A 144,179-nucleotide genomic window follows, 5' to 3' on the forward strand; every position below is an offset into this window, starting at 1 on the left:
AGCCCTTGATGTATGACCACAATGGGGTCCAGAATTTCCATTGCTAAGCAAGGTGGTTTTTAAATGAGTCATGCCTGATTTTACAACTTTGTTGGCTACAGTTGTTAACCAAATCACTGCAGTTGTTAAGTGAGTCACATGGTCGTTAAGTGACTCTGGCTTCTCTCATTGACATTACTTGTCAGAAGTTGTCTGAGGAAGTTGCAAATGGCAATCACCTGATCCGAGGATGTTGCAATTATCATAAATATATGCTGATTACAAAGCATTTGAATTGTGACAGTCATTAGTGTGAGGACCAGTTGTAGGTCACTTTTTTCAGTGTCGTAACAGTTACTAAACAAATGGTTATAAATTTAGGACTACCTGTTTACTTGTAGTGCCTAATGGAATATAAAGTGGGAACCTTTTTTCAGAAGCAACTATTTTATTTGGGCAGAAGGGCAAGCCAGTCAAGAATTACCAATATGTATCTTCTAAATCAGCAGTCTCCAACCTTCCCTGTGAATGACGGGCAGGCACACCCCTTGTGCAAGGAGTATTTCATGTGCAAGCACGAGGGGAGCATCGTGCGTGAGTGCAAGCTCCTGCTGCTTGTGCGAAGGAAGCTTTGTGTGCATGTGCTCAACTACCACTTGCATGGCCCAGTCCCAAACGGGCTGCAGCCCAATAGTGGGCCATGGCCCAAGGGTTCAGAACCCCTGTTCTAAATGCTACCTAGGAAGCTACAATCCCATGTGTTTTCAATATGTGCAACACATGTAGGAAAGAGGTGGGTGGTAGATTGTCCAATTGCACTGAAAGTAGCTGCTGACAGTCTATGTGGGATTATTCAACTATCCTATTGAGTTTAATCATACGTACTACTAGTTAAATTCATGGAAGAACATAATCTTAATTATACTATTTTAAGAATAATCTATTAAACTCATTAGAATTTTTTCCATAATTTTTGTTAAAGATTTAGTAACAATAATAAAAGTAAAATCAACTCTGAAAAAGGAGAAATAGAAAGAAAGTTGTTGTCAGTCGTGAAGTGTCCGATCCATCGCGACCCCATGGACAACGTTCCTCAAGGCTTTCCTGTCCACCACCATCCTCTGGAGTCTATTTAAGCTCACATCGATTGCTTTAGTGACTCCATCCAGCCACCTCGTTGTCTGTTGTCCCCTTCTTTTGCCCTCAATCGTTCCCAGCATTAGATAGCATTAGATAAGTCTTCACTCTTATAAGGTTACACATCTCTTCCAATAACACATTTCTTATTTATATGCAAATCATAAATCATCAACTGTTCAATCCTGATTTCAGGAAAATGTCTCTAAAGGGCTACCAGAGGTGTATAGAAAAAAGTCTTGTTTTAATCTTCATCTGATAAATTAACCACATTGCTGACATTTCTGAGGTGATAGTTACTAATGTCTAGTCCCGTTCTTTGAAAATCTCTTGAAGTGTTTAGAATGTTAAAGCGCCTTATGTCATTTTATAAATTGCCATACCAAATGCAAGTTTACATTTTTTTTCTGTCTGGAATCTTTTGTCCCTCTAGTGTGTAATTTTTGAACTCATAGTCTCAAATTTCTCGTACAACTTAGACAAAATACCCCAGTTCCCATAAAATGCTGCTTATTTAATTTAATCATTTACAAAATCTTACAGTAAAAGTCTCAATCCTTAAATCATGTATAATTTCCTAAGATCAAAATCTTAATTGAGTTTTTTGCCATTTATTTCCAATTCTTTAAAATTTAAAATTTAAGTTTAAAATTTTAAACTTATAGTCAGTTTTTCCTTTGTTCAGGAAGAAAGGTAAATTCACCAAGTGGCTTTTCAAACTTCTTGTTCCAAACTCTAATAGCCTTAGAGTAGTAAATAAATAATTTCAGATATTGATTAGAAAGGTTAGCAAAGATGGTAAACATGATAAATTCTTCATCTCCTAGCACTCAGACCCACAGGAAACTTCTCTTATCTATCTGGAGTATGTGGCCGATCTTTATCTTCTCCTTGTCCAGAGAGGTTCTGAAGAAGTAGTCCACTTGTTGGCTCTTTGGTCTTTGTTGCATTTGTCTTCTCTGCTTTAAGATGTTCACCAGGCCTCTCCTGAGGGAGTCATCTCAGTGTGACTCAGTGGGACTTATTTCCAAGGATCACAATAGTGACACAATATTGATTGATTGATTGATTGATTGGTTCGATTTATATGCCACCCTTTTCCGGAGACTCAGGGTGGCTTACAATGCGTTAAACAATAGCTTTCATACTTTTGTATATACCTGCTTAGTAGGGCTTCGGGGGGCCCCCAAGCAGTGTTCTTTTTTATACAAAGTCAGCTTATTGCCCCCACAAACCGGGTCCTCATTTTACCTACCTCGAAAGGATGGAAGGCTGAGTCAACCTTGAGCCTGGTGAGATTTGAACTTGCAGTAATTGCAGGCAGCTGGTGTTACTTAAAAGTGCTTTAGTTTGCTGCGCTACCAAGGCTCATGCTATCATGGTTACTCAACCTAATCTAGATTTAAAGTACTATAATTATAAAAGATCTGTGAATCTTCCTACAGTATTTCTAATAGTGTTTTTATTGCTGTAGGTTTCTAGGAGTTCAAAATGGTACATGAACTCAATAAGAACAATCCTTTAGGTTTATTCTAAGCAGCACAAGTTCATAGAGTTTTTCTCATTAAATCTGGTTTCTATATTGTGTTAAAACATTATTTGGCTCATTTGGTTTGTTTGGGCTGGCCATTTATGGTTTATTTAATAAAAGTTGATAAAATAATGGTTAGTATGCTGAGTTTTAATCAGCAGAAACAATCCATCTGTTAAACTACTGAAGTTCGCAGATGACACAAAAGTGATTGGTCTCATTTGAGACAATGATGAATCCGCATACAGACAGGAGGTTGAACAACTAGCCTCGTGGTGTGACCAGAACAATCTGGAACTGAACACACTCAAAACCATAGAAATGATGGTGGACTTTAGGAGAAAACCTCCCATACTACCACCGCTTACAATACTAGACAACACAGTATCAACAGTAGAGACCTTCAAATTTCTAGGTTCTACCATATCTCACAACCTAAAATGGACACCCAACATCAAAAATGTCATCATAAAAGCACAACAAAGAATGTCCTTTCTGCGCCAACTCAAAAAGCTCAAACTGCCCAAAGAGCTGCTGATAGTTGTGGCCTGCCAGCAGCCTGCACAGATCGTGGCTGATCCCGATGAAGAGGAGGCTGATGTGTCGTGCCAGCAGCCTGCGCAGCCAGCGCTCGCGTCAGACAGTGAGGAGGCTGAAGAGGATGTAGTGCCAGAGTCAAAGACTCAGCCAGGGCCTTCAGAACTTCCAGAGGTTCCTTCAAGTAGAGAGAGCGAAGTGGAGGAGCCTCTCCTCAATGCTTGAGCACGCAGGGCTGCCAAAAGACAGGAGTGGCTACTCAGGATGAGGAGGTCTACTCGAGAGTAGGGCTTGAGGATAATTGGCCACTCCCTTAGCCTATTTAAGTCTCATGCTTCTTGCTGGAAACAACTCGTATTTATAATCAGAGTATTTTGGTTTATCATATCTTGTTTTCTGGGCTGGTTGCCAACTTTTGCCAGTCTTGTTTATTCTTGCTACTTAATAAATTTGATAAGGACGGTTGGTGTGTGTCAATATCCTTGGAAATCCGGAGCCGGGGCAGAACACTGATACAGTTCTACAGAGGAATTATTGAGTTTGTCATCTGCACCTCTATAACTGTCTGGTTTGGTTTCACAACCCAACAAGACAGACACAGACTTCAGAGGATAATTAGAACTGCAGAAAAAGCAATTACTACCAACCTGCCTTCCATTGAGGACCTGCATACTGCACGAGTCAAAAAGAGGCTGTGAAAATATTTACAGACCCCTCGCATCCTGGACATAAACTGTTTCAACTCCTACTCTCAAAACGACACTATAGAGCACTGCACATCAGAACAACTAGACACAAGAACAGCTGTTTTCCGAACGCCATCACTCTGCTAAACAAATTATTCCCTCAACACTGTCAAACTAGTTACTAAGTCTGCATTACTGTTAATCTTCTCATCATTCCTATCACCCATCTCCTACCACTTATGACTGTAACCTTGTTGCTGGTATCCTTAAGATTTATATTGACTGTTTCCCTATGACAATCATTAAATGTTGTACCTTATGATTCTTGACGAATGTATCTTTTCTTTCATGTACTCTGAGCGTATGCATCAAGACAAATTCCTTGTGTGTCCAATCACACCTGGCCAATAAATTATTCTTCTATTCTATTCTATTCTATTCTATTCTATTCTATTCTATTCTATTCTATTCTATTCTATTCTATAGAAGAAAAATAAAATGATCTATATTGATAGTATTGTCATTTTTATTGAATCCTATTATTGTATTCCCTGCCAATAAATATTGTATGTTTAGATATTCACAGAAATACAAATTTGAAAGGGCCAAGATGCTATTATCCCATTCACTGCTCATAGTAGGAATCCACCTTAGAGAATCCCTGATAAGTGGCCTGCTGGCTAATTGGCTTTTGCTTCAAGAAACCTCCTTCAATAATTGTTTCCACTATTAAATTGTTCTAATCATTATCAACTGACATCCAATTTTTTATAAAGAGATAGGAAGAGAATATTATTTTAAGTCTTGCATTCTGAGACAATAGAAGCTGACTTTGACTTTCTGTTGTGTATTCCTTCCTGTTAGGAATCTTACTAATCTTTTCTCAAAACTGAAAAATCTGGGTTCCCATATTCTTTCCATGTAAGATTTAATTTCCAGTTCTTGATCATCTGTTTTGCTTTTCTCTGAATTTTTTTTCAGTTTCCCTAATTATTTCTTAAAATGTAGTCTCAGAACGGAAGTAGAATAAAATGGAACTTATTACTTCCTGTGATTTGGAAATTTAATTTCTTTGGAAGCAGCCTAAAATTATGCTTGTCTTTTAGCAGTTATGCCATACTGGTGACTCATATTCAGCATGTTATGTATAATTTTAGATATACTTTCACACACACTGTTCCAAACCCCATTACTATATGCTAGATTCCCTTTTCTGAGCCAAAAAAAAAAATGAATTTATATTCATTTAATGTCATTTTGTTCTTTTTAGTCTATTTCTTTAACCTTTCAAGATAATTTTGCTTGCTATTTCTCTGTTCTAATGTATTAGCTTTGTGATAACTTTTATGTCATCTACAGTTCTAATTAATACATGTTCCCTTTCTCTCTTCATCCAAGTTGTTCATGAAAATGTGGAAGAATACCGGACAGAGGATCTGAATCCTCTGGTATCCTGCCTGATACCTCACTCTGGTTTGTATATTTTTTTCCAAGTCCATACTGCAGTATATTATTAATTATAATTGTATTATCAGGAACACTTTTTCAAAATTTTTGATGTATTTTGTCCATAGGGTTCCTGCTAGGATGAAACAAAATTAAAAACCAAATTTAACAATGGTGTGTTTTGATAGAGTTATGCTGAATATTAGTAATAATTCCATTAATTTCATGATACTTAGAGAGCAAAAAAATTATTGTCAAATCCAAAATCTTCCCATTTATTGGATGTCAACCCCTGCATTTTTTTTACTTTCTCAAAGAAAACAGATGGTATTTGACTAGACAACTACCGTAGCAGTGCCTGTGGATGATTTGTAAATCCCTGTAAAGTTGAAGATCAAGGTCCTAACCCTTGCTTATATTACTATCAGGCCTGACTTGGAATCTTCCTCCATCCCCCAGTTTCTCATAATGGCTTAGTGAAACATATGTACTGTTTTCAGAGCAAAGTGAGCCTTAGTAGAAATGGCAACATGCTATGTTCTTGCTGTATTTATTGACCAGCTGATATATTCATCCTTTTTAAAATTAGAATTGTGCTTGCCAAAATTTGTTTCCAAGCTGATGTTGGGGTAATTAAAACCCATCATCTCTGTATCTGCATGAGTTTCAAAAGAGTTTCCATTTGCTTGTGGAAGTGATAATTCACATCTCTTCTATAGGCTGAGTAGTAGTGAAGATAAAACATTCCTTCATTTATCGGAATTGTTTGTTTTCAGTAGGATCAACAAGTTCATTTCCTTGGATTTCTGAGCAGCTGTAGCTATTTTTACCATATACATTTCTTCCTCAATTTTTATTGCTTCTGTTCCTTTTGAACAAATTGTATTTCTCGCCTGTTCCATTCAGGGGATCATTCTACCAAGTCTCACTTATCCAATTAACATCATGTTTACGTTTCTGCAATATTAGAATTTAAGCTCATTTTGCTTACTTTACGTATTTTAAGCATGACTTTGTGACAGCAAAGGACATTAATTTTATTCTATATTTGTTCTGGATTTCTGTCCATTGGGAGCTTTGAAGAATTCATCTTCAAAGCTCCCAATGACATTTAATATGCTTCAGCCAAGGACTTTGTTCCCAGAGTATGAAATATAATGTGGTAGCACTGGCTTTGCCATCCAGGTAATGAAGAAGCCAAATCTCTCCATTTACTTGCGGTATTGTTATTTCCACACTCAGTCCTTTTCCATAACCTGGATCACATTTCCTGAATTAAAGATGCAAGTTGGCAAAGATTAGCTTCAGTTTCTTGTAGTAAGGAGTCATGGCTATAGGTAGACTACAGGTACTCCTTGATTTACAACATTTCATTTAGTGACTGTTCAAAGTTACAATGGCACTAAAAAAGGTGACAACTGATTTGTATTTATGATGGTTGCAGTGTCCTTGGGTCATGTGATCCATCTTTTGCGGCCTTCTGACAAGCAAAGTCAATGAGAAAGCCAGATTCATTTAACAACCATTTTATTACCAACTACAGTGATTCACTTAATAACTGTGTCAAGAAAGGTGGTAAAATGGGGCAAAGCTCACTTAACAACTGTCCCGTTTAGCAACAGAAATTTTGGGCTCAATTGTGTTCATAAATTGAATACTATCTATATCTGCTTTCTTCTTATAAGTAGACTGTTTTCTTTTAAACCTGATCTATTGTTCTTTGTCTGAAGACTCAAGAGTTTTTGTCCTGTGAGTCCTGACATACAGTATTTCTGAGCTTCATTGTATTACAATGCAACTTTTATCTTCTCCTATTATACTGAGTTCCACAGCTGTAATGAGTTGGAATTAGGCATAATATTTCTTTTAAAAGGTCATAAATGGTGCATATCTGTTTGGCAGATTTAGTTCTTGCCTAAACATGATCAAAAGTGCAACAGAAGTAACGTAAGAAACTAAGAGCTCTAAAACTCATATCTGTTGTTTCTAATCTGTTGTTTTATTTGATAGTTGTACTGTATGTTCCCTTTTTGTGAGATGGACATCTGTACAAATTGGATAAATAAATAAATAAAATTCATTGTGCACTGGACTTGAAATGCAAAGAAGGTATAACAGTTTTTTAAAGTTTTAATTTAGGTTAGCAATTGAAGACAAGTTGCTGGGATGATAATAAGGAATCTTTGTTGGATTTGCACTGCATTGGATTTACCCTGATTTATTGTCAGAGTGTATATTCAAATGAAGCTGTAGTTTTTGATAATGGTAGCTCTTGAGTATATGATTATTCTTCTGCATTTTATCTCTCAGTTAAAATATTTTTGCATGAAACTCTGCTTAAATTACTTATTATTGCAACTCACTGCACTACATTACATTACATAAGGTTACATTATTATTAAATTAACAGGAGTTTAGAACGAGATTTTCTGTGATCACCTCAATATTATAAATTCAGTGTAAATCCATTATTTAAGTCCATCTGTGCAGAAATTTAGAAATGGATCTCATTTGTTTAATATGCATCAGGATGTTTGTTAAAAATCACTATTAACACCATCAGAACTTCTTTTATGAAGTTCTTTTGTACATCTTATCTGAATATCTAAATTGAATTTGTATAGTGTTTTTCCAGTGACTACCCTAAGATCTGATGAAAAGCAGATGTAACATCACCTAGTTTTCCCTACCTATCCCTTCAGTTTCTAGCTTTCTTTGCCATCTACCCTGAAGGGTGCTGATGAGCTCAAGCATTTTGTAATATTTTAATTGATTTAAATATATCTGGCCATAATGTTTTCATGATACAGTACCTCCAGATTTGCTTTTTTTGAAGGATTTTGGCATATCTGTATGCAATCTGAATTTTTATCAGATAGAAATATATTTGAGTGTATTAAATGAGTGAATACTTAATCATGCCTTAAAATAGTGTTTTTTTATGCTGTTGAGGACCATTGTAAAATTTTGCAAATGTATGGACTATGCAGTTAAAATCCTTTCTATCTGTTTTTTAAGCATTCAGGGAATTCACATTTTTCAATGACTAAATTTATAGTAGCATTTGTGAATGGTTCTCCGTTCCCTCTAAAGGCTCTTTGAAACTAAATTGTATGCCAAAAAATATTGGTACAGAATTAAGAATTAATTTAGTAGTTCAGGCATGAGCTAAGATGCCAAGTGGACTTTGGCCTAACCAGCTGATTGTGAGGGCATGTGGAAAAATGAAACTGACAGTGGTTGAGCTTCTCTTACCTGACAGCGCATATGTAAAGGTGTGTCTGAAGTTGTCAGCTAACTGCCGAAGATTTCCCCACATGCATTGAGTTCTGGCCAACTAATCAATAAATTAAGAATGACTATTGTGGGGAGGCTGCAGGTTGCTACCAAATCAACATCCATGGAATCTCTCATTAGAATGAGTCTTTAAAGATTGCTGTAAACTTTCCAGTAAGTAGCATCATACAAAAGTCAATTAAAAGTCAATTCTCCTGCTCTTTGTTTTCTGAGACTAGGTGTCATATATGTATATAGGATGTCCATAGAATCATAAAACCAGAAGGGGCCATTGAAGTAATTAAGTTCAAACATCTGTTGCAAGAATCCAAATTAAAGCATTTCAAATATCTATCTAGTGTTGAACACATTCAATTAAGAGGCACTTATCACCATGATTGAATTTATTGTCCATAATGCTAGTAACTTAATATTTAAGCAGAATCCACCTACCTGTAATTTAAATCCTTATCTAAGTTTCTGGGGCAAAAGAAAACAGGCCTGTCTTCTATCTTTTAAAATATTTAAAAAGTGCTACCATAACCCCATTTTCTTAGTTGTCTTTTATCCAGGGTAGAAGTTTCTATTGCTAATAATTTATCATCTTTTTCTGTATCTTTCCCAAATTTTCTGAATACTTTTAAAAGTTCTATGTAGAACTGGATACAGATCTTTATTTTCTTCTATATATTGAAGATAATTTTTCATTCAAATACCCACTTATCTCTTTAGTTCATTTATGTCATTCTAGAAACAACAATTAAACTTTATTGATATATTTATTTGAATTTATATGGCTGTCCTTGTAACAGTGACTCAGAACAGCTAACATAGAATTAAAGCTAAATCATCATTATCATCGATAGATGGACAAAAATGCTAAATCCAGTTTAAACATCTGGCTTATTGTAATCACCCATAATATAATGGCAACTAATATTCATCTCACAGACTCCTATGCGCAGGAAAATAGCTTACATAAACATTAAAAGTTTCACTCAATCTTTCGGTAGGCAAATACTCAGCTGAACGTTTTGTGTGGAATTGAGTATCATAATGGATTGGGCCACATTATAAATCAGGAAAAGATGAGGAAAGAGTGCCTTTATTCTTAGTTTTAGGAGCAATTTTGAAAAATAGTGATCTTGGTATGTAGCTGATCATAACAGATTCTGGGGACTGCAAAACAATCTTTGGTGCTGTATGTTAAACATTTAATTTATTATGTATTTCCAGTGCAGGTAATCCTCAATTTACAACCATTCATTTAGCAAGTTACTGAAGTTAGAACACCAAAAAAGTGACTTTCAATCACTCTTCGCACTTCCAACCATTGCAACATCCCCACAGTCACATGATCAAGTCCAAGTGTTTGGCAGTTAGCGTGTATTTGCAACACTTGTAGCATCCTGTGTCATGTGATCACCATTTGAGACCTTCCCAACCAGCTTATGACAAAGTCAATGGAGAAAGCTAGATTTGCTTATGACGACCGCATGATTCACTTGAGTTCAGTAATTCACTTAACTGTGGCATAAAAGATCATAAAATTGGGTGCATCTCACTTAACAACTATCTTGCTTGACAATGGAATTTTGGCTCTGATTGTGGTTGTAAGTTGAGAACTCTCTGTAGTATTGAATATTATGGCATGTTAGCATGTATGATACTGATGCTCATGGTAATACAATCCAATTCTGATTTAGCTTCTTTAAGGTATATCTTCATGATTCTGCCATTGTTCTTAGTTCTGGTACCAGAAGCCTCATCTGATATGACTGAAATCCGAAATGATTATGAGAATATTCTAGTCAACATGATTAATCATCTGGTGGGTAGCATTTTTTTGTTTGCATTTAAAACAAAGCTACTATATTTCTTTACAAGACAGTTTTAACGTAGATATCTGAAGAAATGACATTAGAAATAATTTATGTAGAACTTGCAGACAGAAAGATAGTATTGGTCAAGAAAAAAATACCCTTAATAAGGGGAATGAGGTGATGGCATTTAAGCCTGTTAAGCCTGTTCCACTTCTTATAAATAGTGATGGAAATGTAGATCCTATTGCAATGGTTCATTTGAGTCAATTACTGCCTGATCTAGAAAGAATTACTTCTACTGTCATTTTTTCCCTCTCTCAAGGCAAATGTATTGCCTCCCTAAGTCAGTTTGTATTTCATGTAAATCAAGCCTTTGCTTGATGAGTTTTTGAAATGGATTACAATCACCTGAATTCCTAACAGAATATGCAAAAATGAGCATCAAACAGGGGACCTTGCATGAACAATGGAATTTGTTCAATAAATTGGACCAAATATCTGGATCATCCTCTCCCTCCCTGAGGTTTTATAAGACCTGCAGTAAGACTTGATTCCAAAGTGAGCCAAATTCTTAGATTTATAGGAGAGAGTAACTTTTTTTTAATGCACTTGGATTATGCAATGATCCAGCATTAGTTCTCAGTCCTTTTTCTACAGGATTGAGACTAGACTGAGTAACCAGTCTGCTCCTTATAGTAAGTATGTAAGTAAGTAAGTAAATATACTAAAGTAGTAAGTTTATAAATTTTAAAAAAATCTAGAAATTTGCCTATCCATCAAAATTAAAATGAGTAACAAGTTACTGCAAAGGAATATAAGGTGTCCCTGAGCTAGAAATTGAATAGTGCCCTATTCCAAACCCAACTATAGATAATCCTTACTTAGTGACCATAGTTGGGACTAGCAACTTTGTTCTTAAAGTGAAGTGGTTACTAAATGAAAAAAATAATGTGACGACAACTGTGCTTAGGATCTTACAACTATGCTTAGGATTTTATTTCAATTTATTTTTCTTTTACCTTTCCTGGGAAGGTTGCAACTGCAGACATAGGTTGCAAAGTTACATTTTCATCACTGTTATAACTGCAAATGGTCGCTTTCTGAGGCATTTACTAAGTGAGAATTATTTGTATGATCTTTGCTCATACTGTGTGCATCTGTTAAACAAACCCTGAACTACTTCCCATAAGAGATTTCTCTTTGAAAGACCCGTGAAATAATGTATCTATAAATCCGTAGACTTTGTTTTTAATATTGAATATATTCTACAGACTAGCATGCAATGCTATATAAAAAGATGGAGTTGGTTGGTTGCCAGGAAATTCTATTTGTGTGTCCAGGTTTTTGATTTCAGATACTTATATGTGATTTTTGGCAACTTTGATGCAGTAAGTATTACTTGGTATTGTATGTCAATTAAAACCTCTTCACTTTGTAAGTGCTGGTTCATAAAATTAAGATTGCTACTAAATATACAGTGGGGCAAAAAAGTATTTAGTCAGCCACCAATTGTGCAAGTTCTCCCACTTAAAAAGATGAGAGAGGCCTGTAATTGACATCATAGGTAGATCTCAACTATGAGAGACAAAATGAGAAAACAAATCCAGACAATCACATTGTCTGATTTGGAAAGAATTTATTTGTAAATTATCCTCCCAGATGTTTTGTAGTATCTTTTCAGAATTGCATTATCCAGCTGAATTCCAAGATGGAGGACTGGTAGGATATATGCTTCTCTCGGCTTTTAAGTTTTTATTACGTCTTTTATTTTGGTTTCTTTTTAACTGTGCTTTCAGCTTTTACCCCCTGATTCTTGCAGGGGAGTTTTAATGCAAAATTGCATACCAGTTAATTTTTCAACTCTCTCCCGGCAACTCCCATTTTACTCTGGCAACGAGCCCGGTTTTGCAATTCTTCTGATATCTCTGTTTGTTAGGCCTAATTGCCTGGCCCAGCGCCCTGCCTTCATTACTCATACTGCTTGCGAACAACTCGGCAAATGTTCCCTATGAGCTGCTTTAACTGCTCTGATATATATGGGCTGACCTCCGTTGAAGCTTTACCCATATGATTTGTTTCTAACTGGGGGACCCTATAAACCAGGGATTGTTTTAATCTACTATCAGAACATTAACCTGCTTTGGGCCTTATTACTACCCAATATCCTCCACCAAGAGATCAACTGGCTGCCCTGATATGAGTCCACACAAATGTCGTTCCTTGTCCCCGAGGGACCCCTGTGTGGAGACCTACCTTGAAAACACAATGGGCCCCTTGCCTAAGATCAAAAAGACCGACACCATGAAATTGAATCAAGATCCGAACATATCAATTACTTCCTTGGACGAATTCTTCCAAAATTTAATATCTCTGGAGTCTCTGCCCACCTCTCCTTTGGAAGAATCGGAATCCCCGTCTGCCTCACTCTGCAACACACCTTCTTTGCTGGACTGTCCGACACCATCAGATCTGTTCTGTCTTGCCCTGTTTCACTGCTTTGCCATCCCCTATCGACTCAGTTCAGCCCTCGGATATCCGGCTTTTGCAACAGTTCTGTCTCCGTCTGCCGACTCTATTACCCTTTTGACATCCTCTGTTGGAGTGCTGGAGGGCAAAGTGGAATCCCTTAGTAAGCCGGCCTCAGCATCACATTCATGTAGAACCAACAGACATGCACTGGGCCCATCCCGAATGGATAGCCATCTCCCTCCACGACTGACATCGTTAGTGAATCTCCAATTGCTCTCAGCCAACTTATGTCTGAACCTGGTCCATTCTCACTTTAACAAACAAGACTGGACCAACCGTAAAACCATATTAGACACATTGAGGCTCTTATCCAATCCTGAACAATGAGCTGCTTTCTGTGGAATGGCTTCCTAGCACATCCTACCGCAAACGCCTGATTCTCAAATTCAGCTCATCCAAGACCCCTTCGCTTTTATGTGGTCTTCGCAACCATCTGACCCACTTTGGAGTCTTCCCTCAGAGTTGCTTTATAAATACCCATCTATCCTCCCTTGGGAGGAAGCCGATCAATGTGGACACTTGTCGTCGGACGGGGGCGGAGTGCAAGGACCTTCATATGGAAGCTGGTAGCCTTTTGAGGGATTCAGCTACCAGTTCCACAAATCCGTTGGTGACCCAGCAACAACAGGAGGACGACCTCCGGACTAGAAATGTTGCGCTCCCAGATCAATCCCTCTCTACCTCTTATTCTGAAAGCCTATCAGGACTCGGCCCCTTATCTCTGGCCACTTGTTCCCCTTCTGCTCCAAGAATCTCGCCTCCCGAAATGCCACACTCTCAGTCCCCGCAACTGGCTGGTTTGATCTTTCAGACCCCTCGGGCTCCCCCTCTTTCCCTGTCTATCATCATCACCAAATCACATAATGGCTGCATTTCTTTTGATGACAACAACACCATACAGTTGTCTCCCCCGACAGTTCTACCTCTATGACATTCAAGCCACTACTGAGACCAGAACGACAACTTCAGTCCAAATCTGGCTTCTCTTCAGAATTCTCCAAGAACTAATAATGACCCTAAAACTAAGCAAGGAAACCAAGGCAAGATAACAAGATTTTTTTGGTCTAACTGTCCCCCGGTCCTTCCACCAGCCCCGTTGCTTCTAAATGACAGTCAAAGATCCACTCTCCAACTCTTCCTTGGTCCATCATGAGTTGGAACATCGCAGGATGGGTGTCCAAAAAAGCCGACCCGGACTTTTTGAACTACCTCAAAAACTTTCAAATTCTCGTATTTCAGGAAACGTGGGAGGTCAATGACATTTTGCTATGTAGTTTTGAAATCATATCCCTGCCAGCCCGTCCCTCACTGCTTGGTGGTCGTTCGAAGGGCGGCCTTGCAACAGGTATCTCCCTGGATTTGCACGCAAACGTGGCTCTTGTGGACTCTCTTCCCCCTTATGCCCAGGCAAATTTGATATCCGTCAGGAAGCTCTCGCTCCTGGTGTTTAATGTCTACCAGGGGCTCTCACCGGGACTTGGATGAGCTGTGGGCCAGTCTGGAAGACTTTCTCGTTACCATCATACTTAGATTCCCTCATTCTTTGGTTCTTCTGGTGGGGGATCTAAATGCCCGTATTGCGGGGACTTGGGAAACCCTAGTTGCCTCTTACTGGTGGACAGGCCCGGCCACGGATGACCATCCCCTGGATACCCTGAAAGGGAGAGTTTCCAAGGATCGGAAAGTTGACAAAGCGGGGACCTGTCTAGCTCTCCTTACCGTCAAACTAGACCTCTTCCCCCTTAATGGCAGATGTGCCCTGGATGTCCCTGGGGAATTTACCCATTTGGCCAAAAATGGCAACAGCACAATAGACTATATTTTGGTTTCGAGAGCCTTTTTGCCATACATTTCTTCCTTCAAAGTAGACGACAGGATTTTCAGTGACCACCTTCCTCTCATTACGGTTGCACGGCTATATAGACCTCAAGGCCATCCTGCTCACGTTGTCTCAATAGACTCTAATCCCAGAGGCTCCCCGATGTTGCCGAAATGGTCAAAGTCTCTGGCCCTTTTCCACGCACGCTTTTATCATCAAGAAGCAGCCAATACCTTGTCAGCCCTAATTGGCACCAAGGCCACACCTGGTGTGCTACTGACCGCCTTCACTGAGTGTCTAAACGGTCTTATAGCCTCCTTTCAGCCCCCACCCTTATCCCGGAAGTTTCCCGGAAGAAGGGAGCCCCTTGGTTTAACTCACAGTGCAAACAAGCCAGGAACCATATGAGATTTATATATTCTGCCCACAAACGAACAGGTTCGTCGACGCCCTCCCCCCCAGCTTATTTTGAGGCCAAGAAAGCATACAAGCTAGCCCTTTCAAGAGCTAAGCAAGACTGGCATCAGCTAAGGTGGAACGCATTACTAGAGGCCGCGAAATCCAACAACCCTCGAGATTTCTGGAGTCTGTTAAACAGGAGGCCAACTAGTAGGCTCACTCATTCCATCTCTGCCACTACATGGGAACTCTTTCTATGCCGAGTCTTTTACGACACTGACGTGCCAGTTTCTTTGACCTCAGGCTCTCTTCCTAACCACCTTCCCAGATGGCCTCCTTTGAACCATCCACGATTGCCAAGCTAATCGGACAACTCAAACTTCGAAAAGCCCCTAGCCCGGATCTCATCCCAGCTGAAGCCATCCTAGCCCATAAGGACTGGTGGACCCCGGTTCTTACCAAGGTATTCAATGCGATCAACCAAATGGGCCTTATCCCTAAGCTCTGGAAGGATGCCATAATCATCCCAATACATAAGAAAGGTGCCCACTCCGATCCTGGCAACTTCCGTAACATCAGTCTTCTTTCAATTTTGGGGAAACTCTATGCCCGCTATCTCCGGTCCAAACTGGAGTGCTGGGCTGAAGAAGTCGACCTGCTCGGTTATAAGCAGGCGGGGTTCCGTCCAGACCACTCTACAATTGACCATGTTTTGATCCTCCACCATCTTGCCGTAAAATATTCTACCCCCAGGAAGGGTCGTCTCTGCGTTGCCTTTATAGATCTAAAGGCTGCCTTCAATAGCATCCCTAGAGCTAAGTTGTGGGCCAAACTTTCTGCCTGGGGTATTGACAAAAGATTACTCTGGCTTATCTCCCAATTGCACGATGGAACAGAAGCAAAAGTGTGCCTTACCCCACAGGGGGATCTTTCTAATGCTATCCCAGTTAACAAGGGTGTTAGGCAGGGGTGTATACTGGCACCCTTTCTCTTTAATTTATATATCAGTGACTGGAGAAAAGCATTTTTGGATCACATGGTCTACATCCATGCCCCTAGATTAGCTGATTATAGATGTCTGCTCCTGCTCTACGCTGACGATGCCGCAATACTTTTCATTTTCCTGGGTGGGCCTATGTAGACCCTTAAAAATCCTTTCTGTTTATTGCTCTGCTAACCAACTGCATATAAACCACTCTAAGTCTAAAATCATGGTTTTTGCAAGAAGCAGGAAAATTTATCATTGGAACCTTGATGGCATCCTAGTGGAACAGGTCCACAGATTTCAATATCTAGGTATCCTCTTTCAATTCAATACCAAGTGGCCTGCGCAGGTTAAGTCTCTCTGTAATAAGGCTAAGATTTCCACCATGCCCTCGTGCACTTTTTTCATACTGAGGGGGCTCATCACATCCCCTCAGCAATAAAAGTCTACAGGGCAAAGGTGATAGCTGCTATCACCTATGGCGCCCCCCTATGGGTCCAATCCAACATCTCCTCTCTTGAGTCTGTCCACAGCCAATTCCTACGCTGTTTGATGGGAGTCCCTCCCTGCGTAAGTAATGCCGCAATTCGTTTGGAACTGGGCATATCCTCACTTGCTACAATCTTGTGGAAATGTGCAATTGGCTATTGGTTGTCCCTGTGGAATAGACTCCCAGGCTATTACCTAGAGCAATGCCTATGGCGGGACCCTTTTCATAGTCCCTGGGCCCATAATATCCATACAAAACTTTTGAAGATCGGGATTTCCCCCATTGAAGCTTTTACTTTAGGCCCTGATGCTGCCAAATCATTGATTTTTCAACGGCTGGATGACATTGATAGACAATTAAATCTGGCAAATGGATCGGGAACATGCTCACCGTTTTCCCTTGGTATTGTTCCGTTGCCTCACCCTCCACCTTATCTCTCCACGTTACACTCTATCAAACATAGGCTTGCATTTATGAAGGCACGATTTAATGTGATCCCCTCGAGTGTCCTCGACAGTAGGCTCTCGGGGAGAGTAAAATCCATCTATTGTACATGTGAAGGCCGATCCCCAGAATCTCTGTTCCACATTACATTCGCATGTCTCCACTACCGAGACGTAAGATCAAGATTCATTTCTCCTATTTCCCAGAGATTCCCTGGTTCACCTGATCTGTTCAGCCTTTATCTCCTACTCCAGGACACAGACCCCAATATAACTCCAAAGGTGGCAAAAAATTTTGCTGCAGTCGTGGCTGAAAAAAACCGGGGGAAGAGACAGGCAACTCCTACAGCAGAGGATCACTAGTATTGTTAGTACAGAGTGTATCTAAGGCAGTAGATGGTGTACTGTCACATGATCTATCTATTTTTGTAAAATTATACTCCCCTTCTATGTGTATTTTAATTTGGTCTTTGACCGCAATAAAAGCTTACTTACTTACTACCTATGATGTCAATTACAGGCCTCTCTCATCTTTTTAAGTGGGAGAACTTGCACAATTGGTGGCTGACTAAATACTTTTTTGCCCCACTGTAGATGACTTTCAATAAAATAGCCTTTTCCACTATGCTGTTTTCTAAACTTGCTGAAAAAAGGCAAGCTAACCAGCATGTCTGTGAATGGAAACTGTATTATTTGCAGGGCATCAGGTACAGAGGATAGGCTTGCAGTAAAGTTTTTCCATTTTTTAAATATATATATATATATATATATATATTTATTATTTATCTTTTTAGTGCTAATATGTGATATTTTTTAATATGGATAGTTTTTTTTAAAGCATTGTTTTTTGATGGTATTAATATGTAGTGAGTTTGGTACATTGTGTTAGGATTTGTTTTGTTGCTGTCTGAGAATTGATCACTGGATTGGACACCGGAGTTAAAATGTTTGTGCTAAGATGCTTTGGAACCTCCCCTTATCCTCCACTGAAGATTATAGAGTCCTTTTACAGGCCAACAAGTTTTCTTTCAAGAGAATAAGAATGAGTTTGCAGATTAGTCTCTATGCTGTAGCCCCATAACTCCAAATCTGCTTCAGGGTGTTGGGAGCTTTTCACAGCAATCATGGAGTCATGGTGCAGGGAGATATATAGGTAAGAACAATTGGGAAAATGTGTTCCTCTCCAACTCCGGTGATAGCCCCTTCTGCTGGACAAAAGGGCATCCTAACAGCAGAAGGAGCTCCGTGGGATACTGTCCGTTGTTTTCAAGCTTTCAACTTAACTAACAGAATCCATTATTGAAACTGAAATATCTATAGGTTATCTCTTTTGATCTACAATGGGTGTAGTGATTAAGATACTGGACCTTGGATTATAATCCTTGGACACAGAAGTCAGCTAGATGACTTTGGGCTAGGCATTTTCTTAGTTCACAGAGAGGTTGCTGTGAGGAAAAAATAGGAGGAGGAAGTGTTTTGCACGCTACCTTGAGTTGTAGAACATTAAGGCAGGAAAAACAAATCTACTGAATAAATAATAAATTTAAAAATTATTTCCGCGTATTTGATGCATTCCAAAATATCCATGTATGATTAGTGATTGATAACTTAATTGTTCATATAAAACAATTTAAATATTTAGAAATAAACTAAAAAATTAATAACTCTAAATTGATATGTTAGTAACACTACATAATTTAAAACTAAAGAGTAATATTCAGTACTCAGATGTAAAATAATATAGTGCTTCTTACATATGATTTTTTTTTATAGGAGACACTAATTAATCAGAACATCACATCCAGCTGTAACGGGAGATGTTACCCCTCTTCATTTGAGGTAATGAAGATACCCCATGAGATAATCTGTCTGTAATTTAACAAGCCAATTTATGTAGCAATATGTAATTGTTGGGGGTTGAATCTGAATTTTCAAAATGTAAGGATGTTTTATAACATTTTGCCTAAGAAAGCATTTTGGAGTATTCATTTACCACCATTTTGGCTGGTCATCAAAAAGGTATAGTGCAACTATGAATTATATATATAAATAATGTGTGTGTGTATGTATGTATGTGTATGCATACACATACACACACACACACACACACAATTCGGACCTTGCATTTTGAGAATTATACTCTTTCCAACTATTAGACAGTGCTAAAAGGTTTGGCTTGTTTTTTATTTAATACATTAACAAAAATTACTTTCTGGCTTTGCACTGATAAAATATTTTAATCTTTCTTCACTGCTGCTTCTGTGCAGGATAGGAATTTAAATAATCTGTCCAAGGCAAGAGTATGGGAGGAGGTACATTGATGATGAATAGCTTTTCAGAGCCGTCAAATAAGTATTGCTTTATTTCTCAACACTACATGGAATTTGACATCTATAACAACGGTTGCGTACTGTAACTATCTTCATAATAATCTGGCCTAAACATTTTACTTCCATACTTCCATGCAAAAATAATTTTGTTTTCTGTTTTGAATTTGAAGTGAAAAATTGCTACTTTTTTTCTGCTTCGAATTTGAATGGGTAAATAAATATTAGACCGAAAAGTACTCAGCGATTTCTAACTTTAAAATGGATTCATTGTTGAAGCAGTTTTTCACATAGAAGGCTAAAGGAGGTAGGTAATAATGGGACTGGGAAGACTCAACCCAAACCATCATGTGACTACAGAGTTCATTATGTGGCTCCAAGTTAATCAATCTGTCTCAGCCTAAAGCTCTTTAGTTAGGAGAAAATCATAGACAACAATTAATAATGAATCATTTTTGATAATGAGAATGCTACACCTGCCAGACCGAACTGGTTGGGCGGATATAATGGGAGGCAAGCATTCCTTCAAGTAACCTGGCCTTGATGCAGAACTTGATAGATATAACCTATAGGCAGGTAAATGCAGTGAAGGAAAGAGCTTAGCTGAAATAAAAGGAATAGCTGTATTGTGGTCCTCATTCCTTAAAAAGGCTATGTATTTCAGGCTAGAAAAGACTTCCTTGCAGTAGGAGACAACAAAAACAAAAACCAATAGGAGCTTAAATTCCATTGTAACAGTACACAACATTCATCAGATTAAATTTCCTGTTAGCTGTTTTAAAATCATGTAGAGGTCAATATATTACCTCTATGTCTGTTGTGTATTTAAGAAGCAATCTCTTGCTATTAGGTAATTTGCAAAAGGTGCTTTGAATAGAATGAAATCCTAATCCTGACATGAAGTGTTCATCAGTAGACTCTTGGATAGTTTCAATTGAAAGAAATTTATTATACCACATATCATAGGAAGCATTCCAGATTATAATGTACACCTAACTTGACAAAACATTGTTTATTAGCATCAATATTTGTAACTAGTGTGCATCTGTGTGCTTTCCAGTCTTGTTGCCCTGCAGAGAGACAGCTCTATTTTCTTGACCTTTACTGCCGTCTAATTTGAAGAATAACTAACATGGTTATATATAGAACATAGATCCCCAATTTAATAGGATACATTTCTTTACAGAATGCCAGCATAACTTGCCTGACATTGTGTCTGAAGATAAAGACAAATTGTACTAAAATTTTTCCTGATGTAAAGAACAGCATGACTTCTGTTACAGAGTCGACAACAAAAATATTAAATAAGGTATGTGTTTAGGAGTTTCATTGCTGCCTTGTTCCTTTGCATTTTATTAACTTAATAGTTTTTAAAAATCCAGAATAATTAGAATTTATGGTGGTAACTGATAACTCATTGTATATTCTATGGGAAGAAAAGGTATAACTATAATACAGGAAAGATGCTTATAGTGAGATATAAAACTTTAATTCACAGAAGTCCATTATACTGAGACATCACAAAGTTTAGACTACCCAGTGCATTCAAAACTAATTCAAGATATTTAGATTGTAAGATTTCAAGTCCAAACCAAATATTCAGGAGATTAATAATCACCGGAAGAGAAAACCTGTTGGTAATATTTTAGAATTCTTACTTGCTAAATATCGGAATAAATGCATTGTAGTAATATGCTCTCATATGGCTACCTAAAGAAGTACAAAAGAAAAAAAATAACGTATTTTCTTTAGAATTCTCTCATATGTAACATTAATTGCCCTCATTCACCTATGAATGCAATAGAGTAGCTCTGATTTTTCCATAGCATTTTCATCAGAAAGTGACTGGTTCTAATCAAATTCTGTCAGTATCTTTTAACTGGCAACAAAGGTTAGATCATTTTTTACAGCCATGTCTAACTGAATTACATACTGTTCATCGATAAATATTAATTATAAACAGTTTATACGTTTATGTTTTGATCTAGAATGGTTATACCTTACAACCACTCAACCACCGCTGCAGTTATCGTCAATGCAGGAAATACATCAGAAAATTTGACTGTATCTATACTTTGTGTTGCCTAAAGAATGTTGTTTCAGCCTTGCGTGTCTGGTGGCAGAAGTTTCTTTATCATAGTTATTCCTAAAAGGAATAAAGTGATAAGAATAACTTTTATAAGAGTTAAGAGCAGCTTTTATAATCTAGATATACATCAGACTTTTTCTACAGAAAATTATGCAAATATCCTCCGCTAATTCCTTGACAAGACTGTTGAATTTGTTCCATGAGTCCCACAACAGAAAAAAATGGAAGAAGCAGGCTGCCAACATATCAAAGTTCTTAAGTGCTAATGAAAAAAGAAGAAGAAGAAGAAGAAAAAAAGTCAATAGATGAAATGTTCCATATTTATTGGTTTCTGTTTTACAACATATACATGTGCTGTATATATTTTGCATCCTAAGAAATTTTCATCAACATAAGGATTCCTGAACATATTATCTTCATACGGTAGTTAATAGATTTGGAAAGAAAATGAAGAGGATGAAGGCTATTGCTGAGCACATTGTAAGCCGCCCTGAGTCTTCGGAGAAGGGCGGCATATAAATCAAATTAAAAAAAAAAAAAAGAGTGATAATTGAGAGCAAGGTAGCAGTTTGGGGAATGGTTATGACAAAGGTACAAATAGATAGCTTGTAAGAATTAGGACTATGTATTGAAAAAAATACAATTTCTTTATTATATGCAAATCATAAAGGTTTTTGTTGTGGTACTTTGCAAAAATGAATAGATATTAAGTTTTTTTAAAAAATAAACCATCAGCCCTCTATAAATGTTTATTTAATACAATACCATTATGGTTGTCTCTAACTTGAAATTTTATGCAACTGATTTTATAGTATTAAGTTGGCTATAATTATGTACTCTACATATTGCAGTAAGTAATTAACAATGCTTAATCGCAGCTGTGCCAATTTTTTTTAACCTATGGGAGAATATTAGAGGATGAGGGGAAAGTATTTGCTTGATGCCCCTTAACTGACATTTAACAATTTAAGTATTAGGGATGTTCAAATGTTTCAAATTTCAGAAAACTGTAACTTGAAACATCCCGTTTCATATTCAGGCATGCTGGTCTAAACTTATTGGACATGCGCTGACCCTGAAACATTCTGACAAGTGTTTCATGCCTCTTGAAATAGGACTATATATCCTGCATGCAGCACTTTTAAGAGTCACAATGTTGAAATACTTCGGATTCAAAATATTATATCTGCTCTTTAAAAAACCAGTTTAAGATCTCATGTTCAGAGATTAAATTAATAAATACATTCAGATTGCATAGTCCTAGCCAATTTCAATAGAAGGTACAGATAATGGACATGTGTGCACAGATATAGGAGGTTCAAAAATCAAAGCAGGGCTCTTCCAAAGCAACTCCAAACTAAAATAACAATTCTGAACCTTGTTAAATTATTCAAAATGGAATAAATAATGTCTTTATTTAATGCCACCTGATTTAATCTTAGAATGTGTGAACGCAAGCAGTGTGTTTTCAAAAATAGACTTAATATGTGAAAGCTCCTTCAGGTTATCTATTGGTGCCTTTATGGATATGTTCATGATTTTCTTGCAAAAAATATGAAAGTAGATTCTTCCAGGTTCAGAGGTGGGTTTCTGCAGGTTCTGCCCAGTTCTGAAGAACTGGTAGCGGAAATTTTGAGTAGTTCGGAGAACCGGTAGTAAAAATTTTACGATACCCTTCCCCTGGAGTGGGATGGGAATGGAGATTTTACAGTATTCTTCCCCTGCCATGCCCACCAAGCCATGCCACGCCCACCAAGCCACACCCACAGAACCAGTAGTAAAAAATTTTGAAACCCACTACTGCAGACAGGTTGTTGACAACAGGTTGTTGTCTTATGAAGATTCTCAATCATCCAGGTCATGGTTGCCCCAAAGGTGCTTTTTCCAAAAGGCAACTGGACTTTCTTGGTTCTTTTTTCATTGAAAAAATTCTGAAGAACTAATCTGAAGAAGCTTTTTGGATGAGAAACAAAATGTTTTCAAAGAAAAAAAAAACAAGAAAATCCAGTTGCCTTTTGGAAAAAGCATCTTTAGGACTTCTAGGATGTTGTTTTGACTTTCCAGCCAGCCTTATGAGTTCCTGGCAGTCTTGCTTAATAGTATTAATTTGTTGGCTCTGCTTAGCTTTTTTGACTTGCTAAGATTAAAAAGAAGATGCATAGCTCTATAGAAAGTGAACTCTTGGAGGAATAGGAGAATTGGAGTTATAACTTACAGTTCTAGCTTCTAATTACAATGAATGGAAAGTCTTAATGAAATCGGTCACAATAATTGAGAGGAGCAGTGAAATTTGAGACAATATATTGGCAGAATTCTCTCAGACTGGCAACAGCCCTACAGAACCAAAAGTAACCCATTTTTCTCAAGTTTCTTACTTTCTACTTACTTTATTTCCACAAAGTTTACATGCGGAAAATGTACATTTTTTTCCTCTTACCTCCACATTCTGTGTATGGTAAGTCTTGAACCTAGCATTTGGCTGTTGAACCTTTTGGGGGAAAAAACCTTATACCTGATATGTACAACCTGGAAAGAAGAACCATGTTCTCAAGCGTGGCAGGCCACTTTGTTTCTGTTCTAAAGTATACACACTCCTCATTTATCCTCCTTCGCTCATTTAGTATGCTCATTTATCAATTCATAGCTAATTTGATTCAAGTATCATCTTGCAAACACCATTATCCTTGGACACAGTATTGGTTCAACTCAAAACATTTAATAAAAATAAATAAATAGGTAATTTGTACCAATTCTCATATTTAGTTTCAAAGAAAAGTACTTTATGTTCAGTTCCAAAGAAAAATACTTACAGAGTTTTCTATTTTTACCAACTCTCCTTGACATATCTATATAAACTTCAGAGGAAAGTAAATATTTACTATTAAATATTTTTCCCCAAGGAGCCATGGCTATGGCTAGACTGACACTCCAATAAACAAGAACATATCTCTAACTAGTATATTTTTATTTTCCTCCACTACCCGTCAGATACAGCTTTAAGTGAGTGTGTAATAAAGCTACTCAGCTGCCCAGTCACCAGGAGATGGGCAGCATATACATTTTATTAATTAATATCTAATATTAGTAACTCCAAAGATCATGTTTTCTGAAACAAAATTAAATCAAGTAGAATAAATTAGTCCTACAACTTGATAAAATAGAAAAATGTGGGTTAGACAGCATCATCACCAGATGGATTTATAACTGGCTGACCAACTGCACTCAACGTGTAGTCCTCAATGGAACTGCATCTACATGGAGGGAAGTATGCAGTGGAGTACCCCTAGGCTCTGTTTTTTAGGCCCAGGAGTCTTCAACAATGATTTGGACGGGGGGATAGATGGGGAACTCATCAAATTTGCAGACGACACCAAGCTAGCAGGAATAGCCAACTCTCCGGAAGATAGGCTTAAGATACAGAAGGATCTTGACAGACTTGAACATTGGGCACTATCTAACAAAATGAAATTCAATGGTGAAAAAAGTAAGATTCTACATTTAGGCAAGAAAAACAAAATGCACAGGTACAGTATATGTGGTACCTTGCTCAATAGTGGTGGCTGTGAGAGGGATCTTTGAGTCCTAGTGGATAATCACTTAAATATGAGTCAGCAGTGTGCTGCAGCTGCCAAAAAAACTAACACAGTTCTAGCTGCATAAACGGATAGAATAAAGAGTTTTCAGAACCAGTTGGAAGTGGAGAACTGAGAATTAAATTCAGATAGAAGCATAAGTGTTCTACTCACAAATGATATGTTATTTCAAAGCATTAATTATTTATGATAATTTCTTCCCTGGCAAAGTTCAAATATGTTTAATTTCCTTAACATTGGAAATAATTGAGATTTGCAAGATTGATGTTAGCAGATCAAACATGGAAACTTAAGACATGCAAGTTAACACTATGGTTTGTTACCAGGCTGTAGTAGCAAACTTCCAGGTCCAAATATTCTTCCCTTCTCCCTGACTTTATTTTGATGGGACCTGGGAAAGCATGTCTGAAATGCTTTCTCAACTTACACTTCTATTTCTTTTTCCTAAATATGTCATTGCCAATCCTCTAATATATGCTTTACTGGTATCCGACATGTTTTGTAAAGATGTATCTTTTTTCTTATTCTCTTTTTTAAAAAAAGTCAAATCTTTTCCCATATATTGTTGGAATTTTTTTTTCTTTTTTTCCCTTTCCATGTCATTATTATTGGATTGTGGTCTGCCCATACATTTATTCCAATATCAATTTCTTGTATTTTAGCTATTAATTCTGTTGACACCCACATCATATCTATTCTTGACCATGATAGATGTCTATTTGATTAGAATGTGTATTGCTTTAGACAAATGCATAAGAATTTAGAGGAAGAATATAAGAGATTAGAGATGGAACTACAAAAAAACCCGCACTATAAAAAGATTAAAAATCTGTTGGATTTGAAAAAAAAAACATAAGATGAATTTAATGGAAAATGAAGAATTGGCAAATAAAATAAAAGCTACAAAGCAATTTTTTTTGAAAATGCAAATAAACCAGGATGATGGTTAGCATGTAAAATGAAAAAAGAGAAAGAAAAGAAATTAATAAGTACATTAATAGATCAAGATGGAAAGATATGTTATAGAAGTGAGGAAAAGAAGAGGATAATTGAGAAATACTATAATGAATTGTATCAACAAGAAACAGTAGAAGATAAGATAGAACAATATTTGAAGAAAACGGAACTGCCTAGAATCCCAGAAAAGTTCAAAAAATTATTAGAAGAAGGAATATCTATGATGGAATTAATGGAGAGAATTAAAAGACAGAAAAATGGGAAGACACCAGGCCCAGATGGATTACCAGCAAAGGTATATAAAACCCTACAAGATGTACTAAGCAATGTGATGCTGTAAGTATTCAATGAACTATTACTTAAAGCTAAAATTCCGGACTCATGGATGGAGGCATATATAACTTTAATACCAAAAGAAGAGGCACATCTGCAACAGATAAAGAATTATAGACCGATATCTTTATTAAACGTGGATTATAAGATTTTTGCATCAATCATGGCTGAAAGATTAAAAAAATTACTAAATGAGTTTATACATTTGGATCAAAATGGCTTCTTACCAAAAAGACAAATTGGAGACAATATGTGAACTATATTAAACACATTAGAATATTATGAACTACACTCAGAGAAACAAATAGCGTTATTTTTAGATACACAAAAGGCGTTTGACAACATAAATTGGCAATTTATGATAAAACAGTTGAAAATTATGGATTTTGGAGATAAATTTATAAATATGATCCAAACTATATATAGAGAGCAAGTGGCAAAGGTGATGGTAAATGGTGAAATGACAGAGAAAATATAGATTAGAAAAGGAACAAGACAAGGATGTCCTTTATCTCCATTATTATTTATATTAACATTAGAGATTTTAAATAGAAAAGTGAGGCAGGAAAAGGAAATAAAAGGAATGAGAATTAAAAAAGAAGAATACAAACTACAAGCATTTGCGGATGATTTGGTGTTTATCATGGAAGACCCAACAGAGACAGCGCCAAAACTATTAAAACAAATAGAAGAATATGGGAAAGTAGCAGGTCTGAAAATCAATAAAGATAAGACAAAAATATTAGTTAAAAATATGAGAAAAAAACAAAAGAGGGAGATGATGGAGAAACTGGACATTCAAATTGTGAAGAAAGTGAAATATTTGGGCATCTATCTGACATCAAGATGTGCAATACTCAAGGAAGACAATTAACCCAAACTGAAAAATTGAAATAGATCTGGAGAAATTGAGAAACTTGCAATTATCACTAATGGGAAGAATAGCATTAATAAAAATGAATGTATTACCAAAAATATTATTTTTATTTCAAACTATACCAATAAAACTGGAGAAAAAATACTTTGAAGAGTTGAAGAAAATAACATGGAAATATGTGTGGCAAGAAAAGAGAGCAAGGATTAACATAAAAATGCTACAAGATGCAAGAATTAGAGGTGGGTTTGGCCTTCTAAATTGGGAATTGTATTATCAAGCAGCAGCATTAACATGGATTAAAGAATGAATTTTATTAAGGAATACAAGACTATTGACATTGGAGGGTCATGATTTACGACTGGGTTGGCATGCCTTTTTATGGTCCAGGAAACAAAGGATACATGGATATTTCCAAAGACATTATGTAAGAAATGGCTTGCTATCAGTATGGGAGAGAGTGAAAGAAAAACATTATTTGAATATTCCAACGTGGCTTTCTACAATAGAGGCGGTGACATACCCAAATATTGTGAACATGGGGAATATTGTTAGATATAAAGACATTTTGACAGATCGGGGAGAACTGAACAAAAACAAGAACTAGAAAGTCAAGAGATTGAGACAGATTGGTATACAAGACTGCAAATACAATCAAGATATGAAGCGGATCGTAGACAATATGGTTTTAACTTGGGGAAATCAGAACTGGATGAAATATTGACAGGAACAGATGAGAAAATGATTAAGAAAATATATAATTATTTATTGCGTATTAGACTAGAAGATGAAGAAATAAAAGAAACAATGATAGCATGGGCAAAGAATTTTGGATACACCACAGAATTGGACAAATGGCAACAACTTTGGGAAAGAAATTATAAATTAACAATGGCAATAGCCTATAAGAAAACCTGTATAAGATGTTTTATAGATGGCATGTGCCACCAGAAAGATTAGCTAAGATGTTTAAAGATAAATCAGCTAAGTGTTGGAAATGTCATCAGTTGCCGGGATCATACTATCATATGTGGTGGTTGTATAAAGAAGCAAAACAATATTGGGTGAAAATACAAACATGGTTAGAGGGAATATTGCAGCAACATATAGAGTTAAAACCAGAGATATTCTTATTGGGAATTTTACCAGAAAATTATAGCAAAGAAGATACATATTTGATTATTCATATAATAACAGTGGCTAGAATTGTATTTGTACAAAACTGGAAAGCAGATAAAATTCCGTTGGAAGGAGAAATTATAAAGAAAATTTTAGAATGTGCAGAAATGAATAGATTAATATTGAGAATAAAAGATAAAGAGGTGTCGATGTATTTCAAGACATGGGATAAATTTTATGATTGAAAAGAAATAGAAAAGAAATATGAATAAGGACATGGAGATAAAATAGAGAATAGATGGGAGAAAACAATTAGAAAAATAGATACCCAGATGATGTCAAGTAAAAGGAGAAAGGGGAGAGAGGGGGTCTCGGCTTGTCGTTCGTTCAGAACTGCACTCCTTCGTCTCCCACACCCCCCATTGATGGCGAGCTCCGGTAGGACTCGACAGGGGGGGTAAAAGGGAAAAAAGTGAGATATTATAAAAATGTACGCAAATGATTAAATAAAAATAAATAATTGAATAAGAAATTGAAATAATAAAGATAATTAGGAAATCGGGGCTGCTCGAATACCACTTAGATTGAACTGAAAACAACAGGAGAAGGGAAGGAATAGAGAGGAAGGGAAAAGAGAGGAGAGGAGAAGAGAAAGAAGAAAGGGAAAAGGCGAGGAAGAAGGAGGAGGGGAAAGATTGAATTAAAATTGAGCCTGGTGGCTCAGCAGACTGATAGCATTGTGATTAACACCAGCTGTCTGCAATCACTGTAAGTTCGAATCTCACCAGGCTCAAGGTTGACTCAGCCTTCCATCCTTTCAAAGGTAGGTAAATTGAAATTAACGCATTGTAAGCTGCCCTGAGTCTCCGGAGAAGAGCGGCATATAAATCAAATTTAAAAAAAAAAAAGAGGAAGAGAGAAGGGAAGAAGGGGGGAAGAAGAGAGGAGTGGGGGAAGAGAAGGGGAAGTAGGAAAGAGAAGGAGAAGAGGAACGAAGGAAGTAGGAGGAGAAACAGGAAGGAAGAGAAGGGGAGGAGAAGAAAGGTTGGAGTAAAGTAAAGGGTAAAAGAGCAGCCCCGAAAAAGTAAAAATTAATGATAAAAATGACTGTACATGTAAATGTGTTTATGAAAAATAAAAACTTTATAAAAAAAAACTTACACTTCTGACGCAGGTTCATATTTCTTTTATTTTATCTTGATTGCAGCTTTTCGTCCTGTTCCTCAGCATTATTCCTTCTATCCATTACGCTGACAAATTAAACATTCAAAACTTGGAACATTATTGCAAAAAAAGATGAAGAATCTCAATCAGAATAGCTCTCACCAAATAATATAATAGAATGTCAGTCAGAGCCCCGGGTTCTTCTTAAGAAAAATTCTCACTTGATGCCCCAATCTCCAGTTCTGCAGATGTTTCTTCAGAAAGTGTAACTAGGACAAGCTGTTCGGCAGAAGCATGTTGTTCCATGGTGGGAAAGAGAAGATAGTTTCTTCAGACAATTTCCCCTTCCCCCATTCTACAAGTAGATACAATTCATTTAGTACTAATACTTACCAATTGTTTTTTACAGTTAAAGTATTGTTTTCAACAAACTTTAACAACTTGTGAAGTAGGAGAGAAATGCCTGCATCTTAATATATTATCTTACTGGATGTCCAACCAATACTGAATAAAATTATTAAATCTCAAATTTGGAAATTATTTTACATTGATGAAAATTAAAATTAGTTTTAAATTTTGACCTTTTTAGAAGCCCCATCATATTCTCGAGTCTTATTTAGTAAGGCTGTGCAATGTTTCAGATTTCTCCTTTTAAAAGAGCTGCAGAATATGAGGGAGCACAACAGAGGCATGAAGGTCTATAGCACCTTAAATAAGCCACATAATTTCCATGAAAAGAGATGGGTGACTTTGAAATGTTGCAGCCAGGGGCAACATTTGTACTTCCAAGAGCCCAGAAATGGGTTTTGGACATGCTTATTAATATTTAATATTACTGCTTATTAATATTTAGCTTATGATTACTTACAATTCCAATATTTTTAACATTTTAACAAATGTACATGTGTTTTTTCCATAAGTGAAAATAAATCTTTTTGTTCAGTTTCATTATTTTCAGACACTTTTCTAACCTATCCAAATAATTCTGATTTTTTAAAAAGATTACTAATTGTCCCATCTGAAGATCATTTCCTTTACCTCATCCAAGTCAAAAAACTTGACGAGCAGCACCAAAACAACCCTGTAGTATTCTATTTATTATTGTACTTCACTCTGATGAGGAACTGTTTTTACAGTTTCTCCGACTATTGTTTGCATGTTCACTCAATAGAATGCCATGCTATATATACCATACTTACTTAATTAACTTCCTATTCAGGATGTCATGATGTTTCTGTTAAGACGAACAAATATGCCCAGTCTTTCACAATCAAGTTAATTAAAAAATTAAGAAAGGAATGTTGCTTCGTTGGTTCTTTTCACATTTTCTTCAAGATGAGAAGTTTGGTCAGACCAAACTTAGATGATTTCTTAATACTCTTAAGAAGGAATTTCTGGCATTCAATATGTGAACATGTTCAAGGCCAACAGTTATTTCCTATGTTTCTACCAAGCCTGACCTGGAATCCTGTTCCTTCAATCTGCTCTTCATAATTGCATATTGGGACACACATTATTTATTTAATTATTTATATCCCACCTTTATTATTTTTACATGTAACTCAAGCTGGTGAATGTACCCTAATGCAGCTTCCTCCTATTTTCCTCATAACAACCATGTGAGGTGAGTTGGGTTGAGAGAGAGTGATTGGCCCAAGGTCACCCAGCTGGCTTTCATATCTAAGGCAAGGTTAGAACTCACAGGCTTCTGGTTTCTAGGGCAGCACCCAACTTCCAGCCTCTTCCCAGCAAAAAGTATGTCAATGTAGTTACTTGATTCTGCCCTTGCTTTCCAGTCTCATTTTTACATATTTTTACTGAGCAGCTGATACATTTTTTCTGTTCCTTAAACACCCGGGAAAGCTCTCTTTTTTTTGTTGCTGTTTTAATACGTACTTTCAGCTCATTCTATGGTAATATTTCCCAAAACAATCCCTAAAATCCGAGTTACTTCCACATTTACTTCCTCGGACATCTTTATTTCTATTCCTATAGTTTTCTACAAAGATTTATAATTATGTTTTAGTGTTTTCAATTTTTAGGAATTCTCACCTAATGACTTTATTCCCCAATAGCTTTTTCCTACCCATAGAGAAAGATTCTTTAAGATATAAGAATTATATACACAATGAAAGTTTTATTAACAAAATTCTAGGTTACATAGAACAAGCATTTATACAATGCTTTTGTTCTTAAAGAACATTTAGGGAAACAAAATTTACCTAATCAGAATAATGCTCATGTAATTATTTAGTAGAAATTAGACTACTGCTTTGTTATGAAGACCAGATTCATTATATTAAAACATATCAAAGAGATGCAATAAGATGTAATAAAGCATCTGCAGGAACATGTGAAACTTTAATACAACAAATGTGGGTTCTTTGGTGAATAGGATGCATATTAAGTAATACTAGCAGTTAATAGGCAAGGCAGAGCAGAATCCACATAATCCATAGACCAAGGAAGAACTACAGTGCATTCTGAATTTTTGTTATGTAAGCTCCACCATACCAGTGTATTTTAAATAAAAAAACAAAAATGCTAATCTACATTAAGATATTAAAGATTGATTTTCACTAATACACATAAAATTAGGTAACAATACAGAACTGGAATACTACATTTATGAATGCTTTTTAAAAGAATTTTAACACACAAATACAATTCTATACTAATTAACCTGTTAATTCTTTTAGTTAAAAATTGCAGTTTGCCATTGGCCAATATACTCAAAAATAGGGACAAATCTTGCTCAATGCATTTTTAATTATCATCTGCCACAGCAAGCAGATTTTGACTAGAATGAAGATAGCATTAAAAATCCTACATCATTCAGGTCAAAAAATGGAAATTGACTTGTTTTACTTAAATTGTTACCAAACTTACTAAAAAAAAATGTAACAATACTAATGTAGTTTGAGTTTAATATAATTCTTTTTGTTTTAGTTTCAGAGGACTGTGTAAGAAATGATAATGGTAAAGTCACCCTCAAGTCAAAGTAATAGGAAGAAGAAAAATCATGATTAGGATATCATTTTCTGAAACAAGTGTGTCATAGTTATTATAAAATATTCAATGCGTTTTTGTTGGTACATTTCAAGCAATCAAAAGGAAATTAACTTAGGCCATATTGGCCAAGCTTTTAAAACTGATCACAGACCTGTTTTTTAGGAAAAGAAGTTGATCCTAAGAACATGATTAAATTATATTTGATAATTTAATTAATTTATTAGCAACTCAATCTTTTTGTATGAAACACATGGGAAGTTTTCCACATAGAAAAATATCTGTGCACAAAAACTTGTTATAGCTTTTTGGAACAAGAAAGCAGGTAAAATGCCAACTAGTTAGCTATAATAGTACACGTGAAACTAGTAATTTCAATTTACATTAAACATATACAAATAATAAAATTTATGACTGTCAATCAACAAGCTATCGTCTAGGTTATCAACCAAATATCAATCAATATTTCCATGTATAACATATTTTCTACTGGAACACGTTCTTAGACCAAATGATTCAGGGCAAAAACTACAAATGAATAAGAACATTAATATATATGTATATTACAAAAAACCTTAGCGCTTGATTTAAAGTTTTGCTCCATTAAATATTCTTCAACAATATCTCAAGTATACCATCTAGAATGGCACAGTTTTAGGTATCTAACCATTTATATACAACGTATTTATATATCTATATATATTATTTCACAACAAAAAATAATTGCCCAGAACATAATATGGTGCCTTAGCGCAAATCCTGGTGGTAAAGTATAGCAGAGATTTTCATACAGCCTTAGCAAGAAATCTATCTCTCATTTTACATTACAGGTGTATTCACAAAATCATTCTTCGAACACCACATTCACAGCAGTATTTTGCAGATTCAATTGGATATTTGGTACCACATTCGTAACAGAATTTTGGTAACTGTGCAAGAGAATTTCCCTCATTGCTTTTTGAACTTCCTCCATTGATAGATGAACAGTCTCCACTGTCGAATCCGGCCCTATGTCAAGCATTAAAAATTCAAAATAATAAACACAACAAAGATTAGAGGTAAAGAAATATGTATTTCAATGATCTCTAAAATATTCTTTTCAGTAATAAAGAATTAATATATGAATTTTTGACTCAAGTAAACAACTTGCCCAAAGGAAACTTTTTCAGAATTCTGCTACTATGTTGACTAAATGTTTTATGCTCCATTTTCAGTGGAAAACATTGCACCAATTACCTGAATTACCTGTAAGCATTTACGTCTCATTTAGAAATTCACATATAAAATGGAAGCCAAGGACTAAAGAAAACATTACATGGAAATTTGGGGATATTAGGATCGCTTACACTTTTAAAACTGCTGAGTTGCTCTGAAAATTAAGGACATTATGTTCAGGGAACAGTTACCAATTACCAATGGAATATTTTTTGGTATATGTATATGTTGGCATACACATTAACAAAGAAGTACAAAACAGAAAATATCTGGCTTAGTCCCCTAGAACTTAAAACAGAAATGAGAAGGAATTTCCCCACAGCTACTTCCTTGCTTTGTAAAATAAAATTGGCTGGGGGAATATCCTTACACTATAATCCCAATTCTCCTGTGAGGTATCTAGTTTGACTATTAGGAATATGAATAGATTTAATTTCAGTAAGGCTCTGAAGCTATGGGGAGAAAAAAATAATGACTTTCAGAAAAACTTGACTAGTTTAAGTCAAGTTCCACATTTATGTTGATTAGATTAATATTTTTTACTTGTACAGTGCAAGATACACTTCACTGAGAAATGGTTCAATTTCATTGATTTTTTTAAAAAATAAATATGACCTTTTATGCTTTTCTCTGTATTTTCACATTTTTATCCTTTTCTTTCATCTGGCAATTACTTCATCTTAATTAAAGTCAATAGATGCAAAAATAATTTACCTGGCTGAATAAGTTTCAGTACCAAATGCTTTTCTTTTGTTTGCCATCATACCCGGACCGGTGCTTCGTGTCATATTAGTAGATGCTCCCATCCGTGGTTTCATGGGCCCTCTTAAAATATATTATTATTAAATGAATTAGGCAGAATTAAAGTTAGCCAGTATTTAGGTTTATCCTAAACCTAACAAGTATGGCAAGCTTGATTAGATGCATCCATTTTCCTGCATCAAATCCTAGCACAGCATATTCCATAGATCTGCCTAATTATTCCAGGATCTTTTCAGTATCTATAGTTGCTGTGGATATTCCAGCACAACATATCCCCTTGTCTTTTCCATCCCGTTTTTTTCCAGTCTTCCCTTCCTTCCCTCTTTTTGCCTTCTCTTGGCTGCTACTGATGTCCCAGCATATATCCTTGTTCATCAGCACATTTTGTCCATTAAATCAAGAGTTTATCATCACAATTACAAAAATTACAAAAGTTAGAGTGCCTGGCACTAATTGATAAAAGTTTAGGAAACAGTCATTGTTACTAGTATTAATGCAAGAGTTTGCTAAAGAAAATTTGCAAAATTACTATGCACTTTCCTGGCATTGTCATTTTATATCATTGCAATTAAATTGCGCAGTTCATCCTTTTCAAAAATGCAGAATCGTACGCTTATTTAATGTAAATCAAGTCCTTTGCTTTATCATGGGTTTGCGCTGTAGAATAAAAATATTAAGTATCAAATTATTCAGAAAACACAAAACAATGAGAGATTAAAAAATATTGTGCGTTAAAAGCGCTATCTGTCTCACACAACAATTTATAACAAAACAGAACAGCTGGAATTTATCCAAACTCAAATTATTTATTATCATCTTCAAATTATTGTCTGATTTTTATATAAGATCAGAAGTTCATTTCTTAAAATTTCCTGCTTTTGATAGCATTATCCACTTTTTATACAGAAGCTACATGTTGCCATCTAGAGGATGAAGACAAACTATTTTACTCTTTAATTTCTTTATCATCCAGAAATTGAACACAATCAAATGTTTTATTTCAAAGGAGAAAACACCTCCAGCTGGTAAAAGAAATAGGAGGTTAATCAAGAGGCTCAACATTTCTTTATTCAAAATGTTCAAAACTATAGTATCACCACAGGTGAGAAAGCATTAAAGAGATAGAAGGAGGGTTAGCAAGCAGAGCCAAGAAAAATATCAGAGCCCAAACTGTTTTAAATGATGGCTGCATTTATAAATGAAATATTTGGAGCAACCTGAAAAAGTGGGTAAGCTTTCTCCTTTGCCCGCCCCTCACAACAGATAGATGGAGATCTTGTCTTGCCCTGAAAAATGCTGTATCTTGTTGAAAAATTGCACAAGCCATAATACGGAATGCTACAAGCAGAAGTAGAAGGAAGCAATTTAAAATTTAATCACTCCTAAGTGTGCCAAAGGTGCCTAAAGTACAGGTGATACAACAAATGATTGAAGCCATTAAACCTCTTAAAATAATTTTATCCAATTTGTAATGAAAATCACTTGTAATTTTATATGCATTAACACAGCTACACTGTGAGAAATGTTATCTCAGGATTATAAAGAATATTCAATAGCAAATCATTAATTATTCATAGTTGAAATCCATTTATAACCTTAATCAAATCATTCATGGGAACAGATACATTTATAAGACATTTTGATATAGACTGTCTGGTAATGACTCAGAAATTAGCCTGGCTCTGAGTTTAAGAATGGAATAGGAATAGACCTTTTTAAGGCTAAGATTAAATCAAATATTTAGTTATCTGTAACCCAAAACAGCTTCAAATCATATTTTGAGATACGGAAAATGCAGTTAAGGCAACCACATGGGGTCATATCTGAGATATGAGTTGCTTTTGCTTTCAGAATTCTCACTGCCACTTAAATGGCATAACTACCATTTAATGAATGACTATAATTCATTGATAGGAACACTCAATATCCCATTTCCTCTAATGTTCTCATCAGGGAATGCAGACTAGTTGGATTTTGCATACATTGTTATCAGATTTCCATGGAAATGAAAGCAGATCAAGTATAGTTCTAGAAACTTTCAGCATCTTGTCTTGTGAACCCCACTGTCAGATTTCTTTTAAGAATATACTTACCCTATTTGTGGACTCACTTTCATTACGTTTTTATGAGCTGGAGAACTCTGGATTTTGTTTCCCAATTGTCCACCTGGAGACAGTGTTTTATTTGCAGAGGAACCTTGTCATGAAAACATGAAAAACATTGTTTCTTTCACTACAAGACTGAATTTCCACATTTCCATATCTTTATGTACAGTCTAAGACCTCAGTGCAAAGCCTAATAGAAAAATTGCCAAAATTAGATTGTACCATGATGGGTACAATCTAATTAATACAGTCATACCTCAAAAAGTTGAGCATGAGGCCAAGAAAATCAAGTTGATACTCAGGAAAATGCTAAATTTGATCTAACTTAATTATAATTTAATCAAAAGTATTTTCTCTCAATCTATGGATGTTTTACTGTTCTTTTTCTTTCACATGAAGAATTACAATTTAGCAGTAACGTTTAGATGGATTTGGTTGTCACTCTTAAGATTTCAGACCACCATAGGATCCCCCCCCCCACTGTGACTCATTTATTCAGAAATAAAGGGCAATATTAAGTCAGCAAGTTTAATATTTTAAATGGCATTGAAAAATAAGACCCTTGTCCTACTCTTTTATACAAGATTAGAAATGAGATTCCAATGCTAACAATTTCCTTCTATAGTATTAACAAGCCAGGAGAAGCAATGAGAGAAAGGTAGGGAGATAAACGAGACATTAATATAGCAGTGACTACTCAACTCATTTGTTCATTCTTCTCCTAGGAATCTTATGAAGCAGGACACTGAAAACAGCACAACTGCTTTCAAAATTATTCATCTCAGTTTTTAAAAAAGCATCTTGAAATTGTCATTTTAATTATTGAGATGTCGTTGCAGAGAAGAACTTAAAATGTTTATTATGACAGATAATCACCTCAAACATATGATCAGAACTTCATTCACATTCTGCATATTAGAGGTTCATCTGTATTAGCACTATCTATCCTAACTTCTAGCAGCTTGGGCTAAATTTGTTTTAAGATTTAAATTCCCTCTGCTGAGGGAGCTACAAGAGAATGCCTAATTACAAAATTCCAGACAAAGGAAACACACACACACACACACACACACACACACACACACACACACACGTATGCACACATGTTCATTACTTGGTTGTGGTAAGCGTGATAAGGCTGGCGGTGTTAGCCCTGAAGAAGGTATCTTCTTTACTGTTGGTGTCTTGTACTGAAATAACAAATATGATATCCATTAAACCAGTAATTTAACAGGTTAAATAACCTTCGACCATCATGCTGATTCAGTGTTACATTTTTAGTGCCCCATATTTAAGGCAGACTACCTACCCTTTTTATATATTACAGTTAAAGCATGCTACTTTGTTTTTAACAAGCATGATAACTTCTAACAAGGAGGAACTTCCAACGAGGAAAAGTATTGCAATATAACAAGAAGAAACCAGCACATCCATCAAACCACAGACGAATGGTCACAGTGTCCAGGAATTATATTCAACACATATAGAGAGTCCTAGGCTCTGATGGTTGTTCTACACTGTAGCAGTAGTTCTCCAAGATCTCTAAAGAGGAGACTCCTCCCTTCCTTTTCCTTCCTCCCTAATTAATATAATGATAAATATGTAAAGCATGAGCTCTAACACTGAACACTGAGCTTTCACACTGAATCTAGATAAATTCTATGTAATAGAAGTGTAAAGTAAAATTGGTATTGGAATACATATGGAATGTATGGCTTGGCTTGGCTAACCTTTGTTTCTTACTTCCCCCTCTGAAGAATGGAAATGACTCTAAACTTATCACAAGTATAGATATTGATGCCACTGAAAATCTGTCATGATTAAATTATGGAGTCTATTACCATAAGGATGCTGTGACAGCCATGATCTTGGATAACAACTAATGGAGGTTTATATAAATTAATGGAAGATAAGCCTACTTCTAGATAAATTATTTATGTGATTAAATACTCTGGCATATTCTGCATAACAAAGAGAACATTGAAAAGACTTCAAAGCAAACAAGGTACTTTTGGGAAATGATTTAAGTTAACGTGATTAGACTTTAATATTTGTTTGCCTTTTTATTTCTTCAATGAAAGCTAAAATAGATTAAAATAATGTCCTATCTGTAATGTTCAACTTCCCATAAAGGCTTATAAAAGGTAGTACGTATGGGTTCTGTATTAATTAATTACTCCTGGTGTCTTAGTTCCTTCCTAGATTTTGTCAGATTGTTTTCGTTTCTTAAATATCCAAAAGAAATAATGGAATGGAATGGAATGGAATGGAATGGAATGGAATGGAATGGAATGGAATGGAATAGAATAGAATAGAATAGAATAGAATAGAATAGAATAGAATAGAATAGAATAGAATAGAATAGAATAGAATAGAATAGAATAGAATAGAATAGAATAACAGAAGTTAGAAGGGACCTTGGAGGACTTCTAGTCTAACCCCCTCTTTAGTCAGGAAACCCTATACCATTTCAGCGTTGGAACATTCACAACTTTTGGAGGAAAGTTTCAAGAACTATCAAGTTATGACTTAACTTTAAAACATGTTTGTTTTTAAAGCAGTAAAATTAAAAGAATGAAATGATGGATAGTAAATTTATTTACCTGTGTTCGAGCAGGAAGCTTCCCTTTAACTTCACTAACCACTTTCCCTTTATTAGAAATACGTGCTGCCTGTTCTTTGCAGAAATTGATATGTCGATCAGCTGCATTTTCATTAAATCGCCTCTGGCAGTATGGGCACTGAATATAATCTATATTCGACAGATACATAACAAAGTAATGGCTATTCATTACTTCATTCACTCAATTAACCACAATTTTGCTCCCAAGAAAGACTTAGAATTAATATCCTGATGTCATAACATTTATAACAGCTGCTATTTCCACCAAAAATATATGTCTGTGTGTGTGTTGAATATTTCATAGGACTATATAAATTCTGCAGGGGAGGGGAGGGGGAAATACAGTACATCAATCTCTAGAATGTATGTAAATTATCAAGTTTCTGGAACACTCCATTATTTTCTTTTAATCACCCAGCTAAAAACAAGCTTCACTATATTTCTGTCTACCTTCACAATTTCCAGATCTCTGAGTCTTATTTCAAAATTCTGAGAATAAGCAGGGAACCAATCAGTTCTCTTCCATCTAATCAATAGAACTCTTAAAGGAACAGATTCCAACTACATCCCACCCACTGAGCTGCTTCAGAGTTCAGTGGTAACTAAATAGCCCTTCACTTCTATTCCATATGTGCTAACATTTTTCTATATATATATTTATTTATTTATTTTTCTTTCTTTTTCGTAGGCTTTTATGTGCATATTCTTTCTAGCCAGGTTTTACCTACGTAAACTATGCAGCCCTGGTTCTGTGAAATCTCATTTACAAGTTTGTGGGCTTTTTGTTTCTTGCTGACAGACAGCAGACTCTGTGCTGTTGTTATTTAATTTAATTTAATTTCCAATTTATATACCGCCCTTCTCCCTGAGGACTCAGGGCGGTGTACAGCCAAGATAAAAAACATAGAATACAAATATTAAAACATTTAAAAATATATATAAATTTTGGCCCGAAAGTTAAGAATCACAAACTAATTAAAAGAATTTAAAAATTTCTTCTAAGCCAACCCGGCTTGCTGAAAAAGATAGGTTTTCAGGGAACGATGGAAGGCATTGATTGATTGATTGATTGATTGCCTGGTCTCTCACCAGGCAGCAAAGGCCTGCTGGCTGCCCGAAGGAAAAAAAAGCCCAGAATCGAGTAGATGTGACTCCACTGAGCTAGGGCTGCAGAAAAACCTTGGTTACATAGGAAAAACCTGGCTAAAAGAAAAACACACACACACACACACATATATAAATACAACCTGTGTCCATCCATCTAAGTGTTTGCAAAGAAAAAAATAAAAGTTCTTGGGAGTTCTGTTTCTTCTGTTTCAATTACAGAAATGCTTGCAAAGTGTGATGAGGGAAAGATACCAGTATATTTGCAACCACATAGTTTTTACAGCAACTCTAGTTTCATACAACAATACAGGACTCCCATGTTTGTATGGGATGAGGAAAAGGTATTGGCTGACGGCTGGCTTTAGCTCAGAGTCAGGGGAAAAATCAAAAGTGGTGGGTATTGTATTTTTTTAATGGAAGTTTAAAACTGATTTAAAAAGTAGATTCAATGATACAGTTGTCTGAATTCTTTCCCTAGGACAATTAGACTGAACAAGGTCTTACTTGTGGTCACACATGGGGAAGTAAGAGAAAAGCCAAATAATTAAATCCCTGTAGGTTCCTTTCCAACTCCAGGTGTAAAAGGTTTTAGTGCGAAACCTCTGACAAATAATCAATGACAAATAATCAAGGCAACAGTAATTTACGACAAACATGCCACTTTTACTGCTGATGTAAATGTGCAATTATTTCCTATATAATAATTTAGAAATGATTCAGTAGAGGAGCTTTGTGTAAAGATAAAAAAAAGAATCATGGTATCAGATCTGGGTCAGTCATTCATAAAGGATATACTGTATATAATTAAAGTTTTGCATATAAAGAAGACAGATATACAGAACAGACATGATGGGTACAATCTAATTTTTTCAAAGCATCCAGTGTTCCTAAAGATTTACTCCTGAATAAAAAAAAAAATCAAATATAGAGGATTTCGGATATAAAGGTATCTGTTCTAAACAAGCATGGTGATCATGTACGATTGATTGATAGAGCTATGTAACTATTCAAAAATAATGCTGCATGAACATATGCTAAAATGTATACATATGTCAAATTCAAATTATATACCAGGATCATAAGAAGGAGGCGGCGGCGGCGGCAATTTTCCACCTTCTTTAAGAACCTGATCTACTCCTTTGGCTGCTCTTATAGCTGCTATGAGCTCCTCGTGCTTTCGTCTCCAGCTTGATGGTTTCTTTGGAGGTTCTGGCTAAGGAGACAACACAGACAGCAGACATAGTTTTGCAATGTAAAACGTGTGATTTCTCGTGTACTAAGTACAGTACGCAATAACCCAAACAACACCAGCTGAATAAAAATATTGTATTATTTTTAACCAGGCTATCTGCCAAATTACATTTAGTCTTTGAGACAAGCGCCATGATAGCACTTATGAAAGAAAAGTAAGCAAACAAAAAGTAAATTTAATATTCCATGCTAGCTGAATTCCAAGTAATAACAATGTCTGCTTATAATCACTTCCTATTCTTCTGAATGCTTGTTGCATTTTTCCTGTTGTCATTAAGAAGAGTTATTTTCTCGTTTTCAATATTTCAATATAGTTGATTTAGATACTGCATTAAACTTAAAAGTATTTACTGTTATATTAACTGCTGATATAGGAATACATAACTATATTAATTTAAAGCATTAGGTCTACCCAAAACCAACAAAATACTGTATATCTAGTACAGAGTGTAGAATTATGTATTTTGTATCTTTCTCTTATGGAGAAAACTAAGCTTCTGAGATGCAGCAATATTCAATAGAACACAATAATATTATCTGCTTTTTTTAGTTTTCTTTAAAAAAATCTTATCATAGACAATCAAATGCCAAAATCTTGCCTTGTTCCTAGCGGCATATTACCCTGCTCTAGTTTTCATTATGGGCTGCAATTCTTCAGGATTATGAGCTCATATAATAGCTTCTATAGTATGGTAAAATAATAGTATCTCCTTCTAGTCAAGCTTGACTTTTCCCAGTTAAGTTAATGAACACATCATGTGTTTTCAATTTTATTACAAGTACTGTATAAATTATTTCCCTCTACCTTTTCTCAAAACCAACCTACAGCCCTAGTATTCCTAGTAATATACATTCTTACAATATGTCTGAAATCAGCATTTTGAGTTAATGATAAAGATAATGCCAAGATAAAAAGAAATATTATACGAGAAGTACACTGAAAACAACTAACAGTTCCTTAACCAAAGAAAAAATGAAACAGTACACTACTTTGGATAAGTTCCTAAAAACTCATAACATATTTGCAACCAATATTAGTTTTTTAAAAATAATACCTATATTTCAGCATTTATGTACTTACCCGTGGTTTTATAGGCTTTACTGTGGAAATATCAGTTCCCTCTGCTCTCTGTCTGCTAGAGTCAAATGTTTTTCTTTTTTTAGCAGCAGTTTTTTGGCAAATGGGAGAATGCTTTTTCTGTGAAATGAAAGTTTTAAAAAGTGGAATATTTATATTTGGATTTTAAAAAATTCATTATTAGATCCCTGTCGTGTAAGAGAAGCAAAGAACCCAAGAGACAAAGCTTACAGGATGTTCTCAACCTACGACTATAATTGGACCAGAATTTTGGTTGATAAGCAATGTGGTCATTAAGAGAATCATATGATCAGACCTGATTCTACTACCATTTTTACCATGACTGTTAAGCAAATCACCATAGCTGTTAAGTAAATCCAGCTTTCTTGCATTGAGTTTGCTTGTTAGAAGCCAGCTGGAAGATCCTAAATCATATGACTGCAGGACACTGCAACTGTCATAAATGTGAGCCTGTTGTCAAGTGCCCAAATCATAATCATATGAAAGCAAGCATGTGTGATGATCCTAATTTAAGGACAGGTCATAAGTCACTTTTTCTAGCACCATTTTAACTCCAAACTATGGTTAAATACATGGTCCTAAGTCAAGGACTCCTTGTATATTTATTATATTAATTTACTTTATATGAGGTTCTCTCTACCCCATAATCTACTCCTAGGGTAGTTCGCCTCTGTTGGAGCCTCAAGCCAGTTGGCACAGACAGGTTTTCAGGCTCTTCTGGGAGAGGAGGAGTGTGGTGCAGACCTCGCCTCCGGTGAGACAATATTCTAGAACAAGGCTCAACTTCATTGAGGGCCGCATCAGGGCTGTGGTTGACCTAGGGGGGCCAGGCAGGCATGGCTGACTGGGTGGGCATGGCCAGCTTGACACCACTCACTGGCCGTGGCCAAAGGATTGGGCATGACCAACTGGGTAGACATGGCCAGCTTGATGCCACTCCACAAACTGCTGGCATGTTTCCTCTTGCACTGGGTAGACCAGGCCAAAGCCACGCTGGCCTGATGTTTCCTCTCTACATTGGGTAGACCGGGCCAAAGCAACACGGGTCAGCCCCTTACATTTTCCAGGATGGCCCCGCGGGCCTTGTGTTTGACATCCCTGTTCTAGAAAGTGATGGCCAGAGCAGAAAGCACTTTATGCTTTTCACGTTCATTTAACTATTTGCAACTTCTGCAGGGCAATATTAGCAACTACCATAGATGTCCCAAAAGCTTTAATCTGACTACATCTTAAGCACCATTGCTATTCTAAAATATTCTCAGTTCTTCCCCAAGAGCATGTATAGTGTCATCTGACCCAAGGAGCCCAGCATCTGGCACTGTATTGACAATCACTCTGTCTTGTCTATCCTTGCGGTTTTCTTGATAAAACACAGAAGTGGTTTACTCCTGCGCAGCATGAAACATCTTCATCACTGTCACTAAAAGAGATCATTTGTTTCCAGAATCTTCCTATGGGCTAGAACCCGTGCAAAATCTTGCTTGCTATAGATGGGGAGCTGAGATGATTTCATACCTTGGGTGACTCTGCTATTAATACTATTCTTAGAATATAATGCTCTTCATTAATTCCTCCTGAGATCACATTCAAACTGCCTTTAGGGGAGAAGCTAAGATACATGCTAGTAGCTTTTGAAATAAGCTTCTGACTTGCAACAGGCTTTACTAATTTGGGAGTAACCTGATGCCTTTAAAATGTCACCCAGGGACAAGAAAATAACCCGGACCAGCCCCAATAACATTACCGGAACCCACAAATCTAACAAGGCAACCTGACTTTATAAGGCTGCTGTAGGACTTGAGGGGCTACTAATATATTTAATATTTTTTGCCTTGATTACTGGGTTTATAAATAAGCTATCTGAACACTTACTTGTATATGATTCAGACTGATCCTGAAAACCTAACAGTTAGTTTTTAAATCAGTTCTGTACCCAGGAATAGGCTGGGTCATTAAAAATAATGAATCTCTTGGTCCTATAAAAAGATGGGCAAAACATAAGGCTCCAATGTCAAAATTACTCTATATGAATGGAAAATCCAGATGTTCCACTTGATTGAAAGATTTGCCAGCTCCCTCTTCTACACACTTGGCCAGGGTCAACACTATTAAGAACACTATCTTCCATGTCAAATTCCTGATCGGAATTCAACAAATGGCATCAAGAAGAGCTTCTACAAAGGTCTGTAATAGTAGCATAAATCACAAATATGGAAATGATGAACCATAAAAGGAGAAAGGAGAGACAATCTTTTAAGGAAACATTTCAGTGAAATGGAAGTTCCACTGTCTGGGAAAACAGAGACCTACCAAGATATTTGCTTGTGAATTTTGGTATCTGGCAATTTCCCAGTTAACACCATGAGGACAGTGGGTTAATTTTAAACAATTTTAAACAATTCTATAGATATTATTTTCAACTGAAACAATATTGAACTATGTATCAATATGGACTTGAATTGAGCATTCTAAGTATCTTGAATAAGCCTCTCCTTCATGCTGTCCTTTTGTACCTGCTCTTATGGGAACATGAAAAAGGAGGAAGAAGAACATTAAGGAAGAACATTCTTTTTGGGTCTTTTGAGTGGTTGATTATGCCTTATATAATACCATATTCCCAGGCCAAAAACTGACCAAATAAATGGAGGAAAAAGCATTATCTTGCCTAGACCTTCAAATTACACTAAAGAACTCATAGAAAATACCAAGGCTTCTACCAAAATACAGAATCAGACAAAACTCGGCACTTTTTCCACAAGTAAGCTTCCAGCCCCCCTGTTGTGGTTCGCCAGCAGCCTGCGGAGTTGGCAGTGGAGTCGGACAGTGATGAGGCTGAGGAAGAACAGGGGCCAGTCCTGGAGGCTGGGGAAAGCCCGGGCAGAGATGGGACCAGGGCCATCAGGGAGTGATGTGTGGACTCCGGAGCCTCCAGAGGTTGACAGTAGAGAGGCAGAGGAACAGGAGAAGCCTGTTCCTAGTGCACGTATGAGAAGAGCTGCCAGAAGGCAAGAGCAGCTAAAGCAAAGAGGACGACTCGGGAGTAGGGCCAAGAGATGTTTGGCCCCTCCCATAAGACTTAAAAGACCAGCAACGGCTCTTGGGCTTTTTGTCGGAAAACAACTTAGATAGTATTGCTGCACTTATCTCTTGTTGGCATCTTCTGCTTTTGAACTTTTGCCAAGAGAAGCCTTTGGTAGTTTGCCTAATTATACCAAGGTTGGTGATTAGACTGAAGAATTTATGTTATGAAGAGCTTGTTTTAATTTAGTTTTGACTACACTGAGAATGAATTAATTTTCAGCTGTTCTAATAAAGTCTGTTTGTTTTAGAACTGTTTGCATCGATTACTACCTACTTAGGCTTGGGTCACAACATCCCCTTTAGAGATTCCTTGGGTCAGGACCTTTATTGCTAGAGCAATAAAGGCTGTCTTGGAGACCTTAGTTTGGGAAAGGGCTTCTTTATTCGTAATGTTCCCTGCACTTATGCAATATCATGTGTGGAATAGCCCTTGTGAAAAAGAGCACAAAGGATGAACTGAAATTACTTTGCTCAACAAGGTTCTGCACAAGCTCAGTTCCTGTCTCCTGGAGACTTCTCTACAGGCTGAAGTGAACAAGCAGTCTTCCTGTTGCTGAGGGAATGCTGCAAACATAAATGGCAGCTCAGAGGCTTTTGCATTATTGGACCTTCTGACAAGGTCAGAGGTAACTAGTTGCTTAACCAGCCTTCCCACTCACCTATACCTAAGAGGAAAAAGGAGAGAGAGAACTTCTGAAGCTTCTTTTAAAAAATGGGCTGAAAGCTGGCAGGAAAAAAGCTCTGTTCTTCTATACAAAGCAGAGAAAAAGATGATGGGGACATGTTCTGCCTTTTACGAACAGCATATAACTGTTCAATTAAAAAATTCCATCATAGCAATAATAATAGAAATAACACTTAGACTTATTTACTGCTCCATAGTGCTTTGCAGCATCACTGAGTGGTTTACAAATGTTAGTTTATTGCTCCCAATAAACTGGCTTCTCATTTTATTGACCTTGGAAGGATAGAAAGCGGAGTCAACCTTCAGTTCTGTTAGGATCAAACTCCAGGCAGTGGGCAGAGTTAGGCTGCAATTCTAACCACTGTGCCAGCAGGGCGCCTATCATTTCTCATCTTGATTTAAATAAACTCATCTGACATTATACTCATATACTCGTACTTACTAATGCAGGTAAAAAAAAAGTCCTTCCACAAATCCGACATGGTAATAATTCTTCGGGCTGTTGTGCATTTTTATAATCTGAAAAAGAAAGATACACACAATTGTTGAGGCAATAGAAATCCTACTTAACATTTCTTGGCCAACAACAATATGTTGGTCTACTTAGAATGGGCTGATACTTAAGCTAAACTATAATTATAATTAATTGTGAATTTGTAGATTTATTTCAGAAAATGCTCTTTAAAGATGGAACTACTTTGCATTTCTTACTTCTAAGCATTACATACTCTTTTTCCAAGCTTTGTCTACAGTACTGATAAATTTATAGTCCTTGGAAAGATTCCCTGATTAATAATAATAATAATCATCATCATCATCATCATCATCATCATCATCTAAATAAGTGTATAGATAATTTGAAGGACTTGAATGGTGAAATCAAGGAATTCAAAAATACAAGAATCTGGAAAGAGACATTTTTATTGTTTTGTATTCTGCATGCCATACTTCCCATTAAACATTAAAACAACAGTACCATGTGTTTTCTTTTTCAAAAAAATTAGTACTTATTTAATTTAGGATAGGGTAGAGTAGATAGTACTCCATTTTTTTTTTTTTAAACAAAGCATACCACATCATTCAGAATGTTTTGATAATTAAACCGGGCAAGAAAATGAATTATTTTGGAAGCACAAAGGACTGAAGTGTTTTTGATCATACTGCAAACAGACATAATAAAATGTATTAATATTTATGTATTATATAACAGACTGAAAAAAGGATGATAAAGCAACTCATGGTACTCTCCATTCACATATAATTTTTGGATTCTATATTGGAATTATCTGGAAAATCCATAAAAAGAAGAAAAGAAAAGGAAAACCATAATTTCCTAGCAATATGTTAATAATATCAATATCCAAAGTTTTCTGAAGGAGATATAAAATGAATGTTTCATTATCAAGTGAATAATAAGCTATTAAGCTTATCTGACTAGTAAACAAAGTTTCACAGGCAATGCAAAGAAGCTGTAAGTCACAGATGATTGCCAGAGGAATTTGAGTGCCATTATTTCCCCGAAAAGAATGTGGAACTGGGCAGATATTAGTCAGTTCTGCCAAGGTCTACTACATTCCTAAAGAAAATAATTATTTAATAAATAGCTCATAGTGTTATTGCTCATACTCAGGGAATCTTGAGTATATGCTTTTATCTTAGGTTTTCAAAATAATGTTAAGAAAATAATTGCTTATAAACTTATATTTTACAATGTTAACCACTTATCCAAATATAAATCACTATTTTTTAAAGAAATTAATTTCTTTTAATGATTTTCAACCAATCTGGGATATGTATTATGTTCTTTTGGCATAATGGTAACAGATAGTCCTTCACAATATTCAATAATTTCTATGTGATTGAACAACAGCAGTACTGTATTTGCTTTCAACAATCTCCTATCTCTGAACTACTACTGTTGGCATATTTCCAACCAACTGCAGTTTTATTTGCCAAAAACAAGTAATCTATTAGGAAGCTAAATATTTCCTTTGTTTTTCAATGATGTAATACAAAGAATGAAATCATGAATGATCTTTTATGCACAATCTTTCCATGTATAGTGAATTATGTGCATAAAGGACACAATTACATTATATGCATGTAACCACACACATTTAAAAAATGTTATTAAAAATGAAGCTGAAACATTTGGGATGTTAGATTTGCAGCCATAGATTTCTGTATATACATATAGAAAAGGAAGCAGACAAATGTTTTTATTCATAATTCACAACATAACATGTTTGCCAGCACTTTAAAGTAGGCCAGTTCATGGCAGAAATAATAGGAATTGCGTTCTGGGACCACATGATTCTTGGCTTAAAAGATCTAAGAATACCCTCCTCACCTCCAGAAAAAATGGAAGCACGAAAAAGAATACTCAATATATTTTTTAAAGAACTGTAGATAATGTTCTAAATGAATGTCAAATTAGAATAAATATCCATAGATTAGAACAAATTTAAACTTTTTAATGGGACATCTAATTGTTATTATAATAGTTCAGTTTTATGAGTTGAACTGGAGTTTGTAGGAGCAAACTAAAAAGATACTAATCTAAATATATTTTCCAAAGAAAATAAAGCAGTAACTCAGATAGAAATCAATTAGACACAACAAACATTTGACTGAAAGGGAAAATGGTGTTCCGGTAGGCAAGTAAATCCTGTTCCTCCTCCACTTTCTCAAAGGCATTCATCCATACGCATCTCTATATGTACATTCTCAGTGGCACATAAACTTTATATTCAGCCATAGACATTATGACACAAAGAATGCTTACTCACAAGAGGAGAGGCAAGACCACTTGAAAAACTAACAGCTCAACAAAACAAATTCTAAGGCCTCTTTGTTTAATTCAAGTAACTTAAGGTATTCACCCCATTACCTCACCATCTTAAGCTCAAAAATACACATATTGCAGTAACCTAAACTGTGTGCTATACTGATTAAGTGCATAGGTAAACGTAAAGATGTCCCTGTCCAGTCATGTTGCTCATCTCCGTTTCTTGGTTGAGGGAGCCAGTGTTGTCTGAAGACATTTTCCATGGTCATGTGGTCAGCATGGTTTATATGCCAAAGGCACACGGAACGCTGTTACCTTCCCATCGAAGTGGTACCTATTAATCTACTTGCATCTGCTTGCTTTTGAACTGCTAGGTGGGCAGGGGCTGGGGCATGAATGGTAGCGCACTGTTGAGTGGTGCTCGAGCCTCGAACATGGGCTGTCAACTTTCCAGCTGCCAAGCTCAGTGTCCTTAACGACTGAGCCATTGCACCCCCATGATTAAATGTATACAGTATTATAATTGGTATAAATCTGAAAAGAGGGACTGTAACATCTCTCCCTTTTAGACTTGTTTTTACCTCTAGTAGCACTTCAATGAAGGTGTGCTGGTCTCTGGTTTAAATGACTTCTACAATTCTCTTACAGCTTTCACTTTTCAAACATCCTGCTGATCACTTAATTACCTAAGAAAGGCTTCTATTTCTTCAACTATACCAGATCAATGGCATAATTAATAACTTTTTGCATATTTGGATAAAAATTCCAAGTTTAACTTCAAAGTTAAATGAGGAAATATAACTTCAAATTTGAATCAAGCCATCCTGATCAAGAAGTCACACTGGCTCTTTAACAAATATAACACAGGCAGTCATAGGTACCACAAAGTAATAAATGATTTAAGACTTTGCATATGAATACCAAAATTTCTTACAATTTTGGAAATCTTGCATAAGGTCTCATTTAATTCCCTCAATATAGTCATAATGCAAATATATACAATGACATTGGCAGGCCAAAAAGCATTAGCAGCCATCAATATATGGAAAAGTGATATGAATCCAGAGCCATACTTTATTCGGAAGCACACAATCAATACTGGAAGTCTGCCTACTTAATGTGACTGAATATTTCATAATGAAATGAATCCGGCATTATAAGGGTAATAGTCATGTAATAGTCTGCCTTTTCCTTCCCTTCTACCCCTATTAGCTTTGTGTGAAGATTGGGAACCCCCCCCCTTGAGTAAAACTGAAAGGTGTCTGAATGGTGTAAAACAGCGGTCACCAACTGGTGGTCCATGAGAAAATTTTGGTGGTCCGCAGAAAAATTATTTGCATTTTTTTATATTGTACTAAATCAGGAGTCCTCAAGCTGCGGCCCCTGGGCCGGATATATGCAATGAAAGTTTATGTTGCTGTAGAGAGTCTCCCCCTTCAGGGTCTTTTTGTGTGGATTGGAGGGGGGCAGAAATTCTGACTTGGGGTCTGCTTCAACCTCCTGATGCAGGGCTTTGGGCGAAGGCTGGAGAGAAACGCCACTGGTGGCGAAGAGCCGGACAGCCTCGTTCCAGTGGGACTGCATCTTGGCCTGAAAGTGGCTGACCATCTCAACATCCAGATTCTGGTTCCTGGCCTTGCACTCCCACAGGTCTTCCCTCTGCTTAGAAAGCCTATGCTCGTGGTCCTCAGTGAGGTGCTTCTGCTGAGCCTCCTTCTTGGCCAGATCCAATTTGAACTGAGCCTGCTGTTTTGCCAACTCTTTCTCGTGGTGGCTGCTTAGCTCCAACAACTGCTTCCTGTTGGGGCCCTAAGGAGGCCGGGCAGGCAGGCGAGGAGTGGCTGGGAGGGGAGGGGCGAGTAGAGGCCATCGAGGCACCCCTCAACATGAGTGACATCGAATTGGCCATGCCCACCCAGTCAGATGACCACGTAGCCATGCCCACCCAGCCGGTCATTAAGCAGATCATATTAGTGGTCTGCAGGATTTAAAATTATGAATTTAGTGGTCCCTGAGATCCAAAAGGTTGGTGACCCCTGGTGTAGAAATCTACACCAACTGCATCCATTCCTGGATTGTGTAGAGAAAGGCAGAGTATAGTCGGAGAACTGCAAGGGCTGTTAATGGATAAAAAGGTCTGTAAAGAAAATGTAATCCTAGGAGAGTAAGCGTAAGAAAGAAGCTTAAATAATCCTGCCTTGATTCTTATTGGTATAAGGGAAAACAGAGAAATTCTGGCAGAATACCCAATACATTACTATAAAGTTCCAGTAATCTTTGCAGCATCTGTTTTCCTGACCTGGTACACTTTGAACGGTTGATATTGATCCCGATATTCTGCCAGTCTCCTTTTATCTACTCTTATATTTCAGATGATTTTTTCCCCTTTTGCTTACTATTCTCCTGAACCTGAGATTTCATTTACAGCATCTTTTATCTATTACGTTCGTTCATCATTACCTCTGCCTCCCTGTACAAACCAGAAAGGCCTTGCTCACAATCATGCCTTGGTTGCCCCTTGCTTGGACTCCTAAGTGTATACATAGGATTTTCCTTGAATACTATGTAGTAGATATACAGTAACTGGTTCAGAACCATGTGACACCACTTATTTGTCAGCTGTTCTGACTCCCAGCAGGCTTCCAGGTGTTAATTCAAGGTGCTGGTTACTATCTATAAATTTCTGCATGGCACAGGGACATGTTATTTGTGGGTCTATTTCTGATTATTTTTAATCTGTCAGGGTAGGCATGTTCCAGGTTCCTTCAATGAATTATTTTTTTTTTGCTTTGTCCTACCCATGTTCAGATTGTCTTGACCCTATTGGTCTTTTATGAGGCCATACAATCCTTACTGTCCTCCCAGGCCTTGGGCCAACATATTAGATGAGCCCATATTATAATGGTTTAGGAAAATTATAGTGATTTGCCTTCATTTATTTTTGGTGGCTGTTTTAACTCAGTAATATGTAAAGCACACATTTTATTGTACTACAATTTTGGTTCATTAAATAATGTGGTTTTAAAATAACATAGAAGTATTTCCATGTGTTTGTTGAGTTTCTCTCTGGCTAAATGATACTTGATCTAGTAGACTTTCTGTCAGCAGAATAGGAAAATCCTCTAGAGCAAATTGAGAAGAAAAGCTGCCAACAAAAAAAAAATCTGTGAAAATTGTTTCCCTTTTACTAATCAAAACATTTATTAGATGTAATATTGTTTTTCTGAGAAATAATTGGATGTCATTCAAAGAAATGTAAGTGCAGGGTATTAGTGCTTATTCCATACAGTCTATATATCTATATCTAATTCTAGAACCGAAATAAAAGCTATAATGAACCATCAAATTGGAATGGGCCATTTAGACCACTTAGCCCAAGTTGTGCCTAAGGCAGCAATCCAAATGGATTGCTTTCTCACAGATGGTTGTCTGTCTTCTGTTTGAACACATCCAGCAAAGAGGTCCATCATGCTCTCTAGCAGGCTCTGTGTTTAAAAAAAAGATTCTAATATTATTTTAATAAATATTTAAAAATGCAATCAGTAAGAAACTTGAAAAGGAACGTAGTAAGTTGAAAAGATGGTTTAAATTTGGTTTCTTTTAATAGGTTTTTCTAATATGTAAGCGGTATCTACTTTTCTGTTGTATAAGACCATAATTCTTATGAGTCCATTTGAGTTGAGTATCTTCAAATAGTTGGAAAGGGCTTTTTTATTCTCGTCAGTTGTTTAATTTGGGACCAGGTTATTTGAGGGACCGTCTCTTGCCGGTCACATCTACCTGACCCATCAGAGCAGGCAGGCAGGAAATGCTGCGGGTCCCATCCCTGACGGATATACATCTGGTGGGACCCAGAATAATGCCCTTCTCCATGGTGGCTCCCTCTCTTTGGAACATCATTCCCCCAGAGATTAGAATGGCCCCCACTCTAATACTCTTCTGTAAGGCCTGGTTCTGCCAGCGGGCGTGGGGGACCCAGAGTGGGATGGAGCCTATTAAATGGCTCGTGTGATCTGCTGTCGGGGGGGTGATTTTATTATATTATACTAATTTATTTGATTCTTTTTATTAGTTTTATTGTTTTAAATGTGGTTTTATATTCTGTAAGCCGCCTTGAGTCGCAATGGGCGAATAGGGGGCAATATAAATAAATAAATAAAATAAATATTTTTCTCCCTCAAAATATGAATTTTTAGTTCACTGATCATTTTTATTGCCCTTTTCTGAGTTAATTCCAATCTGTTTGAATCCTTTCTAAAATGTAGCCCAGATCTTGACATAATATTTAAAGTGTGATTTGGCTCAAGGCAATAGGGTGGCACTAATACTAGAATTTAGAAATGATACTTTTATTGACAGTAAATAGAACTGTATTTGCCTTTTTTAAAGCTATCATGTTACAGTGGTTATACATATGCATGTTACTGCTAAGTTAGGTTTCCCATATCTGTGCATCTGAATAATGTTCCTAAGTGAATAACTTAGTTTAAACTGAATCAGTATCCTTTTAAATCTAAATTTATTTAAATCTAAATAAATGATTTACCTTAGAACTTACTAACACATATGAGCATCTTTGATCTTTATTTCAAACCAGTGACTTTGGGCAGTGAATACTTTCTTTCGTTTCTGTATAAATATCTGTATAATCCACAGGATAAAATGTGACAGAGAAGTTAGACCAAAACTCTGTGGGTGGCCATAAAAAAAATAAACAATATAGGTATAATTGATTGGGGGGGGAAATAAAAGTTTTTCAAATGGGGGGCTTTGTGCATTGAGCACTATTATATACAAAAACAGTTAGATTCAAGTATGGTATCTTGAGGTTTGTTTCCTAAGTTTGGCTCCGTACTCTTTGTAGACAGGTTTTTCTGAAAACATCACACTAGAATCTATTCTTGTCCAGTAATAAAAACAATTTTAAAACCAAAAATACCTAACATTCATCCTATGTTCTTGACTTAGGTTTATTTTAATAGTACTTATGATAGTTTGGTCATCTTCAACTGTTCTAATATACATTCAGACTTTTCCATTTTTAAATATTAGAAATCTAAAATTTCATTAATACTGACTTTTACTTCACAAAGACACCAAAGATTAAGTTATGATAGGTGTCACAATGGGAGGAAGCAGGAAACTATCCTCCTTTTAGTGCTGGGATTCATGCATGGTTTCAACAGTTGACAAACTCATGGTTTTAACAATTTTCCAATCAAAATAGGAGAAAGTACACTCAAAGGTGACACATCTTTTGAGTGCACAAGACATCAGGCCTCCATATACAAAGCTATGTCCTGTTAGACCATGCCACTGGCTTTCCTAGACAAGCTTAGAATATAATAGACAAACTATTCTATTCTCTGGCCAGTTGTTTTAGCTGTCACAAAGTAGCTATTCTTTTGGATAGGCTTCCCTGATCCCTTGGGTTTGCTTCTGCCCACTCTATTTACCCATCCTGTTTAATGCTATCTTCTTTTCTTCCTCACCTGTCTTCTTATTCTGTCCTCTGCCACAGCAGCAGATAAAGGCCCTAGACTGCAATATTCCATGACACCCATGGTCACCCAGGGCACCAAAATTTAAAATTATACATAACCCAAGCTCAGCTTACTGTTTCTTCTCCTGCAATCACTATTATATATATTCTCCACAACCACAACACTAATTTCACCAAGGAACGTGAACATATTACAAAAATTGTTTTGTAACACAATTCATACATTCTACTGCCATCAGCCATGCTGGGCAGTTAATAGAATTGAAGCACAGCACAAAACATCTGGATGGCATCAGAAGATGAATAGAGGCACACTGCTAATCAACTAATTTACCTAAATTGGCATACAGTTAATATCAAGTTCTGAAGAGAACTGATGAGCAGACAATTAAAATGGGATTAATTTAGTCCCAAATCAAATTCATAGGCTTACAGCATTGTTAGATATACCTGGTGTAACGCCATAGTGAGATCAGTTTAACATTCCTTTTCCTTGTCAAACTCAATACATTAAAAAAACAGCTGAAAGCCCAGAAATACTGTTAATTAGATTTTATTCTCTGATATTGAATCAATGTAAAATATGTTAGATTCATAAAACATGCATTTTTGCTTTTAGTATAAATATTTTAACATCCACACACACTTAGATTGAAGGTATACATTTGGGATTCATCGCTCAAATAACTAGCTATATGCATAAATCTTCACATATTTTCAAATTTACCTAAAGTAATCCTGTGTATCAAAATAACAGCTAGTTTTTCAGTTTGTATTCAGCGCATCAATTTAAAAGAAGTTTATACAGACTGCTCTTTTTCTTAATAAAAAACACTTTCTTTTGCACTACATATAAAATTAAAAACGTAATTAATAAGAAAAGCATCGCTGATTTTGATTTATGAAATAAAAGAGGCCGAAAATCAATTCAAGGCAATCCCACACAAAGAACAACAGAGATGCCAACACACTTTAAATAGTGATGTCATCATCCTCAACTAGATTAAATGAGGATTCTGTTGACTAAATGTGGCAAGAAAGCTTTGCCAAACCCAATTCCACTACAGGGTAGGTTTTCAAAACCAACAAAGGGCTCTTTCCAAGAGTAAACGGTTTAGTAGGCCTTTTCCACAAATGACAATAAAATCCCCCCTCCTTTCCCCCTCTTTTGCATCCCTAATTGAATACAAACCCTCAACTGGCTCTAATACATACTTACATTGAAAACAGTTCTCTCAGGATTTCCATACTAATATTCATCATATGATGCATGCTAGCCCCAACTTTCCCTAGCACCACTTCTGAAAATACATTACAAATAGGCAGGGAAAAGAAAAAAAAAAAAGAAGAAGAAGAAAGCGAATTTACAGGTACCCACTCACCGTTTTCAGCGCCCCCTCCCCCCACATTGACTACCTGGGTGCCCCAAGCGCAGTAGCTAACAAACTGCTTTTATCATCTAATGAGCACACCCGGAGTTCAAAACCTGACCTCGGCGTGACCGACTCGCAGGAAAAAAAAAAAAATGCGGGCTGTATGACATTGGCTGGCAGAAAGGCCCGTTTTGGAACTCACCAGCCATCCCTCCTCCAAAATGACCGCAGGGGTCCCAAACGCCCCGGCATTAACCGAGCTACCGCAGGAGGGATGCGGGCAGCGGCTGGAATAGACAGTCAGCCAGCCAGCCCCGACACGCCCAGTAACTAACGGGAAGGAGACGCGCCTTGGCTGGGAATGGGGTGGGGTGGGGGAGAAGATGCAAACCCTTCGGGAGACCCCCGTCCTTCTCCTCGGCTCCTTCCCGGGAGTAAAGAGTCTCCTCCCGCCTTCCGGGAGGGGAGACTTCGGCATTAAGATGTGTCCTCCCGCCTTCTACCCTTTGCTCCCCCCCCCCCCCCCCCCGGGGCCTGGCGTCTCTCTCTCTCTCTTCCCGCCAGCCTGGAGGAGCAAAGGGTCCGCGGCTCTTCTCGCAGTCCCCGCCCTTACCCTCCAGCTCCTCCATGGCGCTCCCTGCCTGTCTCGGGCTCCCGGCCGCTGCTGTAGCAACACGGCCACCTCCCAGCCGCTAACATCCCCGGCGTCGATTGGTTTCCCAGCACAAGGAGGGGGGCGTGGAGGGCGGCGCGGCTCGGCACGCAGTGCGGATGGGCCGGACTAGGCTGCGGCTGTGGCTCCGTCGGAGTTAGCCGCGGTTTCTTTCTTCTGCGCGGTCGCCGCCCTGGCGTGGAAAGGGCGGGCTTTTCGGTGTCTTAATTTCTATGCCTGGGCATTTTTCTGCTCCCGATAACTTTAATTGGGCCTATCTCCCAAGGAGAAAACTTTTTTTTTTCCCTGCCTTCTGACAGAATATTTTTCTTTTGCACAGAAATACAAGACATTTTTTTTTTTTTTTGCTTTTCCACAGGAAGGGGAGGATTCACACAGTAGTTGTTGGCGTGGTGGGAGTCCTGGTGACCGCAGGAGTGCCTTTTTTTGATCTCCTAATAATGTCTAATGCAGTGTTTCTCAACCTTGGTAGCTTGAAGATGGGTGGACTTCAACTCCCAGAATCCCCCAGCCAGCGCTGCTGGCTGGGGGATTCTGGGAGTTGAAGTCCACCCATCTTCAAGCTACCAAGGTTGAGAAACACTGCATTAGACCAAATTGGCTTATTGATGGAGTACAAACATATCAGCAGGTCTGCAGTCTGAAATGCTACCTGCTTCTTCCCCATCCTTCCCAAATGTTTTATAAATATATATTGACAAGAAAAAACATTTTAAATCCATGGATGGCTTAGGACATGGTTATTTACGGGACCGCCTGCTACTACCAATAGCCTCTCACCGGCCCGTACACTCTCATAGAGAGGGACTCTTCCGGGTGCCGTCGGCCAAACAATGTCGACTTGCGGCCCCCAGAGGGAGAGCCTTCTCTGTGGGGGCACCTACTATCTGGAATGAGCTCCCCCCGGAGATATGGAGGATCCTGGATCTGCGCATCGCGCTCTCAAGACTTTTTTATTCCATCAAGCCGGCCTGGCCTAAATCTTTCCCCTTTAAAATGTAAATTTTAAATTGTTTTTAAAATTATTGGGTGTTTTAAATTTGTCTCAGCCAAATTGTTTAATTCGGTTTTATTCTGTTTTTAAATTTTATGTGTTTTATTCTGTGGCTGTTCATCGCCCTGAGTCCTTCGGGAATAGGGCGGTATATAAATCCAATAAATGAAATGAAAATGAAATGAAATGACTGTATTCATATAATACAGTGTTTCACAATCTTGACAAATTTAAGATGTGTGGACGTCCGACACCCAGAATTCTCCAGCCACCATTGCTGTCTAGGAAATTCTGGAAATTAAGCCCACACATCTTTAGGCTGCCAAAGATGAGCAATGTTACTCTAGAGCAGTGTTTCTCAACCTTGGTAGCTTGAAGATGGGTGGACTTCAACTCCCAGAATCCCCCAGCCAGCAGCGCTGGCTGGGGGATTCTGGGATTTGAAGTCCACCCATCTTCAAGCTACCAAGGTTGGGAAACACTGGTCTAATGGGACGTGAATGAATATCAGCTCAGATGAAGTTAAAGCTGGCCACATTAGAGCAGGGTTCTCCAACCTTGACATCTTTTAAAGACTTGGGGACTTCAACTCCCAGAATTCCCCAGGCAACATGGCTGACTGGAGAATTCTGGGAATGGAAGTCCACAAGTCTTCAAAGCTGAACGCTCATGCATTAGCGGCTCAGTAACAACAACCAAGGTGCAAAAAAGTCAAACAGCATTTTCACCCATGGGAAGTACAGTACAAAACTATATAGTTTACAACATCCCTCGTCATTCATCACTCAGGAATGGTCATAGAATCGCTTGGGTCTATGGCCTGCTTTTAAAAGGTAAATTTTCAATGCCTTTCTAAAACCAGAGGAGGGATGGGGCTGAATGGGCCTGGGGGAATGCTATTTTGGAGGGCAGCAGTAGTAATAGGCACATTTCTGCAGTCCTACAAGATGCCACTGTTTAACTGAGGGGAACTGAAATGTGTCCACCTAGTCAAGAGATGATGGAATAGGCAGAGACAACTGGACACAGGCAGAACATTTTATAGATTCAGTGAAGCGTATTTTTGGAATAAAAATAAAGGGCAATTTCTTTAAATTTTATTCTTGATCCAAATTGAAGCTGAAACAAACCTAGAGAGGTCTTGCAGAGTAAAATGGGTAAGCCTCACCTCTCTTCCCTTATTCTCTGCACGGCTTATCCAATGACCTGCCTACCAGTCATCAAAAATCATTCCTTCTCTGTTCCTTGTGTTTTATTGTCCTGTCAATAAATAGCATTTTAATGATTATATAAGTTGTATTCAACTACCAACTTTTTTAAAAAAGAGCTTAAAAGACCAGGCCTATTGACATACTTGGATGTGGGAGCTTTTCTTCTTGAATTGGGAAAAATGGAATATGTACTTACAGTAGATAAGATATAGCAGAATGATGTGGATGAATGGATACTGTTACTTGAAGCTGAATTTCTTCATAACGTATGTTCAAGGTTAAACCATTAATTTACATCAGTGATAGAGACATTTGTTATTTCTAAGATTAGCAAAAAATAGTGTGGTAGATAAATGGCAGCATTGCCATTTTTGACATTAAAGAATTAGTAGTTGATAGTTGAGATTTAAAAACCATAGGAAACTTACTTGGCAGCATCTGAAAATGGACACTGAAAACATGCCAGCTAATTCTGCATCAGCATTCTTTTTACTGTTCATTTGGTTGAATATGTTTTCGTTCCCTCCCCTTCACTTTTAAGAATATCAAAACTGATGAGCTTTTCCCAAGGGGGAGATTCAATTCTTGTACTTATTCTTAAAACTGGTAGTGAGGGGGTCAGTATTTGTCAAGGTTTAGTCTGCTGTATAGTCTGTTTAGTCTGTACAGTCATCTCTGGCCTTTCTTTTGCCATTTTTTGGGTAAATCCCAGGAAATACATAACGAAAAAATTTATGTTTTGGGATTTTGTTTCAAAGGAAACATTCTCTGTCACTTTGCCTGGTATAGTAATCTTATAAATATCACTAAAAAAACATTGGCAAGAAATTTTAAAGCACTGTATTTAAATGTTCAAAAACAATCATGTTTCGCAGGGAAAAGAAACATTTTGAAAATTAGAAAAAAAATACATGATGCAAATACCATTTTTAATTAAGGAATTCTAATACAGTAAAATGTAAAATAAAATAAAATGAATATGTACATATGTAAGTATGTTTAAGTAAACTATTAATCATGAACAAATATTTGCTATGAACATTATAGCCACAATGACATAGTCAAAGGTTCAGTGCTTCATCAGATATGCAAGATTATGAACAAATAAGTAAATTCTAATTAAATCACAAAAACACATTTGTCATTAAGATGTTTTTCTAGATCATTGTTTTTAAAAATAATTTATGATGATGAAAATATAGTGTTAGAACTCCCTCTGCTGGTTCTGAAAAATAATTGATTCCCATTTGCTATTACCTTTACTGCTAGCTTCCAAGAAGCAAAGTCACAGGGCCGCAGGCAGAGGTTGCAAATGGTGATCACATGATGTGGTGCCTAATGTACACCTGCACGCTCACCTGTCTGTTGTGGTTGCAAATGGAACTGCTTCCACAGCCATCGGGTTGGGGATCTCTGGTCTATTGTACAACTGTTTGCAATTTAATTGGGTTAGGTGTTACTTGATTATGTTAAAGAATAGAGGAAGAATTTGATGTTTTGCAGAAATTTTGGAATACAGATACCATAACCCACAAGTTCATGGCCAGATATAGAGCTGTCAAAAATATCTAGAATGGCTTAGATTCAGGGGTGGGTTCTACTTACCTTTACTACCGGTTCGCAACGGGATCGCGCGCATGCGCTTGTTTCACGCGCACCTTGCTTCTGCGCATATTGCTTCTGATGACGTCAGGGTCAGTGGGCGGAGCCTCCTGCCAGTTTTACTACCGGTTCTATAGAACCGGTCCGAACCGGGGGCAACCCACCACTGTTTAGATTGCATACTTCTGCTAGGGGATGTACAGGCTTTAGAACATTTTCCTTTGTTCATACTTTCGTAGTAAACATTAGTTATTTGAAGAAAATTGGAAATTAATTTCTTCAATGTTCCCTTTCAAGTTTGAGGAAAATGCTGCAGCTCCAGAATGATGTATGGGAATGCTTTTTGTCCCCAGCCTGTTGCTCAGTGCTGACAAAGTATACCTCCTACACATAGGCTGGATTCCCATATTATCTAAAATATATTTATCTTAATTAAGATTATGTAAAATTTGATTTTGAGTGTCATATTGTGTGCAAAGCCAGCAATTGTAACTTATTCATGGCTTAACAAATGTTAAATTAACTCAGTCACATCTGTCACTGTCATGTTTTTCCTGATACGTATTTTCTTTATATGATCTGGAGCCTGAATAAGAGGACAGGGATAAATAATTTTGTTTCAGGTTTGAACAAGACAATTGAAATCTTTTTCTTTCCTTCCAAAATACTGAAAGCATAAACCAGATTGAGGAAGGGACAGTTATATTTAAGGTAACTTGAAATGTGATATGTTTTTTACATGTTTGTCAAAGACTCCCATCCTGTTTTGATGTCACTGATGTCCTTTGGTAATAAAGGAAATATTGCTAGAAATTTATATATGTTGCAGATTTGGAATTTGCAATCAGTCTGTAATTGGATTTCTGTACATTACTTGTAACTTTGCTAACAAAGTCCTAAGATCGGCTGGCAACACCCAGGGGGAGGGCCTTCTCTGTGGGAGCCCCTGCCCTGTGGAATGAACTGCCCCTGGAAATGCATAAGATCTCCGACCTCCGTGTATTTCGCTGTGCTCTCAAGACCCTGCTGTTCTGCCAGGCCGGGCTATCAATGTAATGATTTTAAATTGGGTGTTTTAAATTTTTGGGGTTTTAAATCTGAGCCGAAATTATTTAATAATTTTAATTATTTTTAATTGATGTCTGTCTTTGTGCTTTTAATAGGCTGTACACCGCCCTGAGTCCTTCGGGAGAAGGGCGGTATAGAAATAAAATTATTTATTTATTTAATTTATTTATCATGTCCAAAACTGTGGTATGACTGATAGCATTTCTGCTCAACACATTGTTGGCGCTGGGGATATTCCAACAAGGACAGCATCTCCGAACTTCATCTTTTTTCTTACAATTGCAAATTCATTCAGTATAACCTCTCTGTGGATGGTAGGATTTCTATAGCACACTTAACACAACATTGGCAAACCTTGTAATTTCATGATCCTCTAAAATGGTAAATACATTTATGAATCCCTTTCCTTCATGAATAAATCTAACAAGCTCTACCTTGGTAGCAGTGAATGTGCCATTTGTTTTAACATTAAATGGGTTCTTCATTATCAATTATCCCATTTATGTATACAGAGTTGGAACTCTTTCAGGACTTGTCCTGTTACCTTCTGAGAACACAGTAAAAAACTTGCATGTGCAAAACAAGAATTCTTACAGGGCTTTGACTTTGCAAGTTGAGCCAATTGAGGATATACTTTCTGCTCTCGACAGCAAAACAACTGTTCCCATTCCCTACTGATTTGATGTGTTTGCTGTCAATTAGTTGGTGGCTGCCACATAAGAGAGGTCCCATCTTTGCAAGTCCTGTATGCCAAACATGTGGGGCAATGTGACTGCCAGTGTCTTCTGGACTTCAGCTTTATGCATGCAAAGATGAGTCATATAAGAACCTAGTTCTGTTCTTGCTAGACAGCTTGTCTAGGCAAAGCAGATCTGAGTTCTCACAGAATTCTGCTTTGCATACATGATACCCCAATTACAACTATCCTCAGATTTGGACTTATAACACACTTAGAGAAATTTTGCCTCCGTGCATGGGGATTTAAATCCCTCAAGACCATCTGACTGGATACCTCAACACTAGTTCTGAGATAAAATCAAGAAGAGAGAGATGCTGTCAGGTAACAGAATGAGAAGCACTTGTCCTCAAAATTGTCAGCTTTAATTACAGGACCTGCATCTAATTGTATGCACAGCAGGATATCTGATAGCCATAGAACTTAGACTTATATAATGCTTCATAGTGCTTTACAGCACTCTGAGCAGCTTATGGTGTCAGCATATTGCCCCCAACAATCTGGCTCCTCATTTTACTGACCTTGGAAGGACAGAAGGCTGAGCCTCTTCAGGATTGAACTCTAGACTGTGGGCAGAGTTAGCCTGCAGTACAGCATTCTAACCACCAGGCGTCTTTGATTACTTCCAAGGTGTCCTAAATTATAGACCTATATAAAACCATACATGGAATGAATATTCAAGTTTTTCTTCCTTTCTCATAATTCTAGTACTTGAGGTTGTATATTAAACTAGAATGCAGGGGACCAGCAGAAGAAAAGATTTTTTCACATAGCTCATAGTTAAATTGTATATATTGCTAGCAACTTGCATGATTTTAAAGATGCCTGGAAATGTTCATGAAAAATACTAGTTACCGGACCTTTCGTCATGCCCTAAAAACATTATTATTTCGACAAGCAGGGCTGGCCTAAATAATAATAATATTTTACTATTTTAATGGGTTGTTTTTTTAGAGTTTTCGGGCAATTTATTTAATTGTTTTAAATTGCTTTTAATTTTTATATTGTCGTGGTTTTATTTCTGGCTGTACACCGCCCTGAGTCCTTCGGGAGAAGGGCGGTATAGAAATTTAATAAAATAAATAAATCACACGAAGAAGCTATTTCATCCTAGTCTTGTGAGTTTTGAAAATGCATGTAGTTACTAAGTTGGCCACTTAATAACACAGAATGCTGGAACAGATGGCTGAAGAGGTTCAGTTCATACATTTTTATGAGAGAAAAGGATGCTTATAATTTCTGGTGGAAAGCAGATCAAAACCCACAACTATTCAGGTAAAACCTGAAAAGAAAATTCTATTTTCTAAGCAATAAAGAGAAAATAAAACAAAGTTAATTACAGTTACTGAAACCAGGGCTTCTGCATTTTAAATTTAGGCAGTGGTGAGGAATTGTTTTTCAAATCCTGCATTTTATTTTAGATATTTTAAATTTTATTTTATTTATTTTAAATATTTTAGATATTTACCCCACCTTTACTATTTTTATAAATAACTTTTGATAACTTTTAAAATGCTTGATTCTTTCCTTTTTTCCATGTCATTTGACATCTCTCATTCCATTTTTTACTTTATTATCCTCTCAGATAGCATGGTGTATCTTGTTAGGGGAAAAGTGCTATTCAGGATGAAATTGAGACTGTAAGGTCTGTTGAGGAGATACACATACTGTGTAATTAGAAAGACTATCATGCTTAACTTATTCCCTGGAGGAACTGGAGGCTGCCTGTTGCCAAACTAGCTGAGAATTCTGGGAATTGAACTATTGAAAAGACCGCTTTAACAGGTGTCATAGATATGTTAAGAGTGGCTCACTGAGCATACTTTTTAAGCATAAAAGTGACAAGTATGCACTGTTTCTCAATAGTGATCCATCCAGTAGTGGGTTCCATTTACCTTCGCTACTGGTTCAGAATCAGAAGTGCACGCATGCTTCGCTTGTAGCGCTTCTGCGCATGTGCAGAGCATCCATGATGACATCCAGGTGGGTGGGCGGAGCCTCCTGGCATCGCCGCTATTGGTTCGCCCGAATCGGGGCGAACTGGTAGAAACCCACCACTGGACCCATCCCTGCATGACATACAGTATCTCCAATGAGTCCTAGAAGATACAAAACTGGTGAAACAGTTTTGGCTATATTCCTGAGCTCCTGAAGTGTGTTAGATGGATTAGATATACAGTTCTTGCTGTAGAAGTCAGGCACACTGTCAAGAGCTAAAATTAAATGTTGGAAGTTCATCTCAATGGAAACCTGAAGTCAACATTTGATTGAAAGTGGAAGGTTCTTCACTCAAAACACGTATATAACTAATGATCGTCTATACAAGCAAAGGCATAGAGAAGCAAACTATGCTAATGAGTCATAAATATTCTGCTGGTTGTTATTTATTAACACCAATTACCAAATTCAATGCCAATTAAAGTATTTACAGACCTCATACCAATAATGTCCATGTGACAACCGTAAAATAGTAATATTGTAAAAACAACAACCATAGTCACAACAGTAATGTATGTTTCGTTAACCAATGTTTAGATTTACTAAAAAGCAAAGTTACACTAATAGTTTAATAAAATTACAAGTATTTGAAAAGTGCATGGCATTTGAAATAAAGTTGAAATATAAATAAAGAAACAAACATCAGGACTTGGGACAAATTGTGATTGATATCCATTTGATTGCCACAACAAAATAACTTTTTACTTTAATATTGATTGAAAAGTGAGAAGACTCCAATTCTAAAAGCTATAATAAATTCTTCTTCATTTTAGGAAGTAGGTCTTTACTAAAGTGTTGGAGATTTTATCTCTCACCTGCTATGAGCTCATATCCTTTAATATGTATTATGCTTACTCTTATGCTTTAGCAGTTACATAGTTGTCTGAACAACAAAAATACTCCTTGAAGAATGAAAGATTCTTGGATTTCCAACTACCCACAAGCAAAGAACTGTACTGAGAAAACACAAGACACACCTGACTGTACATTACTTATGTTAAAAGTTTATCTTGAAAATGAAAGAATGCCGATTCATAACTAAATGAGCAATTTCATCAGTTTAGCAAGTGATTTGATGATCATGTGCACACAACACATGGTGCAGAAAACAAGAAAAAGAAAACCCTAGCTAGCCCTTTCAAACAAGTTGTAGAAAAATTCATAGTCACAGTTGCTTTCATGAGCATTTCAAGAAAGGGCAGTGTGGAGCATCTAAATTGTACAATATAAAACATTGTTAAGTAATGTGGCTGAAAACAGAAAAGCAGAGTTCTTTAAAAACAAACAGTGCTTCCTTTACAAGTGATTTTTTAAATAGGTGAATCCTCTAGCCAGACAATTTCAGAAGATCACTGAAGCCATTGTGATACAATCCAATTCAAGCTTCTGTTCAGCTGAATGCTATTTTTGCTACAAGATCTACATCATTTGTATTTTGTATTTCAATGTGGGCATTTGTTATGAGATCCATCTCTCAACAAAGTCTCCTGATCAGTAACCAGGTCTCAACCATTGCTAACAACGGTGGAAAAAGTTCTGTCTACTGTTACCACCTTTATTCCCTCTTTTTTGTATTGCATTGTGCAGGTTCTGGTAACGAGATTCGTCCATTTTAAATCTATTTTTTGTTCAAGTGACTTGCTCACAAGATGCAGGCTTTTTTCCAACAGGCTTTTGCAGTTGGAAAATATTTCTACAGTTGTCACTGTCAGTCAACCTAAAACATCAGCTTTCTTCTTTTGCTGCTTCCCCCTGGGCTTCCCCAGTTTGTTCGGTGGGGTTTCTTTGTGCATCTTCTTCCCCTTCTACAAGAAACAAAGGCAATTTTTAGTAAAAATAGCATGAACAATACAACTGAAATTTGCATATTCAACTGTGTTCATATCTGGCAGATACAGAGGTCTGGGTTGGTTTTAAGCAACACTAATTACCTAGGTTATATATAATGAAGAAAATGAGATTCAAAATATAAAGGCAGACTGCCACTTAAGTAATGCAAAAATGCTGCAGAAGACTTTAGATGGGGCTTAATTCATTATGTTAGAAGTGACTGGATAGCATTCTATAGCCAAAGAATGTGTCATTCTTAACTTTCTATCTACAAAAACTGATTTTAGTATTTCAGAGGAGCAAATGTAATAATAGACATAAAACAATGTATGGTGTAGTATGTATGTAATGGTTTTTTATATTCATTCTCCCACACTTCATAATTATGGCATATACCTCAGCATATTAGTTAGTCTAATGGTGACCTTGAGATATGAAGGGGATAAGACTAACATCTGTACCACTGTTCTTGCCTTTCTTAAAATAGCTAAATGTGTGTGTGTGTGTACAAATATAAATAAATAAATAAATAAATACATACATACATATATACCCTGTTTCCCCCAAAATAAGACATCCCCTGATAACAAGCCCAATCGGGCTTTTGAGTGCATGGCAATAAGGCTAATTTCAGGGTTCAAAAAAATATAAGACAGGGTCTTAGTAGAATTCTATGTAGGAAGAATTTAACCAACACAACTATTAAATTGTGTCCTGAATTAATCTTGGCTTAAGATCATTGCCTCTTGACCCTACTTACTGGTAGCTTATAAATAAATTGGCCTGTGATCTCTACTATGGCCATGAACCCTACCTACTCTGTATGAGATACTTACTTCCCTGTTCTGGAAATATGGGCTAAGCTGTTCTCATAACAACTGGGAAACATTGCATCACTTCATCTCCTGAAAATGCATATTTTAAAAATTCAGTAGTAATCATATTTTCTCTAATTTTAGCCTGAATAGCTTGTGACCCATCATATCAGCCAAGACTTACCACTAATGTAATAGGCTTAACAAACCCTTGTAAATATTTTATCCTTTCTCTTTCTCTATGACTGTAGAAACAAAGGGGTTCCTGAGGATTTAACTGATAGATCATAGGTACAACAAACGTTTTATCATTTCTTATCATATATGTGTGTGTATATGTATAAACAACACACATACATAAAACATATATACACACACACAGACGCATACACATACACACACAAAAATTATACTTGATCAATATATACAGCATGTGTGTGTATGAATATGTGCATGTGTGTGAGTGTATGCCAAGTATAAATTTAATAGTGCATAGATATCAAAACTAATACACTGCTTTCAAGAATGATTCCTCTTTGCTAAAATATGGATACTTACCAGTTTTACTTATATCAAGTTCAGATAATTTCAGGGATAGTTCACTAGAATTCCCACTTGTTGAAGACACAAGTATATCATGAAGAGCATTTCTTCTTCCAGTTCTTCCTGAAGCAATGAAATCTGCATATGTAGATTCCACATCAGTCATTGCTAACAAGTATCCTCATAGCAGTATCTTAAAATAAACAGAGAAACACAATCTCTTTACTGCAAAGAAGGGCATGCAGTTAAGAGATAGAGAAAATTTGAAATGTTTTAATATAAAAATGATATACTTGATTCTGAGTGTACCATATATGATTATATTCAATGCTCCTATTGACTATTCTATATACCCTGTCTCCAAAATAAAAGCTGAGATCACAAAATAAGGCTCAAATGAAAAACATAAATTATAAATAGTACCAAAGCACACCAAAATAGAGAAAAGCTACTGTATGTAGATTACAATGTCATTGCCCAAATGCTTTTCAAATAAACAGTATTTATTATTTATGTTATTACTTTTATTTTTTACTGTAAACTGCCCAGAGTCATGAAGCTGAGATGGTAAACAAGGTAAAGGAGTCCCTGTGGATTTTACTCTGCTAGTTGTTGCCAACTATAAGAAGTGGTGTTCATCTCAGTTTCAAGGCCAATAAGCCAGCGCTGTCTAAAAACAATTTTGTGGTCATGTGGCCAACATGACATCATGGAGTGCTGTCCCTTCCCATTGAACTGGTATTCATCTACTCACATTTGCATGCTTTTGAACTGCTAGATTGGCAGGAACTGGGGCAAGGACGGGAACTCACCCCGTCACACAGTGGGTCTTGAACATGGGCTGCCAGCTTTCCAGTTGACAAGTCCAGTGTCTTAACCACTGAGCCACTGCACTGCCTTAGAGTGGGGCAGAAATTTTATTGAATAATTATAATTATTGGATGCTGGGAGGCAGAGGCAGATTTTTTTTCTCGTTTTCCTTCTCTAAAGCTAATGTTCATCTTATGATCCGTAAAAGATCTTAAGATGCATCTTTTTTGCATCTTATAGTGCAAAAAATACAGTACTTAAATATATATGTCGCTTAACAACTCTGGGTGGTTCACAAATGAAAAGAAGAAATGGAAAAATATAATACAATATACAATAATGTACAAAAATGAAGAATAAAATATAGGGAGGATGAAGAAAACCATGCAGGAATGAAAAAATAAATCCACATAAACCAAATAAGAGTTTTGTGAGGTTTGGATCTTTTCAATTTCATCAGTTAAAGAACCCTATTTACATATAAAGACATAGTTGCATATCTCTTCCCAGACATCACACTGAAAGAACAAGAAAAATAATATAACAATGTGGATAAAACCAAAGTAATATAAGCTTTTAAATGAAGAGGCATTGAAGGTCCTATTCTTTTTTCTTCAACGTAAGAAAAAAGAATAAGATTGATAAGATTTTAAATATTATAATTATTTATTGATATTTTATTATTTAATTAATGTCTATTTATCTCTTATAGTTTATGAAACTATTTATTTTGTTTCCTTAAATATATATTTATGTATAATATGTATGTTATAATCAAAAAAGGAAGGGAAAGGTTAAAATATCCATCTGCAGGGCACTTAAGAATTGGTACCTTTATTTATTTATTTATTTATTTATTTATTTATTTATTTATTTATTTATTTATTTATTTATTATTTATTTATTTTTGGTTCGATTTATATGCTGCCCTTTTCCGGAGACTCAGGGCGGCTTACAATGCGTTAAGCAATAGCCTTCATACTTTTGTATATACCTGCTTAGTAGGGCTTTCGCGCCCCACCCCCCCAAGTGGTGTTCTTTTTTATACAAAGTCAGCTTATTGCCCCCACAAACCCGGTCCTCATTTTACCTACCTCGAAAGGATGGAAGGCTGAGTCAACCTTGAGCCTGGTGAGATTTGAACTTGCAGTAATTGCAGGCAGCTGGTGTTACTTAACAGTGCTTTAGTCTGCTGTGCCACCAAGGCTCTCTATGCATTGTGTTTTTAAAACTGAACAGCAGACTCAAGCTAACATATTTTTGTTACTTAAAATATCGTTCCCACACTCCCACCAAAATTTCTGCAATTGCTCATACAGGAGGTTATGTCAGTGGTGATAGCAGCATCTAATAAGCACTTGGCTAGCATCTTACTCTGTCCCCTCCTGAACTGAAGGAGTCGATTTTAGGTTGAATACAGATATTGGAAATGTTACTCTGGTTCCTTTTAATCAGCTTCTATAAACCGACTGCTTTCAGATGGAAGAATACTCTTGAGGCAGACCTGCTCTCTTAACAAGTACTTGGATATTTTTAGTTTAATCTCTTTACTTGTGTGGTTTTCCCCTCTTTTCCTTTGCTCAAGCACAGCCAAATCTAAGCCTTCATGGAGCTGCTAGAACAGTTATTTGACAAGCAGGAGGATAGGGATTAGGTACAACATTTTATGCAAGCTAAATATAGCCATATTGAATATCTCCAAGCAACTTATATATAAACGGCATGTGACACAGCCATCTGCTCAAACACACTACTTTAATCTAGTAAAGAACCTAAACTGGGGCTCATGAATTCATTAAAGCTCTCCACAAGAGAATTACCTCAAGAAATCTTTAAACTGACAAGAGCTTCTCTCATGCATCCATAATTCATATCTGACAGACCTTTTTCTAGGACAGGGATGTAATGTTCACAAACTGCAAAATTGTGATTCTAGTAAGAGCCAAAATTCATCATCTTTAGAAAGAGCTACAGTAATCTTAGAAAGTATAATTTTATCTTTACCGGATCACATTATTTTAACACTCACCAAATAGTTTGAGGTTGGTTTTATTTATTTACTGCATTGAAATTGCATTGAAATCCAGATCAACCTGGATCTGGAGCCAACCCAACCATTCTGAGACACAAAGCACCAGTAAGAATGGCATCCTTTTTCCAGCACAATGCTGTTTCCAGGCCTAGAGCAGTTGGGATTAAGAGAATGATAGCCCAACTTCACAAGTATCATTTCTCTGCCAAAATAAATTGTATCACAACATTTTTTTTTTTAAAAAAAGAATGGGGTGAGAATACTCTTGCAAACTATTCCTTAAATCTTATTCTTTTCTCATTCCTGTAAGCATAGAATTTTCTCACTCACTTTAGCAATCTTCATCTCATTCTTATGCAGGGCTTCATTTTAACTCTTTAAAAATCCTTATAGGACATGAGTAGAATGCTGCCCTTTCCTCAGCTGGTAAATATTTAAAAGGAAGCACTTTACAACATACTTTTTAATTCACCTTCCCTATAACCTGGAGGCCTTCTCCCAGAGTGAGAAACTGTAGTCTTCAACATATTTTGGTCAGGACTGAAGGATGCTGAAAATTTTCAGACTATCTGTAGTCTACCAACACTCCATTTTTTGTATCCTGAGAACAACTTGGAGAGGGGTGGGCTAAAATGGTTGAAGGGTTTTTTTGGGGGGCGAGGTGGGGAGGAAGAAGAAGTGAAGTAGGATTAGCTTAAGGAATCCACCTTGCCTCTTTAAAACCCCACTGTTGTTATAAACCACATAGCCTACAGTGCACCTGTAACCATAAGGATGTTGTACAGCCCTGATGAGTGAAATGGTTGAACTTGCAAGACCCAAGTTCAAGTACTCCCCACATCATATAGCTTCCCAAGTAAATTTGATCAATTACTCCCCCTACAGGTTCACCTTATTCCTATCATAAAGAGCTAAGCTCTTTAAGAAGAAGAAGAAAAGAATATACTTATGCAATAAACAAAAATAGTTGGAAACCAAATGATTGCATCAAGAGTGTTGGGAGGGGAAAAGGGAGATGTGTGTAACTACTTTATATGATTTCATTTCTCTACTACATCAATGTAGGAGTCTGCAGTCTGCATATGGGCAGGAATTTTCCTATCTTGGATGGCAAACCTCGGATAAGGAAGGTTACTTGCACGTAGGCGCCAGGAAATGGCATTAGAAGATAAACCCTAACTCTGTAAATAAGAGGAAAAGGAGGAGAGGAAGTGGGATGTGTATTAGATTTTAAATATAGCTAAATATTATAAGTGCTTAAGCAAAGCAGTAATGATTAACCTATGATTTAAGTTACCTGGAAGATTCTGTGAGCCAATAATATGCTGCCAAGTACGCTGTAACTTGAAAGTAACAAACTATATAATGTCATTATGTAAGGAAATAAAGTTACCACATATTTCCTCAACCCCTTTGTGTGTATGGTCATTTACAACACATCAACTCTTGACCACAGAATAAATCAACATGTACACATTTGAACATGTTTTCAGTTTGGCTATTTTCCTGTTGCTCACAGGAAATCTCTAAGAATGTGGAAAGATACCTATTGAGGAATAAAGTAAATGGAGTAATGGAGTAATGGCAAGAATTGAATTTTGTGCAGCCCTTCAAAACACACATTCAAATCATTGGTAGGATCACTTTTATTTTTTATACTTATTGTATTATTTTTATTATATTTTAGAATAAAAGATTTTTTCTTAAAAAGCTGCAGCTAGAAGGCAATGTCATAATAAGATAGTTCCATGGCCTCTGTGAATTTACAACAGTTTTTTTTCCTTTTTCTTTTCTTAAAAGTTGCTCCTATCAATTGCAAAAGTGCAGGGAGGGACATTTTATTTCTCATCAGTAGAACTGTATGAGACAACACCATATTGTTATGGCCTTCTACTGAAACTGAATGCTGCAAATAGCTGCCCCTTTTGTGAAGAATTAGGAGAAATGCATATTCAATAGGTGTTCAGTATGATGGGGTAGGAAAGGCAGTGAAGGAAGCCAGGGAGATTTGATGGGAAGGTAACAGCAGATGGTCTGCTATTGATGTGTGTGTGTGTGTGTGTGTGTGTGTGTGTGTGTGAAGCGTATAAGGTGACATAAAAGAGAAAAGCCATTGGAAGAGGTAGAGAGAAGAGATATGGTGGGTTATAAACAGAGAATAGAGTGAGTAACCAGAATGACAGAAATAGACAAAAAGAGAAAAGGGCAGAGGGTTTTTTTGGGTGGGAGGGGGAGAAAAACCCAGAAAAGTTGGCATAGAGGGAGGGGTATCACAGGATACATCCAACCTCCTGCCAGCTGGCAAAAGGCCACATGTTTTCAGCTGAGTCTTTGAACAAGGAGCTGCAGATGTGCCACAGATAGCTATCTGAATTATACCTCAGGGAGCTCTCAGTCTCCACGGCCAAACAAATAAGCAAAGCAACAGGAGAACTAGAAAACATCATACTCTGTGGCTGATTTAGGGCCTAGAAGTAAGACATAAGAGCACCAGCATGCCTACCATCCCTGTCCTAATGTTTCCTTTATTTGTATCTATTTTATGTATTCAATTCATGCAGTGGTGAAATGTAAAATTTGTTACTACTGGTTCTGGCTTGGTGGTGGTGGGTAATGTGACTGGGTGGGCATGGCCAACTTTTTTTTTAAAAAGCATTTTTTCTACAACCTCTTTGGCCGAAAAAATGCTTTTAAAAAGCTCTGACGATCCCAGCTCAGTTGCCTGATCGTCAGAGGCTTTAAAAAACATTTTTTCTACAACCTCTTCGGCAGAAGAGGTTGTAGAAAAAATGCTTTTAAAAGCCTTTGATGATTCAAGCTGAGCCGTGCGATCATCAGAGGCTTTTTTTTTTTACTTTTAAAAGCATTTTTTCCGCCGAAGAGGTTGTAGAAAAAATGCTTAAAAAAAGCCTCTGATGATTGCACGGCTCAGCTGGGCATGGATGGGGGGAGGGATTTTTGCTACTGGTTCTCCGAACCACCCGCCGCCATTGCTACTGGATCGGGCGATCTGGTCCGAACCAGGAGCATTTCACCCCTGAATTCATGCTTTGCAAGGCAAACCCCTCATTTTCTGGATTGTAACTGCGGAAAGGAACAAGTTAAATTGAACCTTAAGCTGCCAAAAGTGCCTTCCAGAGCCTTAAGTTTAATTTTATTTGTTAAAATGGTAAACCATATTAATTCTTTATTAAACCCAGGCATTCCAGCAGAACATCCTTCCCATTATGTTCAAATTTGACTTTTACCATATGTTAATTTCTCATGTGATCTGGAATCATGTTCTAGGTATGTTTTTGATAACACATTCCACTGCAGGACAGGCAAGAAAAGAAAGTAGCAAGAAAAATAGAACAAAGGGTGGGGAGGAACAGAAAGAAAATTTTTCAAGGATTATTTAAGAGATTTTGAACATACCAGAAAAGAGACACATAAATAAATAATTCTTTCTCACCTTCTCTTAAATTAAAACTACCACCAAAAGGCATTGTTTTCCAAACTAAAAACCAAGATACACATATCAAACACAAGAGTTTAACAGAGTAGAAGAGTAAAATTGGGAAAGACTATATTTTCCAGATCAAAATCTCTGATCCTTTAAATATAAATATATATAATAGTGTCATATTACTACTGTTAAATTTATATACCCCTTTTCCTCTGGGAATCGAAGACAACTTTTTAAATTAAATTTAACTCTACAGCTGAATTTTGAGATGAAGTGCAAAAGCACAGGGTAACTTAGCAAATAATTCTAAGCAAACAACTCCTTTCAAGCAAACAACAGTGAGACTCTTGATATTAATTTAGTCCAATGTCACATACTAATTATCCCTATCAGACTGGTTATTTACAGCAATCTGTTAAGGTAGAAGCTGACAATAAATCTTGTTTTCATGACCTACATAAAATTGTAATCACTATGTAGCAGTGAATATTCTGTATTAATCAATTAAAGATGCTCTAAAGCCTTTTCATGCTAGCTGCATATTATTGCTTTGCACACCCACGTCAATGTTAATTAAAAAATAAAATCATTTAAACAAATAAAAAATTATGAAACTGATTTTATATTTAAACAATGGGCACAGCCTTGAGTATATGAATTTAAATATATGCATAGAGAATCAGAAATCCTAACCCTGTGAATTATGAAAATGTCCCACTTCCTTATCCCAATAAAAGATTAGCCACATTTTGCGTAGTGGCAAGCTGTAATTCATACAAAAATAAAGTGAAAACTTCTGAACTTCCTTTCGTTATGACAATCTGTAGAAATTGGGGAAGGAGTTCAATTTATTTTTAACTATTTTTTTATATAGTGGTATTCATCAGTATTTTGGAATCCATTGTTCCTTATAAGAAAACATACACATGCAAGTTCTGAATTAAAAAAAATCCCTACATTAATGGTTTATTGGCTACAAACTGACCATAGCCATCTGGTTAAAGGTTTTGGGACAGAAATCAGGAGACTGAGAGTTGTAGTTTTGCATTAAACATGAAACCAGTTGGTGACTGTGGGTCAGTCACTCTCTTTCAGGCCTAAGAAAAAAAAACAATGTCATGCCACTTAAAAAAAATGTTGCCAAGAAAACTGCATGGATTATATGGGTCCTATGGAGTTGGGTAGACAATGACGTTTAATAATATTAACAATCATCATTATGGAAAAATGACTACTACCTTGTGAGAATGGTAATGCATTTGACTGGGTGTAGTTTTTAAAATTAGCTTAAATTTCAGTTTTGGCCCTGGATGAGGGAGTGTCAAAGTCATGTGTTGCTAAGCCTTGCTATACAAAATAGCAGCTGAAACAGGAATAGTATTAGAGTTTCCTAATGCAGCAGTGTTGCAGGCAAGTGCTTCCCTTTGCCCCTCTATTTGGAGTTTATCTGACATTCACTAAATTGATCATTTACCTAGTCATAAATTAAGCTAACATTTATCTTGCCATAAGGCAAACAATGCAATATTTATATTTAATTTTGCACAACTGTGTAAATTGACATAAATGCAAACTTTTGGAATAGATATAGTAGAATTGCACATCAGTTGGTAAATCTAGGATTTACAGTGTCTGTTTTTCTACTATAGCTATAATCCTGGTTTAAGGATTAAAATGATATTGAGAAATAAAATTTAAAAACTGATGTTATAATCCAAGCCCATATTTTATGTCTATGGGGTAGAAAAGACATTACAAAATTCTAACTTTCATTTAATGCTTATATTTAAACCAAAAAAAGAAGTGGGGGGGGGGGGAGGACACAATGAAAATAATAATAAAAGCTTGGAATTCTTATATATTAGAATAGTATCCACAATATGATCTAATTAGCAAATTGTCACTGCACCTCTTGTCCAAATATTTTTGAAATAAAACAGGAATCATCAAAGATGGATGCCTATGGTTCTTCTAACAACATTTGAAGGAATCTACGAAGGAGGAACCAGCACATTACTTTTCTACTACAATACAGTAAACATTTGTCCAATCTGGTTTTATTGATCCATATTGACCTATTACAATATCTGTAAAAGGAAGCAGGTGCATTTAAAAAATCTGGAAGTCAATTCAGTAGGCATTTTTATATCAGGCCCATCTTTCAAAACAGTTATGCAGAAGCTTTGCTTCAAAGGGAAATTTATATACTGAAAGCTTAAAAGAGAACCAGTAAAGAAACCGTTTTTCAATTATTTCCATAAATTCTCCTACTAGTGATAAAGAGGATTTCAGCAAGGATGTGGAACAGCAATTTAACTTTCTAATATGACCAACCTCTTTCAGAATTTACCCAGCAAGCTAGTTTCAGATAAATATTATTCATATTCAATTATTTAATGTAAACAACCATTTAAAGCTTGATGCATAAGAAAATTAGCTTGTTGCAGTTTTATGTTTGTTTTCCAATTATTGAAAATATATGCAAAATTAGGAGAATAAATTTTCTGAAAAAGCTGCCTAAAATTATTTAAAATGGATATAATTTGTGTGTTCAATAAACTGTATTGAGGTTGCGAGGGGGATTTGGTTTACCAAATTAGGAATTGTATTATCAAGCAGCAACATTGACATGGTTAAAAGAATGGATTGAACTAAGAAATATAAGGTTGTTAACATTGGAAGGGCATGATCTGCAATTGGGTTGGCATGCCTTTTTGTGGTATGGTAGAAATAAGATACATATTTTCATAGACATTATATAAGAAATGCATTGCTATTGGTTTGGGAAAAGGTTAGAGATAAATACTACGTGAAAATACCAATATGGTTATCAACAATGGAAGCTTTAATACACCCAAATATTTTTAATTTTGGAAATATTGTTAGATACAAGGACTTGTTAAGAGATAAGGGGGAATTAAAAGAGAAACGAGAACTGGAAGAACAGGGGATTGAGATAGATTGGTATATGTATATGCAGATAAGAACAAGATATGAAAAAGATGCTAAATTACATGGTTTCTATATCGAAAGGACTGAGTTAGATAGGATACTCACAGGAACGGAAGAAAATGTAATAATTTTTTTTTATAACTTTTTTGTTATATATTGAGTTGGAGGAGGAACAGGTGAAAGAAACAATGATAGCTTGGGGAAGAAATTGTGGACATTCAATTGATCTTGAAAAATGGCAACAACTATGGGAAAGGAATTATAAATTAACGATGTCCACCGCATATAAGGAAAACCAATACAAAATGTTTTATAAATGGCATATGCCACCGGAGAAGTTAGCAAAAATGTTCAAAGATAGATCAGCGAAATGTTGGAAATGTCACCAACTACCAGGATCTTATTATCATATGTGGTGGACATGCCCTGAAGCAAAAAAAAATTGGAATAAAATTAAAATCTCGCTGGAAGAAATGATACAAATACGTATTGAATTCAAACCAGAGTTGATTCTATTGGCTATTCTACCTGACAAAATTAAAAAGGAATATATTTATTTGATTATACATCTAATAACAGCTGCAAGAATTGTCGATGCTCAAAATTGGAAATTAGAGAAAATACCTTTGGAAGATGAAGTAATAAGAAAGATCTTAGATTGCGCTGAAATGAATCGATTAACTTTATTGATTAAAAATAGGGAAGAATCAGAATACTTTAAAATATGGAATTATTTTTATTCTTGATTGCAAAAGAGATATAAATGATTAATTTTATAAATATGTATAAAAAACCTGATAGTAAGAATATGATTATAGTAATGAATACGTACAGTGGTTTTGAAGACGACTAAGACAGAAGAAACTGTTGAAACAAGAAGAATAAAATGAACTGAAGAATTCAACACTGAGATGTCACAGGGGAGGGCTGATTGATGTTTTAAATGTTTGTTTGTTTGTTTTTAAAAAATAATAAAAAACTTTATTAAAAAAATAAACTGTATGAATTACTATATTTTATATGGATCTTTGCAGATGTACCTACAATTTCTCCTAGCTTTTCAATTTCTTTCCAGAAACAAACACTAATTTTCTCATGCTACCTCAACAGCTTCCAAATTTCTAGAAATGTTATTTTTTGGTATGCATTCAAATCAAATTCAGACGAAACACTGTACTCACCAACACTGTGTTTGCTTTGGTTGGATTCAGTTCCAGTTTATTGTGTGATCATTTGAAATTGATCGCAACAGATTTTGTTAAGACAGTGTATCAAACAGCACTACAAAGCCTTTAGAGGACATGCATCCACATGCAGTTGTTAATATTTTGCTGAGATATTGTTTAGCAACCTGGATTTTGCTTAGACATCATCTAAGATTTCTGTATGTTTCTGAAAAAGTTTGAAAAACTGCCACAATCAGAAAGAAAGAATAGCCTATTTCTTTGATATTTGTTGATAAGTGTTGATATCTTTCTGAGATATCTTCAAAACAACACACCCTTAGAACTCTGAGCTTTTATCTGTAATTTATTTGACAATTCAAGCACCAAATGTCCTTGCTTTGCTGCTTACAGATCTCATTACCTGTTGTTGTTTAGTGCCTTCTGATTCTTCATGGCCCAATGGATATAATATTACCAGGACTGTCTGACATTTAACCTACTTCTTGGAGTTCTTATAATATCATATTTGTGCAATCATTGGTACTGTCTTGTCATCATGCCTTTGGTTAATCAGTTCCTGGCACATATGTAGATACAGGAAAGTTTATGTATGTGAGAACAAAGTCATTTGTCATCAGTTCATAAAAGCCCTGAAGGTGACACTGTCTCTGCTTATTTGATTCTACCCTAAAGCAATTTAAACTTTGCTATGCCAGACAGGAAAAATCCTTCATTCGAAATCCTTAGCGATACATTAACATAATTAAGCATGAAATATTTAAGGAAAACCAGAAGATAGAGCTTATACTGTACACTTAACAAAATGGTTCTCAACTAGTAATACAGGTTGTCCTCAACTATGAATCATAAAAATTCTGTTGTTAAGCAAGGCAATTGTTAAGTGAGTTTGGCCCCCATTTTATGATCATCTTTGCCACACTTAAGTGAATCACTGCAGTTGTTAAATGAATGATGCAGTTATTAAGCGAATCTGGCTTCCCCCATTGATTTTGCTTGTTGGAAGCCAGTTGGGAAGCTTACAAATGGTGACCACATGACTGTGAGACAGTACAGCCATAATAAATATATGCCGATTGTCAAATACCTGAATTTTGTTTACTTGACCATGGCGATACTGTAATGGTCATGTGTGAAAACTGGTCATAACTCACTTTTTTTCAGTGTCATTGCAACTTCTAAAGGTCACAAAATGAATGGTTGTTAAATGGAGGACTATGTGTATATTTCTTGCAAATTATTTTAACAAAACATAGGAATAAGGCTTTAGGCTCCCTTGGATGTCTGGATGGGAAGCAGGCATCAGTCTACAAACTGTAATAGCTCTACTTGCACTGGTAGATTCTGCTGCTAACTTTAGGCTCACTTGGTTGGTTGGCTGACTGGCTGGACTGGGAGCAGGCCAAAGGCATGTAAGGGATCTGTTGGGATTGTAGGGGAGATGGATGGATGCTGCAGTGTCCCTGCAGTTGGTTGTGACGATGAATAACTGCAGGTGCACTACAGTAGCTATAACTTTGAAACTGGGTCATAGGTAGCTTCTGAGGGCATCTGTTGTAACTTTGAATGGTCATTAAGTGATCGGTTGTAAGTCAAGGACTACTTGTATAGGCACTCAAATACAGGCAAAGACTGAAATTTTTTGATAGTGTGACTGATAGGATATAAGCACAACTTTACAGCACAATTCTATGTATGTTTACTCAGAAATAAAGCCCAATGCATCCAAAATATAAAATCATTTCATGTCACAGGAAGAATTGCCATCAACAGATGAATAAAATGTACACAAGTGCACAAATGAGTGATAACAAATTTAGCGCTGGAAGTTCAAGAATGTGCAGACTCAGGTAGATTTCTTTTTATCCATGTTATCAGTATAGGAAGGAAGGAAGAAAGGAAGGGAAAAAAAGAGTACCATACAGCAAATAAATAACCCGCTGTACAGATGGTATCAATGGAAGGTATTTTATTTCTGAAACCATGGTCAGCACTACCCAGATAGATTGTCAGTAAAAAATTAATTGTACTTCACAAAGACAGGTAGCAATATTGGACTTACTCAGAATAGATTGAACTCATCCTGTTGAGAAACTTGAAAATAAGGACCTCAGGTAAAGTTGAGTACTGTTGAAGTCAATAAGAGTGTAGTTGAAATAACTCAGTAAGTAAATGACTTTTTTTTCAACACAAGTATAAGCAATTTTAGTAATTTATCACTTTTTCTTAAAATGCAACAAATTATTTCTCCTTCCCATAGCTCATCTCTTATCTATAAACAAATCTTTACACCTCAACTTAAAATTCTAGTCAACGAAAGTTCCTTAAGATTTACCTTATCTATTTTAACCTTGATCAAATAAACCAACTTTATATTCCTTCCTTTTACTTGTAATTATCTTGATTTTTAATCCCTTCAAATGCCCTAGATTTCTTTTAATTATTTTCTTGTCCCTTTTCACAAAATCCTTCAAAACTTTAATCTCTTTTATAAATCAGTATAAGAAAGTTATCCAGGTCACTCTTCTGGTGTTATTTGTATACACATTTTAAATATTAAATTATCTAGGAATTGTATATCCAGTATAGCATCTTTTTCCATATTATTCTTATAATCTGTCATTTTTAAAACCACTTTCAACTCAGTCTCAATCTTGTCAGGTAAAATCTGTTCTTCTTCCATAGTATTTTTACACAGAATCTATAGAGGCAGATACTATTAAAATTAACTTCTGGGCCCACTGTTAACAAGTATTTGATATGGTTTGATGTATGACCTGCCCCACTTATTACAACTCAAAAGTTGCACATGCCGGAAAGTCCCTAATCTATTTAGATTAAAATGCAGATTAGTGGCTTTACATAAGGAGTATTTTTTTGTTATGCTAAGCTCAGTTTCTTGTGTCTGCATGGATAGTCCATGTAATTTTCTATTTAAAAGTGATTCATCAAAGCTGTTTCTTTTTCAATTTGCACTATAAAAGAGATTTTGCTGGGTAAAGGCACCAGACTAGAAACCAGGAGACTGTGAGTTTGTCTTACCTTATACATGAAAACTAGTTTGGTAACTTTCAGCCAGTCATTCCCTCTTAGCCCAACTCACCTCATAAGGTTGTTGTGGGGAAAATAGGAGAAGGAATGAATATTAGGTATGTTGGCTACCTTGAATTATCTATAAAATAATAATCCTTCAAGTATTAATTAAGCCTGACCATCCTAATGTTTTCCAGATCAACCATAATCCAATTGTTAAATAATGAACATTACTTATAGTTAACAGATCTCCTACCTGGAGTGATTTAATTTTGTTGTTAACTGGATTCTCTGGGCAAATGACAAAACAAAAAAATAGAAGCAAGATTAAAAACCCAGACACTGAAGAACAAAACAGAAAAAAGGAAACCAGCAGCAGGGAAAAAGACATACTGTAGATTAATTGACTAGGAGTATGCATATAAGGTACAAAACTCCCTGGGAAATATGATTAACTAGTCGAATTGGATACCACTAACATTATCCACTTTCCTCAGAGAGGCCATTCAACATACAGTAAAGTCCAATACATTTGAGAGGTATTGACTAAAGGAAGGCTCATTTAAAGAAATGAGTGGATATGTCTCCTTCAAGAATAAATTAATATGATAGTCCATTAAAATAAGAAGCTTTTTTGGAGCAAAATCCTACATGCTTTTCTCAGTCTTTTCCCAATTCAAGTAGTTATACGGTTGAGGTTTTTATTTATTGCTAGCTTAGCAATGCCTTTGCTTCTGTTGCCAGGCAACTCTGTAGTATAATTTATGCTATTATTTCATCAGGAAGGTCTGAACAGGCCTTTTGCTGTTTCCAACATTATTACATAGATCATTACAGTTCTTCTCACTGCATAGGACAAAAGCCATTATAAAATTACATTTAAATCGCATTGAAAAAAATGGGATTTGTTTTAATGCATTTTAGTAAACAATGAGAAACTTTCTGATAAAGTGCAAACTTAGAGATTTCATGCTTATTTAATGAGAATGCAACGAGTACTTTATTAGACACTTTACAGTTGCTAAAATAGAAATGTTATTTAAAATCTTTACCGTTGTTGAAATACATCTTTCACCCTCTCTTTGATACGTGAAGAAAGCAGAGAAATGTTTCAAGTATTTCATGCAGTTATTTTATCACCACATTTAACTGTACCTTAAAAATGATGTTTGTTGATGGTATTTAACTTCTTGATCAATTACAGTCGAGAATCAGTCTCTACATAGCTCTATGATTAACAAATACAAATTGATTGTAGTTGGTCAGGCATTTGTAACTTGGTATTTCTACAGGCTCAACATAGATGATGAAAAGTAATACACCTTTCTGTCTCTTATGTATTGCATCAATTGTGTTATCAACCTGTCTTGCTCTAAACAGTTGTCCACCAATACTGGCAGTAAGAATAAATTATGCAAGGCAAAAAATGGATCACAGCACTAGGACACTAACGCTCTGATAAATGAGTAGAATGAGACCGATTTCCTCTCTTCATTCTGGCTGCCAAGATACAAGCAATGATTGGATGGATGTACTTTTAGTCTCTCATGTAATATCTGCAGACAGAACTCCTTTATATCTTCCTGACAATAGCCAGGTGCCTTCCAGGAAATATAATGCAAGAATGGCCTGTTCTGGTGTTATCTGGTTCTGTTATGCAAACCCAGCTACTTTATATTGTAAACCATGTGTCAAGTTTCCGAAAGATGCCCTAATTAATTCATGAGCCATGATCCAAACTTCAAAGGAAATGTATTCATTTATTAGGAGCAACATTCCGGCAATACTCGGATGCAGTTAGGACTGATCCTACGTAGATTTACGTTCCCCTATGACCCTGTCTCTCCCCTCCTCTCTGGCCATGTCATAAATCACATTCTCCAATTAACCACTTTGGCTGGCTGTGAAACCTAATACCCTCCTTCTGATTGCGGTCAGAAAGAATGTATGGAATTCACTTCAGTTCTCCCTCCCTCCTGCTCATGGCAACTTGAAAGCTTTGCAAGTTGACACCATGTTTATAATGTGTGTTGAGTGAACACAACCAATTGTGATTTAATCAGCAATAGTTAATGAAGTAAATTGTGGTTTCATGTATGTATGTATGTATGTATGAATCCAGGAAATTATTTTCTCCATAAGGCAGATTTGTTTACAAAAATGAGATGTGTACCATTACTTAATGTGCAACTTCTTTGTGATAGTTCTACATAAAGAAAAAGTTCTGCAAAAATATTGCGTGATCTGATTTCTTTTATTCAATGCGCTATAGTATAGACTTGGAATGGGTTGATGAATCAGTTATTTAGAAGAATAGAGTCCTAAATTGGACTAGTTTACTTTTCAAAAACAGAATTTGCCACTTTATGAGAAATGAGCATATTTCAGCCCAAGTATTTGGCTTTGTACTGTGATATATTGTGTTATTACATTTAGTATTTCTTGCTTTCTTCAGGTTAGCGTTGGTGAATGCATCTGGCTTTTTGGAATTTATTGGGCAACATAAGTTATTTTATAAAATATTTTGTAAAGAGCCCTTGTGTATAAATTAATTTGAGTAGAAACATATTCAAATTACCCAATTTAATATTTTCCAAGCCTCAATTCAGGGGTGGGGTAAGATAAAAATTAAACAAATAGAAATGCAGATGTCTGTATACTTCAGTATTCAAATTTGGAAGTGTAGGAAATAAACTTTATAATATTCGAAGGATAAACTATATACATGCACCAATTCTTCTCGGCCCCATATCTTTTCCCAACCACCATTAATTTCCTCTCTACCTTTTCTTCTACTGATTCTGCATCCCCAGCATGGGAAACTGAAGGAGCAGATATCCTACCCTTGAAATAGATTGTTGCACTTACCAGAAATTAAAATATTATAAAGATTTCTAAAGTGGTGAGACTAATGGAGTACGTACTGGAGATCTCTGGCATAAAATATACCGGTAATTTTATTATGAACAAACTACATGATGTAAATCATATGTTGGAATGCTGGGCTTTCCAACCTCTAAAGAAGGGACAGAAATGACCACTTATTTGATCAAACCTATATCTACTGTAAAGCAATGAAATCCTCGTGTCACCTCTTTAGGTGATATTACGCCATCATCTTGCCCAATACATTCCCTATTCCGATGGCTGAATAAGGCTAACAGCCCAGCATTAATGGTTGCTGATCAATATTCATTAATTATATTGTTCATAGTAAAAAAAAAAATCAACTTTAATCTTAGTCTCATTACTGGGCTAAGACACTGAGCTTGTTGATCATAAAGTTGGAAGTTTAGTGGTTCAAATCCCTAGCGCTGCGTAATTGAGTGAGCTCCCGTTACTTGTTCCAGCTTCTGCCAACCTAGCACTTCGAAAGCACGTAAAAAATGCAAGTAGAAAAGTAGGGACCACTTTGGTGGGAAGGTAACAGTGCTCCATGTGCCTTCGGCGTTTAGGCGGCCACATGACTAGAGAGACATCTTCAGACAGCGCTGGCTCTTCAGCTTAGAAACGGAGATGAGCACAGCCCCCAGAGCCAGAAATGACTAGCCCGTGTGTGCAGGGGAACTTTTACCTTTTTATACTTGTGAACCAGAAAGAAATGGCATAAAAATGACAAGACGAAAAAAGTATTCTTGGTTAGAATGGACTAGGACTGTGATGGCGAACCTATGGCACGCATGCCACAGGTGGCACGTGGAGCCATATCTGTGGACACGTGAGCATTGCCCTAGCTCAGCTCCAGCGCACATGCGTGTTCCAGCCACCTGATTTTCCGGCCATCTGGGCCCACTGGACGTTGGGAAACGGGCTGTTTCTGGCCTCCAGAGAGCCTCAGGGTGGGTGGGGAAGGCTGTTTTCGCCCTCCCCAGGCTCCTAGAAAGGCTCTGGAGCCTGGGGAGGGCAAAAAAAACGTGCCTTCCGGTATCACTGTGCCATTGCATGCCAATAGCCGGGGGAGTGTGGGGGAGTTGCACGTACATGGGGGGCAGAGCACATTGAATTATGGGTGCGGGCACATGTGCGCGCAACCCCCCTCACTCCTCCCGCTTTTGGCACATGATGGCAAAAAGGTTAGCCATCACTGGACTAGGACCTCTCAAATAAGTAGAGACAATCAATCTCCTTTGAGAAAGATTGCTTATGGTGAACAATGAGGGAGCTGGTTTCTAAAAATCATAAAAATACAGAATGCAGTAAAGTAAATATAAGGGACAGACATAAATGAGATACAGGTTTGAATTAAGCATCTGGCTGTGATAAAGAAATGTCTGAAGATACAAGAACTTCACACTATTCTTCTTTCAGAAGGGACATACTTCTAAACATTTGCTTCCTTTGTTCTTTTTACTGATAGCCTTATATAGTATGCTAGAAAGTGCTCCAGCAATGAAATCTTAAATAATCATATACTGAGTATGCATTGTACCACCATATAGAGGAATTAAAAAGACAAAAGTAAAAAGTAAATGTAAAAAATATGTTTTATTCAGTGATGAAAATATCTAAATATGTTATCATTATTAAAATAAACTAAAGGTGAAAATAAAAATGATGTAACAAAAATATCCATAAACTATAAATAACTGTAAAGGTTATTTTTGGCAAACTTTTCATTAAATCTAGATATAGTATGTCATTTTCTCATTTTAAGAACACAAAGACTTTTCTAAAATAAAATTTTAAAACAAATTTATATCCTAGAGACATTCCTTAAAATCGGGAGAATAACTTTCTTTCTAATTAGCTAAAATTTTCCTCACTATCATATTTCAGGCTTGCCAGCGCTAAAAATTGCCACAAAGTGGCAAAATCTATATTTTAGGAATATAGTTCAATATCACATTGTTACCCTTAACATTTATAAATACATAAATAATTTTAATAGTAGTATACGCTCTCCAAATAGATCCAGAGGACAGAAAGTGTAATATCTTATATAAGTATATACCTTCACCCATCCTCCCCACTGCCTACACACATACAGATAAGAGAGGGAGGGAAGGAAGACTGAAAGACTGCAATACTTGGGAATCCAGTAGGTTAAATCATATAGTAATCAAAATTTAGCTGAAGATATTATTGGATCTTAGCCTGCAATAAAACTTTTCTCATTAACTTATCTAGCTGTCTAAAATATTTACCGGGAATTAACACTGGAATTATTTTTAAGATACACATTAATCCTGATATAATGTTCATTTTGATAACATTAATTTTACCCCAGTGACTTATTGGGAGTTTTAACCATGTCACAAAATGAAAAGTTAGTGAATCAGATACCTAAAAGCACACTAGTTAAGACTCAGGATTAAAATTCTATGTTACTGCTACATGGAATATAACAATAGGATTGTGAGTAGTTTTTAAAATACTCTATTGAAATGGATACTATAATTAAATCTGATTCATTTGGGAAGTGGATTCACTTATTTGTTTGGAATAGAACAAGTATGGGTGATATGCTACATAATTACAGGTGGTCTTGTTTAATGACCACTTGTTCAGCAACTGTTAGAACTTACAACTGTGCTGAACAAGTGTTAAAGACTGGATCTTTATTATTATTTATTTATAATATTTGATTGATGGATGATAATGGAAGTTGTTGAGAGATCAAGATCTAGGATAACTGCACTACCTCAATATGTCTTTATCAAATGCCATTGACAAGTTCAATCAACGTTGGCTCTAAACTATGACCTGGTCTGAAATCCAAGTGCAACAGATGCAGGTAATTTTCTCCAGGGCCCTCTGGAGCTATAGTTTGACCACCTTTTCAACAACCATACCTTAAAAAAAAAGGAAACTAAACAAAAGCATCTGGAACTATTGGAAAGCTGCACAGACCTGTACATATTGAAGGAGACAAGCAGTTCTTTAACCTGTTGCCATCTTTACTCTTTTTCCATTTATCTCTATGCCAGGTTGGGGGGAGAAATCTGCTTTCTAAAAATATCTTTATATTCTTATGTCTGACAGATATATCAGAACTAATAAGTGAATAACCCTTGAATAGTCACAAATTACAACTGGTGTGCAGTTCAATCAAATGCATACCCATAAGTCCTCCTTGAACCCTACAAACTGCTCCTTGTCCAGACCTCCTCAAACAAAATGAAAAGATTTCTTCTATCTCATATGAAAGTTTGGTTCTCACTTTTTCTTAAGAGCTTTCTTCAGTTATGATAAGTATTTATATTTATCAGAGAGTTGAATCCCTCAATTACTGCTTCTGAAGCTTTAAGAACTGGCCAGGAGAAGCCTGACAGATAGGTTAATCAGATAACTTTCCAAAAACAACAAAGCACATTTATTGATGTATTGTAAATTTGAAGTATCTATTTTGATTTATATGGTTCCTATATTTGTTCACTGTTTTGTTTTAAACTAGAAATGTACTGTTAAACATTTTTAAAAGAAATTTGTATGTACCAATGTGGATCGGAACAAATGAATTGAATTACTGTCTCCAAAAGCATGACTTTGCTTAATTCAGGTCTAAAGACCTAAGAAAATAAAAAATCATGTCAATATCTCACCTGATTCAGCAGCAAAATATGAATCCATAATCAATGTCAGACTTGTTTTACATAATAACAGCCTTGTATGTTATTTTAACAAACTACACACAAAAGATCTTAAACTAAGCCAGAATCTAAAAATAAACAGAATCATCTATCCAGATGGTAATTACTTGGATAGAACCATTTATACATGTTATTCTCCCCGTCAAAAAAAATTAGCACCATCAAAAGTCTAAAAAGAACTTAATAAGTTGTACAGAACATGTATATTCAAGTCTATACATATAATACCTATCAATACATGCACGCTTTATGTGTATAATAGTGATACTAATGTGTATAATATATGAACATACAACACATACTAATAAAGAAAATTCCATAACCAAATAATATATATATTTTGTCAGGAGTGATTACCTGAAAATGATTACCATTGTCAGGAGTGGTTGAAAGCTGAAGACCTCTTCAATACTGGGAGAACTCAAATCGATTATGGTTTCAAAGTCAATTTGAAATTCTGTGAGTAAACAGAAGTAGACCAAGCTACCTTATCAGATATACAGTTCTCTACTGAGTTTTTTTTTACAATTGTAATTTTTTAAAGATATAGTTCAGAGGCTATTTCTATTTTGAAACAATGATGAATCAATGTGACATGGGCGATGGATAGGTTCGAATTCTCATCTTATCACCTCAGACTTCTTCAACCAACTGCCTCAACTCTCCAGGTGTGTTGAGATAACAATTAAGAACTGTGGGGTTTGAGGGATAGTATGTTGTACTCTTGAAATCTTTAATTTCAAAAACTAAAATATTAATTTTAAAGGTGATCTGGGATCCTCCAGGATCTTCCATTTTGTATTTATTTAAATGTATACCCTGCCCATTTATTGAGAGATATAACCTATATTCTATTCTTTATTAATAATTGGAATCACTAAAAGGTGGGCTTACATAATGCCTGTATTAATGTATAAAACTGAATGATTCAATCAAAATATTATGGTTGAGCATCAAATGAGAAAACAGGCTGCTTTGGGACAACTGTGCAGGGCTTCTAGGAAGTGTATAGAACTAAAATTATTAAAGCATGAAGACACAGACTCTATGATCACTATTCATGCACATAAAACCTATCAACATAATCTATGCTTGGACATTTTTTTTTTTTTAAAAAAGCCAAATGAGATCCAGGTCTTGGTCTTTTAATCTTTTTCTAAGCACATCCAGTGGTAGAACTTGCCTGAAGAAACTATTACAAAGGGAGGTTACTTAAAATTCTGAGCTTGAGCTTGTTGTTTATTTCACATTCTCCATGTGTATTCTTGACAACTTTAAAAAGACTGAATTTTTCACACGCCTTGCTATTTTATGATTTAAATGAGTCTTTTTTATTTTACTGATTGTGATCTGAAGCTTGGCAACAAACCCAGAAATTACCCTGAAATAAATTCAGGAAAAAGAAAACAAGCTAAACTTTCCCACAAAGAAATCCTTGGAGTGACTGATCCTTAAGAAATATTTTCCCACTTCTTACCATCAGTTCAGTCCTTTGAAGGACATGCTTTAGCTTTGGTTCAGAATTATGAGTGGACTGAATTATACCATTCCCTCTAGATCAGTGGTTCTCAACCTGTGGGTCGGGACCCCTTTGGGGGTCTAACAACCTTTTCACAGGGGTCGTTTAAGACCATCGGAAAACACATATTTTCAATGGTTTTAGGAATAATTTTATGGTGGGGGGTCACCACAACATGAGGAAGTGTATTAAAGGGTCGCGGCAATAGGAAGATTGAGGCCCACTGGTCTAGATTAAGGATCTGGTTGAATACATACTAAATACTACAGGTAATTCTTGAATTATGACAATTAGGAGAATTTCTACTGCTAAGCAAGAGGGTTGTTAATAGTCATACCCAATTTTGCAACTTTTTTTTGCCATGGTTCTTAAACAAATTACTGCGGTTGTTAAGTGAATCGTGCAGTTGTTAAGCAAATACAGATTTCCTCATTGACTTTGCTTGTTGGAAGTTGGCTAAAAAGATCGCAATCACATGAACTTGGAAGGCTAAAACATGCTGGTTGCTGGGCAACCAAATTTTGATCACACAGCTATGTAAATGCTGTGATGGTCATAAGCGCAATGACCAGTTGTAAGTCCCTTTTTCAGAGCTGTTGTAATGTCAAAGAATTGCTAAATGAATAATTGTAAGTCTAGAACAACCTGTAATTTGGAGAGTATGAATTTATGCCTGGGTCCAAAAATTAGGTGTGCTCTTATCAATGAACTGTTATAATTCATGTGTCAGATGAAGAAAATTTAAGCAAATTAAACTTAGTTTGAATTTGCATAAATTCAGTGTTTTCTCTCAGAAAGAAGTTCTATCTTCTGAATACTATTACAAAGAAACTGTCTCATAGACTCACCAAATTAGTCTCTGCTGATAATGAGTCTCTCTATTTTCTTCTTGAACAACTGCCTATTATGAACTATAGTGAATTCAAAGATCCTGAGCGCACTTAACATATTTCCTATCATGCCCTGAATTCTTCCCATCCTGAGGAAGCTGATACTTCTCTTACAAACCAGTATAGGATCTCAGGGAATGAAGCTTCTAGCAAGATTATTTTGACTTCTTCACCAAAGCATTTCAAGTATGCTAGGTCAGTGGTCGGCAAACCACGGCTCGAGAGCCACATGCAGCTCTTTGGCCCCTTGAGTGTGGCTCTTCCACAAAATACCGAAAAGTCCACAAAGTGCCAAAAAGTCCTTCAGCCGGTGAGAAGAAAGCTGCGCATGTGTGAAGATGGTGGCAGTGACCGGAGGTCTTTTTGGCGCTGTGCGCCAATGGCTGGGTAGAAAGATCAAAAGATGCGGAGCAGCCTTTAATTAAGTAAAAGAAAACAAACCACTTAGGGAAGGAGCCCACTGAAGCTGCCGGCGTTGCAGCCGCCCCCCCCCCCTCCCCGCAGCTTGGAGCTCCAAGCGGAAGAAGTCCTCGGCTGTTGCAAAGAAGCGGCAGCTCTGGGTGAGCTATGTCCGCTTCTTTCTCTTTGAGAGCTGCTTTGCAAACAAGGTGCAAAGCAGATCTCAAAGAGAACGAAGCGGGCGTGGCGCACCCAGAGCTGCCGCTTCTTTGCAACAGCCAAGGACAGAAGAGTTCGCTCAGGAGCGACGCCAGCAAGGAAGGCGGGTGGGTCGGAGGGAGGTGTAGCCCGAGCTCTCTGGGACGGGTAAAAAAGTGTGGGGAGGTGAACGGGAGCGGACTTGGCCCTCCGCGTGTTGCATACCCCTCCCCCTACTTTTTAATTGTAGTTAAAAAGAACTAATTAAGTTAATAACAATGTACCTACCTATATAGTTTAAGTTTTAAAAAATTGGCTCTCAAAAGAAATTTCAATTGTTGTACTGTTAATGTTTGGCTCTGTTGATCAATGAGTTTGCCGACCACTGTGCTAGGTGATGATGGAACAGATGTCTGCTCTCCAAGGTCCTGAAGCCTGATAGTTGAAGAACTGGATAGAAACCTGCTATTTCCACCTTCCCATTTAGTTGCTTCTTGTTGTGTACTCCTCACCATGGCCAGCTTGCTGCAAGGCCAATTCAACACAGGACAGCTCAACACAGGACAGCTCAACACAGGACAATTTATCAATTCAATTCAATTATTTAAAATAAATAAAAAATAATAATTTTTATTATTCAGATTTCATTTTGCCCCTCCTTTTACATCCTTTCTTTAATGATTCTATTCCACCATTCCTTTGATATCAGTATAACTCTTGTCTTGCAGTGTGTTGTCCCGCAACAATTTGGCAATGGCAAGTTGTCCCATGGCAAGTTGTCTGCAGCAAGGGATGGAAAGGAGGTACTATGCCATCCAGGAATGGCACACAGGGGAGGCAGTGCAGGCTGTAAGAGTGTGTGGGGCTGCCCAAGAGCCACTACAACTGGTTGGGTATGGTTGGGTTGTGGTTTGGGAAAGGTGCTTGGGAGTGAACAATAGGTGCTGCTTTAGTCAGGAAAGATGCACAGGGGGTGGTGTGGGTCAGAACATTGCACTGATATGTGCAAATAAGTGCTCCACAGGTCATTGAATGCATGCATGGGGATGCATGGAAGCCATGGGAGTGGCAGAGGGAAGTTTGTAGGAGAGTGGCATGGGTCAGGAATGGTCTATGGGTATTCCTTCTTCTGTGTTCCTCTATTCTGTTCCCCTCCCCTTTCCAACAGGCAAGTAAGTGACTGTGGGAGGCTGTAGGGGACGGGAGATAAGAGATTGTGAGACTGACTGGGAAACAGTCCCAGAATTTTGAAAATGAAGATCATGTGATCTCAGCAGCAGCCAGTAACAATGAAGCAGCCACAACTTTCCCAAAATGTTCTGACCATATTCAGGAGATATAGATCCCAGATTTTGGACACATTCTATAAATCAACCCATTTGAAGTAACTTAGTTAAAAAATTGTGGGCCTATGATGCACCATTTTGCCAAGATAAAGGTCATGACAATGAGAGTTTTAGTAGTATGTAGATTATCTGACTGTCAGTTTGAGCAGATAATGAAATATTTGATGAAACAGGACAGAAATTATTATGCAGGACAGAAATTATTATGTATACCACTAAAGCATATAACAAACAACATGATCATCTCATTTTAGTTTAAGACTATTGTCACACATGGTGCATGATGATTGCATGAATTAACGAATTTGTGAGTCTGTGATTATACTTGTAAGAATTACAACTACTGTGCTATGATTATGTACCCTTAATTTTGCCAAGTCTCTAGTTACAGAACTGTGTCTGCTCTTTTGATTTCACAGCAATTATTTCTGGATAGATTTGCTAAGAAGTTCATTGTCATTCTCATTATAGGAATTTTTTTGGGTGCAGATTCTACTTTGTATCATTCGGAGCCAGTTTGGTCTAATAGTTAAAATATGAGGCTAGAAACCAGGACATTGTGAGTTCTAATCTCACTTTAGGCATGAAAGTCAACTGGGTGACTTTGGGTCAGTCACTTACTCAGCCCATGCCAGATTCAGTCAACAAGTCAGTTGGTCAATTCCTGTCACAAGCAATAGACTAATATTCAATGTATGGGGGAAAAAGCAGACCCAGCACTTGTGGAAAAATGCTAAGAAGGGGAAAAAAATCATTGTGAGTCATTAGTTTCTATTCTCTAGTGAACACAACAATTCCATTGACTGCCCAAATGCTGCGTCAACATCTGCACCTACATACAGCATTTTACACAAAGAAAAAGAGAAAAATATTCCAACAATGTATTCTGGTCAGCAGAAAATCAAATGAACTATGCACAATGTGTGAACAATATGCAGAGAGATGCATCAGCTATGCTCTCCTTAGACATCAAGGAATTTTTTTAGGAACAGCTACAGCTAAGGACAGGCGGCAATAAATAATATACATCTAATTAAAACTTACTCTATGTTCAAGGTTAGCACAGGAAAAACTAGGTGAGAAGAAATCAACTAATTGGTTTCCGATTTCTATTATTCTGAAGTTCTTTCCAAAGAAATGTTTTAGAGCCAATGGGCCATACTTAATAGCTATGGTTTAATAATTAATGCTTATATTTATTAGATTCTAATAGAAATCATGTGTCATATTTATTACAAACATGTAGTAAGACATAAGTATTTTTGACCCCAATGATATGAATTCCTAAAACATCTAGGAAGTGGTGTTATAGACATAAATAGTGTAGCCTCTGTTCAAGACATAATATTGAGCCAAACTGCCCTTTCAATTCAATATCCACATGAAAATTATTTCATTTCTTCTTCTGCAAAATGACACTGTCATTTTTGTCCTACCACAAACATATCTATCCATGTTTCTGCTCACTGGGTGAAGTAGTTGTTACATATCCTTTATACATGCCTCCCACACATATCTACTTTAAATGGCCAACAATATCCTTCCAAATTTACTGAACTTAAAGAACAATTTTTGTGAATGTTTTCCTGATTGAATAATAATATTATTGATTGAATTGCCCAGAGTTGCCCAACACCCGGCAACTCTGGGCAGTTGACAATTTGAACAGCAGAGAAGCAGAGAATACAAAAAACTCAAAAACAGCACAAGGCAAGAGGTCAAAGAAAATAAATCCAGAGGAGGAACAGAATGTAAGAAAGGGGCATCAACTGGTCTCTTCAAAGACTTGGGCAAAGAGCCAGGCCTTTAATGCCCTTTGAAATACCAATAGGCTGGGAGTCATTTGAATTTGAGCTCATTCCAGAGGACATACACTACTACAGAGAAGATGGGCTTCTGGGGTTCCAATAGATGGCATTGTTTCATTGATGGAACCCAGAGCATGCTGACCATGTCAAGTTGAAACAGTTGGGCTGATACCTTGGGAGACAAGTGGCCCCTCAAATAATCTTTGCCATGAAGGGGTCTATAGGCCTTGAATGGAACTCAGAAGCAAAATGGCAACCAGTGCAACTTGCAAAGAAAAAGTGTTAAATTCTTGTCAATATATTTTTTCACTAGTTTGCTTCTGGGTCACACTTCATTGTTTAGTCCTAAACTGTTTTCTTCTAAAATGTAGTCACAGAATCTGCAAAGCTCTAATTCTAAATAGCAGTCCTGTATGCAGGCTGAGCAAAACCAATTTATAGCTCCAGGATTTTTATCAGCAAATATTATTTCCCCCATCTTGATGCCTTGATAGTTTATGAGCAGCTTTATTATTTTGAACTGCACATTTTTTTCTCCTCCCACAAACTACAATAATCTGCAGACAAACTGTAAATTCAGAAAAAGATGGTAGCATGGTAGCATGCCAAGGTTTCAGTGGATTCCTCTTTAATATTAATACGAAGCTTGGTCATACCGCCCAACTAATTGCCATCCTATTATATAACAGCCACATTATAAAGCACTTATTCTGAATCTATTTTACTCACAACTTTCTGTAAAGGTCTAACAGTATAACATAGTGGCTTTTGTAGGAAGCTATCTGTAGATACATTGTTTAGTCCAATCTCAAAGAGATCGAAACATTCTTGTATCAGCATTGTCATATGTTTTTGTGGTTTGACTTTTAGGACAAACTTCAGCAAGGTTTAATCTATTTGTGTGAGAAACTTAAGCCAGAGTAAAATACATTCTTGACATTTCACACTTTATTCAAGTAGTAATGTATGACAATTTAAGAATTCATATTTTATAACATCATTTCTATTTAAAAACATAGGAGAAAAGTACTGATCAAAATATATTTAAAAACTCAAATGCAAATGATGCAGAAATTCTACATTAAAAGGGTGAAGACTGACTATAATTTTATAGGCTGAATTAAAGATAAATCTTTTACAGATTTTCATGAAAGCTAAAACAGAGGAAGGAAGCGTATTCTACAATGAAAAACATGGAACAGTCTCATACCAATCTGATGGTTCATTGCAATCATTGGGAAGTCTTCAGAATTTCAAACAATAGCACTTTAGTCTTATTGACAATGCTGGGTATGCTACAACTGAGCTACATGTTGAATCTGATAACAACATCATAAAAGCCATCTCCAGCATGCTCATGAAATGTTTTTCTGCATGTAACAAGACTATATTAATTTGGCAAATTCATAATACAGGCAGTATTTTATATAGCCAGACTATAAGCCATTAATATTTTAAAGAGTTAAAAACAATATCTGAGACTTGAATTTGGGAATCAGTCGGCATTTATTTAGCGTAGGGCGGTAGTGCATTGAAACCCAGGAGGCTACAATGCTATCACAGAGTAGATATTTGACTGCCTAAGATTGCTAGCTTGTTCAGTTTGTGCTTTATGCTATCAAGGGTTTACCACAGGGGGACAACTAATTCTGCACAGAGTGACTAACAGCGTTCTACACGAGAGTTGGTGTCATCTGGGGCTTTTCTCCTCCAATTTTGCCTCTCAGTCAGTCAGGTTTGGAACCACTTACTTCCTTTCTTCTGCATCAAACACCATTAGTTTTTTCCCCATCAGAGTGGTACCTATTTACTTGCATTTTGCACATTTTTGAACTGCTATGTTGGCAGTACCTGAGACAAGTGATGGAAGCTCACTCTGTCATGTGGTGCTAGGACACGAACCATTAGAGTACGGAAATCCAACTTTCTCCAGTCAGCAAATCCAGTGTCTTTAAGCCACTGAGCCATGCACCTCTAGTCAATGGCAATTAACTTCACAGTTACCTCAGCCCAACTCCCAAGTTCCACTAAAGTAGAAGTAACACAATAACATAAGCAGGCTGATAAATCCAGATTCATAGACCACAACTACAAGGTAAGCCAGAAAGAAAACTAGCAAAATAACCTTTCTTCTGTGCTTGCCTGCAGTTGTCTCAGTTCCTTAAGCACAATGTACAATATCTACATGTAAGTGACAAGTAAATTAACTGTCAAACATGACATAGGATGCTAAGTTGGTTAAAGGTAGCAAGAAAACATCAAACTGCTAGTCCACAACTACATTATCTGCTTTTTAAAACAGAGATGAATAATAGCTTTTCATACTTCAATCCAACTTTCCCAATGCTATTATTGGATTTGGCATGCATAAGCTATACTCTAAATCTGTAGCTTATCCACCTGTTTACAAGAATCATGAGAGGGGCTGTCACCTGAAATTTACCTAGATTGAACTTATAGGAGAAATAATGCACAATTTTTCACCTTAATCTCTGGCTCTGTGTATTAATCAATGTCAACAAATGACCAAAATAGGTGAAAAAATTGAGTTACTTAATTTAATTTCAGACATAACTTTTCTTAGTATGCTATGATATTCAAAATAGCTTTGTATTTCAACTTTATGGTATATTTTCTGTCATCCCTGGCTTTGATTTTGGCTTCTCTATAGCTATATTTCTATAATGTAGAATACAGTTTGATACAAAAAAAGGTCCTCTTTTGGATATTCTGAATTTTTATCTATCTTTGACATTGAATATTATCAAGGCTTGTTATGAGTCTTAATATATAAAGGAAGTCTGAATAAAAAAAATAACACTAAAGTTTGATGCCTGTTTCATTTTATAAATAAAATCATTAACAATGTGAAAAGGCTGTTGTCCTGTAGCTTCAAGAGAGAATGTGTGACTGGCCATATAAGTAACTCAGGGGAGTAGGAACTTGAAACTGAATCTTCTTTGTCCAAATTCAACAATCCTATGCTACCTTTGCTCTACATATTAACTGTGGAAGGCCACTTATAAGAAAAGAATAAAAGTCAGACACTTGTTAGTTTTTCCTTAGAAACTAGGAACTTGGTAGATGAGGATGTCATGATTCTTCCTATGATATACTGATATTATATAGCAATAGCATAGCACTTAGTCTTATATACCGTTTCATAGGGCTTTACAGCACTCTACGCAGTTTAGTATCAGCACATTGTCCCCATTTTAGTGGGCCCTCATTTTAGTGACTTTGAAAGGATGGAAGGCTAAGTCAGCCTTCAGCTGGTCAGAATCAAACTCCTGGCAGTGGGCAGAGTTAGCCTGCCATACTGCATTCTATCCACTGCGCTATTATGGTACCACATGGTACCACATGCACATAATGGGGGAAAAACTTAATGAAAAACAATGAACATATGTAATCTTCTGTGAATTCAGTTACCTCAGTATCTTTATCATGCAGAGAAAGTCTAGGTATAAGGAGTTACATTCTCAATGTTTGTTTGTTTTTTAGCAGAAAAAGATATTTTTATCTCTAAGTGAGGCCAGGCAATGAATCTAATATTGGGAGTTAGGTCATATCTATGTTCCTCACCTTGTCCAGTGCTACCTTTCCCTTCATAACACATGATGAATCTCCAAATAGACAAGCTACTGTTGGATTCCTATGTCTGGCTGCTACTGTGCCTGTAAATAATTCTTTAGTGCTATCCCACATGACTTTTCTTTTTCTTTTTTAAAAGGAAAGTAGCAGGGTATGAAACAAAGCATCTGCTTGCAGAATTTCCACCCCAATAATTCTTCTTCTTTACGCTATGCCTAAAATAGGAGGCTGCAATACCTAGTACTTAATTTGATGATATGTCTACCTATCTAAAAATAGGTAAGCAGAGATAGAAGGGAACTTCCTGTTGGAGAAGCTGATCAAGGAAATCATTTGGCATTCAAGTTACTCTGTCCTGTGTAACTTATAATTTTAGGGAAACCATTTTATGAGGGTTCTCCAAGTATGGTCTCAACAATCCGAGTGTTCCCACAACACCAAAAGGTGACATATCCCTGAGCTATTCCAGGTATGAATGCAGGAGGTGCACTGTAATAGTCATGATACCTTATTCAGAATATATATACTAAATACTCTGGTACTGAACTACAAGTTTAGCTCAGAATGGTATTCTAACTGAACACATACTTAATCTGTGTGCATCTATAGTTCATCCCTCAATCATGGTATCATATTTTTGAAATAACCTTAGCTCACCCTCACTGATAAGACTGCAGGAATTTTCTGCATGTTGTGCAACAATTAGAAACACAATGATTCCATATAAATACTGGCAGCCCTGGGTTGATTTCTTTACCGTAGAGTTCTCCAACCTTTCTGGCTTTGTGGACCAGCTAGGGGGTGGAAAGAGGGGATGGTTCTGCACAAATGGTTGGCACACACGCCCACTGTTCACACAAATGGAGTGTGTATGCGCACCCACTACTCTTGCAAGTGGGGATATGCGCACGTGCAGTCTCGCCCACTCCTTCCATGGCCCAGTTCTGAATGACTCAAGGCCCAGTAGTGGGCCATAGCCTGGGAGTTGGGAACCCCTGCTTTACAGCTTCTCTTTTCATTTTAGAATTAAAATTTATCTCCTTTTATTTGATTATTTATTTATTATAATATGCCTCCTTTTATTTGAGCTTATGTAGTCAGGATTCTCATCATCTGAATTTACTCTCTATTCTTTCCTCACCTCCTTTTTAACTACACAAACTCTTGCATAAACTCCTACATAAACACCCTAGTTCCAACAAATGTTTCATTATTCAACTATCTCAGCTAATAGTAAAGTAATGAGATCAGCTGAACCATGGTGTATACTGAAGAATGAAGGACAATTAATCACAATAGCCAAGATGTCTACTTGTCAATATAGGCTTCGATTATAAGCACCCTTTTTAAAACTTCTCAATTATTTAGAAAACATCTATATTAAGGATAAATAACAAACAACACTTTTTTTTTGGTATGAGACCAAAGCTTTGTAATAGTCTACATGTAGAGTCCCAGGAATTACATTCCTTTGGCCCCATATGAAGAAGGCTAAGATTCTTAGGCATATATTTATGAACATGAATCACTTCTGTACCATACTGATCCTCATTGTTATCAAAATAACATCTGATTTATTCTCCTTGGATTAAAGTGGGTTAAAAATTATGAAAGAGGGTTTCACTATTAAAAGAATAGTAAAATGTGGTATTTAGGCAATATTAGGAATGCCTTCCAGTAAGCATTTTCCTTTTTCTAGTTTTGCTAACCAGAACAAATGCTGATTATTTATTCCTAGTTAATTGCTTTCAACAAACAGAGGAAGCTTCCTTGATGCTCAACAGACTATTGGCATAACACATTTCACATTTTGGCACCAAGTGCATTTTCAAGCTGGAAACAGTTTCATTTATTAAAGGGAAATCATCTAGACAACCACCAAGTGATGGGGTGGAGGGGGCTAATCCAAATGCTTCCAATATTGAAAGCATCCAACAGTAAATATGGGGGCTGCTTCTTGGCACATTTTTTGTAATTGAACACAGGAGCCCAGAAATCTTTATGGGAAAGGAGCTGGTGAGAATCTCTATGAATTGAATTATTATGACTTTGTTAAATATAATTAAATGGATGGTTACCAACCCAGCCTAGACAAAATTATTCAACTCAGAATTAAATATATAACAATCTTACATTTGACAGCGCTTTCAGGAATTTTTTTACAGATCAAGGCTGAGAAAAAAATAACAAAAACCCACCGATGAACGCTAGAAGGCAACAAAGAGACACAGAAGTCAACTCTCTGCTGCTGCCTAGTGGTCGTCTGACTTTATGCAGCGTAGATGTGCTAGGTAGAACTGTTATTCAGCACCCAGGAATAGGGCTCGCTCTTCAAAATTAATAGCCAGCCTCCTCCACAAAACGTTGATCCTATTCCGAATCGGGTAGGTGAAGTATTGCATATCTAATAAAGGAGAGCACATATTCCATGCTCGCTCGCTCCCATCCAACCAATACATTTAAAATTATCTTGCTAAACCATGGGTCTGGGGAATTACATTTTTGAGAACAGGTTCTTGAACGCATGCCATCAACCACTCACGGATACTTTATATCAACCAGCACTGCAAATTTATGTGTATGAATTAAAATGGCTGCTTGTGCAGGAGAAAAATGGAGGTAAGGTAACCTTTAAGAGCAACTCTCGGGGTGGTAGCAGGAAAAATGAAGAAGGCGGCGGGGGGGGGGGACAAGCAACAGTGAGACCGAGAAGGAGGATTAAGAATAACCCTCCCCCCACCCCCGAAACCGACTCTTCCCACTGTATATATAGCCTACCTTTCTATCAACGTAGAGTTATCATAAGTCACACAGTTTAAGCTCCGTAGCCAGCCCGATGGAATTTATTTTTGCCTGCCGAGATCCCACCGACCACCTCGGACGCCTTTCATTGAAGCAACACGCAGGTCTCCGAGGAGGCGCAATCCAGGATTCGCCACACCGACCTTCCTCCCTTATTTTTTCTTCCCCCTTCCTCCCGCCGCCCCTCCGACCGACTCGCGACTATTTTTAGGCAGCCGAGAAAACAAGCGCTGACCCTTCGGGCGCGGGGAGGCGCCTTCTGCGCGCGAAAAGGCCGGGCTCTGCGCCGGGGGGGGGGGTGGGCGCGGGGGGGGGAGGTGAAGCTCCTCGCCGTTGAAATCGAAGGATGCGCGTCCCGGCCCGCAAAAGGCGCGCGCTGCTCTGCAGGGGAACCAGCGGCCGCCCCCCTCCCAACTGCGGAGGCGGCCCGAGGGAAGCTGGCGGGGATTCCGGCTTGGATTCCGACAGTTGAAACGCTCCCTCGATTAGCTCCCGCTTTCCAGCAGCCCCACCACGCGTCTTTCCCCGAGCGGGTAAAACGAACCACATTCACACGCCTCTGGCCAAGCACGTGCTACGCCCTCCCGTCCCCCGCGGGCTCCCGTTCCCTTTTCTCCCCCCCACCCCACCCCACGCCGTTTAGTTAACGCCTCGGGAGGAGAGCAACGCGCGCGTCGACTCACCTTTCCGACGACCGATTATTTAACGCGTCTGCTTTTGGCCTCTGGCTGCGGCTAAGCCGCGGCTGGGCGCTTGTTTTCAGCAGCTTATAGCCCAGCCGCCCCCTGCGGCTGAGGTTTTTAAAAGAACGCCGGGGAAGGAGGGTTCGCCCGGCAGATGCCCGGGGGGACTCCCGCTGTCAGTCATTCCCCGGCACACAGCTTGCAGCTGCTGATTCCAAATTCACGGCAGTCCTGCTGCATGAAGTCATCCGCTGCTCCTCCTCCCCTATAGCTTACCGCATTCAGCTTCTACACCATGGAGGGGTGGCGAACAGGGATTTTTTTTTCTCCCCCCTTCCCCGTGGAAAGCTGGCTGGGTCGAAGATGCGCTTTCCTGGATTTCAAGGTGACGAGAGAAGTTCGGCGTTTCTCTTGAAGGTTCGCACGTACCAACCGTCCTTCCTGGAAACGGGGGGGCTTGGAAAGCCAAGGGAAATTCCCCACCTCCCTTGGCTCCGACCCCGATTTAGGAGGCTGAATGGACTCTCCCACTCACTAGAACGCCTCTTTTCCCCCTCCTCGAATTTGTCTCCCAAGGGCCGGCTATGCTGTGGAGAAGGCTTGGCGTTTATGTGGAGAGGGAGCGCCAGCGCTACAGCTTTCCTTTGGACAGAGCGGGCTGGGGGGCGATCAAACGAAAACCTGGTTTTTCTTTTGCTTTGCAACCCGGTCTGGGGGGGGGGGGAGGGGGACGGAGGGGAAAGGCAGGGCACAACCCTTTCCCACTGAAAGGTCTCCCGGAGTCTGTACGGCTCTCTTTCAGCTTCTTAGGGCAGGAAATAAGTTTTGTGTGTGTATACACGCGTATACGTGCATCTATAATATACACACTCAAATGCACACTTGCAAGAAAAAAAAAATAATATTCTATTTTTGTTTTAGCATTTCTTCTCCACTTGCTCACCTGCTTACTATAATGTTAGCACACAACCTGAGCCATTTCTTCTGCATATTCTTTCAGCTAGTCATCCAGAAAGGGTTAGGCAATTAGTGGTGGCGTATCTGCATATTTTGTTGTAGCTCCTTTCAGATTTCAGATGATCTTAAGTGAGGTACGAAGAAGGACTCTTGTTTAGCAAGAGCATCTATAGAGGAGGTCATCTTCCTCTTGATGTGGAAGCATTCTGCTATCAAAGGGGATAGTGGAATGAATAATCTATGAGCAATATTGCTTATTGATAATATTGATAAATATTGTTTATCAACCAACAGGTAGATTTTCTCCATGATGAAGTCTCTGTAACCTGTTCCTTCAGGTCTTCCAATGGTGTATCCATTACCATCAAACTTGCTGCTGGTAATCTTTTTCTTCTCTTTCCTTCCATCTTTCCAGCATTAGAACCACCTCCAGATACCTAGATATTTGATAATGTGTTGGAATAATTTAAACCTGGTCATTTGTGTCTTGAGTGAAAACTCTGAATTATTTATTTAATGATCCATTTGTTTGTTTTTATGACTCCCCAGGGTAGTTTCAGGACTTTTTTCCCCCCAACTCCAATATTCAAAAAATACTTAAAGTTCTTTCTATTCTAGTCCAACTTTCACTTCCATATCACATAGCATACCACTACTTCTACAATTTTGACCCTAAATATAGATACATTACAGTATCTGAATCTTTTTTAAGGTCTTCATGGCTGGTCTGGTGATTGCTCTAGTCTGCAGTATTTCTGGATCGCTTAGTCTTTTACTGTTGATGGCTGATCATAAAAGGCAGAAGTTGTCTATTAATTCAGTATCTTCTTTGTCAAATGAGGGATTTACACTTTCCTTATTTGAGCTCTCAAACTAAGAGGTAAACTGTTATACTATGTCATGTCCTAGTATTGTACATTCCATGACTGAGATGGGGAGATATTTTCCACCATAATTGGTAACAATATTTCGGTCACTAATTAATATGGCCACACGATGTCTTGCTTTATGACTGCATTAGCATTTAGCTAATTGGTTGCTGCATTTGGTTGCTGCATTTAGTAACCAAAATGTTGGTCCCAGTTGTGAATATAAGTCAAGAACTACCAGTATATGGTTTTACACATGACCATCAGAAGTCAGTATAACAGCAATTTCAGCCCCACTGGTACTCATCAAATACACACAGCTGTTTTAGGTATTATTAGATCTTATGTACTTTACACCCCTGTACTAAGAACTGAATTCTTAGGCTACTGTGTTTTATATTGTGATGCCCTGTGATGCCCTTAGATCAAAGAGTAAACAAAACTTTTATTGATTTTTAATGGTAGAGCAAGGGGACAGTTTTGCTTATAAAACATTGCGAACCGATAGTAAAGGTAAGTAGAACCCACCCCTGTTCTATACATATAAATGGAAAACTTTATGCAACGGTGTATCCTGATAAAGCAGGATTCTCAAAATCCTCAGCCAACTATTCTATTCTGTCTAACGTGGATTAACATTTCCCAGTATTTACTTGTGATGATGTCTGAATTCTGTCTCCAGGATCAGAAAATAGTGAATACTGTACCTCAATTAGAATGAATTTCAATTGCTAGACTGATAGACTATAAACCAGTGGTGAAATCCAATTTTTTTTACTACCAGTTGTGTAGGTATGGCTTGGTGGGCATGGTGTGGTGTGGCTTGGTGGGCATAGCAGGGGAAGGATACTGCAAAATCCCCATTCCCTCCCCACTCCTGGGGGAAGGATATTCTTTCTATCTTTCTTTCTTTTATTAGATTTATATACCGCCCTACTCCCGAAGGACTCAGGGCGGCGAACCGGCACAAAAATAAAATACATAAATACAAAAATTTAAAAGCAAAAATAAAATCAGATTAAACAATTTAGCCCAAGACAAATTTAAAACATCCCAATAATTTAAAAACAGATTTAAAATTTTCAATTTAAAAGAAAAAGGGGGGAAAAGGTTAGGCCAGGCCAGCTTGCTGGAATAGGAAGGTCTTAAGAGCGCGGCGGAAAGTGCGCAGATCCGGGATCCTCCGTATCTCCAGGGGGAGCTCATTCCAGATAGTGGGTGCCCCCACAAAGAAGGCCCTCCCCCTGGGGGCCGCCAGTCGACACTATTTGGCCGACAGCACCCGGAGGAGCCTGTCTCTATGAGAGCATACCGGGCGGTGGGAGGCTATTTGTGGTAGTAGGCGGTCCCGTAAGTAGCCAGGTCCTAAGCCATGGAGCGCTCTAAAGGTTGCAAAATCTCCATTCCCACCCCACTCCAGGGGAAGGATACTGCAAAATCCCCATCCCTCCCCACTCCTGGGGGGGGGAAGGATATTGCAAAATCTCCATTCCCACCCCACTCTGGGGCCAGCCAGAGGTGGTATTTGCCGGTTCTCCGAACTACTCAAAATTTCCGCTACTGGTTCTCCAGAATCTGTCAGAACCTGCTGGATTTCACCCCTGCCATAAACCAATCTAAACGCTTGAGGTTAGATTTTGCTTTTTCTGGTTGCCTAGAACTTACAATAACATTTCCAATCTGTTACCTTCTAGTTATTTTGGACTAAAACTCCCATTGCACTGCTAACATGAACAGCACTAAATTGAAGAAGAATAGCTCAGAGTAATATTACTTCTGATGCTGGACATGCGAGTGTACTAATGCGCTTCTTTCAACATATTCAGAGTTGTTCTCTCTCTGCATAAAATAACTACACCCCTAGAATAAGACACAGGTTAGTATTATAACTACCTGATATATAGTAGTCAACATAGGCATGTATTTTCCAGGTTGCTACATCATATAGCTTTCAATATGGATCAACATGCCATTCCTGAACTAAAGTAATTTCAGTCTTTTTCTAATAGATTTTATCCTATTATACCATCTGAAGGGAATAGTTCTTGTCTCCTATCGCCACACACTATATTTAATGTTTTCTGCTCTTTCTTGTTCTCTTTACTACCACACCTATAGAGTGATTTTGAATATAAATGGCAGTGTTCCTTCCAACATGACTTTATACAACTATTTTTAATTGCTTGCAAAAAATAACAACTGTATATGCCAGTGGTGGGATTCAAATTTTTTACTACTGGTTCTGTGGGAGTGGCTTCGTGGGTGTGGCATGGCTGGGTGGGCGTGGCAGGGGAAGGATACTGTAAAATCTTCATTCCCACCCCACTCCAGAGAAAGGTTACTGCAAAATCCCCATTTCCTCCCGATCAGCTGGGACTCCGGAGGCAGAGATGGTGCCAGTCAGAGGTGGTATTTGCTGGTTCACCGAACTACTCAAAATTTCCGCTACCAGTTCTCCAGAACTGGTCAGAACCTGCTGAATACCACCTCTGGTATATGATGTTTATATTCCACATTTCTTGTGATGGACTTAAAGCATCAGAACAATCAAGGAAAAGGTATTCTGGAAATACAAGCTCATAAAATAGAATTTCACATGAGATTTAATTTTGAACCAGTTATGTCTTCAGATGTTGGGAGGCCTGAAGACAAAAAACAGAACATTGGTGCCTTAATCCTTTAATATCTGCTCTCAGGAAAAGAAGTCTGAACATTTTGATCTTGTTCACTCCAGTGACATAATGATGTCACCAGCTGCACCTCTTTTATTTCCCTGGCAAAGGAAGTAGAGAATGTTTATCTATTCTGTTGCAGAGTCATTGCCAGTCGAAATAGACTTTACTAAATCGCATGATATCATAAAAATGCTATTGGGAATAACCATTTTCAACCATGTTAGAGTTCTTAAAAGGCCCAAATGGTCAAAACTGCTACTTTAGTAGCTATTTTTAGAATTTCATGTTCCCATTTTATTATTGGATCAATATACAAAATGAGTTCCTGACAAGAAAGTTTTATGAATTTCTTTTATTTGCTGCTGAAGCAGGCCTGGAAGGGCCATTCAATCAAAATGAGTGTTTATATGTGTGTGAGTAAGAAAGAGGGAGGAAAGAGTGGCAGAAATAATAGTTGTGTGTTTCCAAATGTTTCTTGGGGACTTCATAACATCTATAAATGAAATATGTCTTACCTGGTGAATAACAAATAAAACTCCTGTAAAAACCAAAGTTATGAGAATGCAACTTTTCCAGTGGTGCTACATAGAGCACACTAGTTCCATTGAGCAACTCTAAAGATAAAAACAAGGAGCAACTGTGTTTTGAATGTTAGCAGGAGAAATGAAATGGAAGAAGAGCTTTTAGTCAGCCTTTCATTGGTGCTGTAGCCAAAAGGTGGAATCAGCTCAGGAACATCAAACACACTTAAACATAGCTTTTAAAGTTATTCATATAGTATAGATTATTTTTGATGGTCTAGTTTCAAACATTGTTTTGAAAAGAGAGTTTCCCCCATATTTTATTTCATGTTTTCAGCTGCTTCTTGTTTCAGGATCCATCTAAAAATGCAAAAACAAAATGACTGCCATAGTAGAAAACGTTCCTTATTTCTCAGAAAACAAATGAATAAGGTTAAAGGTGCCAGGCTAAACTATACAGAGCACAGCAACAGACGCTACAGCTTTAGTTGAATCTGGAATGGAATGGAATGGAATGGAATGGAATGGAATGGAATGGAATAGAATAGAATAGAATAGAATAGAATAGAATAGAATAGAATAGAATAGAATAGAATAGAATAGAATAGAATAGAATAGAATATTTATTTATTTTATTTAATGGGACTTGTATGCCACCCTATCTCCATAGGACTCAGGGCGGCTCACAACGATTAAAACAGAACAAACCATTAAAACACAAGTTAAAATTAAGAAATTCAATAAAATCCAGATGAAAACCCCCATCAGTCCAAGGCGGCCAGGTGAAATAGCCAAGTTTTCAGCCCATGGCGGAAGGAGTGAACGTCAGGGGCCAGCCGGAGCTCCAGAGGGAGTTGATTCCAAAGGGCAGGTGCACCCACAGAGAAAGCTCTCTCCCTGGGGGTCACCAGCTGACACTGTCTGGCTGACGGCACCCTGAGTAGGCCCTCCCTGTGGGAACGCACCGGGCGATGGGAAGCTGTTGCTGGCTGCAGATGGTCCACCAAATATCCTGGGCCTAGGCCATGTAGGGCTTTATAGGTAATCACCAGCACCTTGAATTTCACTCGGAGGGAACCGGCAACCAATGCAAGTTGCGCAGGAGAGGTGTAACATGGGACACTCCATCACTACCCACACGGCCGCATTCTGCGCCAGCTGAAGCCTCCGAGTGGTCTTCAGGGGCAGCCCCATGTAGAGAGCATTGCAGTAGTCAATAGGAGAGGTGACAAGCGTATGAGTGACCGTGCATAAGGCATCTCGGTCCAAGTAGGGGAGCAACTGGCGGACCAGGCGAACCTGGGCAAATGCCCCCCTGAATAGAATAGAATAGAATAGAATAGAATAGAATAGAATAGAATAGAATAGAATAGAATAGAATAGAATAGAATAGAATAGAATAGAATTTTTTATTGGCCAAGTTTATTGGACACACAAGGAATTTGTCTTGGTGCATATGCCCTCAGTGTACATAAAAGAAAAGATACGTTCATCAAGAATAATAAGGTACAACAATTAATGATAGTCATAGGGTACAAATAAGCAATGAGGAAACAATATCAATATAAATTGTAAGGATACAAGCAACAAAATTACAGTCGTACAGTCATAAGTGGAAGGACCAATCCAATTTATTTCTGAGCTTGAAGGTGTGATAGGTTGGATTGAATGAATAAGCTGAATTTTTTCTGATGTACTTTCTGATATATTTAACTATATGTTAGTTGGTTAACCTTATAAGATATGTGCAAAACAACCTGTTGAGAACATTATGCTTTCCGCACAGAATACGCTGTTCTGATCTCTTTGGAAATGGTTCATCCATTTCTAGAAATGTTTCTTTCTGGTAAGAGCTAATTTATGTAATCAAGAACAAAGTGGAGAACCTCTAATGATAGCCAGTGAGCTTTACATGACAAAAGGGTTGATGAACTGATTATGGTCTATTGTGGATATATCAAAGGAAAATTGTTCTCAAATTTAGCATCTTATAGGAACATGTAGGTCAAATTATTGATACTGTTTGATATTTATGTATTTATCAAATTTGTGTTGGGAAGTTTGTGCAAGATGGTTTCCTTACATGCTGATGGCAGAGATGAAAGCTTCAAGAGTTGAAATATGCCAACAAGTGTCACACTATGAGAATGAAAGCAAGGAATTTTCTCAGTGATAGTCGATAAAACAGTAGTTCATGGAATATCATCATAAAGCTTCATCTGTGAAAAAAAAAATCAGTAATTAGATTCAGGTGAAAAACTCATGGTTACGACTTAGATTTGAAGTATCTTTAGACATTCCAGACCAGTGTTTCTCAACCTTAGCAACTTGAAGTGGCGTGGACTTCAACTCCCAGAATTTCCCAGCCAGCATAGCTGTTCTAGGTAATTCTAGTTCAGTGGTACAATAATTTATGTTCTATATCCGTGATGGCGAACCTATGGCATGTGTGCCAGAGGTGGCACACAGCACCTGCTCTGTGGGCACATGAGCCATTGTCCCAGTTCAGCTCCACCGTGAATGCGCGTGCGCCTCCTGCTGGGCAGCCAGTCTTCCGGTCCATGTGCAAGTGTGGGCAAATGGGGGGGGGGGCGGGGAAGATGTGGGGGACGCATGCGGGGGGCCGTGAGCACATGTGAGGAGGACACACTCATGCTTGGGGCTGCATGCGTGGGGTGCGTGCAGGTGCGGGGGGATGGGATGCATACCGGGGGCACGTGCATGGGAGCCACACGCATGCACAGGGATGGGGCACATGCAGGGGTCATGCATGCATGTGTGGGGGGTGGGACGCTTGCATGGGGGCAGGGTGCATGCACGGGCTCCATGCGTATTGCACTTTGGGGGTTTGGGTGCACATTTGCGGATGCGCATGTGCACATTCACAGGCACACGCGCTTTGGGCACTCGGTCCGGAAGAGGTTAGCTATCACTGTTCTATATCAATGGTACATTATTTTATAAAAGTTCTCTTTAAGATTATAACAGTGTAAATGTCAGTCCTTTCATATATTTTCCTACTGTTCCATCTATACATTTTAACTAAAAATGTTAGGCCATTTTATCATACATTATTCCACTTATTCTTCTTTTGTTTCAAATTCCATTAAACATTTCACATTTTAGTGATCACATGTTCATCAATTAGACACTATTTCATTCCAAAGTCTTAACCATATTCAATACGAGAACGTTGGAATTTTTTTGCTTTCAAATCAAGGTTCTAATTTTCTCAGTGATCCATGCGTGTCTAGCAGAACCATGCAGAAACTGTCCCACGTTGCTTAAGCATTTCCTTTAAAACAGCTTTCAGAGCTCAATTTCTCTCTCTCTGTATTTTCTTCACAATGTGTTTATTGTTACTCCAGTGACAATATAATGAATGGCCAGACAATTCATGCATTGTCTAGAGCATTGTGGCTCCAGGGCGTACCAATATAAATGATTTGTACCAAAATATATGTTTTACGTTATTGGTTCATTGGGGCAAACCTCATTAAAATTGTGGATTGCCATTTAAAATACAGCAACAGACACAAAAGGTCACTAGTGTCATGCAGATGGTTTCACCAAAGAATGTTGTGAATTTGATAATATCTTTAAGAATGGTATAGGTTTTATTTTTAATATAAAGTGAGTCTGTAGAGCTAATTAATGACATGCTCTATCTCTAATAGTTATGCTGCAGAATCCAAGAGATACTCACAGAACTTTGCAATTTGTCACAGGATTCTGGGGACATTTTCTTTGTGTACAGGTTTAGAACCATACAATAGGAGAGGACCATATAGATCAGTGTTTCTCAATCTTAACCATTTTAAGATGTGTGGACTTCAATTCCCAGAACTCCTAATATTGGCTGGGGTATTCTGGGAGTTGAAGTCCACACATTTTAAAATGACTAAGGTTGGGAAAAACTGATTTAGATAATCTAGTCTTGCAGTATTGGTTTCCAGGCCCTTCACCATCTTGGTAGCCCTCTCTTGAACACCCAATTTGTCATTTTATTTTATTTTTTGAATGGTGGAACTACCCGTGTTTCTCTGAAAATAAGACCAGGTCTTCTTTTCTTCTGGCCTCCAAAATAAGCACTGGGTGTCTTTTTCCCCCTATGTACAGGAGGCCCACGTATGCTTGCTTGTGGTGGGGCAGGAGGCCGCACGGTGCACCAGTGCCACCACAGCAAGGTGGGGGGCATGGAGCTGCCCTAAGCTCCCCACACCGGCTTACCTCAGGGTCCCTGCAGCCAGGCCACCCATGCCCCAATACCTGCCTCACCTTGTGGTGGCAGCTCCAGCAGCCCCATCCAGTAGGACCCTGCGTAGCCCAGGATGTGTGTGGAGCTGCCCCAAGCATCTTGCACTGGCTTATTTTAGAGCCCCTGAAGCCAGGCCATCCACATCCCGACACCTTCCTTGCCTCGTTGCCCTGACACCAGCACACTGCTCAATCTCCTGCTCTTTTGTGGCCATGAGCAAGCAGAAAAGTGGGCCACATGGGCTCCTGCTACACATGGCTGCTGATGCTGCCACTGCGAGGTATTGGGCCGTGGATGGCCTGGCTGCGAGGGCCCTGAAGTAACCTGGTATGGGGCACAAGGGGCAGCTCCATCCCCCACGGTACAGTGAGCAACCAGATGGAATGGACAGCCAGCTGGCTGCACAGGTTCTTAAGCAGGGCTTATTTTGGGGGTAGGGCTTATATTAGGTGCATGTCTAAAACATACTAGGGCTTATTTTTGGGATAGGTCTTATTTTCGGTGAAAGAGGGGAGATACCCAATTATGGAAAATGCAATAGACAGCTAGGAATTAAATGACCACACTATTTATTACAGAAATATAGTATGTAATAATTGGATAGGAGAGGCCATTCTTGACTATAGAAGGAATTGGGATGGGAAAAGGAAAGAGAAAGAGTGGTGAAGGAAAGAAAACAAAGACTTTTTTTATGGATAGAGAGACAAATGGTCAAAGAAAGCAGAAAGAAAACACACGTTAATGCCTTTATTGGCCGGTCAATACATCAAGTAGTAACTGCAGCCATTTCTATGGATAATAATTTACCCAAGGTGATGAAAATAAAACAGGAAGAATCTCTCCAAAGTAAGTGAATGTTTAGAATAGTAGTGATAAACTGAGACAGCTAGGAAAAAGCAATCTGGAATTGCTGAAATGCTTTTTTTTTTGCAGAACTATAATGGAAACTATAGTCAAACATGAGTGTTGTCAAGCTAGAAGAACTGCAAAAAAGAGAAGCCAAAAAGAAATGAAAATTTTTGCTTTTTTCATATGAATGGAGAAAATATCGGAACTTAGCATATTTCTTAAAATAGAGATTTTAAGATAGAAAATAACAACTATTTATTTCTCCTTCCCTATTCAAAATGCATTATTTTTCAATGCTTCATAAAATTCTTATTTCTGAAAATAGGCATCCATGGAAGGAACATGTCAAAAAAGTCAAGATGGCATCAAGATGGGAATGGAGCCCTTTCTATTTTACAGATGTTCTGAACCTAACACATGCAAAAAAAACCAAAAAAAGTGAAGAGTTTCGATCCCACAATCATACCTGCTATATTTTGAGCATACCAGAGAGGGCCTGAATACCTTTATTTTTTGGAGTATAAGACGCACCTTTTGCCCCCAAAAAGGGTGAAAACGTGGATGCATCTTATATTCTAAATGTAGCCCCACCCAGCTTCTCAAACGGAGGTTTCAGAGGCTGAAAAAAGCATCAGAAAAGAAACTTCAGAAAAGAAGCCCCGAAACAGCTTCAGGAAAAAAAAAAAAAAAACAACCCAAAGAGAGCTTCAAAGGCTTTTTTTCTGAAGCTCTGTTTCGGAGGCTTTCAGAGGCAGGAAAAAAAGTTTTGTCTGAAATGGAGTTTCAGAAGTTTCAGAGGCAGAAAAAAAACAAACAAAAAAAAGCAAGGCACAACCAAGGAACCTGTTGCTAAAATTCACCTCTGGGAACAGCTGATTGGGGTGGGGGGGCGATCCACCTGCCAATCAGCTTTTTTCTTATTTTCCTCCCCTAAAGTGCGTTTTATACTCCGAAAAATACGGTAATTATAGACTTGTAAGAATAATACAATGAAGCAAATTGCATACTGTGGAATTTGGTGCGCCTTGGTGCTGAGCTCTATTATTTGCTTGCATCATTACCCAACTAGGTGACATCATCAGTGCTAGAAGGGAGTAATATTTGCTCTCGGTATCTTCCCCTGCCAGGTTTGGTGGAGGTATGATTTTTCTCCTTGATAATTCCTTGATAAACAGGATACTGTTTTCTGCTTAATTGTTTGTCTGGAGTTAATCCCTTATTTGGGTGTTGGCTGCTGGAGCAGATGTGTTCTTGTCATTTTCTTTCTTTTCCAGCTGTTTTTGAGCTACGTATATTCACTTCTTTTGAAACTGCATACTACCAGCAAATAATAAACTTCAAGTCAGCCTCAATGACAGGTAAATTTGGAATTACACAATAATAATAGTTAAAATAAAAGCAAACATAATATCGAGAACATGAGTAGAGCAGAAAAATTGCAAGTCTAACGTGAACTAGGTTTATTAAGAATAAGGAAAATGCTCCCTTTCTCATGGGTGAAAATAAAAATGATTTTGCAACAGATTTAAAAACCAATATTGTTTTTTTCTTATTTTGATTTTTTAAAACCCTATAAAATATTTTGTTCAGCTCATTTTTAATGCTTTGAAAATAAGTTTTATTTGGAGATATTCAAAGACTGCCACCCTGTGGTGAAATCCTGTCTTTGAAATATGGATGCTTGCATTATGTCATATTTTATGAAGACAAAGAAATATTGCTGTGAGAAATCAGATTCTTGGGCTGGTCTGCGATCTAGGGACACAAAGGTATCTTTTGAAACAGATTATTCTCATTTAAAGCTTGTATACATTGTGGAATATTATACACAATCATACTGTATTTAATACCTAAGGTACAAAAAACAAACTCTGTTGATATGTAATACTGTTTATTTGGTCAGTGACCTGCAGGATTTTTAAAAAGAAATAAAACACAAATGTAAAATCAAGTAGATGAGATAAAATACTAGCACAATAAAGATAAAATAAGAAATAAAAATGTAACATATACTACTATAAGGGTGCATTTATTTCGTGTGCAAGTGTAAATCTAAAACAATGGAATCTATGAAGTAAAAAGATACGATACATAAAACAAGATAGCTAACACGAACTAAACTTGAAGTGATAAATAAAACAGAAGTAGCTATTTTTGTGACCAGTTATGCTGGCAAAATTTTCATCATGGCAACACAGAATTTAGCTATTGCTCAAGGGGAAAAAAAGTGTTGTAAATTTTCTGGAAAGTGGTTCTCATAGTAACTGTGTGACCTTCCTGGAAATTTACATATTAGGGGCACTATATATGCAGAGATGATAGTCCTGTATAAGATTTGCTGATATGTTCTTCTATTCCAATGTAACATTGATGTACTTATAGTAGACATTAATTATAACAATAGCAGTAATTCACTTAGAGGACTAATAACAATACTGTGAAGAGGAGAAATACTTACTGACACAATGATTAGTGGTTCTTAGCCACTGTTACACATTAGAGAATAGACTATTCAGTCTGAATCAGGTTTTTCGCTTACAAAATGTAACATCTTTTTTGTGCAGAGTTTATACTGTATGTTTTTTTGCTCTCAGAACTAATTTATCGTAGCTTTCAAAATCTGGTAAAACAGTGCCACATATTTGGTTTTATAACAAACTATTAGGTATTTCTTGGCTGATACTGCCAAGTATCTTGTATCAGTATCTTGGCTGATACTGCATGTAGCATTCCACTGAATAAGATACAGAATGTAGAGATGTAAAAGTCATGATTATAAAAATGCTAGAAGAATATAAATTCAAATAGACGTTAAGGACACAGAATACCATTTCATTTAGGTGTGGGTGGTGGATGGGGATTTTACCAGTGGTGGGTTGCCCCTGCTTCGGACTGGTTCTCAAGAAGCGGTAGTAAAACTGGCGGGAGGCCCCGCCACCGCCCTGGATGTCATCATCGACGATCTGAGCATGCGCAGAAGCAAGGCGCATGCGCGAGCCCGTTGCAAACCAGTAGTAAAGGTATGTAGAACCCAACCCTGGATTTTACCAGTAAATTGGGTATAGAGAACTGATGTATTGCTCAAAGAAGCAATGCATCAGTTAGGAAAACATAATTTAAGCATGGAAGAGGAAGAACAAGGTGAAAGCAGGATGCTAGCTCAGGAGTTCTTGGAGTTGAGGTCCACACATCTTAAAGTTGCTTAGGGTGAGAAAGACTAGATCTCCATGTTCTACCCGGAGACTGTATCAAACACCCACTACAGACTGCAGTGCCAGTCTTGACAGCCTCTGACATTAAGAGAAGCCAGATTGGAATGGATCTGAATTTTGGTTTTCCGGGGGGGGGGGGGGGAAACAACAACATCCAGAAGGATCCCAGTGGCAAGGAACTGCTAGAATAACAAATCTTGACCAGAAATAGAACTGGCACACATGGAACCTAGATTCCATCAGGATCAGCCAGATTTCTAAACATTGGCTGCATTTAAAATACAGCAAGATGCTCTGAAATACTACAAGGTACTCTTAGAAATCTCAACTAGATAATATCTAAGGGTTTTCATTATATGCACACCTACCTGAGAACTGTGTAACATCTGGGAGATGGATTTACTTTTAGAGTTTCATGTTATAGTCTTTAGCATGAAAGAAGCCTGTCGTGACCTTAGCAATGTTTTTGCCATTGTCTGCCATAGATTTGCTTGCACCAGATTAGTTTTCAATACTTGAAGAGTAAAAAGTGGTCTATATTATTGCTGTCATTATTATCATCCATCATTGATGTTTGTGGCATCTAAGTCCTTCTGAGAAAACTATCATTTGGAGACTTCTGGGGCTTCCTTCTTATAGTGAATTGAAGATGATTCTATGAAAGCAGAGCTGATGACTGCAACAAAGACCAAGGAACCTCTCTGGACAAGGAAAGAACAGATCATCCACTAATGTTTCAGTTTATTGCTTCTCATGAGGAGACCACAGGGCAGCAATTTTCTGTGGGTCTGAGTAATAGGAAACAACGGGATTAGCCACCTTGCTTGCAACCACTGTGGAGACTTTTAAAAGACACTAAATTGACAAACTTCACTTTCTAATCACTTTCAAAAATTGCTCATTAACTACTACTAAGCTATTAGAGAACTTTAGAAAGACAAGTTTGAAAATACCAGGTAAGTCTGTCTTCAATCCTGAATGAAGACAGAATTTTAAATTATAAACTTAAGAATTTAAAAATTCTGTAATAAACAGGAAAAAAGCTAAATGTACAAAGAGTCCAGATAAAATTGATATATTGAAACTTTTACAATAAAATTTGGAATTAACTATAAAGAAACAGCTTCTTGTAGAAAATATATTCTGTTTTGTTCTTTACAAAATATATTAAATATTAATATATTTCATGATTTCAAAAACAACACTAAAGGGGACTGAAGATTTCAAGAAGAGGTTGCAAAAGGTTATTAAATAAAAATACTGGAGTGTGAAGAATGGAATCAGAAAATAGTAACCACAATATCAACAATGTCAGTAATGAGGTCTATTTCTATGCCCAAAATATGCTATTGAGAAAATGACAGCTGTAGAACAAATTGTATCTGACAAGATGCAAAAGTGTCAAAAGTAAATTCACAACTGACATGCAAAAGAATGACTTGGCAAAGATGTTTCAATGGATCTACAAAAAAATTTGAAGTTTTAAAATGTAAAGGGGAAATAAAATGACAAACCAAGAAATTGACCCAGATAATTTTTTCTGTTGGGTTTTCCAAGAAGCTTGGTAAAGCCTTGAAAAACCCTGTGCAATGGGACAAAAAAGAAATGAAGATAGATCAAATCCTCTGACAATATTTGAAGGAACTAAAGATTAAGAATGTCAGAAGTAAAAGGAAAGGATATAAAGTTGTTTTATTTGATCAAAATTACAATATATGTTATTACATCTGGCACTCCTTTATGGATTTTCTGTTGATAGCAGGACTGAAAATATGTTTTATTTTACAGATAAAGGAATGGGATATGGAATGAAGAGATAAATGTTTGTAACCTCAGAGGTTCACTAAGAGTCACTAAATAGTTGTGATGAAAACTAGAAATCATTTTTTATATATTTCTTTTCTCATTATATTCTTTTTTTCTTGCACTTTTTACTCTTTTATTTAAGTTTAGTTGTGTTAGGTTTTAGTATTATAATTAAAATTCTTAATAAAATTATAACAAAAAAAAAAGAGAAAATCAATTTTAGAACATTTTTGTGAGCGTTTGCTCCTTATAGTAATCCATTAGGGCCTACTTAGACTTTTTCTAAGGTCACCCTAAGTTAAGAAAATAATGGCTGCATCATCAGCATAGAGGAGCACAGCTCGGTGTCTACTGCTAAAATGACCAGAATGCAGTCCTGCTTTTTGAAGTGAGAAATCAACAGAAGGGTGACTGGTACATCTAACCTGTGTAGCTGTGTTCACATGTAATATTCTTATTAAGAAAAATAATCTCCAATCTATGAAGGAATGAAACAACTTCTACCAGAATTTTCTCTTTAAAAAAAATCAATAAAGGTGATTCATAAAGAACCGGGGTATGTGGGCGCATATCTGTCTGCTAGGAATTGTTTGAACAGATGGGTCCATAGTTGACCTGCCATTCTGAAAGACCTCTTCTTGACTTCTGCTGTGCTCTGTAATATAATTTTTAGTTTGTTCCAAGTTCCAAGTTCCACATCTTTTTTTATATCTACCTTAAGTCTATTTTCCATTCATTCTGTTGGATATTAGTATCCAATACTTTTTTTTCCATAAAGGACTTGTCATTTCTTATTCTGTAGAATTAATTCCACCCTAATTTATTTTCTTCCATGTCTATTGCTTTCTAAAGAGCCTTTCTTGATACTACCACTTGTATCACATTCATAATTCCTCATCACTCTTGAGTTTTCACCAATTGTCTCAAGTTTTCATAATAAACAATTAAAACAGGCATGCATTGATTTATTCCCTTTTCACGTACATGTATGAATGGATTTATCTGTAAACCATGTATTTGAACTAAGCAGATCTTTTGTTAACCAATTTTAGTTTAGAGCATTTCTAAGCATGCTTATCACCCATCATTGTCATTAATTTTGGAGTCTCCTAATGGCTTGAACATTTTTACAGTACTGTCTCAACTTTTTACCATTCATATCTACTATCAGAATAATTTTAATCAGTGGACTGCATTCATTCAGAGTGTTGCTCAGTTTTATCATTCCTGGTTCTTCTAACAGTATTTACTGGAATATACACGCCTATCACCAAATTATGGATCTATTCTTTCATAGACAAGACCAGGGATTTCCAATCAATATTTGTTTGCCATATCTTAACTTCTGAATTCATGATTAAACCTATAATTCTACTGCCTATCATATATTTATAAATTCAATCCACAAGTTCAGCCTCAACCATTCAGGTCTATTACATGTTTTTTCTTGTTTTCCCTTTGTTACTATATTAATTCATACTTTTACAGTTTACTCCTGCTACATTTTAAGTTACACTAACCATGTGCCATAGCTTTTACTAAACGGGCTTACAGATAATTGATCTGTTAACAGATCATGGCTTTGCTTAATCAAGACTTTCACATAAAGCTTATTAGTAAAACAGAATAGACAGACTAGATTACTAGCCTCCATTGTATCTGTGTCAGATCAGCATTTCCTGTTAAAGGTAAAGAAACTGCTGCAAATTTTGGCCAATATATCTTAATTGCAAAGGCCAGTTTTTATTCCAAACTTGCTTTTGTTACTCCAGGAAAGCATGTCAAGTCTTCATAGTGGGGTCAATTACATATAAAACTCACTCTTGAATTTTTCTTCGTATCCACTAACCTCCACAATAAAGCCTTCATTACTGTTTTTAAATTATATACTCCTAATATGGCAAGAAGATTTGTGGTCATTGTTTAATCTTTGGATCAGATCATGGACTATCTTGTCAGGGTAATGATATCCCAAACTTATTGTTAAGGATGGACATCAGGCATGGCCACAAACTCTGTCAGCTCTGCATTAAGGCAGACCCAGGTGTGGAAGAGCAGGCTGCTGAGAAAAATTGCAGGCACCTGTGCTGCTTTCTCCTCTTCCCATTCAAGACTTTTCCCTAGTCAGCATGGCGGATTTCAAAGCTGAAACTTTGAAACAGGTACAAGAGGAGAATGGAGCAAATGGGTCTTTTGGAAGCTCTGCAGCCACCCGCAAACAGAAATAGGCAAAACTAGCATCAATAAAAGAAGGTATTTTTCCTTCCTTTGAAGTGCATGGTTCAGAGGAAAAAGAAGGCTGGAGGCCCAGCAAAACAAAACACAACATGGAAAGGGCCAAGTACTTTACATGCTGGCCAATAACTAGGAAGAAAAACAGAAGAAATCTCAGAGAGAAGGAATCGAGGCAAAATGTAGGAGAGAATTTGTAAGAAGAAAACATTGCCAGTAATATTATGGAGCATAGTATAGTAATAATGAAGACGAAATGCTGTAATAATAATAGTTATAGAGTATAGTATAAAGGAATTAGTAATTGAATAGCAGAAGAATAGAATATAGGATAGAGACAATAGAAGGCACTCATTTATAGATCTGTAATTTTACATTTCACTTTTATATCTTGTCCCCCCCATCCCCACAAAAAATAATCCTTATAGGAATATATAAAACCTACCTATGCAGGGTCCGGTGTTTTTGTGGCTCTTTTGAATCAATCTACTTGGGTACATTTAAAAAGAAACTGACACTGGTAAGCACTTTAGATAAGCACTTTAATTGTGAAGAATTAATAAATCACTCACTTGAAGAAATCATGTGTATAACAACAGGCCTGAAACCTTCTGTGCATGTACCTTATTTTTCAGAGTATAAGACCCACCTGAGTATAAGACGCACCTTAGTTTTTGGGGAGGAAAATAAGAAAAAAGCTGATTGGCAGGTGGATCAGCCTCCTGGAATACCCCCAATCAGCTTCTTCCCAGAGGTGAATTTTAGCAACAGGTTCCTTGGTTGTGAGCTCTGTGCCTTGCTTTTTTTGCTTTTTTTTCTGCCTCTGAAACTTCTGAAACTTGGTTTCAGAAAAAACTTTTTCCTGCCTCTGAAAGCCTCAAAAACAGAGCTTCAGAAAAAAAAGCCTCTGAAGCTCTGTTTGGGGGCTTCTTTTCTGAAGCTTCATTTTTGATGCTTTTTTCAGCCTCTGAAACCTCCGTTTGAGAAGCTGGGCGGGGCTACATTCGGAGTATAAGACGCATCCAGATTTTCACCCTCTTTTTTGGAGGAAAAGGGTGCGTCTTATACTCTGAAAAATACGGTTTGTCAGCCCAACATTGTAAATTATGGGGCTTTTCCTCTTGTCTTTTGAGTTGGATGATACTGACTTCTCTTTTCTTGGCCTTGGATTCTCTGTCAGGACTTCCTTGTTACAAGCTCCTCTCTTTCCCACTCTATCTATGGCATGAGAATTAATGGCTGATGCCTAACCAACTTCAAGTCTTAATAACTAGGGTCACTAACCTTTTACATGCATAGATTTGGGATTATTTAGCATAGTTTTAGTATTACTAGAAATGTAAAATTACAGACCTATATATGAGTGTCTTCTATTGTCTCTATGCTATATTCCATTCTTCTGCTATACAATTACTATTATAGTATTTCCTTTATATTATACTCTATAGCAGTGATGGCTAACCTTTTCCGGACCGAGTGCCCCCTGCATGCACCTCTTACACATGTATGTGTGGCTGCCCCACATATGCGCCCCTGCACATGCATGGAAGAGACCCAAAGACCAGCAGGCTGGTGGGAGGAGTGTGCACATGCGCAACGGAGCTGAACTGGAGCAATGGCTCGCCTGCCATAGATTTGCCATAGATTTGCATGGGTGGCAAACTCATGGCATCACGTTGCCTGATGTTTTTTCCATTCACAGTGCTGGGGTGGGCGTGGCCTGCATTTGACGCATCTGGCACAGGGGCCGCCAGGTTGACACCCTGCTGTATATTATAACTATTAGTATTACAGCATTTCCTCTTCATTATTACTATATTACATAGTATTACTAGCAATGTTTTCTTCTTACAAACCCTAAACTATTTGCACCAATAGAAAATTGGTCATGCAATCTGTGAATTAAATAATACAAATGTAAATTTTGTTAAGAATAGAATTTCCCCCAGAATCTAATAATTTTTAATCTGTGCTCTGGGTTGTCTACATGATTGGGGTGATGGCCTTGGTTAGAAACAGAATTTACAGTCACTTTTCCCTAATGGGTTCATGTAATGCTCAGGCATTCTGTGATTATAGCTATATTAACAAAGCATTAAAATTGAATTGTAAAATTAAATGAACAATGTTCCAAATTGACCACTATATCCCTATTCCCTTCAATATATCATCTGGATTTCAGATATGTTTATAATGCATGATTCTGCCTATTTTTCACTCTATTCTGAATATACTCTAGACCAAGACTGCATCAATGAAAACAATGAACTGTGACGATTATTATGCATTTTCTATTCTAGCCTCATGGTGGCACAGTAGGCTAAGAAATCATTTTATGTTATCCATTCTTGAATGGAATATCATATAAGTCACATGAGGAGATAGATAGTAGGAAGTATTAGATTGGCAGTTCCTTTGTCTGCATCCAGTTTTTCTGTTTTATTTAGAATATTTTAAATTTCCTGACATTATAGAAAACATTGGAGGAATTTAGAAATCTGTTATTGCAACAATTGGAAAAGCAGCATCAAATAGAAAAAAAATTGACACAATTGTTTTAATGTTCATATTCCAAGCTTTTTATGTGGAAAAATATATCTTTTTTGTTACAAATGCGGCCTGTTTTAGAAGAAAAGTCTAGTATGATTGTCCCCATGTCAGAGTGAGAGATGAAACCAGCAGTATAGTGTGGAAATTATATGGGGTGATGAGCAGATATGATATATGTGACGCTGCATTGTTCTCAGATGCTATTATTCTCATATGGCAGGTTTCACAGAGTTTTATCTGAGAGACTTAAATATAACTATGCCACACGATATAGTTTATTGTTAACATCTCCACATTTTACTCTATATTCTTGAGCTGAGTAGGTAGCTGCACAGTTGCAGAGTTACAATCACTCCAAATTATGTCCTTGTATTATGCTCCTTGCATTTCAGATGAAAGTCAAGTCCAGTGGATGGTAGTTTATAGCAATCCTCTAATACAAGCTTTAAGAACTGACAGCCGTTCAGTCTTCATGGGTGAAATGCAGCAACACTTGCATATTGTTTAAAAGTCAAAGATAAATATCATTTATCTTTAACTACATATGTCTCAATGTGTACATGTATTCCAAGCAATCACGTGTTAGGATCTTTAAACAAAGCCACTCTGTGTTCATGGATATAATTGGGACACTCAGGTGGGAAAGAGTCTAAGCACAATAAGCCAAAGGTTGAATACTCAATTTATGTGATTTATTATAAAAACAGAAGCATGTTTCAGGAACTGACATTTGGCGGAATCTGCAAATCTTAATGGTTAAATCTAATAAAAGGAAAATAGAAGAAGAAAAGTAAAGAAGAGTCACACCGAAGGATGGAGGAGGAGAATGGACACTGGCCAAAGAGATATGAGGAAGAAGATAACAAGATACAAATGTGAGTAGCCAAATTAGTTGTGTTATGGATGTACAGGCAGTTATTTGAAAGGCCAAAAAATATGTGCAGACCAAGAGTAAGAAAAAATTGGAATGCTGCTCTTATTAATTGCCAAGTGAAGTGGGGGAGGCACTATTTATGCTATTTGCGGGGAATATGGAGGATGGGGGAGACAAAATATGTGATGCAAACAAATTCAGCCCCTCATTATGTGGAATGCAAGCATGCAAGAGAAGGTTGGGTTGTGATGCCATGACGTATGTTTCATCATCTTGACTCACTGTGGATATCTATATATATATATGAAGGTGGCCCACTTGGGAGGGTTGTTCTTTGGGTCCAGCGAACCAGGATTGCTCCATGACAGTTATTTTTTTTTATTGAAAAAGTTTTTCAAATACAAATTTTTCCCCCTTTTCCTCCACCCCCATAGATATATCTCTTAACTCAAATCTTTTGCATATATTCATATCTAAACATAATATCCCTTTTCTTAAACTAAACAATCAATAAGCTAACCTGTCTCCACCCACTTTCCTACAGGACTAGCTCCATGACAGTTATTGAAGGTCTGATCTTCCAGCCCTCTTAAAGAAATATTTCCTAAAGAAAATATTCTGCAGATGGATCTAAGCTGTGTGTCTTAGAGGAGGGTCACCAACCCCCAGGCCATGGCCTATTTGCAACCGGATTGCATGGGCACCGGGCCAGTGTGCATGCATGTGCAGCTCAACTCGTACGAGCGGCAGGCCGGCGCCCACATGTATGCGTGTGCAACTCAACTAGTTGAACTGCGTGTGCAGGCACGCGTGTATTGGCCTGCCGCTTGGTGAGTTGAGCTGCACGCATGTGCGTGCTGGCCTGCTATTCAGGCTGCCCAGTCCCCCTCTCCCCCCCCCCCACCCAGCCAAGCCACCAAGCCACAAAGGTTGGGAACTGTTGTCTTAGAGTGCTCTTCAGATTTATAAAGCAAAAACATTGTTCTTCTTAAAATCTCTAACTAATAAATATCTAGCATAATTAATAAATTTAATGTATACCAAACAGGAAAAGGTGAAAAAAGATGTGGGCTTTTTTGTGGAACAAGGAGAAATAAAATTTAAGGATAAACTGACAAACTCACTTTTACCGGTTAAAACTTTGGTTTGGGAAAAGGATTTTTCTTTTAAAAAAGAGGAAATGGTAAATCATACAGATAAATGTATGCTTATCCCCCCCCCTTTATAGGCAATTAATTAAATATTTTCTAAGTTTCATGGATGGCTAAAGCTCTTACCACCATTTACCAGTGTTTTTCTAGAGTTTTAAATAAAGTGCTGTCTCTCACTTTAGGAGCAGAGGGAACGTAATCACTGGGTATACCTGGATGAACTTGAATGCATTAGAAACCAACCATATAACTACAAATTTTAGAGAGTGGAAACCACTCTCACGTTGCATGCAAATGAAGATGTATTTCAATATCACCATTTTGTACCATGTTGGGATTGGCAAGACTGATCTCTCAAGGCTGTCAGCTTAATGGACTAATGGAGGAAGGGATGTCCATTAAAGCTGAATATCCATTAAATATTGAATGGAATTGAACCCCAAAATAAACTCATAGATGAGAAAAAATGGAATTAAAACTGCAGCTGAAAAGCATGGGGCAGCCTAGGCCATGGCTGTTCTAGGATTAATGCTGTGTTCAAAGGTGATTTTGTCAATTCTGCTCTGGCTCATTGGAAACCGCAATATGCTGCCATTTTCCTTTGAACAGCTGTGGTTTGCACCTTCCAATCACTGAGAATGTTTACCTTATGCTGCGCAATGGCCCTGTGCTGAAACCCATCCATTATCCTCTTTTGTCTTTCCCCTTCAGAGGTTCAGCATCTGAACTTGCCACTTCCTGTATCCCTTTTGTTAGAATTTATCTTAAAAAAATTCTATCCTCAATCAGCCTCAGTTCTGGTCAAAGCTATTGGGAAAAGTGACTGGATGCGAAATTGCCAAAATGTTATCATATCTTCTTCATAAACAACGGGCCTTTAGAAATCACAGAAAAATAGAGGCTAGGAAGGTCTGAGGGAGATTTCAGTGCTTTTGTTGACATTGTTTATAGCTGACCTTCACACACATAGCTTCCCTCCATAGAAACACTCTGGATATTTTTGCTACCACCAGACAAATGCATACAAAAACCTGCACTGAAAATTATGGTTTGGAGCAAGGTGTATGCTAGCAATTTACTTCATTTCTTTTTTTACGCATTGAGGGGATCAGATCGGATTTTTTTCTTTTATTGGTTAGCTAGAGAGGGAACAAAGGAGCACCACCGGTTGATAGCATTTTCTGGATTTCAAGTTTATCAGAAACTCAGGTGTTTTCAAACTTCTTTGAGGAAGATGGGGAGAGCTGTAAACTGTAATAGTGTGGAGTTGTCTAAGAAGTGTTATTATTTACTTTCCTGTCTTATAGTTTGACTAAGCCATGGCTTGGTTTATTATAGCCTCTGTTGGAGAAAGTGGAGTTTTCAAAGCCGGGATGGTAGAAAAATGAAGAGCTGAGGACATTTCTGTCTCTGTTCTAGTCAGTTTATTCTACCCTCAATGCACACAATGCACAGAACGCTTAGGATAGGTTTGGGCCGAAAGTATTTTCATATTGCCTCAAAATAAAACCATGGTTCTAATAATTGTTACAATATACTGATCGAAGTTCAGGTTTGTAGATGGTAATGCAACAAACTGAGATTTTGAAAAAAGAAAGGTTAAAAACAACTACTTATTTTTGTCTCAGCTTTTGTCAGTCAGTTGCAGCTAGTCAGAAATTCCCAAATGTGTGAGTGGAAACTTGAATGGGCTGATTAGGTAGATATGTGTGTTTGTGGGTGGGTGTGCGCATGCGGGCATGCACACACACACAGAGCAATGGTAGTGCAGTGGTTAGAATGCAGTATTGCAGACTAATTGTGTCGATCCCGATCGGCTCAAGGTTGATTCAGCCATCCATCCTCCTGCGGTTGGTAAAATGAGGACTCAGATTGTTGGGGGCAATATGCTGACTCTGTAAACCGCTTAGAGAAGGCTGTAAAGCACTGTGAAGCAGTGTATAAGTCCAAGTGCTATTGATATTGTGATGTGATATATATATGTACAGGTAGTCCTCAACTTACAACCACAATTGACCCCAAAATTTATGTTGTTAAGTGAGAAATTTGTTAAGTGAGTTTTGCCTCATTTTATGACTTTACTTTCCACATTAGTTAAATGAGTCACTGCAGTCGTTAAATTAGTAATATGGCTGTTAAGTGGATCTGGTTTCCCCATAGACTTTGCTTGTCAAACGGTCACAGAAGGAGATCACATGACTCCGGGACACTACAACTGTCAAAAAAGTGATTCAGTTGTCAAGCATCCAAATATAAATCATGTGATGTGTTAAGGAATTCGCAGAGCAACCCTCGAGTAGCAAGGGTGTGCACATGAAAGCGATTGAGAGTAGCTATGAATTAAACACAGCCAACACACAGATACACTAAGTTGTGTTTACTTTCAGGAAATAGTAAGGCACAGTCCAATAAACAGTCCAGGTCATACACGTATAAAGCAGTAGATAGTAAAACAATAGTCCAGGGATAATCCAATAACAAAGTCTTCTTACCAGTCGTCGTAGTCATACACAATAAACAGTTCTTGTGGATTTGCAAACAGTAGCAAACAGAGATATCCGAGAGCAAAAACAGCAAAAAGCAGTAAAGAGTAGTAAAGAGAAACAAATCAGGTTTCTAGCTTCCTCTTAAGGACATTGGCTACAGAGCTAACCAATCAGGACACAGTATGATGCAATACAGCAGTCTTAAAGCTATATTGAGGATTTATATATTGCCAACCCAACAAGTTAGGTAAAATCATTTCCTAACAGGATGCTACAATGGTCATAAGTGTGAAAAATGGTCATAAGTCACTTTTTTCAGGGCCATTGTAACTTTGGTCACTAAACGAACTATTACAAATAGAGGACTACCTGTATATGTATACATATATGTTGGGTAGACTAGGTGTCTTGATAGAAAAACGCTTAATCTCTCTCCTGGCTCAAGCTGATGAAGGGAGGAGAACTTGTGGCTCAGAGGTTAATACAACTGCCTAATATGTAGGCAGCCCAAGTTCAAATCCGAGTAAGGATATGGCTAGCTGATGAGAGCTAAATAGCTTGAAATAGATCTCCCAAAAAATTTATACCAAATTTTATAAATTTGGTATAAAAATGGTTTGTTGTGAATGTGACTGCTTGAGGACTCCTGGATTGGAGCTGAAAGGTGAAAGGGAAGTAGTATGCTCCCTCATGTGGGGTAGACCAGGTGTCTTGATAGAAAAATACACACACACACACACACACACACACACACACACACACACACACACACATATATGTATATGTATATATATATATATATGTGTGTATGTGTGTGTGTGTGTGTGTGTGTGTGTGTAGGTCTTTGGTTATTCAGATTTTCTCCCGCATAAAATTGGAGGTTTCTTGGCAACGTTTCGACGAAGTCTCATTCGTCATCTTCAGGCTGGTGTATTTGGCTTCATGCTTCTAGGAGCAATATGTGTGATCGCAGCTGTTTCTTCTTTTTAACTGCCTTTTAAAGGAAGTTAAAACTTCCTTTTAACAGTAGGGATGTGAATTGATTGGGTGGAAGCTTGGCTGTGTTCTGATTGGGTGGAGGTGTATTCTGATTGGTTGGGGGTTTGGCTGTGCTCTGATTGGATGAGGGGTTGGCTGTGCTCTGATTGGCTGGGTGTGTGTTCTGTTTAGGTGGGGGCTTGGTTGTGCTCGGGTTAGTCTGAGTAGCAGGGGGATTTGAGCTGGTGAGCTGTGTTGCTGTTGTTTGGCTTCATGTTCGTGGCCGTGCTACCTCTTCATGGTGGGTGTCAGTCTGCTTCATGTATGAATTGGAGGGGTTTAAAGGGGCTAATGATGCAGCTGTGGTCTGGCTTCTGGTCCGCGGTCATGCCTCATCCTCAGTGTGGGTTTGAGTCTGCTTTCTGCGTGGATGTGTGGTGGTTACATCCTGTGTGGCTCTCGTGAGTGTGGGTCTGGTGTCATTCTTTGTGTTAGGGACTCATTTGTCAATAAGGGCGGGTTTCCAAATGGCTGGTAGGCGGGAGGTATTATCTCGTTTATTCATGCTTTGTGGACGTTTTTCTATCTCGATGGCTTCTCTGATTATCCTGTTGTTAAAGTGTTCGGTTTTGGTGATAGTTCTGGTCTTTTTAAAGTCAATATCATGTCCTGTGGCTTTGAGGTGTTGGACCAGGGAAGAAGTTGGTTCCTCTTTTTTGACTGAGTTCTTGTGTTCTTCAATGCGTGCACTTATTCTTCTGTTGGTTTGTCCGATGTATGTGGTGGGGCAGGCGGTGCATGGGATTTCATATACTCCTTGATTTTCTAACTCAATTTTGTCTTTGGGGTTTCTTAGGATGGTGGATATTTTTCGGTTTGTGCAGAATGCTGTCTTGATGTTGAATTTGTGGAGGATCTTGCTGATTTTGTCTGTGGTGCCTTTTATGTATGGGAGGAGGGCTTTGCCATTTTCTTGTTCTCTGTCTTGGATTTTAGTGGGAGTTTCTTTTTGGATTAGGTTGGTAATCTTATTTCTTTGGAATCCATTGGCTGTTAGTACATTAGTGAGAGTGTGTAGTTCGGTTTTTAGGTGTTGTTCGTCAGCTAAGCGTTTTGTTCTGGAGATGAGTGTCTTGGCTACGGAGTTGATCTGTGCTGGGTGGTGGTGTGAGAGTGCGTGCAGATAGTGGTTTGTGTGTGTTTTCTTCTGGTAGATGGTGTGTCCTAGGGAGCCATTGGATTTCCTGTAGACTAAGACATCCAGAAAGGGAAGTTGGTTGTTTGCTTCTGTTTCCATGGTAAACTGTATTTTGGGGTGTAGGCTGTTGAGATGTGTGAGGAAGTTGTCCAGTTTTTCTTTCCCATTTGGCCAGATTATGAAGGTGTCATCTACGTATCTGAGCCAGAGTTTGGGTTTGTGATCAGATTTTTCTAGAGCTTGGGTTTCAAAGTGTTCCATGTAGAGGTTAGCAATGACAGGTGAGAGGGGTGATCCCATGGGTGCTCCTTCTATTTGTTTGTATTTTTGTCCATTATAGATGAAGTATGTGTTGGATAGGCAGTGGTTGGTCAGATCTAGAATGTGCTTGGGGGGGTTATATTTGTTTTGGATAGCTGTCAGGCTTCTTTGATTGGCACTTGGGTGAAGCTCAAAGCTCACGAGTAGGTTGCTGGGCTGTAAGTGTTGTTTCTTTATGATCTCTATGAACTGGAATGAGTTTTTTACATATGAGTTGATGGATTCTGCATAGGGCTGTAGATGTTTGGCGAGAAATTTGGCTAGGTTTTGTAGAAATGAGCCTATGGAGCTGACTATAGGTCTAAGTGGGGTTCCTTCTTTGTGTATCTTGGGAAGACCATAGAGCTTAGGGCATCTGGATGATTTCTCTCTGGGAATGATTCTTTGCTGGATCTCTTCGCTGATGGGGGAGGCTTTTATTTTGGATCTAATGGTTTTGAAGAACACAAGAACTCAGTCAAAAAAGAGGAACCAACTTCTTCCCTGGTCCAACACCTCAAAGCCACAGGACATGATATTGACTTTAAAAAGACCAGAACTATCGCCAAAACCGAACACTTTAACAACAGACCAGACCACAGCCAGACCACAGCTGCATCATTAGCCCCTTTAAATCCCTCCAATCCATACATGAAGCAGACTGACACCCACCATGAAGAGGTAGCAGGGCCACAAACATGAAGCCAAACAACAGCAACACAGCTCACCAGCTCAAATCCCCCTGCTACTCAGACTAACCCGAGCACAACCAAGCCCCCACCTAAACAGAACACACACCCAGCCAATCAGAGCACAGCCAACCCCACATCCAATCAGAGCACAGCCAAACCCCCAACCAATCAGAACACAGCCAAGCTCCCACCCAATCAGTTCACACCCCTACTGGCAGTTAAAAGGAAGAAACAGCTGTGATCACACACATTGCTGCTAGAAGCACGAAGCCGAAGACACCAGCCTGAAGATGACGAATGAGACTTCGTCGAAACATTGCCAAGAAACCTCCAATTTTACGCGGGAGAAAACCCGAATAACCAAAGACCTACATACAAACACCCACGAAAACCTCAGAAAACACACACACACACACACACACACACACGTGTGTGTGTGTGTGGGTGGGTGGGTGGACATGCAGGCAGGGAGATGAGTTGGAGATGAGGGCTGATTAGGTAGATATATGTGTATATAAGCAGATGAGTAGGCTGAGAAAATAGGTGAGCATATGCTTTAGAAAGCAATCAGGAAAGGAACTACATTAGTAGGGTGAGTCTAACCCTGTGAGCCAGTTGGCCTTAGCAGGCTGGTTGGCTAAGCAAGCAGGGAAACAGCATGAAGTCAAGTGATTTGGGAAGTAATGTGGGAAGAGTGAGCAAGTCGGCAAGAGAGAGTGCCAAGAGACAGGCTTCAGGGAGGTCCTCAAGGCACGTTGTCCAACCCCTCCCACTCAGACTGCTGCTGAATGCAGTACCTTCAAGAAGAATAGCTCTGTGCTTCTCCCAAGTCTAATGTGCTTCTTGCCCACTCAAAGGTTAGTCCTGTGGTGCTAACCAGACAGGATGATGCTTGCCCACATTAATTGAAGTCTGTTGTAAGCCAAAAGTTTAATTCCCAGTGTCTACACTTCAAAAGAACTAAGAGATATCCTACATGAGGCATACTATATCTGATAATAACAGAAAGACACATTTAATTTGCCATCAACAGAATACAGATATATTGTGTTGTAACAGCTTTAACAGTGCATCCTATGCACACATTGAACTGCTCAATAGCCCAAATCGCCACACATTCAATTGCAATGTAGCATGAAATGGAAATCTCAAATAAAACAGGAAGGGGGGAAAGTATTATTCTGCTTTTAGTTTTGCCTATTCTTAGCGCTGGTTTGCTCTCTTTGTTTTGCTTATATAAAAATATTCCAGATATTTCTGGTTTTGTTTTGATATCGTTTTACTTTTGTAAAAGAGCAAAATCCCTGACTAAAGAAAAATCACAAGCCCCCTTTGTTAAAAATTTATTTTATTGCAGAGAAGCGGTCACGACAAAGATAATTTATACTTTGGGTGGAGCTCATGGAAGGAAAAGCTAATGTTGAACCAAAATGTAGGGAGCCAAAAACATTTTGCTTCTCCACTCTATAAGAATTTGATTCATGAGCCATGCAAGATGATTGATAAGTTAGCTGCTGCGTCTATAAAGTGTTCCTTTAACTGAAAGCTATTTCATTTGTGCTTGCAAACTCAAATGTGGGTACATCCCAAAAGAACAATGAATGCATTCTTGTCATACTAAAATCTAAGAAAACCCATGATTAATTTTTTTTGGCTTTCGCATGAAGCTAAGACAGTACCTATGTATATTTAATGGGGAGCAAGTCCCATGGAACCCTGTGTAAACATAAACAAACATGAATTGGATCTGGCTGCAGTCCTAGAAATACTTAGGAATAAATGGGATATTCCTTTGAGAAACATTTTAAAGATCATTTTGTAATCATATGTTCATGCATAGTAGAATAGGATTGCAGAAGAACGTATGCTTTGAAAATGAATTTTGTTCCATCATTTTATTCAAATGTGCTGTGAAACATTGGAGCACCTTCTTCCTTGGAAGTTGGGATTAAGTACCACCAAATATTCTGATGAGGATTTACTAGTTTCTACCAATTCATTTGGCATTGCTTATATGGGGCAGTTTTTTGGTGCATGCAATTTCATTTCATATCATTTTTTTAAAAGTGCTGGAAGCATGATCACACAATGACTACCAAAGAAATGGGATGAATTGTAAAATAATAGAAATATTACTACCCTTCTTTGACTCATATACCATAAAAAAAAAGAATATCCATAAGCAATTTAATGGAAAGATTTCTTTTTCCATTTGCATGAAAAGAGAATGTTCCACTTCTGAAAAATGCAGGATTGATAATGAAATAATTAAACATTTTCCTCCATTCATCTACCAGCTGTAGAGAGTTCAGAATGTTCTTTATAAAAAGAACTTAATTTTTAACCTAAGGCCAAGTCTTCTTTTCTCATTAAGCAGGAACAAGATGATAATTTCTTTTCCAGAATTCTTTTCCAGAATTCAATTTCTTTTAACTAATGGCCATTCCTGCATCAATAGTTACAAAAGATATTCTGCCCCGTGCCATTTGATCCCTCCTCTTCCATTTTCCCAGTGGTACTGGAACCATTGTTCACCTTCCAACTCAGCAGCTACTGATAGTCTTTGACCTTTGACCAGTCACGAGTGATTATTGGAAGTTCTAATGGATCTACCTGGAGGTAATTATGACCTGGATTCAAAGTTCTTACAGCCACTTTTGAATTTGCTGACTGTCACATTATTATTACTTTTCATTCAAACATTGTGGATTTGGTAAACAAATCAATCACCATATGATATTCCAGGATATATATTGCTTGAAAAAGGTCTATCTCTCCCTCTCTCTCCCCCCCTCTCTCTTTCTCTCTCTCCTCCCCCTCCCTCCCCCCTCCCTCTCCAATAGCTTCAAGGCTGGTGGCTCTGATGACATGTACAGAACAGCATTCCAGAATGAACTACTACATCATCAACAATTTCTAGAAAGTTCAGCTTTCTCTTTTTTAAAAAATTATAATATTCATGCTTTGCACTTTCATGGCAAAATTTTTTCAGAGACATCTTCTGGCCACATTCCCATAATTCCAGTTGCAATCTTCTAGTATCCTCTAATTTTTGGTAGTGCCATTTTAGGATATTTGGAGAGAGGGCCAGTTGATGTGTCAAAGAGTGACATTCATTCATTCATTCATTCATTCATTCATTCATTCATTCATTCATTTATTTACACACACACACACACACACACACACACACACACACACACACACAGAGTCATAGGACAGGAAGGGACCTCAGAGATTGTCCAACTCCCTGCTCAAGGCAGAAGGCCTTATACCATATCAGTCAAATGGTTGTCCGGTCTATTTTGTAAAACTCTAGTGATAGAGCACCCACAACCTCAGGAGTCAATCTATTCTATTGATTAATTGATCTCACTGTCAGAAAATATTTCCTTTTAGATTGGATCTCTCTTTAACAAGCTTCCACTCATTACTTCTTGTCCTGCCCTCTGGTGTTTTGGAGAATAAGTCAATCCCCTCTTCTCTCTGACAACTCTCAAGTACTAGAAGACAGTTATCATGTCCTCTCTGAAACCTTCTCTTCAAGGCTAGACATACCTAGCTTCCTCAACCTTCATCATACAAGTTAGCCTCCAGACTCTTTTTCATCTTTCTTGCTCTTTGCTGCACACTTTCTAGGGTCTCAGCAACTTTTTGGGTGATGGTGATGTCCAGAATTGAACATAACATCTGAAGTGTGGCTTCACTGGTGGAGTATAAAGTGGCATTATCACTGTGTTCTTCATGCTAGCAGCCCTCTGTTGATGCAGCCTGGGACTGCATTAGCATTTTTGGCAGCTGCAGCACATTGCTGACTCATATTTTAAGCGGTGGTCTACCAGGACACCTAATCTTTCTCACAATTATTACTCTTGAGTCAAGTACCACCCACTTGGTACCTATCCATTTGGATTTTCCTGCCTAAGTGTAGGACCTTACTTTTTTCATCACTGACCTGCAGCTTGTTAACTAGGGCACATTGCTCAAATCCTTCTGAATCTATCTTCCAAGTGTTAGCAATTCCCCCCAGCGTGGTATCATTTGCAAATTTTATGATGCCCCTTCAATCTCCTCCTCTAGATCATTTATGAGGATGTTGAAAAGTACTGTATCCAAGACAGAACTTTGAGGTGTACCTCAGTATATGTTTCCCTCCATTGACACACTATACACTGGGTGCAGTTGGTCAGCCAATTCTGGTCATGGTACTGTCTATCTCACATTTTTCTATCTTATCAAGAAGTAGACTGTGATCTACTTTGTCAAATGCCTTACTGATGACAAGGTACACTATGTCTATAGCATTTCACTGTTCCACTAATTTAATCACTTTCACAGATGCCTGACTTATCTGCAGGACTGCCTTTCATTGATTGTTTCGCCTGTTTCAGATGCCTCAATAGGATTGAATATTTTAGATCCCTTCCTTGAAGTAATGTCAAGTGATGAGATCTAGGAAGTGCACCTTTTCCACTCTGGGAATTACCTGTGGAATGCCTTTCCTTTGGAATGATTCCAGCATGCAGTTGTCCCTGATGGCATTTAGAAAGCCATTAAAAACTCAGGTGTGGCAGTTAGTACTGTGCAAGCGGTACTAAGTTTCATTTGCACATGCATAGGAGCTACCGGTAGGTTGTGCTCACGAAATCATCCCCCCCCCACTCTGCTGCCGCCACCACTGCTGCTGGTTCATGGAGCTGGAAATGTTGGGGATTTCTGCTTTATTATATAAAGCTGTCCTTTACAATAATTTAATTATTTTCTGGATTTTGTTCTTGAATTTTCCCTTGTCACTGGGAATAGTGAATATTGAGGGTTCCTGATTGTCTATTAATTGTTGTACTGTATTTTGATTCTATCTGAAGTTTTGTTTTATATTGATGTACACTGGTAAGAGTCATAGTTGCATGCATATGGAAGATATATATATATATATATGTATGTATGTATGTATGTATGTATGTATGTATATGTATATGTATATGTATGTATGTATGTATGTATATATGTATATATATATATATATATACACACACACACACACCAAATATATTTATACCGAGGTATCTCGGTAAAACACTTAATGTTTCCCCTGGCTCAGGCTGATGAAGGGAGGAGAACCTGTGGCTCAGTGGTTAATACAACTGCCTAACATTCAGGCAGCCCAGGTTCGAATCCAAGTAAGGGTAAGGCTGGCTGATGAGAGCTAAGAAGCTTGAAATAGAGCTATACACTCTCCCTTTATTTCTTTATCAGTAAAAAATATATTTGGTATATATACTATATATATAAAATAAATTAATATTAAAAGCAATATCGAAGCAGGGATACAATTCATTTAAACAAGAAAAGTTCAAATTATAAATCTTTGAAAGTAAAAAATAAACAGAAGTGTCTTTATAAAAGTACAGCTTCTGCCTCTGATGATAGTTATATTGGAAGGATATAATGATGGCAAGGTAAGCTATACAGGAAAGCTAACACTGATTTTTAGGAACTATCCTGCTGCCAAGTGCATTGTGGGAGAAAGAAGAGCCGAACCTGAGAGTGGAGTAAAATGGGGATCAGCTTAGAACTGTTAAGTAGCCACAAGTGAACTAAGTCCAATCACTCCTTGAGTGAGGTTCTTATCTAACCAGATGTCTACTGTTAGTTGAGAAGATTCCTGTGCATAGGCTTTAGCAATAAATCAGTTTAATTGAACCTTCAAGTGTGGACCTGGTCTTTCAGGGCTGACATTAATTATGTAATAGACTTCAACTAACCAAGTCTTAGCCAGCTTGACTATGCTGGCTGGACTCCTAGGTGGAATAGCTGTATCATATTATCTGTGTTTAGATTTGTGCCTCAGTAGTGTTCACAACAAATAAAATTAAGCACAAACTCAGATAGGAGAACAGAAAATATTGAATTTTGACAGTAATATCTCAATTTTTCCCCATAGTGAATTCTAAAATAAATCGCTAGTTGTGAGAAGCATCTAATGTTCCATTTGGTTTTGAATTTTTCAGCACCCTGCCTGCTGTAAAATTCAGATGATGTTGAGAACAAATAAGAGTTAAGTATGCATTATTAAAATTATTACTATGTAGAAGTACTAAAAGGGGTGGCACGGTGGTTCAGCGGTTAAGGTGCTAGGCTTGTCAGCAGGAAAGCTGGCAGCCAAGTTCAAGACCCGAGTGCCACATGACAGGGTGAGCTCCCATCCTTGCTCCAGCTCTTGCCAACCTAGTAGTTTGAAAGCATGCAAATGCAAATAGATAAATAGGTGCCACTTGGGTGGGAAGTTAAAAGTGCTCCATGACATCATGCTGGCCACATGACCATGGAAATGTCTTCAGACAGCGCTGGCTCAATGGCATTGAAACAGAGATGAGCACCGCCCCTATAGTCAGCCACACATTTATAGCATTTTATACAGTTTTGGCCCCAGCTATTATTCCTCTAAGGGATGTGGTGGCTCAGTGGCTAAGATGCTGAGCTTGTTGATCGAAATGTCGGCAGTTCAGCGGTTCGAATCCCTAGTGCCGCGTAATGGGGTGAGCTCCTGTTACTTGTCCCAGCTTCTGCCAACCTAGCAGTTCGAAAGCACGTAAAAAATGCAAGTAGAAAAATAGGGACCACCTTTGGTGGGAAGGTAACAGCGTTCCGTGCGCCTCTAGCATTTAGTCATGCCGGCCACATGACCATGGAGACATCTTCGGACAGTGCTGGCTTTTCGGTTTTGAAACGGAGATAAGCACCGCCCCCTAGAGTTGGGAATGACTAGCACATATGTACGAGGGGAACCTTTACCTTTATCTTTACCATTCCTCTAGTTCTGTTACCAAATAGTTAGAAATTATAAATTAATAAAGACTGAGTATTGCTGATATTTATTTTCAAAGCCTGTTAGTCAGATTTATAAGAGATGTTCTCATCTAGAAGAATGCAGAAAGTTCTGTGAGAGTAAAATGAATGGTCATTTTAGTCTGTCTCTTTTAATTAATTTGTAATTAATTCTGATTTTAGGATGAGGGGAATGCATTCATGTTCCAACACAATTATGGCAATATTTAATGAGAAGTATAATTCAAACAAGGACAGTTATATTTGAGGAGAATAAAATAAAATAAATCCTTTTGATGTGGGAAATCAAATAATTCAAATCTATTCTACAAAGGCCAGTGTCAGATGTAATATACTAAATAATATTTACTGTATAGTCGCGTCTTATGTTAGATGACCAAAAAGAATCCACTTATTATATTGCAATGTAAATATTTTTATATACAACATATCCATTCTCTTCCATTCATCCCTTAGGCATTGCACATAAATGACAGCAAAGAGCATGACCATCAGTTAATTTTCATAAAAAAACTTGAATTCGCTGATGTTCACCCAACTTAAAAACAGGACAGTGAATATAAAATGTGCAGTCAAAACATGCATGAAGTATTTCTCTTAATGACCTCCACAGACATTCCTTCCACGCTGAATCTGAAAAACAGAAAGGAATGTTGTGGAAAATGCATATTTCAGTGTCAGGAACTGAAGAGAAATACAGGTGATACATGCACAATGGGGGCTGAAGGGGGAGGGGGAAAGGGAAGGGCAGGAAGAAATGGAGAGAGCCACACCAATCTGCTTTGAGGAGAGAAACTGTCTTATAATTCCTTCCATTTCAGTTTTACATCCGCGCCTTCCCTTTAACCAAATTAATTTCTTCATGCTATTGCCACAAAATAATGTCACGCTGAAATCCAGGCAGTTCTTCCTTATCAGTCAACAGCTGTCCCCAGACAGAGCATTTTAATTTTGAATGGGGGCAAAGGGAGTGGGTAGGAATGAAGTGGCAATACATTTTCATTGACAGCCAGGCAGAGGAGAGCCTCCGTTCTGTAATAACTTTTAGAGGGTTTGATTTGTTTGTTTATAGATGCTCCTATTCTGTCTTATAAAATTATCTTTTTGGAGGCTTGGTATAAAAAGGGATGTGGCTGGCCTCTCTGATCATGTAAAGCTCATTATTTCTCCAGGCCCTTTGTCCTTACAGAGTTGTTCCTTGTTTGCTGGATTCCTGTTGTCCAAGCAGCAGGAATGCAGTTGTAACCAGACTGGGGGAGCTGAGCTTCCCTGCTATTTTCCTCTTTAATTGCCTTTATTATGTTTGTCCCTCAAACTAGAGAACTGTGAGGATGGACTCCAGCTAGAAATTCTGTAACCGTCATATTTAAATAAAAACTGCATTTACAACATGCAACCATAAACCTCTTTCTCTCTTAGCATCTCACCAGAACTGATTTTTAGTTACAAGTTATCATTCAGAATAAACAGGATTATTCAAAGAATAGCCCTGAAATTACCTCTGGAAAAGACCTTAGTGTAGATTAATGTAAATGGAGTTGGTGTTGCAAAAAGAAATATTCACACATGCCATCCAAAATTGCTGTTGTAGAAATTCCACTTTTAAAATCAGAATATGGATTCAGTGATTACTTGATTAATCCCAGGAAGTTAGATCATTGTAATATCTTTCTTATTGGCCACATTTGAATACATGCCCTTAAATAAGTATGATTAAATATTAAAGAATTTGATATTATGCAGAATTTCAAAAGAAAGAAAGAATTATCATATTTTTGACACATTATGACAAGACTCTGTAATATTGTAGAAGGTGGAAGGAAAGAGAAAATGATAATCTCCAGCAAAGTAGATGCTCAATTGCATTGGAGATGGGTGCGCCATTGGAAGACTTAAGGAGCCAAATTGGAAAGAGATCATTCCAGAAAAGGTTTGGGTATATAATTGCTTAAAGTTGATGCAGATTTGATGGCATTTGAATAATCAATCAGGCAGAGATTGCAAAAAACATTAAAACAGGCAACTTGGAAACTAGTTCTTGTTTCATCAGTAACCGTTGTTATTGTTATTATTGGAAATAGTAGTTTTGTGTTCAGAAAACTGATAACATAAATATAACAAAAGATACAGCATTCAACCCAAAGTATGCATCATAGATTGCAGGCAGAATGAATGCCAGCTTTCTGATCCCATTAGGATAGCATAGAATTAAATATATATATTCCATACATTGAATTTACTTTAGCAGTGGCTTTTTAAATTAAATAAATTTGAAAGAATTAGAAGAACCCCCCCCCCCAAATATTGTATTTAAGAAACGGTAACGGTCCATTGCCTGATGGGAACTGAGCAGTGTAAGTGTGCAGGCGAGTGTGCAAAGCTTTATTTGTGCATGCGTGGGATTAGATTGTGTGTGCAAAACTATCTCCTCCCTCCCTGCCACCTCTGCTGGTTCGTGGAGTCAAAAAATTTGGGGACCACTATTTTATATTATAAAGAAATTTAATATCATTTTAAAGCAGCAGGATTAGCAGCAGACAGGCAACAAACTGAGAACAAAAATGCAGTGGCGTTCATTGTACAAATTGTTTGTATTCTGAGATATTACATACATTATTCTTTGCTTTGCATGGTTACCTATTAAAGTATGTCCAACTTGCTCTCCTTCTCTCATAACTGAATGTAGTGGTAACTATATAGATCTCAATGTAGATTATCTCTAGTTCTGTCATGGTTAGATTAACCTTTTGCAGATGTCATAATATGCTTTATAGGATAATGCAATGGCTTTGGTCAAAGAGGTATGTTCAATTTTCGAAGGGAAGAAATGGACAGAAAGATTCATTTGGTTCCCATATCCCTTCTATCTCTTCACGTAGGAGTATCCGGGCTGGGAGTGGGGAGTCAAAAAAGTCAAGATGGTGGCTGCAACCATGCAATCAAAACTCTACCCTTTTAAAATATGTGTCACATGTGCAGTGCATGCAAAAAGAGATGTGGTTTTAATCACATTGTTGAAGCAGCTATTTGGACTTTTTTTAAAAAAAATTGTCTTCAGCCACCATGAGTTTGGGAACAATTTGTAGGAAAATGGTGTATATATTAAATGTGCCCATCAGCAAAAAATCTGTAAAATTTCAGAGAGACAGGTGCAAGGATTAGTTTATGATAATAAACAATATAAGGCTTTTTAACGTTCTATTTAAGTGGCATCAAAATCACAGAAAGTGCAATAAGCAATTGGATGTACAATAAACAGCAGCAGAGAAAGAACTATTTGAGAATCTATTTCATTTTCTAGGCTAATATGCTAAGTTATATTTTCCTATGTCTTGCCGATTCAACCAGCTTTTCTTTATTTTCTCTCTTTCCTATATATATTGCACTATAAATTATTTGTTTGTTGCAACTGGAGAAACAGCTATATAAGATTTAGTGTAAATAGCAAGGAATCATTCCTGCAGTCAATTCTATAATTGTATACATGGAATCCTATATCTGGAATTGTAATTGTATACCTGGAAAAGCAACCCATATACAGCAACTGGATTAAGCCCTCAAAATGGTGATGATCTTCATGTGGTCTTTGGATAAATTTCAAAAAGCTTTCTACAATCAGTCCAGCCATTCAGACTGAAGAAAAAAAAATGAAGAAGAAAAAAGATCACCCCTTTTGGCTTTATCGTTTTATTACCTGAGCTTCCACTCATTCATTAGACCACTTTCAGACAATGTTCAGGAATAATAATTATTTGTCACTACAGAATAAAGAATTCTGGGAATTGAAGGTGCAAAACATTTGGACAACACCAGGCTAGGGAAGACTGTAGATAAAATTATAGTAGGTAATACTACAGTTCTAACAATTCTCCAGCAGGTGACAGCAGCCTCAAATATTTCAGTGGTCTCACTATCATTTTCTAACCCTCTTCTTCCTTGATCTGGCAAGAAATGCACACTAGAGGCATAACACTTTTAAGCCTCAGGTACAAAACCAGCTGCAAATGAGCCCCCAAAGCCTCTAACTAAAAATTGGAGGGGGGACTGTACCTGGAAGAAAAGCAGGCTATCAGGGAAATAAAGAAAAATAGTATCACAGAGGAAAGTCGGATTTTGAAGAAAATGGAAGCTCAGTGCACAAACTCTACTCTTTAGAGCCCAGCTGTAGTTAAAGTAATTAATTTGAATGCGATTTATTTAATATTCAGTTCATAAATATTCCTTGAACACCCAAGAGCTAATGTGTGTAATTGTAAAGACATAAAGTTGCCTCTCCTTTCATCATCTATAGCAATTTAAAATCTTCAGTGCCTTTCAAATATCACAATTTATTCATTTACAGATGAATCCTGAGTAATTTACTGAGATTCAGTGTGACTCAGTTTCACTCTAGATTTGGAGCAAATGCCATGAGGAATCTTGTTCTAATTTAGGGTGACCTCAGCAGTTTTAGTAGTTTTGCAGAAGAGGAAACTAAGGTGATAAATTACACCCTGCTGTCATTCCTCTTTTGCATAACTCTTGAAGTTATAGGATTTTTCTGATTTTTTTTTCAGATGGTATTCAGGATAGTCTTCATCTTTACCAGATTTGATTTTTTATAGGTTTAGAAATGCTTGGCCCTTTTGTAATCACTGGAATTTAAAGAAGGGAGGCAGGTAAAGAGAGAATGTTTGGTGTAGTGGTTAAGGCAGCAAGTTAGAAACTGGGCCACAGGTGTCAAACTCGGGGTGTCACGGCGGTGTCGTGACATACCAAGACTTCCCCCCCTTTGCTAAACTGGGGGTGGGCAGCACATGACACATCCAGCCCACGGGCCACGAGTTTGACAGCCCTGAACTGGAGGAACCATAAATCAACCGTGACTTGAAGTCACCCTCCCGCCCCCTTGCAAACCCATACAGGTGAAGGTCACAAGAGATTTGCCTAAAATCACAAAGTAAGACCATAGGAAAAGTGAGGTTTGGACAGCACATTTGGTGGGGGGAAAAAGAAAAGCTCTACAGTTTTATCTCAAAAATGTCTGTTGCTAAGATCCTTCAGCCTCCACCAGCCCAGCAGTAACAAAAAAGGAGCTTTGAGATTTTGGTATAATTTTAGGCTTAAAGATATTGCAGATTATTGTAAAATGGTAGGGTTTCCTGTAAGAAATCTGTGATAAGAAATCCTACTTAATCAGGATGGCTGGTATCAAGGAAAGATATTTATCTGCATTACTTAAAGGGCCAATCCAAATTTCACACTCACTCACTTTTCAAACAGTTGAGTGTGCTGGGAGACAGGGCTTGGGTGTGATACATATGTTCCCCTTTTTCATCAGATAAGACATCAGTGAGAATGTCTCTCTTAACAGGAACAGAGTGTTCTCTTCCCTGGCTTATATTTTGGATGTACACAGTCCAGGTTACTCTTCCAAAATTACTTAGTGGATCGTTCCACCTTCTTTCCAACTTAGATTTGAGTGACAATAGAGTTAGCCTTTCCCCCCACACAAAACATTATATGAAAGAGCTTACGTTTTCTCCAGTGACAAAGGATAGGATTTATATTTATTCAGGCTGTTGAGATGATGCAATTTGCAAAATACTCTAGAGGGCACTGTTGAATTTTATTAAAAGATAGTAGCTTATTATAGGGTGAATACTAATTAAGGTTACATTTTTAGGGAGGTAAAAATTTATGTCTTTCATTTGCATGCTTAACTATTTTGACATTGAGTTCAAACTACATGAAATTCGTGAGCTGCCTATAATTACATTTTTTAAAATGCCTTTTAAGCCCTACCTTTTTACTTTCTCTTTATGAATGCTATATATCGTCCTTTTTTTCCCCCTCTTCATTTTTTAAAAAATGAACATTTATTTTTCATTCTGTTTCATGCTGTTTTAACCAACTGGTCATATTTTGTATTTTAATTGTTGATTGTAAATTGCCTGAAGATCAGTAGTAATGGAAAGCAATATATAAATGTATCAAATATGTAAATAAATAAATAAGATTCAAAACTCCAGGAGCTTCCCCTCCTGCTGTTTAATGATAGATGTAGAGCCCTTTGATTCTAATAAACACACATGGAAGAGAAACACATTATCTTTGCCAGGCGTGATCCAGAGTGAAAGAATCCACCTTTCCCTGACATGGCAATGAGATTTTTTTTTTTTTAAATATCCCATTGAATTCTTTCTCCAGGCCTACATATGCATGCACCCATGTCTTTGATGTCATTGCAACCATTTCATTTTTATAACTGACATCGTGGTCTATCTTAGTCTGAGCACGCTTCAGGCATCCCTGTGCCATAATTGTGCTTTGAGTCTGTTTCTTAGAAATTGCCATTTTTGCTCTCGACCAAAAATGTACCTTACTTAGATAATTTAAAAATCCACAGTGATTTTATTGCATAGAAAGAAGTCAGCAACAGCAACATTTCACCACTGGTGTGTTATGTCTAGGTAGCTTTATTATGCATTCTGCATCTGAACAATTGCTCACCGTTCTGCTATTATTGCTCCCTCTGAAATTCAGTCAACAGCCGGCAATACCAAAAAGAAGAAAAATATGTACACTTATCTTCAGGCCATTAAAATCTTACAGCTGTGTTTACTTTCTTCCCTGTGCAAGGAATGAGTAAAAGGGTTTCAGAAAACGAGCTTTATTTGGGGCTGGATAAGAATGGGAAAATGGGAGAATAGAGGAGGATATAAATCTCCGTTTCTAGTGGTTGTTTCAGAATGGTAATATCTCATCTAATTTTAGCTTCACTTTTGAAAGGGCAGAGATTCCGGCACCCCAATACATAATGGGTAGAGACCCATGGGTACATTTCAGCAATCTAATCATTCCAGGTAATTTGCTGAATGGATGATTGCATTAAGGCACTGTGGTCTAGAGACTTCAATTCATTTCCTCCCCCACTCAGAGTCACAAGTGAACTGGAATGAGATTCATGCTTTAATCTTAGATTTTCAGCCACCATTTACGCTAATGTTTTTAACCCTGCAGTTCAAATGAAAATGTATGCATTTTATTGGCTTAGATTCATTTCCTTCATAAAGGCAGATGCTCACATCTAGGCCGTGGGTAGAAAGTGGGCAGGAAAGCCAATCAAGGTATATCTTGGAATTAATGACAGCTTCAGGCCTCATTATCTGGCTGGGTATGTATGTGTCTGTCTGTCTTTTTGCAAAAGCCATCCTGATATATTTCATAACAGGTAGAGGCATCCATGTAGCAAAATTCTATAAACATATTTACAATTAAAATAGCATCATAGAACTGCTTTTTCTATTTCTAGTATTTATATCTAGGAACGTTAAAAAGGGACTCAGCTAAATTTTTATTTGTGTATGCAGGTCCCTCAGTTGAGAGTCTATCACATTCTTTTTGACACTTTACAAACCTAGTTTGTAAGGTTAATGCCTGTATCAGGGGTGGGTTCTACTTACCTTACTACCGGTTCGCAACAGAATTGCACTTCTGCGCATGCGCAGATCGCTGATGATGACATCCGGGGCTGTGGGTGGGGCCTCCTACTGGTTTTACTACCGGTTCTTGTGAACCGGTCCGAACTGGGGGCAACCCACCACTGGCCTGCATGCTTGTCATTTGTCAAGTGCAACTTTAAGCCAAAAGTCACCTGTAAGAGTCATATTGGAAAGATACTAATATTTTTATCATTTTCATACCCCCATACTTTTCATATGTTAATGGGATAGCCACTGGATAGCTAATCCAGACAGAGAAATCAAGGGAATCATACTTTAGAACAGCTCTCTGATGGGACAGATTACTATGGAATCTGATTTAGTGAAGCATTCAGATATTTGGTATTTTGGAATAGCAGAACTTGGTAATAAACACGTTGGGTTTCTAATGTTTTCATGTTGAATATTTTAATTGCTGGAGAACATTGACTGTTGGTCTGTGCAGTGTTTGGTTGACCTCATTCACTTAAGAGTCATCACTAATCAATTACTGGGTATATGTGTATGAACTTGGCTTATTCCCTCAGTTCAGTCAGGCTGGGGCTCAATAGGTAAGACAAACACATATAGATATATGAAAGTTAATGAATTCTGGATCAGATTGCAATGTAAAGGCTAAGGTATTTTACTGCACTCCATGTCTTCTGACTATATATGGGAAAAGAGGCATGATCAAGATTAGAAAAAGTTACAATGAAATGGAAACACCTGGTTTATAAAATGAAGGAGTTGTTATTTGTATAAATAATAGAAATTTCTTAATTTATCAGAGCATCAGATAGAAAGATAGATAAATAGATAGGTAGATATAGAGGTAGATTGATAGAGAGATAGATAGACAGACAGACAGACAGACACATATCTACACATACACATATACACACACACAGTATTGTAGACTGTTGAGTTTCATTAATTGGAACACTGTCTTTCTACTAAGATTGCCTTTCTTTCATTACAAAATGAGCAAGCAAAGACCTTTAAAACATAAGTGTCTGAATCAGCACCACTGGTGCCATGGAATTTGTTATTATTTTAATGGTGGTAGCAGGGAAGGTTCTCATATCTATGAAAGTTGTAGCTCAAGGTAAAGTCTTGCTAATGGAAGTTCTCAGTCATATAAAATCCCCTTCTGAGTACACCACGTTCATAGCAGAAATGGTTAAAATGTTAAGATGACAGTTGTGAACCTATGATTGAAGCCCCACTTCTTTTTAACTCGTGTTGCACATGGAACACATGTAAAAAAGAGGAGGTGGGCTTTGATCACACAGTTGTGGAAGCCATCTTGACTGTTTTGACATCTCTTGAGGAAATTGCTGAATGAGCTTCCCTCATTTCCA

At 37.4% G+C, this 144,179-nt stretch overlaps 2 protein-coding genes across 12 annotated transcripts; both read right to left on the minus strand.

Annotated features, from left to right (window-relative positions):
- Positions 1 to 32,705: 32,705 nt before the first annotated feature.
- ZC2HC1A (zinc finger C2HC-type containing 1A) lies at positions 32,706 to 56,822 on the minus strand. 2 transcript variants are annotated; one of them, XM_070942182.1, is made up of 9 exons: positions 56,751 to 56,822; positions 46,916 to 46,992; positions 42,690 to 42,806; positions 41,429 to 41,570; positions 39,231 to 39,379; positions 37,742 to 37,817; positions 36,616 to 36,718; positions 34,475 to 34,585; positions 32,706 to 33,553 (listed from the first exon to the last, which is right to left on the minus strand). In XM_070942182.1, the coding sequence occupies exons 1-9, from the start codon at positions 56,764 to 56,766 to the stop codon at positions 33,382 to 33,384; spliced, it is 963 nt and encodes a 320-aa protein (XP_070798283.1). In that variant the 5' UTR covers positions 56,767 to 56,822; the 3' UTR covers positions 32,706 to 33,381. The 2 variants fall into 2 exon arrangements, with proteins under 2 accessions (XP_070798283.1, XP_070798284.1); XM_070942183.1 differs by lacking the exon at positions 56,751 to 56,822 and adding an exon at positions 56,340 to 56,416.
- An 8,016-nt stretch (positions 56,823 to 64,838) lies between these two features.
- PKIA (cAMP-dependent protein kinase inhibitor alpha) lies at positions 64,839 to 101,275 on the minus strand. 10 transcript variants are annotated; one of them, XM_070942188.1, is made up of 7 exons: positions 101,172 to 101,274; positions 88,014 to 88,113; positions 82,222 to 82,294; positions 81,323 to 81,357; positions 80,096 to 80,160; positions 67,623 to 67,800; positions 64,839 to 66,224 (listed from the first exon to the last, which is right to left on the minus strand). In XM_070942188.1, exons 6-7 carry the CDS (start codon positions 67,771 to 67,773, stop codon positions 66,145 to 66,147), a joined length of 231 nt encoding a protein of 76 aa, XP_070798289.1. In that variant the 5' UTR covers positions 67,774 to 67,800; positions 80,096 to 80,160; positions 81,323 to 81,357; positions 82,222 to 82,294; positions 88,014 to 88,113; positions 101,172 to 101,274; the 3' UTR covers positions 64,839 to 66,144. The 10 variants fall into 10 exon arrangements, with proteins under 10 accessions (XP_070798289.1, XP_070798286.1, XP_070798290.1 ...); XM_070942185.1 differs by lacking the exon at positions 101,172 to 101,274 and adding an exon at positions 100,896 to 101,129; XM_070942189.1 differs by lacking the exon at positions 101,172 to 101,274 and adding an exon at positions 100,189 to 100,384.
- Positions 101,276 to 144,179: the final 42,904 nt, after the last annotated feature.

The sequence above is a fragment of the Pituophis catenifer genome, unplaced genomic scaffold (genome assembly GCF_029215685.1).
Source record: "Pituophis catenifer annectens isolate HBS135680 unplaced genomic scaffold, rPitCat1.0.hap2 SCAF_3, whole genome shotgun sequence".
NCBI classification, from domain to species: Eukaryota; Metazoa; Chordata; class Lepidosauria; order Squamata; family Colubridae; genus Pituophis; species Pituophis catenifer.

Coding starts and splice junctions, on each gene's coding strand:
- ZC2HC1A (XM_070942182.1), bottom strand. Junction 39,380..41,428: donor GCCTCCTTCTTATGATCCTG/GTATATAATTTG, acceptor TGTCGAATATAG/ATTATATTCAGTGCCCATAC. Junction 36,719..37,741: donor ATCACGCTTACCACAACCAA/GTAATGAACATG, acceptor TTTCATGACAAG/GTTCCTCTGCAAATAAAACA.
- PKIA (XM_070942192.1), bottom strand. CDS start 67,773: ATGACTGATGTGGAATCTACATATGCAGATTTCATTGCTTCAGGAAGA. Junction 66,225..67,622: donor ACTTGATATAAGTAAAACTG/GTAAGTATCCAT, acceptor TGTTTCTTGTAG/AAGGGGAAGAAGATGCACAA.